The 122,736-nt window shown below is 42.4% G+C and overlaps 8 protein-coding genes and 1 long non-coding RNA gene across 17 annotated transcripts in view; 4 read left to right on the top strand and 5 right to left on the bottom strand.

Annotated features, from left to right (window-relative positions):
• Positions 1–4,199: 4,199 nt before the first annotated feature.
• LOC116608469 (transmembrane protein 198-B) lies at positions 4,200–12,391 on the top strand. Its single transcript, XM_048731766.1, has 9 exons — positions 4,200–4,323; positions 6,096–6,224; positions 6,573–6,700; positions 6,823–6,907; positions 7,683–7,831; positions 10,080–10,191; positions 10,797–10,928; positions 11,445–11,533; positions 12,259–12,391. The coding sequence occupies exons 2-9, from the start codon at positions 6,107–6,109 to the stop codon at positions 12,286–12,288; spliced, it is 843 nt and encodes a 280-aa protein (XP_048587723.1). The 5' UTR covers positions 4,200–4,323; positions 6,096–6,106; the 3' UTR covers positions 12,289–12,391.
• A 256-nt stretch (positions 12,392–12,647) lies between these two features.
• LOC5509782 (ral guanine nucleotide dissociation stimulator) lies at positions 12,648–25,531 on the bottom strand. Its single transcript, XM_048731587.1, has 18 exons — positions 25,317–25,531; positions 24,531–24,826; positions 23,219–23,278; positions 21,988–22,181; positions 21,142–21,299; positions 19,801–20,013; positions 18,721–18,824; positions 18,256–18,340; positions 17,945–18,028; positions 17,193–17,279; positions 16,821–16,853; positions 16,475–16,599; positions 16,321–16,389; positions 16,112–16,232; positions 15,263–15,547; positions 14,087–14,195; positions 13,268–13,390; positions 12,648–13,152 (listed from the first exon to the last, which is right to left on the bottom strand). The coding sequence occupies exons 1-17, from the start codon at positions 25,359–25,361 to the stop codon at positions 13,287–13,289; spliced, it is 2,172 nt and encodes a 723-aa protein (XP_048587544.1). The 5' UTR covers positions 25,362–25,531; the 3' UTR covers positions 12,648–13,152; positions 13,268–13,286.
• Positions 25,532–32,580: 7,049 nt separating this feature from the next.
• LOC116616709 lies at positions 32,581–38,559 on the top strand. The gene is made up of 7 exons (XM_048731474.1): positions 32,581–32,595; positions 32,828–32,940; positions 34,643–34,927; positions 35,251–35,674; positions 35,982–36,186; positions 37,427–37,661; positions 38,030–38,559. Exons 1-7 carry the CDS (start codon positions 32,581–32,583, stop codon positions 38,331–38,333), a joined length of 1,581 nt encoding a protein of 526 aa, XP_048587431.1. The 3' UTR covers positions 38,334–38,559.
• A 58-nt stretch (positions 38,560–38,617) lies between these two features.
• LOC5509776 (helicase SKI2W) lies at positions 38,618–66,532 on the bottom strand. Of its 2 annotated transcripts, XM_048730970.1 has the most exons (30): positions 66,343–66,532; positions 66,127–66,251; positions 65,038–65,147; positions 64,375–64,492; positions 63,684–63,798; positions 63,116–63,184; positions 62,976–63,041; positions 61,757–61,863; positions 56,077–56,119; positions 55,933–55,976; positions 55,498–55,626; positions 54,451–54,596; positions 53,433–53,597; positions 51,975–52,059; positions 51,769–51,875; positions 50,522–50,765; positions 50,053–50,265; positions 49,788–49,862; positions 49,019–49,054; positions 48,609–48,839; positions 47,586–47,861; positions 46,542–46,764; positions 46,076–46,286; positions 45,290–45,500; positions 43,610–43,720; positions 42,838–43,014; positions 42,634–42,675; positions 41,642–41,822; positions 39,812–39,876; positions 38,618–39,500 (listed from the first exon to the last, which is right to left on the bottom strand). In XM_048730970.1, exons 1-30 carry the CDS (start codon positions 66,368–66,370, stop codon positions 39,405–39,407), a joined length of 3,849 nt encoding a protein of 1,282 aa, XP_048586927.1. In that variant the 5' UTR covers positions 66,371–66,532; the 3' UTR covers positions 38,618–39,404. The 2 variants fall into 2 exon arrangements, with proteins under 2 accessions (XP_048586927.1, XP_048586926.1); XM_048730969.1 differs by having other exon boundaries at positions 38,618–39,876.
• Positions 66,533–66,615: 83 nt separating this feature from the next.
• On the top strand, positions 66,616–69,829 carry LOC5509774. The gene is made up of 3 exons (XM_032378703.2): positions 66,616–66,969; positions 67,727–68,030; positions 68,801–69,829. The coding sequence occupies exons 1-3, from the start codon at positions 66,748–66,750 to the stop codon at positions 69,562–69,564; spliced, it is 1,290 nt and encodes a 429-aa protein (XP_032234594.2). The 5' UTR covers positions 66,616–66,747; the 3' UTR covers positions 69,565–69,829.
• A 339-nt stretch (positions 69,830–70,168) lies between these two features.
• Positions 70,169–73,399, bottom strand: LOC5509773 (acetyl-coenzyme A thioesterase). Its single transcript, XM_032378702.2, has one exon. The coding sequence runs from the start codon at positions 72,956–72,958 to the stop codon at positions 71,192–71,194; it is 1,767 nt and encodes a 588-aa protein (XP_032234593.2). The 5' UTR covers positions 72,959–73,399; the 3' UTR covers positions 70,169–71,191.
• Positions 73,400–74,307: 908 nt separating this feature from the next.
• On the bottom strand, positions 74,308–114,397 carry LOC5509781 (complement C3). 8 transcript variants are annotated; one of them, XM_048730965.1, is made up of 41 exons: positions 114,218–114,396; positions 113,536–113,708; positions 113,301–113,326; positions 112,682–112,859; positions 112,018–112,070; positions 111,477–111,494; positions 110,927–110,978; positions 110,394–110,476; positions 110,094–110,136; positions 109,599–109,683; positions 108,650–108,749; positions 108,056–108,292; positions 107,244–107,453; positions 105,454–105,573; positions 104,374–104,442; positions 103,915–104,112; positions 101,615–101,770; positions 101,323–101,397; positions 100,491–100,545; positions 99,545–99,739; positions 98,976–99,102; positions 98,283–98,511; positions 97,109–97,342; positions 96,973–97,024; positions 96,733–96,789; positions 96,236–96,331; positions 95,647–95,838; positions 94,579–94,657; positions 92,961–93,123; positions 92,424–92,504; positions 91,892–92,066; positions 90,484–90,650; positions 88,132–88,290; positions 87,077–87,142; positions 86,115–86,476; positions 83,333–83,420; positions 83,014–83,088; positions 82,579–82,684; positions 77,053–77,142; positions 76,846–76,923; positions 74,308–75,356 (listed from the first exon to the last, which is right to left on the bottom strand). In XM_048730965.1, exons 1-41 carry the CDS (start codon positions 114,286–114,288, stop codon positions 75,007–75,009), a joined length of 5,223 nt encoding a protein of 1,740 aa, XP_048586922.1. In that variant the 5' UTR covers positions 114,289–114,396; the 3' UTR covers positions 74,308–75,006. The 8 variants fall into 8 exon arrangements, 4 of the variants coding, with proteins under 4 accessions (XP_048586922.1, XP_048586923.1, XP_048586924.1 ...); XR_007312431.1 differs by having other exon boundaries at positions 75,214–75,356; positions 77,053–77,162; XM_048730966.1 differs by lacking the exon at positions 77,053–77,142.
• Positions 90,858–91,883, bottom strand: LOC116616681. The gene is made up of 2 exons (XR_007312436.1): positions 91,530–91,883; positions 90,858–91,489 (listed from the first exon to the last, which is right to left on the bottom strand). It is a non-coding gene; the product is annotated as an uncharacterized LOC116616681 (long non-coding RNA).
• A 7,897-nt stretch (positions 114,398–122,294) lies between the features above and the next one.
• The window catches only part of LOC5509780 (lysophosphatidic acid receptor 3), a 1,716-nt gene continuing 1,274 nt past the window's right edge, over positions 122,295–122,736 (top strand). The window contains exon 1 of the mRNA XM_032378704.2: positions 122,295–122,736. This exon is cut by the window's right edge and continues 1,274 nt beyond it. Within this exon, the coding sequence (XP_032234595.1) occupies positions 122,453–122,736 (284 nt within the window). The 5' untranslated portion in view covers positions 122,295–122,452.

The following is a 122,736-nucleotide window of genomic DNA, read 5'->3' as shown; positions in this document are numbered from 1 at the left end:
CCTCCGCGGCCCCCTAGCCCTTCCCCCTCCGCGGCCTACTAGCCCTTCCCCCTCCGCAGCCCCCTAGCCCTTCCCCCTCTGCGGCCCCCCTAGCCCTTCCCCCTCTGCGGCCCCCCTAGCCCTTCCCCCTCCGCGGCCCCCCTTGCCCTCCCCCCCTCCGCGGCCCCCTTGCCCTCCCCCTCCGCGGCCCTTTAGCCCCCCCCCCCTCCGCGGCCCCTAGCCCTTCCCCCTCCGCGGCCTCCTAGCCTCCCCCCTCCGCGGCCCCCTAGCCCCCCCCCTCCGCGGCCCCCCTAGCCCTTCCCCCTCCGGAACCTCCTAGCCTCCCCCTCCGCGGCCCCCTAGCCCCACCCCCCCCCCCGCGGCCTCCTAGCCCCCCCCCTCCGCGGCCTCCTATTCTCGCCCCCTAGCCCCCCCCCTCCGCTGCCTCCTAGCCCTTCCCCCTCCGCGGCCTCCTAGCCCTTCCCCCTCCGCACCCCCCTAGCCCTTCCCCCTCCATGGCCCCCTAGCCCCCCCCCCCTCCGCGGCCCCTTAGCCCCCCCCCTCTGCGGCCCATTAGCCCTTCCCCCTCCGCGTCCCCCTAGCCCTTCCCCCACCGCGGCCCCCTAGCCCTTCCCTCTCCGCGGTGCCTGCTCTGGAAGCATTTTTTATGCATTGCTGGTACCGCTACGATTGTTTGACCACAAGACAAAGGAAAGGTCGGCAAACTGCTTCCCAGCACATCCTAACGTGCTGTACAAAACAGCACATCCTAAACATGCTGTACAAAACAGCATATCCTAACATGCTGTACAAAACAGCACATCCTAACATGCTGTACAAAACAGCAAATCCTAACATGCTGTGCAAAACAGCACATCCTAACATGCTGTACAAAACAGCACATCCTAACATGCTGTACAAAACAGCACATCCTAACATGCTGTACAAAACAGCACATCCTAACATGCTGTACAAAACAGCACATCCTAACATGCTGTACAAAACAGCACATCCTAAACATGCTGTACAAAACAGCACATCCTAACATGCTGTACAAAACAGCACATCCTAACATGCTGTACAAAACAGCACATCCTAACATGCTGTACAAAACAGCACATCCTAACCATGCTGTACAAAACAACACATCCTAACATGCTGTACAAAACAGCACATCCTAAACATGCTGTACAAAACAGCACATCCTAACATGCTGTACAAAACAGCACATCCTAACATGCTGTACAAAACAGCACATCCTAACATGCTGTACAAAACAGCACATCTTAACATGCTGTAGAAAACAGCACATCCTAACATGCTGTACAAAACAGCACATCCTAAACATGCTGTACAAAACAGCACATCCTAACATGCTGTACAAAACAGCACATCCTAACATGCTGTACAAAACAGAACATCCTAACATGCTGTGCAAAACAGCACATCCTAACATGCTGTACAAAACAGCACATCCTAACATGCTGTACAAAACAGCACATCCTAACATGCTGTACAAAACAGCACATCCTAACATGCTGTACAAAACAGCACATCCTAACATGCTGTACAAAACAGCACATCCTAGCATGCTGTACAAAACAGCACATCCTAACATGCTGTACAAAACAGCACATCCTAACATGCTGTACAAAACAGCACATCCTAACGTGCTGTACAAAACAGCACATCCTAACATGCTGTACAAAACAGCACATCCTAACATGCTGTACAAAACAGCACATCCTAACATGCTGTACAAAACAGCACATCCTAACATGCTGTACAAAACAGCACATCCTAACATGCTGTACAAAACAGCACATCCTAACATGCTGTACAAAACAGCACATCCTAACATGCTGTACAAAACAGCACATCCTAACATGCTGTACAAAACAGCACATCCTAACATGCTGTACAAAACAGCACATCCTAACATGCTGTACAAAACAGCACATCCTAACATACTGTACAAAACAGCACATCCTAACATGCTGTACAAAACAGCACATCCTAACATGCTGTACAAAACAGCAAATCCTAACATGCTGTACAAAACAGCACATCCTAACATGCTGTACAAAACAGCACATCCTAACATGCTGTACAAAACAGCACATCCTAACATGCTGTACAAAACAGCACATCCTAACATGCTGTACAAAACAGCACATCCTAACATGCTGTACAAAACAGCACATCCTAACATGCTGTACAAAACAGCACATCCTAACATGCTGTACAAAACAGCACATCCTAACATGCTGTACAAAACAGCACATCCTAACATGCTGTACAAAACAGCACATCCTAACATGCTGTACAAAACAGCACATCCTAACATGCTGTACAAAACAGCACATCCTAACATGCTGTACAAAACAGCACATCCTAACATGCTGTACAAAACAGCACATCCTAACATGCTGTACAAAACAGCACATCCTAACATGCTGTACAAAACAGCACATCCTAACATGCTGTACAAAACAGCACATGCTGTACAAAACAGCACATCCTAACATGCGGTACAAAACAGCACATCCTAACATGCTGTACAAAACAGCACATCCTAACATGCTGTACAAAACAGCACATCCTAACATGCTGTACAAAACAGCACATCCTAACATGCTGTACAAAACAGCACATCCTAACATGCTGTACAAAACAGCACATCCTAACATGCTGTACAAAACAGCACATCCTAACATGCTGTACAAAACAGCACATCCTAACATGCTGTACAAAACAGCACATCCTAACATGCTGTACAAAACAGCACATCCTAACATGCTGTACAAAACAGCACATCCTAACATGCTGTACAAAACAGCACATCCTAACATGCTGTACAAAACAGCACATCCTAACATGCTGTACAAAACAGCACATCCTAACATGCTGTACAAAACAGCACATCCTAACATGCTGTACAAAACAGCACATCCTAACATGCTGTACAAAACAGCACATCCTAACATGCTGTACAAAACAGCACATGCTGTACAAAACAGCACATCCTAACATGCTGTACAAAACAGCACATCCTAACATGCTGTACAAAACAGCACATCCTAACATGCTGTACAAAACAGCACATCCTAACATGCTGTACAAAACAGCACATCCTAACATGCTGTACAAAACAGCACATCCTAACATGCTGTACAAAACAGCACATCCTAACATGCTGTACAAAACAGCACATTTGCTGTACAAAACAGCACATCCTAAACATGCTGTACAAAACAGCACATCCTAACATGCTGTACAAAACAGCACATCCTAACATGCTGTACAAAACAGCATCAGAATTACAGGGCCAACATGCATGGCTTTTTAGATGAGAAAACGATATTCCTTATGCTGCGGTACTTGTTTAGTAAATAGGATAAGAGTACTCGTTATCGCGCAGTACGGGTTCGGTAGATGGGATACCTGGAGTTTTATTTGGTGTATGTACGGGTTCGGTAGATGGGATACCGGTACTTGTTATGCGTGCTTCAGATTCGGCTGATGAGAAAACGGTCCTCGTTAACTAGACTCGTTATGCGATTTTCTATAGATGAGATAACACAAGTCGTCATACTGCGCTTTGGACTCGGTAGATAACATAGTTCTCGTTTTGGTGCACTACGAATTTGTTGGATGGGATAACTGGACTCATTATGCTGCGAAGGTTTTGGTAGATGGGATAACGTGACTCGTTATATTTTGCTACAAGTTCCATAGATTAGAAAATCGTACTCGTTATGGTTCTCTTTAAGAGATATGCTGCGGCACTTGTTCAGTAATATAACAGTACTCGTTATCGCGCAGTACGGGTTGGGTAGATGGGAAAAAAGTACTTGCGATGCCGCGCTACTCGTTTGGTAGAAGAGATAACAGTACTCGTTATGTGCGCTACAGATTCGGCTGATGAGAAAACGGTACTCGTTTTGATAGATGCGATAACGGCACCCGTTAAGATGCGCTACGAGTTTTGATAGATGGAATAACGATAGTAGCCTCTACTTGTAGGCCTCATACGAAAACCCCGTATGCGAACATCGATAGTCGTTGCGGAGCGGTACGGGTTCGGTATGTATGGAATGACGGTACTTTTTATGCCGCGCCACGGGTTTGTTAGATAAGATAACGGTTCTCGTTATACTGCACTACAGGCCTTTGCCCCTAGCCTTTGCTCCTTGCAGCCTCAAAAAGTTTGGACTACCTGTTGTTAGGTAACCGAGCCTTTTATTGACAGCCATGTTTGTGTATCAAAGGGCCAGCGAAATATCCGGTTTGCTGGCGGTCACAAAGATAAGATTTCTCTAAAGCTACATTAAATTCCTTAAGGTAATTTATTATTATAACATATATGTAAACTAACATTATTTTTAGCAAACATCAATAACCCATTACTAATCGAAGCAATTCTTAATTAAGTATTCCCTGGATCCAGACGTTCCAAGAACTTCGGAGAGAGATACGTGAATGTGATCGGGAAAGACTAGAATGTTAATACGCCAATTCCTTGGAGAGGGGAAAAGATACTCTAAACGTAGCCCCCAGGGATTACATTAACAATCAAAACAAAAACACTTTATTACAATTTTGGATTAACTATAACCTATTCAAATAGCAAGATATCCTATAGCCCCCCTCGCAGGCGTTTTTAGGCAGGCATCGCTCGTCCCCCCCCCCCCCCCCCTCCCACACACACACACAAACTACTTATTGGGGGGGGGGGGGAGTGAGCGTAGCCTGCTTAAAAACCTTAAAAACGCCTGCGAGGGGGGCTAGTTATCCTATTGACAGGGAAATTAATCAATGCAAGGTTGAAATGGTGAGGGTATGGAACATAAGGACGGTGATGTTGGTTATGCCAAGTGCATACTAGCGACATATTGACATAACGACATGGGCACGCGCACTCTTATTTTCGACATAACTACATGGACATAATGACATAAGAGAAAAAAACAAGTTTTTTCTTTTATGTCATTGTCCATGTCATTATGTCGGGCTAAACTTAGTGCGCGTGCCCATGTCGTTATGTTGCTAGTGTGAACTAGGCATTATTGAGATTATGATGATGGGATGCAAATGAAAGGATGAAATGAAAGGATGGTTATGGTGATGATGGTGTAAAACATATTATCAATCTTGATTTATTTCGTGTATGCTTAACAGACCACCTAGTCATGCAGTAGTCAATTGAAAACCCCACCCCCATGGTCCGGGGAAGGGTGGGGGAATAGACTTTGACCCAGTACAAAACAGAGAAAAAATCCCACTTCCTTGGGACAAAACTGCAGTCAAATGCCCCTAACCCTCAGGATGCAAACTTTTGGCAACTACCCGACAAAAAGTCATCTTGAAATAAGCCTTTATCTTTCAAAGCAAATACACTTCAGCAAGTAAATTTGTACTAATAACTATGAAGATAACAGTTACCAAAAAGTGGAAAAAAAATGATCTTCATCTGGCATTAGTTATCATTCATATTTGTTTACACACATTTCACCATGCAGCTTGCCACATGCTGATACATGGAATTGCTTGCTACAGAAGAGGAAGAGTCTCAAACCAGAAACTGACATGACTTTTGCAAAGTGAATTTGTGATGTTATTGATTTGTCCCCAAGACCCCACGGTGGGGACAAGTCTTAGAGTCAAAATCTGTCAATTCAACCACTCCCTTGGGACAGATTCTCTATTAAAAGTGCTTGAACACCCCATTAACTCCACACTTCCCGGAACCATGGGGGTGGGGGTTTCAAATGACTAGTGCATTATTCTACAGCTTGTCTGTAGTTTTTCTAGTCACACCACCTACTGTAGTATTCTACAGCTTGTCTGTAGTTTGTCTAGTCATACCACTTACTAGTTATTCTACAGCTTGTCTGTAGTTTTTCTAGCCATACCATCTATTTATTCAATCTATAGCTTGTCTGTATATCTTATTTACAGTTGTACATTCTTTAGGGTCAATACAAAATAGCCAAATATACTTTTCGACTCTTGAAAGTCGAATGTTGTATTATTCAAGCTATGACCTGGATGGTATCATCCTTCAGAAAAATGATATATAAATGGGAATGAAATCTATTTCTCATTCTTCCCAGATAATTTCAAGATGGTTTTCAATCTCCATGGTGATACGTCTGACTGCAAGCTGCACAACAGTTATACGCTACAACTCGGCATCTTGGCCGGTGTCAGCTTAGTCATAGGAACATTCATGTGCTTTTGGGGTAGGCAGCATTTCCATGTGGTTGTAGGAGGGGAGGGATGGAAGGTAGTTCTACCCGGTTAGAGGCAGAATTTTGCAAAGAATATTATTAAGAAAATTATAGAATCATGTATCTGTTGGGTCTGACGTTTCAGTCTTTTAATTTCTCATATAATTGTATCTGATATATGGAAGATTTTCATCCGACAAATACAACAGAGAAAACCATATGGAAACAAGGCTTCTGAGCCTAGCGTCCACTCTATCTTATATGTGTGGGGAGTGGGGTGCTAACATGGAGGGGGGAGGGTGATAATTCACTTTTTGGAAGCTGGTCGTTATTACAGTAATTGGTTTTTTTTTACTTCAGGGTACAAGTTCTTCAAGACCATTCTATTCCTAACTGGTCTGCTTGTTGGTTTTGTTGCAACCTACATGTTATGTGACTTGTATCTTAGCAACCATTTGAAAGGCAAATCCTACGAAAACAGACAACAAGTAAGTTTAGAATGCATGATAGGGTGGCTGGAGACTTGGCACACCCCCTGTGGATATGTGGAGACTTGGTCAAAGTCAAAATATTAAATTATAATATTATAATTTGTGTTAATTTTTAACAGATCTACCTGGGAGTTGGTGCGGCTGTAGGCTTGATCACTGGACTTCTAACTCTATGTCTCTTTTATCTTGGTCTGTTTGTTTTGGGTAAGTAAATATATAGATAATAATAATGATGATAATGATAATGATATTAATAATGAATCATAATAATGATAATAATAATAATGATCATGATAATATATGATAATGATAATAATAATAATAATGAAAATAATAAATTATTTAAAACAAAACATAACCATTCCAGAGAGTAAAAGCAACGCATTTTGTTATATATATATATAACATTACATACATATAACATATACAACATATATAGAATTGCATGATATTTACAAATAATTAAAAATAAAAATAATAATCAATATCTATGAAAAATTTTTGAAAAAATCTAAACTATAAAAACTATTTAAAAATTATCCAAAAAAAGGTTAAACTATAAAAACTATTAAAAATGAACTGTTTGACATAGTAGGGATAAAATTATTCGCTTAGTGTGAATAGCAGAATCCTGGGATTGGCTCTACTAATGAAGACAATAATTTTGGGATATAATATGTTAAGATCAAATTTATCTTACTTATTTTACTAAAGGGATGAAAATGTTTTGCTTGGGAGTATCTCAGCTGCATGCTTAAATGGGCCGATGAAAATGAATGCCTTGTGAGGTAGTGTGTGGGAGTGTGAAGTGGTGGCATTTTGGCCTTTAAATTCTTGTAAGTAGACAATTAATAATGAATTATTTTCTAGATGCATCTGAGTATACCATTTTTGGAAGCATCATAGGAAAAACCTGTGAGATGCACATCTTTCATATTCACTGCCATCACATCTCACGGATACCTCTCTGTGTTTGTAGGAGCAACAATGGGCTGGTTTGTTGGGCTGGCCTTTCTTCCTCTCATTACCCACCACTCTGCCTATGTTGCTCAACATGTTTGGGTCTCATACATGATATTGGTTGCTTTTGCAATTTTTGGGGGCGTCGTGATTTTCTGCTTACAAAAGGTATGTAATTATGATGGCGATGGCGATGGCAGCGGTGATGGTTATGGTGACTATGATGGTGATGGCGATGATGTTGATGATGGTGATGGTGATGGTGATGGTGACTATGATGGTGATGGCGATGATGTTGATGATGGTGATGGTGATGGCGATGGTGGGCGATGGTAATGGTGCTGGTGGTGATGGTTATGATGATGATGATGATTATGATGATGATGATGATGATGATGATTGAGGTGATGGTGATGGTAATGGTGATGATGTTAATGTTAATGGTGATGGTGGTGATGGTGGTGGTGGTGATGGTGGTGGTGGTGGTGGTGGCAGTGATGTCGATGGTGATGGTGGTGGTGATGGTGTTGATGGTGATGGTGGTGGTGGTGGTGGTGGTGATGGTGATGATGGTGATGGAGGTGATGATGATGGTGATGTTAATGGTGATGGTGATTATGATGATGATAGTGATGGTGATGGCCATGGTGATGGTGATGGTGATGATGAGAGTGGGCAATGGTAATGGTGCTGGTGGTAATGGTGATGTTAATAGTGATGATGACGATGATGGTGGTGGTGATGGTGATGGTGGGCGATGGTAATGGTGGTGATGGTGATGGTGACTATGATGGTGATGGCGATGATGTTGATGATGGTGATGGTGATGATGACGGTGATGGTGGGCGATGGTAACGGTGCTGGTGGTGATGATGATGATGATGATGATGATTGAGGTAATTGTGATGGTAATGGTGATGATGTTAATGTTAATGGTGATGATGACGATGATGGTGATGGTGGTGGTGGTGGTGGTGGTGATGGTGATGGTGGTTATGTTTGTGATTATGATGGTGATGGCGATAATGTTGATGATGGTGATGGCGATGGTGATGATGATGGTAATGGTGGGCGATGGTAATGGTGGCGATGGTGATGGTGATGATGACGGTGATGATGGGCGATGGTAATGCTGCTGGTGGTGATGGTGATGATGATGATGATTGAGGTGATGGTAATGGTGATGATGTTAAAGCTAATGGTGATGATGACGATGATGGTGATGTTGATGGTGATGATGACGATGATGGTGATGATGACGGTGATGGTGGGCGATGGTAATGGTGCTGGTGGTGATGGTGATGATGGTGATGGTAATTGTGGTGATGTTGATGTTAATGGTGATGATGACGATGATGGTGATGGTGATGAAGATGGTGATGGTGATGGCGATGGTGATGGTGATGGTAATTGTGGTGATGTTGATGTTAATGGTGATGATGACGATGATGGTGATGGTGATGAAGATGGTGATGGCGATGGTGGTGGTAATTGTGGTGATGTTGATGTTAATGGTGATGATGACGATGATGGTGATGGTGATGGTGATGGTGATGGTAGTGGTGATGGTGGTGATGGTGATGGTGGTGGTGGTGGCGGCGGCGGCGCGGTGATGGTGATGGTGGTGGTGATGGTTGTGATGGTGGTGGTGGTGGTGGTGGTAGTGGTGGTGATGGTGATGATGGTGATGGAGGTGATGGTGATGTTAATGTTAATGGTGATGGTGGTGGTGGCGGTGATGGTGGCGGTGATGGTGGTGGTGGCGGTAGTGCTGGTGATGATGGTGATGGTGGCGGTGGCGCTGATGGTGATGGTGGTGGTGGTGATGGTGGTGGCGGTGGTGGTGGTGATGGTGGTGGTGGTGGTGATTTTTAGATAATGCTTGTGCCCCAACGTCTCCCTACTTTAGCCTTATATAATGGTGCATTTCTTATAAAAAAAAATACTCTGTCTCTGTGAAACCATATTTTCAAAAGGCTTTTTCTTGGATTTTAACTTACTTTTAATAAAATTTGTAGTGGAATGTTTGATCAAGACGAAAAGGTGACCCAGAGATTGCAACCTACCAGGCCCGTACTCAGGGGGGGGGGGGGGGGGGGCAGTCTGAAGGTCCACTTTCGGTTCTCAATAGGCGTGCTCTTTAGTAGATTAAACTATAAAGCATAAGCTAGATCACTCTGGTTTGTAGCCAAATCCGACAATAAACGTTTGGTGGAGATACTCCAAAGGCATAAAACATCCCTCTTTGTTCTTTCAGAGGTGGTCAGATTTTTATCAGAGAACCCCCCCCCCCCCCCCCCAGGAAAAATTAGGTCCACTTTTTCGGATTCCGCACCCCCCCAAGAAAAATCCTGAGGACGGGCCTGCCTACTGAAATAGTAGTATAGTTTATTTATTAAAACTATAATAATTTTAGGTTTGGATAATCATATCCACCTCCTTCACTGGTGCTTTCCTGTTAGTGAATGGCCTCGCCTATTATATCGAAAACAGCACGACGCTCTACTATTCAATTGATGTGCTCTCAGGTAATATAAAAAGTATTGGTACCCAAGGGACGCACAACTTCAGGAAGATGGGGAGGGGGGATTGATGTGCTTTCAGGTTCTGTCAAAAGTTTTTGTGCTCACGAGGCACACTTCAGAAATCAGGGGGGGAGGGGTTGATGTGCTTTTAAGTTATATTAAAAGTTGGGGGGTGCAGAGAACATTCTGGGTATTTTGTGAGTGTTCATTTTACCCTGAGTCAGGAAAAAGACTTCTCTGTTAGATGAGAAGGATGGTGATTTTGGAATGCAGTCCTATTAACCTAACGACAAATTGCAGTTGCAATCATGAAATTGGTTGTTGGGAAAAGCTCAATAAAAAGAACCAAGGTTTGTCCAAAGAAATGCTTTTCCGCTTTTAATTCCCCTTTATAGAATCTTTCCAGGCGCCATTTTGTCATCCTTGGAAAATCCCAAGTGTGAGAAATATGTATTTTCAATGACAGTTTATTTTGTAGCCATATTCTTGATGGACTTTGATAAATGGAGTAAAAACTTTGTTTCAGATGGTTATCTTAGACTACACGGTTTGTCTTACAATATTGAAAGCAATAAGATGTGCCTCAGTATTGCTTTTTAACCTGGCAGGTAAAGTCGAGAGTGCTCAGCTCCCCAGGTGCTGGTACACATGGGTCCTATTCACCTTCATACCAGTTCTGTTTATTGTGGGAATGGGTGTACAATTCGGCAAGACATCTAGAGGGGAAGACCACAGAGCAGGTAGAATATAAACCTATCGCCCCCAATTACATCCCCTTTTTTCACTTCGATTAAATACGAGACGCAACCGACACACGGGTAAACAACGAGTATTTTGAAAGCAATTGGCCAATGATGCTCCCTTTTCACCTGGAATCATTGAAGGCATTATAAGACAGAAAACGCGAGAAATATCTCAAGATTTTGGAAGCAACGCGTCTATATGAAGCTTGCCTGTTAGTAGCGCATATTCTGACAGATCCTGCAGTCCTCGCAGCCGTTCTGAGCTCGTCACGCTGGAGCTCAAGCGCCGCCTAGCGTGACGAGTCCAGAACGGCTGCGAGGGAGACTGCTATAGCCGCGGCTAGGTTTCCGCCTGCCCGCTGGATTGTTACTTAATCCACCGGGTGTAAACTGGGCATATTGCCGCTTTGATTTTGAGAAAAAGTGTAAAATTAGGTTACGCATCTAGTAAAATACAAAGATGTTCACCCGTTTAAATTCAGTTTCTTGATATGTTCTATGCTCTGCCTTTAGGTTATCCGGGATATCCAAGGGGGCGCAATGTTCTGCTTGTCGCCTACGACCCCGGTGATACCCCAATGGAAGACTTCGCCGGTGACCAGGTACACATTACCTAATCTTAATCAAAATGTCTAGGTCCCTCAATCAAATAAGTATCTTCATTTCTAACAATCAGACATTAATCTATGGCGCATTGCCAGAATTTGCTGAGGGAGTGCGAAGGAAGTGTAAAACGTGAATATAATTTTCGACGTTTAAATTCAAGTATCGGACTTAAAATCGAAACAATGAATTAAGGCGGGGGTCTTTTTATTACTATACAAGACAGTCTACAGTAGGCGACTGGCACTAAGGAATCACGTGACCTTCGTTGTTGCAAACGTACGCCTTAATAAACACAGAAATGGCTGCGGTCATCACTCCAGAGAGCCGCAAAAAAGTAAATGCTTAAATTAAAATAAGCCCTTTTTGAGTTACACACTTTTTGGCTGATTCGTTATTCGCTGAATTAGGTATTTTTTGTAAAATAAAATAACAAATAAAATAAAATAACACAGTGTGTTATTTTGCCGCCAGAAGCCGAAACTCGCGCGAGTTTGCCGCCAAAAAGTCACGTGATTTCGTTAGCGCAATTCGCCCATTTAGGGATTCTTCAAAGACCCTTCTACCACCCTAGCTGTCCGCCTGCAACCATCTAGAACAATTCACCCTTTCGGCGCTGATAAGTCACGTGCGTTTTACGGGGTCAAAGTCCAACAAATCGCTGTCGGGAACTTCTGTTTTGCACGTTTTTGTCGAATCTCACATTGCGATATCCTTACACCAGGTACCCATCCTGCCGTCTTCAAACGCTTGAAGTTCATCAAACCCATGGATGCTGGAACTCGGGGGGGAGGGGGGGTAAATCAAACCCATGGATGCTGGAACTCGGAGGGGGTGGGGGTAAATCAAACCCATGGATACTGGAAATCGGGGGGGGGGGGGGGGTAAATCAAAACCATGGATACTGGAACTCGGAGGGGGTGGGGGTAAATCAAACCCATGGATACTGGAACTCGGAAGGGGGTGGGGGTGGGGGTGGGGGTAAACCAAATCCATGGATGCCGGAACTCGGAAGGGGGGGGGGGGGGGGGGTGGGTAAATCAAACCCATTGATCCTGGAACTCGAGGGGGATGTACGGAAATAAGACTGAAGTGTAACAGAACCGAGAGAAGTTTGCATTCAAGGGTTTTATTCAGCTATTATATATAATGTATCATATATCTAAAAATTGCTTTATCTTAAAATAGAAAAACTGTACATTTTTTTAATAATGAACCGAAATAAAAATCAATGTACATATAATGCTGAATACAATATGCTTATTTTAAATTAAAAACAAACTTCCTAAAATCCATTCACATAAATTCCTAATATGACATCTACGGTATTTTACGCAGTCTCGAAAGTCCCCCTCCCTCCCCCCACATCCCGTTTTTATACCCACGTATAGCAAATTCCATGTATAGCAAAGTCTATTGGTATTTCCATTCCTAAAGGAATTCCGTCAGTCTGGTAGATTGTTATTTACATGGATCAATAGACTGTTTTGGAGAAATCTAGCCTTCATATCTAATGAGCATTAGCGAGGATTGCCAATTCCTAATGTCATTAATTAAGCCATCCATGCGCGGATGCGTAACGTTGGAGAACAGACCATGTGAATATCACCTGTAAAATCTGTAATAAAATACACGCACGTGATCGAGCAATTTTCTCTGAATGGCATATACCATCCTGGTGAGCCCCCCCCCCCCCCCTCCCCCCCTCTCTACGCCATGCTCAGTAAACCTACCTATTTCATGTGCCGGGTATTATCTTTCCGTCTTTGTTTTTTTCCTCAGGTGAAAGGTTAAGGGTTCCACAGATGAGTTCATAGCATAGTAAACATTGCAGTAGTCGGGCAGCACCAGCTCGTCTGCAAAAAGGGGAAAATGAATGCAATACAATAAATGCTTCGCTGGGAGTTAGGCAACTCATTTACGAGGAGGCGGTTTTTGGCCTCCAGAAACGAGTATCAATTAATCTTGTTTTAAACACTGTCGTGTGAACGTTGTGTGTTTCCTGTTTGTTTGTATTTTTTGCTTTTTCATCGCCCTAGAACTGTGTTCGTCGATAAATTATCACGTTAAACTTGCAAGAATTCGTGTTAGCTACGATTTTTGTTGCCGCCATTTTGAAAAAGTAGAGTCTGGTTTCCCGTGCGATCGCCCCACGTCCTTTTAGACCATTTAGAAAAACGACAGCGATTGATTCATATACAGCTAAATGAGCAATAACAAAACGAATACCACCATGAAGGTAAGGGCTCGTTAATTTACCGAAATAAGAATTTCGAACGGGCATTTAGAGAAGTCCGCGGTTCTAACTATCCCGCCACCCTTGTTTCAAGCCAGTTGTTATCAGAAAAGTTAGATATTAGCAAGGTTAAGTTCGATATCATGTTCCCAAAACCCCCACCCCCACCCCCCCCCCCCCTCTACTTCCGTTTTCAAGCTACTGTACAAGGCAGCTATCAGCGGGATCAGCCTCGATATCATGTCAATTATACCATTTCCCTTTCTTTCACCTTCACATCCCCAACCCCCCCCCCCCCCCCCCCCCCCCTACTTACTCCCGTTGTCAAGCTGTTGTACAAGGCAGTAATCAGCAGGATCAGCCTCGATATCATGCTTGGCGAGACTCGTCCGGATTACCTTCGGCGTTCTCTCCTCGTCTGTCAACTAAAAAATATATATCTATAAATTTTAACCCTTCCCGTATAATGACGGCCCGAAGGTGTCCATATTAAAGGGGTACCACTGCATAGAAACAGTTTTATAGGTTCCGACAGTGTCCGTATTAACGGGCTTCACTTAATGTTCCCCTTTATGTTTCCCTCGGATCCCAAGCAATATAACAAAACTGGTGTTTTACGAGTCCGATGGAGAGCAGTCGCTTTTATTGCGACGCGCGCTACCGTGACCACCTTGACAGTTTTAGGGAGTAAATCAATAAGGATACGAGAAACGTGATTTTCAATTAACACGAACCTCACTAACCAACAAGCCTGGCAAAGAAATACTTGAGTGCCATCAAAACGCGACAACAACCTCAAAGTTATGATATTTTGTGCCGATGAAAACAGTGTTTCACGCATGCGTATTGGCTACTTTCTTAAAACGCTGTATTGTAGGCAAGAGTAGAGCACGTTGCACTATAAACTTTGTTTACCATAAAGTAAAAGTAGAAATAAAACTTTTTTTTCAACGCGACACGCTAGGACTGACATTGGAATTCGCCTGAAAATATTTAAAACGCACTGATTTTCACGTGATTTATCACGCGACCCCGAGAAAGCAAATAGGAGCGTGCTTTTAGTTCGGAGTGAGCTATATAGCAATCCAGTATTTCCAGAAAAAAGAGTAAACGAATACTCTTTTTTGGGGAATAAAATAGCAATATCAATTAGAATTGTATTTCCAGAAAAAAGAGTAAACGAATACTCTTTTTTGGGGTATAAAATAGCAATTTCAATTTAAGACGGCGTGTCACAATTACAGTTGTGCCAACATTTTACGTAAAAGAAGCATAAAACAATCGGGATAAAATCAAATACACAGTGAAAACACAGGTGCTGTGAGGGGGGTGTAGAGGGGGGGGGGGGGTAAAGCCCCAACTTCTCTGGTCATTTGCAGGTATTCTAGGAAAAGGGTGATCACGTGATCGCGAAAGAAGTCTTTCTTATCAATCCAAAACCATCCAGGGTGCACAGCGGCCCGTGAAAAATGAAATGCAAGAAAGAACTTACCCAGACTCCTTTATACATAACTCCTGTGCTTGAGGAACTTTCCAGACTCACGCGGATAATATGGCCCGTTTCATACTCCCGGGGACTGGAGCCGGGTAAAGGTAGCGATAAAGTTAATCTATGCATGGCCTTCTGGCGTGCGGACTGGGGCGAACCAACCAGCGGAGCCCGCAAGCATGGAGAAGAGGGCCTGTGATCACGTGGTAAAGTCAAGCTTTTGGCGCTTGCAGTCTCTGAGCCAGACGAGATCCCGGATGATGTGGATGATGACGACGAGTTGGAGTTCTATTAGACGAATACACGACGGGTTACAATTCTATAAGACGAATTCACGATGAGTTACAATTCTATAAGACGAATACACGATGAGTTACAATTCCATGAGACGAATACACGACGAGTTACAATTCCATGAGACAAATACACGAGGAGCTAGAATTCTATGAGAAGAATATACGAAGAGTTAGAATTCTACCAGACGAACACGCAAGTCATAATTTTATGAGACGAATACATGACGAGTTACAATTCTATGAGACGAATACACGGGAAGTTACAATTCTATGAGACGAATAGACGACGAGTTAGACATTCTACGATAGGAATAAGCCACGAGTTATGATTATATGAGAGACGAGTACACGAAGATTAGAATTCTAAGAGAAACATACACGGCGAGTTGATTCTATGATATGAAAATACGGCGACTTAGAATTCTATTAGACGAATACACGACTATATAAAATTGTATGGGACGAATACACGACGAGATAGCATTCTATAGAATTCTATGAGACGAATATTTTGTTAGAACTCTGTATACTGGTCCCGTCGCTATATTTTACATACGTTTCGACTATGTCGGTGAAGTACAGGTGAGACTTCTGTAGATTTTGAGCCTAGCCGCGATAAGTGGTTTTCAGGCGGAGAGAGCGACAGTTTAGAAATATCGGGGTCACTTTGGTTCCGTCTGAAAAAAAGAGAGATATAATTCCAATTACTCACACGAAATACTAATAAGTACTAATAATAACCAAATAATAACATTAGTGCCATACCTTAGCTTAAATCTGCCACTTCCTCGTTTCTTGACGGAATCTTTTTCCAGTTTACACGAAAGTTCGAAACTGAAAATGTATGATATATAAGGACGGTTTTTACACCTCTGCAAAATTCATAAGCTGATTGTTGTTAGTAGCTGTTGTTATTCACCTTTCCCTCTCCGTAAGCGTTGTGATGTTGTCAAACCAGTGCCGAAAGTTATCGTCTGGTGTTAGTAATGTGTAGTTCTTCGCGGCTTCTTGAAAAAGTTTGATCTGAGCGATGATTTCAAATTCCTAGAACACATTCAAACGCAATGATCTTAAATGTTTTCTTAAAGTTTATAGAAAACATTCAAACGTTATGATCTTGGAGCACAGTAGAAACTTGATGATCTTACATTCAAACGCGATGAATCAAGAGAATACTACGAGGCACCATGCGATTATAAATACAGAGATTAAAAAAAAAAATAATCAAAGAAAAAAAAGAATAATGACTCAAATATAAATCATACCTTTCGCCTCTTGTCAAAATTGATATATCCATCCTGAAAACATACAAAACATTTTTTGAATCGTCTTCTGGCACATTTTCGGAAAATTCCTTCCGCGGGAAAGCATGGTATGTCATACTTCAGACATCTTATACAGATATAAATGACACATGAAGAAAACGTCAGCAAGATCATAAATGCGCAGGCCTATTTTCACACTGGACCCGTCTACGGTATAAATGGCACGGACCTGGTCCAACTTGTATTTCCCGCAAGACTACGTCAGTTTACATTCCATTTCAATAAATGTCATCACACGGTCAACGGTGACATGGCGGAGGTCACCATGACATGGTCAAGGTTGAATCACAAGATCTTAAGTACGTAACTTACCTCAGTGAGGTCGTGGTGAATAGTGTCAAGCATCATTAGGTCCGTGAGGAACGTTCCCAGGTAAGGGACAGTCCCTTGTATGACGCCCTGTACAACGAGAGGAGACGTCAACAAAGGTGTACGAAACCTACACATTCCACAGTAGAGAAGTCAGTGATCTATCTTCGGGGCTCAAGAGAGTTGCTGCCAGTCAAAACCGGAGAGAAGGCAAGGGGAGAGATTTGTTCTCTTTTCTTTCTTTCCGGACTTCGAAACGGTAATGAACGAGCCAAGCAATAGTGAAGACCTTTGCTTTCATCTTTTCTCTTAATCTAGTCTTTTGTTTCTCTTTCCATGGCGTCGTAGAACTGTAACTGAGAGCGCAAGAAATATAGACAGAAAGACGCTTTATTTTTTTCTGTCTCTTATCTTGCCCTCTCACTTCAGGATGCAGTGATGTCTACGACATACAGGTCGGTTCATAACCATTGTGTTGCTTGTTGTTGCTGTTGTTATCGCTATGATCATGTTGTTATTTTTGTTGTTAGGGCTTTTTTTAGACGAGCACCGTTCGAACAATCAATGTTTTCTAAAAACTGAAAAAAAGGAGTAAAAAATAACTAGCTGCTTTCTTGAATAATATTTAACGTCCTCAGGACCTGTATCTTCTTGTGTAAAATAGAAAAAACACGTATGCATTAAAACCTAACTAACATAGGTTGCCACATGCTTTTAAAATGGCATTTCTCATGCAAGTTTTCTGGTCGCTTTACCATTTCCATGAAGCGCGAGCGTCGTTTCCTTAGCGGCTTTTTGTGACCTGGGTCAGCGGCTGTTGTCCATTTCGCTGTGCCTTCCTACGAATAGGAGTAACACAAGACGCTTACATTTTTGGTTCAATATTTCTAGACCAGGATGATTATTATAGTAATTACTAGTTTTGGTGCGTTATTTAGGACCACGAGAATAAAATTCTCATCACATAACATATATCAATCTCTCTGCACTCTTTACCGGTTTGTCTAAGAAATATATTTGTTTGGTCAAGATAATTCAGAAGTCAATCATTTTGTATTATGGGTACCTTATTTAGGACGTCTCTGCTCATCTGCTGATTCTTTTCTTCCGAGCACAATGACGCGAGCTCGTTAAACAAAGCCGTACTCTCCCTGTACGACAAAAGTATTGAATGAATGTAAGGGAATATGACGCGAGCTCGTTAAACAAAGCCGTATTCTCCCTGTACGATTAAAGTATTGAATGAATGTAGAGGAATATGATTCTACCAATCCAGGCAAGGCGTCAAACGCGTTCTGATAACTATGATACGTGTCACCATGGTAACCATATACAATGATATGTGTTTTTATGTATATCATACCGTGGTACGTGTTGCCATGACAACCAGACTAGGCATACCGCCATACGTAGACATACCGTGGTACGTGTTGCCATGACAACCAGACTAGACATACAGCCATACGTAGACATACCGTGGTACGTGTTGCCATGACAACCAGACTAGGCATACCGCCATACGTAGACATACCGTGGTACGTGTTGCCAAGACTTTTTAAGACGATGGATTGAGGCCGACTGCAGGGCGGAGATGATTGCTTTAAGGGACGAGAAGTTCTTTAAATTTCGGCAGCACTGAAAAAAATGGTGCTGTACATTAGAACACAATCTGTCACCCACATCCAACAAAGACAAGCAACGTGTCTGCCCGCAGCTTTGATTTGAATTGAAAAAGTCAAGCGAGTAGCAGTGCATTTTCTTTAATTAAAAAAAACATCAATATTAAAGAAAATAGACATAAACAAAGAAAAAGGCTTTTTTGATAGTATGCCATTGAAACCCGGTGTGATCCTATGAAAACAGAATTTTTTTTGGTAAAAATATACCATTAAGCAGTGTGGGGGATTAAATTCTAAGGCCCAAATCCAGCTCACCTTCGAGTTCCAAAAATAAAACCATTGAGCTCACACGCATCTGACATCTATTTGAAATAAACCTTTCGCTTCGTTCGCCAAGTACGTAAACCAAGACGTGATCACAACACAACTCGAACGGGCAGGGCGAGAAATGTCTTAGCAACTTGTGCGTAATTGTACTAATTTGAAAACTGTTTATAGATATGAAAAAAAAAATTAGCTTTAGATGTATTTCCAGAGAACACTATACTTTCCAGTGTATTTTAACATATCATCATCTTCGCTGTCACCAATAACCGCGCTACTGAAAACTGCATCTTGCACTCGAACCGTCGGATCCACATTTACAGCGAATCATTTTAAGAAGATTCTGCGAGGCGGCTGGCAGATCAGTCGTCAAAGAAAGCACTTTGATGCCGCTAAGTTTCCTGCCCCAATCTTCAAGCTGCATTCCACCATCCGCCGAGATTTGATATGTTATTGATGAATAACTAAGGATAGATTCCCGTTGAAATTCCTTCTATACTAATTTGTTCAGGGTTATGCATATTTTTCGCGTAAAATAACTGGACTAAAAGCAACGACCGGCAGCATGGAATCAAGAGCACCAAGACTGTACCGGTCAATTGAGCTAGGGTCTAGGAGAATCAGTATCAAGGGGGAAAGGGGGGGGGGGGGCGGATTTGAGACTGTACCTGTGCGATGTTGATCCACTGGTTGATGTATCTTCCTCGTTGAGCCGGGCTTTTGTTCTCTGGTGTTTTCAGTATTGACGAGAGAACTTTGAGAGACACGGCGTTGAACTGGTCTACAGTGGCCTGGACCGTAAAGGCTGGTTTGTGGGACCGCTTTCTCCGAGACCACACCGAGCCCATACAGTGCCATGCGATCACTTTACGAAATAACTCCTGCGCACACAAAGTATTGAAACGGACGCGTAAGAAACGGAAGGGGAGGGGTGGGGGGGTGGGGGGCACATTGCTTGGCCGCCAAAAAATGGGTCATTTCTAATAGATCGTCAAATACTATCTCTTCTACCATATGATGACTGCATATTCACTTTCAGAAAATCCTTGGTACGCGCGTTTCATTTTCATCCCTAGGTCAAAATGTTGCTTTGTTTTTGTTCCTTTCTGGAAAATGTAGCTTTCCCTGCATTTTGTATTAAATGCGCTTGAACTACAATTGAGCCGTATTCATTGTAGGGTGAATTGGATTACATCATGATTCAAAAGGATTTAGTTCGCTACTGTAATTAATATCTCATTTGCATTGGGTTTTATAGCTTCCAGACTGAAAGTCGGATCAACTGTGAATCACGTGACCACAAACAGAACCCATAGTGTCGTTAGCACACTAACGACAACAACAAAATGAAGGAAAACATGAATAAAAAGTAATTTGAGAAAAGCCCTACTCTAAATTGCTAATAGCAACAGGATGGTTGCGAAAGAATACTCCTAGCGCGGCAGCACTTAGGGCAAACTGATTTCCATGTAACTGCATTTTCGGCATTGAAAGTAGTTTGGAGCGCCTGGCTATATCTGACTGCTAGTTTGTTTTTAAAAGAGGGTAACGATGACGTAGTGCGTATATCTATAGGGAGTGTTTTCCACACCTTCATCACCTTAACCACCAGAATAAAGCGCGCGTCTTTTAAAGCTTGCACCAAACGAAGTGTGCGTTGCATGACGGTAGTTAAGGTAGGTTTCGAGCGCGCGCATGCTTATAGCTGGAATGGCCTATTTCAAAACCCATTTGGTGCAAAGCTTCTATTCATACAAATGTATCATTGGGATTTATGTCTTATTTTCATTGCGAAAGTCACATTTCTCTAGATAAATACTATGGACTAAATACTTTCAATGACAAGAGTAACAGGGAGCAATGAATTCTGGGAAGATTGGATATGGCCCCTTTAATATTTCAAGTCGCATGTTTCGATCAACAACGCGCACACATGCTTTACTATATAAGGCAATACAATACATATAAGTCAATACACAGGGAGCCCAAGCTCGCAACATCCCACTTACTGCGTCCATAATGGTGAGTTGCTCTGCAAATTTCTCAGGCTCGATAGACAATAGATTGGTTCCGCTTTCTTCTGTATTCTCTGCAGTGAGCTTTTCGACAGCCTCTACCACAAAGTCGACATCTTTGACTAATGAGAGACGAAAGGGTATCGGGCTACCTGTGGAGCAAAGAGAAAAATCTATTAAAGACCCTGGGCACTACTTGCGTGACACATGAGATTGTAGGCCATGAAGTCCTATGCAATTTAGATGTACAACTCAGTAGTTAATTGAATTCGCTGGAATCATGGTGAATTTCAGTCCATCCTAAAACTAAAACGGCTCAATTCTATTTCTAAACTATCAAATAGTACAAAGGAAAGTTGTATATTTGTTTAGTATTGAAAGGTTTGACTATACCAACTAAGCTCAATCTTATAGCAGCATGTTCTTGATTTATGTTCAAACAAATATCGTAAAAAAAGGACCAGACATTATACAATATACCATTGTATCTTTAAATGTAAAGAATAACAAAGTACTATTTGATCGACATTCTTTAACAAAAAGATCTGACTGCGCCTTAGATGAGTGATCGCCTTAGATCGGGATATTTTTATATAGTTGCCTGCATAATACTTCGTAATACATAGCTATACACCCCCCTGATAATAAGCCTCGTATGCGCTTACTGGTGAAGAAAACCCGGCGGTCATTTCAAACAGCAGTCATTATGGATCTGCTCACAGGCTGGCTGAGCTCCCGTCCAACTAAACCAGATAAGTGAGATGGCGTTTCTTATGCTAAAATCGCCTCTTTAACGCCTCCGTTTTAAGGATACCTTGTTTATAAGCTCTATTATCTCACCTTCCCCTTCGTACGGAGTAATGGCAAACATGTCTATCTTGTGCTGCACTTTCTTCTCCAGCTCTCCGCATACATGGTTGCTTATCTCAGTTCTCACAAATCCCAGGATTCTCTTCAGTGTTTGGAACTCTGGTGGATCGTTGAAATCTGATGAAAACTGTTCCAACCATACAAGTAGAACAGCGACTACACCCCTAGAGGAACAAGATGTAAAGAGCAAGGCGTAAGCACTGGGGTGTTACCAGGTGCGCCATGCAATGTAGCAGTTACAATATAATGAGGTGTTTGCAGATGCAACAATATAACAATAATGGGAAGCAATCTGTTATACGGTACAATTATGTGTAGCGATGTGTAACGTGGTGCAAAGATGTGTAACAAAGTGAGAAAATGTGTAACAAGGGCAATTAAGGGTAGAAATGTGTAACAGGTGCGAGAATGTGTAACAATGTGCGAGAATGTGTAGCAAGGTGCAATTAAGAGTAGCAATGTGTAACAAGGCGCTAGAATGTGTAGCAATGTGTAAATAGGTACAAGAATGTGTAGCAATGTGTAACAACGTGCAAGAATGTGTAGCAATGTGTAACAAGGTGCGAGAATATGTACCAATATGTAACAAGGTGCGAGAATATGTAGCAAGGTGCAATTAAGAGTAGCAATGTGTAACAAGGTGCGAGAATGTGTAGCAATATGTAACGAGGTGCTAGGATGTGTAGCAATGTGTAACAAGGTGCGGGAATGTGTAGCAATGTGAAACAAGGTGCGAGAATATATTTTAATGTGTAACTAGGTGCTAGGATGTGTGGAGGAGTAAAGAGGTTTAAGGCGCGCATGCTGTTTCTCTGGTGTGCATCAAAACCGAGTTTTTCCTCTCTTAAAGCGCAGTAAAACCGTGAACACCTAAAATATGTTTGGAATGTTTATTGTCTTCTGACGAATCAGACGCGAGAATTCAGACACTGCGACTTGTTGAGACTTGTTTCTAGTTGACTGTTTGAATATCTCGCGAGTGTTTGGTCGGAACAAACATTCCATACTTATTTCCGGTTTTCACGGTTTTCTTGGTCGCGCTTTAAAGCGTGCATTTTAGTTTTGTTTTTCTAGTGCAACATTCTTGTGGAATCGTTGTCTGCATTATACTCTTATCAGGTAGTAGCTTCATATTTTTACAGGTTTTTTTTATCCTCCTCCCCCCAACACCCACTCACTTTTCTTATGTTTTAGCCTTTACCTTTGAACTCTTTCGCTTATTTCTGGACATTCCTCCTTTCTCCCTTTATATTCTACATACCTACAAACAATACATTAATAAATGAATTCTAAATTGAGAACCGGGGTGATTTATTATGCTCTTTTATAACGATAGACGGTAGCTTGGTCATTAGATAGACGGTAGCATGGTCGTTAGATAGACGGTAGCTTGGTCATTAGATAGACGGTAGCTTGGTTATTAGATAGACGGTAGCTTGGGTCATAATATAGATGGTAGCTTGGGTCATAAGATAGACGGTAGCTTGGCCATAAGATAGACGGTAGAAATAGCAATTCTTCAATTCAAGCATCACTAGGAAGTGTAGCAATTCTCTTATCTTGGTTTTATCTTGACAATTACGGCCTGAAAGGCGCCATATTTCTCTACAGGGGAAAATAAATGACGCAACTTAATCCCTTCAGGATTTTCTTTTCTTGCATAAAAAAACTGATCTTGCATAGAAATGAAGAAATATATTTCTTTACACAAAAACTTTTTATTTCATCGCTTTTATGCTAATTCGCTAAGCATTTTACCAGTGGATGAGCATGTTTGTGTTTCTTGACCTTGTATCTCAACACTAAAATGGGTTCAGCAAAATAATAACAAAACTTGTTTGAGACGAGGAAACCATTTAAGTGCATTGGAGGGTAACCACAAGTACTGGCTCGAATTTCTTTATTTTATTTCATTAAAATGTCTCTTTAAATTGAAAAAAAAATTACATAACATTCAGTTTTGATCTTTTTTATATGTGGAGGCAGGTAAATGTACTTTAATGAAAACGCAATCACTCAAATTGTAGATCATATGTCTGAAACAGAATTTTTGACGAGTTTTCTTAAGACGGTAACAGTCTAGACTCACTCCGCTTAGATAGTCCTTGTGTTTTAGTTGTTTCCCGCGAACTCACAAAATAAAACGAGTAAAAACATCACTCAAGACAATATAATGGACCTCACCAAGAAAATAAAAATAAAATTTAAAAAAAAGGATAAGCCTTCTAGTTCCCGATCGACATTGAGACGCGCGTAAAACGGATCATTGCGTAGACACCAAAAAAATAACATGGGTGAATTGTTCGATTATATTCAATAGAATATTTTATCTTCAACTCATTGAAGGAATTAATCTATTGTTATTATTATTCAGTCGGATAAATTAGTGTAGTGTCCTTAAAGACGCACTTAAGAATTACTGAAGACAAACTAAGAATATATTGATACATACATAAATGAAAATAACGTTTACGGAACTTATTCGAGTGCATTATAATTGCAAGTTTACACACCTTTTCAAGAGCAATTCTAAAACTTCTTCTACCTTCGCGAAGGCTCTGTAGGTCGAAAGGAAAGCTAGCACATAACCAGGATCTAATTCCTCTAACGGCGCTTTGCATGGTGCTAGATTTTCCACAAGTTTCTCCAAAGTACCAGCTTTGATTTTACAAATTCGTATAGTCTCCCATTGAAGATGAGACACTTCGTCCTCTTCGCTCGGGAACCGATCGCTGCTGCGGTAACGAACTTTCTTCAAAGAGACTTCGTAAACAGCGCCATCAACCTTTTCCTCCCGTAAAAATGTTCTCTGTTGGCATTAGACAAGTTTATTCGAATTATAAGTCATTGTCAGACAAGCGAGTGCAAAAATTAATCGAGGTATAAATTGCGACATACTGGTAAAAAAACTTATTTTATATTCAGTTAGAACAAAGTTCCATTTGCGTTGCTACGAAGTAGAATTACATAAATGTAATCGCTTTGACTAAGTTATAATTACTCGTTCGAAGTTACTCAGACTTAACCACACAAGGAAAACAAACATCAAACACGTTTTGTAGTAAAACTCGCACTACCATCACAATGTCACTTATGAATCTGATCTATTGGCGCTTTCCTCGAATACAAAACCATTAATTTACGATTCATGTCTAAACCTCAATTAATACACCCCAAACTGTGGCACTCAATAGACCTTAAAGACGCTTAAACGCGGTCAAAGCCGCACTGTTATCCCTTCTAGGAGCTAGTAAAAGTTTGCAAGAAGCACAGCGGGTCGATCGCAAACTTGCACTCACCGATGGTGAAGCCGGAAGACTAGCAGACTTGCGGATACCTTTCATGATATGACTATTGTCGATATATCATCTCTCTATTCAATCCCCGATGTTTCAGGGGAATTCTTGGAGACGATAGAGCCATTATTAGAGTCAAACCTTTAGTAGTTCTCTAGGTCCATCGCCTGGTCGTCATAAAAAGCCGGAGAGACATTTGATCTCGAATGCTCGCAAGTTGACACCGGAAGTAAAACTTTACTTCCGGCGCATAAAAGAGCAGTCGAGATAACCAGAGTAGAAATTTAAAGCAAACCTGGCGTCAGTTCAAGTTAAAAAGGAGTTTGAGTTTTAGTTCATTCCACCGGAAATAAAGAACGAATATGTTCCACCAATACCGTGTTCTTTCTCGCAATCTCATAAATTGTAATTGTAAAAATAAAAAAAATATGGATCTGTACAGACGAAAAAAGGCAGAGAGACCAGATGCGTGAATGATGTTTAAAAATGGCTTGAAAATAATATATCAAGGAAGCACTAAAACAGAGAAGTTTAGAGTCAAAACTGCATTCTAAGGTGAACGCGCGTCACGTTCCCACTCTCCCCTTCCCCGTAAGCCAATAATGACTCAATCAACCTAACCTATCAGCCCAACAAATGGGGACCGCGGACGGAGTATGTTTTTGAAAAGTGCGTGTGTGTGTGTGTGTGTGTGTGTGGGGGGGGGGGGGGGGGGGGGGGGGAGAGAGGGCTGAGGTGGGGTGGTGGGGGGGGGGGGGTGACAATTGAAAAAAAAAATCAGCACAGGGGCCTAAAAAATGGTTGGAATTAGAGAGTATGCAGAGATTAGAGCGTAATATAGACAAAAAACTTATTTCAAGTCTTTCTATTTTTGAATTTTTCTTTTTCAGACCTTTTTAGCTTAAAAAGCTCCTCCCCGCCCACCGGGATGCCTGACAAAAGATGCGTTCGAATCAAGAATTCTTATCTAATGATTAAACAAGAATTCGATTCCGAGCCTGCAAATCGAAAGATCTAATGGCCAGGTGGCCACTTGGGGGACTAGTGCGGGTGGGTATATCATCCTTAGAAGTGACATTTACGGTACTCAAGAAAGGCGGGTAAAATGAAATCACATTAATTTATTATCATCATTACATGGATGATAGTTAAGAGCAGTTCACATCAGATGTATTTGCTGTCTTGAGATCGGAGCCCAGGCGATAAGGTATCTCTTAAAAATAATAATTAACGCTATGGGAGGGCTCCGTTTACTGTAATACATTTTCCTATCTTTTAACAAATATCTGTTTTTATTTTAAATTTAACATGTCAAAAGGCGGTAGATTCTGGTAATGGAAAGTGGACACAATGGAGTCTTCAACCTTATACAATTTACTAAGACTAAAAGGATAAGATAAGAACATTGATAGAACTATATAGAACTAGAGCATCTAGTACACAAGAAATGATAAAAAAAAGGAGGGAAAATGACGTATATGCACCTATCTCACGGCTAAAATGTAACCCTCTAAAAAGATCATTGTAATTGTAAAGGATGCGCTCGAGATTAAAATGTTTTGCAGCCAGGTGGATCAAGCGAAAAATGACGGCGCCCAAGTTCTTTGCGAGGCAATGCTCTTGAGACGAGGATTTTGCCATCTATACTTTATTACCCATGAAAAAATACGGGTTGCAACATATGGATTATAGAATGCTTATAGAAAGCTTATTTCAAATCGGTGTATACATTTCGCCAATCACGATTATCATGTTTCTTTATCAAAGTCAATTGTTTATCTCTTTTTTAAACATTTATTCTTGTATTAATTTTTTATGAAGAAGCGAAAACCTCATAGATAAGGGTGTGGCCATAAAAAAAATTGAAGAAATAAAGAAAGAGTTCGTTGGGCTTTTATTTTCAATACAGGAGTGCGTTACAATTGTGACCAGGTTTTTGTGGTGACAAAAATTAGAACAGATGCGCAGAAGAAAAAAACTTTTAATTGCAATGATTTAAAATGTGGCAGTGAAAAAAATGAAGCATGAACGGATTCTTATGCGCATCCCACATCAAGAAAATCCAGCCCAGTAAACATATCAATTCTTCATTTGTAATACCTGCAAGTTCACTGTCATCAACCGCATCGCGGGTTAACTTTATGATTTAGAATTGGAAAAATATGACTGGGATTTTGACCATTTTTGGCCAATTGAGAAGAACTTTTGTCTCGGTACCAGTCCTACAACGCGAAATCTTTCTTCATACAAAAAGGGCACTCATGCCTTTTTTTTTCTTTCAGCTGGCATCACATCATGAAGAGTTCATTGGTTGTAGCCTTGTTGTTTGTCGCTATGGGATTTGTGGTAAGCTTTGGAAAGTGCTCTAGAGTACCTTTATCACATCAGTCAATCTTGTTTTAAAAACTGTCGTTTTTCCAGCTCGCTCGGCCATTTCCTTATTAGGCATTACATATTTGGGAGTCCGCTTCAATCATTCTTTCGCTTTTTTATCGCTCTAGAGCTTTGTAAGTCGAGAATTTCCACGTAAACTTGCAGGAATTCGTGTTTACTACGATTCTGCTGGCAGCCATCTTGGAAGTGGAGCCTAGTCCCTAACGTTTTGGAATATCACAGGTCTCCCTCTGGCTCGCCCCAGGCTCTTTTACACCATTTAGAAAAACGACAGCCATTGATTGAAAAATTAAACGAGACTTACCTGGAGTACAATGTACCCAAAACTGTATGCAAATCTCGTATTGCTCTAACAAGGTAACAATAATAACTAGACGTTTCATGAGCAGCTATTAAGTATGGCATTAGCAAACATACTTCCAGTCTTGACTGGCCTATCGTAAAGCTGCGTAAATACAGAATCAGAACGCCAGTCAGCTACACGCATAATTTTCTGTATAGGAACATTTGCAGCCTTAGCTGCTGATGTAGAAGCACTTCTGGTGCTAAGTGGCTTAAAAATGTCAGTGTTAATTCCTGCTGCCTTCATTGTTTGTTTGATCCAACGTGGTACACTGTCCTTTGACGCAGGTCCATGTGGTGCAGTATGGCATATCAGTAACTGCTTTGTTTGTTTTCGAAAAGGAGCTGTTCTTTGAATGTAGACATCAAGGGCCTCTTTCCCTGCTAGCAGAGGCCTCTTTTCTCTGTATTTCGCTGGGCTGGAGTTCGCGAGGAAAAGATACCTCTGCCATGGGTCGAAACTGTCTCTGTTGCGCATGCGTTAGCGTTAATAAGCGACCGACGTGCCAAAACCCGTACCATCGCGCGAAAGCTGTCAATATGCTAATATGCTTTGCATGGGTTTAGTCGGAAATCATGAATCAAACTCCGGTTAGTTCTCCTCTCCGAAAAAAGAAAAAAACTGTTCAATTTCAATCACCTAAAACGTCACTAAAAAGATTGAACAACAAACGCAGCAAAGACGAGTTTTGTCTTGTTTGTGGGATTAATTTTAAGACATCTGGGCAGGCGAGTTTCTTCAATGTAAATATCGCACAGTTGGATTCGAAGAAAATGTTACAAAACTTTTTGGTAAACTTAGATCAGCTATTCCCAAAAGAATATGCAAAACCTGTAAACGGAAGATTGACTCGTTAGTCAAAAGAGAGAAAATTCTGAATGAAGATAAGGCATTGAATGGCTTCTTTTATAATTTGTCGCGTGATATTTCTACGGAGGACGCCGTTTCGAATGCGGGCTTATTATCCCGCAGCGGATATACGTTTTATGCATGCGCTAGTCATTGTGGGCTCAAATAGTGGCCAGTAATTTTAATGAACGGAGCATGCGCTCTGGATCTCGTCCACGTCCGTGGACGGCGGTTTGATCAAACGAACTTGCGACCCATGGCAGAGGTATCTTTTCCTCGCGAACTCCAGCCCAGCGAAATACAGAGAAAAGAGGCCTCTGCTAGCAGGGAAAGGGCCTCTACAACACACAAACTCTTATCTGGGGTAAAACTAGTGAAAACTATAGGCGATAAATGTCTGTTCTTGCCTCCTTTGGCAGATGTCTGCTTTAAGATGGATGAAACATAGAATATGTATTTCCCAGGAGTGACAGTCATATCCTCAATAGATAATGTCTGTAGTGTTTGAGTTCTCTGGGCTGACAGCAGAGCCATAAGCATAACCAGCTTCTGAGTAAGTTGCTTTAGTGACATTTCCCCAAAAGATGGTAGACTTTTAAGATATGTCAAAACTGTATGTGGGTTCAATGTTGAAACAGTGCGGGCTTCTCATTAAACAATCCAGTCATGAATGGTGACACCAGTGGGAGCTCACCAACTTTGAGACCGTCTATCAAAATAAACGATGATACTGCACTTCTGGCTGTAGCAACAGCACTAAAACCAACAGTTTTAGACGGAGATGTAAGGAAATTCAGAACGTTTCGCAGACTTGGCTGTATCTGATTAACTCCATTATCCAAGCAATACTTGACCCAGGTCTTGACATAAGTTTTATATTGCTTTCGAGTTCCTGACCGCCAAGACTTTAAAATGATTTCCAAAGGCTCTCCTTGTACCCCCTGCGCAACTAGCGATGACCGGACACAAGACAACCAAGAAGCTGAAGCTTTGGATACAGTGGATGTACCTTTTCTGGCTGAAACGGCAGAGCTAAGGTCTGTTTGCGCATCTTGATTTGCACTGGTGGAGCCTTGAGCAGCTGAAGCAGGGAGGGGTACCAAAACTGTGTTGGCCAATGAGGGATTACTATGATTGCTGTTGTGCCGCTCTCCTCTATAAATTGTAGAACTTTGCCTATAAGGCTGAAAGGAGGAAAGCAATATATCAGATTATATTTGCTCCAGTCTAACAAAAAAGCATCAATAGCTATAGCCCCAGGGTCTGGTCTCCAGGCAACATAAGGAGTAACTTTATAGTTCAGTCTGGAAGCAAACATATCTATGTCTGCGGTGCCCCATCTACATACAAGGCTACTGAATGCATTTGCATCTAATGACCATTCAGTGTTACTGTTAAATTTCCGGCTAGCAGCATCAGCCTCAGTATTCAATTTGCCTGGTATGTGGGAAATGGCCAACTTCAGTTGTCTGCTCATGCACCACATTGTTATCTCTCTGGTGTTGCACTCTCTGGATTTAGTGCCTCCCATGTTCCGTATACAAGACACAGCAGTTGTATTATCACAGAGCACTTTAATGTGGGTAGATTGCATGTGGTCACAGAGGGATTTCAAGGAAAGCAAGATGGCCTTGAGTTCCAAATAATTGATATTGGATTGAGACTCCTTAAATGACCATCTACCCCCTGTTATCATGTCTGTATCTTCCAACACCCCTCCCCAGCCTTTTAGAGAGCTGTCAGTTTTAAGTATCACTGCAGGAGGAGGTGAGATAATGGCTTGAGGATGTTTATCAACACCCTGTATCCACCATAGTAGGTCCTGCTTTGGCAAAGGGGAGAGGACCATTTTCCCTCAAGATTCCAACCATTGCATTTCAATGCATCAGTTTTGTCATTCTCTAGAGCTCGATAATAAAGTTGAGCATATTGTACCCCTGAAAAAGCAGATACCACAAGGCCTACAACAGAGGCAACATCTCTGATGTTTACCTGGCCTTCCTTTTGTTCTAGTGCAGAACATGCTGACCTTATTTTGTCTACTTTTTCAGGGACCATGGAGATGGTCATGTTCTGTGAATTGAGAATGAACCCTAAAAACTTGGCTGTTTGAGCTGGGGTGGTGACAGATTTTGTCTTGTGTACAGTAAACCCCAGTGACTTTAGTAATGAGACAGCTTCTGAAATTTCCTGCAACAATTTGTCAGGGTTATCAGCCAAGAGAAGGATATCATCAATGTAGCCCACTAAGAGATTCCCTTTTTCTCCCAGGCTAGCAAGAACTGGTTTCATAAGCTTTGTAAAAACCCAAGGTGCAGATGCCAATCCATTAGCAAGGCAGGAATACTCAAAAACAGAGTCATTGAACTCAATTCGGAGGTACATTCTGTACCTGGGATGTACAGATACAGAATAATAAGCATCCTTGAGATCTAAAACTGCCATCCAGTCCTTTTTTATCAGCTGAGCAGCTGATTGGAGGGATTCCATTTTAAAATGGTGGTAGGCTACAAAGGTATTTAATCTCTTAAGATTAAAAACGAGCCTGTGTGATCCATCCTTGTTTGGTCTAGTAAAAACCGTAGAGATGAATTCACCCTCACAGTGAAAAGACTTTGATAATACTCCTTTATGAAGTAACTTGTCTATCTCATTAGCTATAATCAAACTTTCCCCTTTAGAAAACCTGAAATGGGGTACAGTTGATTGATTAGGTATGCTATTGAGTTCCAACTGGTAGCCAGTAACAATCTCAAGAATGCTAGGGTCTGATGTGATCAGCTCCCAATTTGAGACATGATTAGATATATTGCCAGCAATAAAAGTATTGGCAACACTTACATTTGGTGTTGCAGAGCAGGCTTGGCCTACTGTGATGGGCGCTTGCCCTGGATGGAGCTCTTCTGAGTTGGCTCCCTTCGTTTCCAAGACTTGTAATTTTGGCTGTTCCAGTTTTTTGAGCTCCTTCTGTGGTTGTTGACTTGAGAGGACCTGAAGCTCTGGGGCCCCTTTTTTGACTGCAACTTGGCCCCAATTTTATTGACATCTCCGATGTCTTTGAGATGCTTTTGCAAATCGTCCCCAAAAAGCATGTCCGTGAATGGGACTTGAGGGGAGCACAGAGCAGCATATTCTCTGCCAATGTCTGGCTTCATCAAAAGCCTTCTTTGCATATTAAGCTCATAATTAGCATGAGTAATAAGTGATAATGCTTCTAGGCCAAACTGTTTTATCTGCTGGACAGAGGCTGCGTCCAAGCTTCCTTTGGCTGACATGCACATGTCTGTCAATCGGGTCAAAGGCATAATACCTTTCACGAGCGCATGTTGTAGTTTATAAAACTGAAGGTCTCGTTTTTGGGTATGCTCACGGAGCTTACGCCATATTCCCGGATTGACTCTCGTAGCTTTAGCAGCAGGGCAGTTTTCAGGCCTGTCTTGTTTGTCAAGCTTCTCTTTAAGCGTTTTATCGGGGATGGCAAGTTGCGTGGGGAGACGATTGTTTTCAGTAGTCACCAGGTCACTAACGATCTGTGCGGGATCCCTGTGATCCCCCGGACGTGACGCAGGAAGGGCTGGGGAGGTGCAATAGGTTTCCGTTGACGTCATCAACCACAGGAAACCCGAAAAAACACAGGAAACCCTAGAAAAGCTCCAGAGACTAAGATACGCGTTTCCTACAATGCCGAAAGAATTGGTTTCTTATAATCATCGAATATACTTTTCTTGAATACCTACACCAAGAGTCAAAATCCATTTAATCATTGAAACCTTTCTTTTAGCTAGCAGTTCTTCTTGAATAAGAACAGCGCAATTTTTACCCAACCTTGGTTCGTCGCCTTCTTGTTGGATAACAATGGAAACATCAGACTCTTACAAAAATGGAAAAAAAAACTGCCAAGGCATTATTGTTATGTTTGTACTTTCAGGCATGCGATGAGCTATACCCAGTCTCCGTGGCCGAGGATCTGTTGAAGAAGCAGCCTGATTGGTCAACCTCTGATCAGATAGAGCCCAGTACCGCGAACCACGACCAGATTGCGTAAGACGCTAAGCGTTTTCTTCTTTTTTTTTTAACTTCTAGCAAAACCCTACGGGCTTCTTTTTATAGTACATAGGCCTTTTACTGATGGTCAATGCTTTTATGCACTTCATTTTAAATTTCAAATGCGATACCATATATTTCACGGTGACCAGATGACTGCACTTATCTTCAGATGTGGATTGCTGGCCAATCAGAACGAGCGTTTTATCTAGCCAATTAGAACGAGCGTTTTATATGCACGAGAGAATCGTAGGCGAAACAATTGAGTGACTTCGATGTAATTGCGCGGATGTTTGTGTGTGTGTGTGTGTGTGTGGGGGGGGGGGCTAATTGAAAACGGGGCAATTATTTACATATTACCACAGTTATATATGATTAACTTTCGTATGTCTTTTTTTGTTTTTCAAGTATTAAATTATCGTAGATGCTTGAAAATGCACGACTCCACGGGTTTATTGAACTCGAGTAAACAACTCGAGCTAACTACACATGACGTCTTGCAAGCCCTTCACACTTGCCCTTTTTCAATTGAAGTTACATAACGCATACGTCATTAAAAGCTTGCCAGGCAATATTCACATCACAAATCTTGCAGAACAAACAAAGAACAAATCAGGGGCCGGTTGCACAAAGCCTGGATAAGTCTTATCCACCGGTTAAATCCTTATCCAGCGGATAAAAGTTATCCGAGTGGCGTGATTCGGTTGCACAAAGCCCGAATAAAAGTTATCCAGCGGTTAAAGTTATCCGGATGATAGCGGTCGGATAAAATCTTATCCACCGAATACTTGCTTTCAAAATTTTTTGTCAGAATTTACATTAATTTTAGACGCAGTGAAAGTTGAAACACATGCAAACGACGAATTTTACTGTTCTTGATGAACTACGAACTTACATGCAACTTTGGCAGGACTGGAATCAAACTATATTGTCTGTCGAGAAATGTGACTCCCAAAGACAGGAAGAAGCTAAATACTATCCCCTGTGATCATTCAATGATTTACATGCACTTTGCCTCGATAAACTGTTTGTTTTCTGGCACTTTTAGTAGCTTTTTCAACGGTCTCCATTTTGTTTGAACGTAAAACAGAGCGCGCTTTGCATATTTACCATGGAAACGGGAAGCCATTTAGTGGTAAATGATGGCGATTTGGCGGATAGTTATCCAGCCTTCTATCCACGCTTTGTGGAACGCTATTTTATCCGCCGGATAACTATTCGCTGGATAGGGATTTTATCCGGCGTTTAGCGCCTATCCGGCGGATAACTTATCCAGGCTTTGTGCAACCGGCCCCAGATGTTTAGTTCATGACATATAAGACTCACAATTCAGTCCTACTTACTTTTTGGGGGGGAGAGACTAATTTGAACGGGGCTCAGATTCGAAGGGCGCTTATTCACTGCGACATAAGGAGGGCACAGATTCGAAGGGCGCTTATTCGCTATTCTGCGACATACGGAGGGCACATATTCGAAGGGGGCGCTAAAAACGAGTATTGGCGGCAAATCTCAAGGATATTAATATATATATATTTTTTTTCTGTGTATGTTTTGTCTTCACGTTGTTAACAAATTACACTCTCTGAATTAATGGCTTCCGTCTTTCAAGAATTAATCACAATTCTACCTTACTGAAAAATGTTGTCCATTTTCTTGTGTAACGAATCATCCTTTTTATTGTCTACTTTTATTTTTACAGGTCTCCAGAGCCTGCTCTCTCTCTATCAGATCAGAACAGTAACGATATCCAGTGGATTAAGACCAACATCGTAGATGCGTACGGCTTTAAAAAGCACGCTTCCATGGATATGTGGATCTCGCAGCCGAACTTTAAAGGTAAATTTGGCACGAGGCAATTCACAACGGCAGCCGAGAAGGCCAAAGCGTTCTTTAAACGCAACAACAACTGGGAAGCCACCAAGAAAAACCCTGCTTTCCGAACGAGTCGAAGCTGCACCAGTCTGCTCTACATTACAGCGGCCAGGTAATTTACGACGCGCAATGGTCAGAAAAACGTCGGGACATTACGCCATCATAACTGAATAGTTTTCGAGGCGCGGCCATTTTGAAATTTACCATATTGAATTATTGGCCAAGAACACACAATGCGCTCATTTTAATTTGATCTAAAAAAGTCCCTTATACCATTGACGGCTATCATTCATTAATCCGGGTCTTATTCCCGGAACGTCGCTTTCGAGCTTGGCATTTTACGAAAAAAAAATTTTTTGTGGAAGACAGCACATTTGTAGAGGAGGGAAGTAACGCAAGTAAGATTTCCTCGTTGTGTGACGTTTTTGTTTTCAGGTATTTATACGTCACGCAAGTATTATACGAACAAAGCGGGAAAAAGCTGGCCCCTTGTGAACGGTCACGTGATGGCAAGACAGTCATCCCTTCATCCGGGGTCTGTTACCCGGAACCGTACGGCACTGCTTCGTGCACTTCCGACTACGATGTCGGACTAGTCGGAGAGGCCTCGGGAACGTTGACGATGGAATTCAACAATTTCTTTAAAAAGGAGTTCGGGAAGCCTTCAGAGCTTGTATTCGACACGAATGTTTACGCGTTTACTCTGGAATTTGCCATGCCGTTTATATTCAGTGGGTTGCCGCAAGGGTTTGAGGCGAGTGTAAAGAGAGAGGAGAGCACGCCCGAGTTCCGTGCGCAGGAGCTCGTCAGCGCCTATTACAAAGTCTACAAGTACAACGAGGGGTTCTTCGATAAAATGGTGAGATAATTGCCTCTAGCTAAGCCCCGTTCCGCACTCTTCTCTGGCCTGCGAGAAACAAAACGGTAATAGCTAGGCTTCCAGTCAAGTTCTGTCTTCCATTCGGATAATTCGCATCATTGGGTCCCATATGGCTTTTTCGACCCCCAACCCCTCAACCCATCTCCAATTCTGAGTTTCCGCAAGCAAAAGACGAATTCATTTAAGCAACAAGCGAACCCATTTCTCTTCCCTCACCCTCCCCTTTCATCCATACCCCAATCGCCTGGTCAGTAACTTACCGGTTTAACTGTACCTCAACACACAGGTGAAAGGTGCGACGAATTCATTCAGGCAACAAGCGAACAGTCTTAAGACTAACCTGATAAAATGGCTGAAGAAAATTGATGCTTTGAACAAGAAAGTCTCCCTCAAAGGAAGCAACATCCGCGATAGACATAACGGAGAGTACCAGAAGCTGGTCCAAGCCATGACTACCGCTGGAGGGTACAGGAACCCTAGAGATAAGCTAGGTAACACAATAGCACTTTAACTATCAACTATCCTACACTATTTTACAGTAGTATTATATTTAATTAATCTTGATTTGAAAACATTATTTTTTTCTTGCTCGGTTTAATCCTTATTAGGACATTGCATACAATATTTGGGTACCACTTCAACAGTGTTTTCGCATTTTTTATCGCTTTAGATCCCCGTACGCCGATAAATTTCAAATAAACTTGCAGCAACTCGTGTTTCCTACGTTTTTGCAGGCATCATTTAGTAGAACAGGCCCCGACCCTAACGGTTTAGAACATCACAGGCTTCCTACCCGAAGACCATTTATAAAACGGCATCCATTTGTTCTTGACAGGATTATAATACGTATTAACATACTTTGGATGCCCTCTACCAATCTTCTACGATGATCTTTGATAAGAACAAACGGCACTGAAGACGACATTAAATTAGTTTGATCAGGATCCTTATTAACTGATGGCGCTCTAAATAATATGCAAACCAAAGGCCCAGACTACTTTAGGCGCGCACAGCTAGTCACAAACGATGCGCAAGAAAATTAAACTGAGGACCAAACATTTTCGGGCTCGTGGCTTGATTACACGACACACAAAAAATCTTATTGCAAAATCTCTTATGGCGCATATACTCAATGAGTCAGAAAGTTTACTCAAGGCATAAAAGTTTGTGTACACTTTCACGTATGTAACGTCGAAATCACCCCAAAAGGTCATCCCAATCTTCTCGTTATAATCAGGCGTGTACTCAGGATTTGCTGAGGGAGGGAGTTATAGGTAACATATTGAAATAGTACTTTACAATCCTTCAAGAAGAAATGGTCTCCTTGTCGGTGCTCAGGAAAGCGAGCACCCTGCGCCTTCACCTGTGTACGTCCCTGGTGATCACTGGATTTTACCTAACTATGTTTGGCCAAATTAGGCTTAAGGCATACGTCGAACTGAACAAGTATCTAATTCAGTCGAACCTTTTGTATGCAAAATAGGTACGTGGAAGGTACAACGTTCGCCACGAATCAGTGAGTGTGGTTAATAGATTCGAGTACGATTTGTCAACGTATGTCTCCAGTGGGAAAAAAAAACTCGACTCAGACACGCTTTTTAAGTTTTGTGCGATGTATGCCTTTATCCTAAGAAATCTTTGATCGTGGTGGGCATTATATTTTCTCAAAATATGTTTTCCAAGAAAGGAAATGTCCTTCCACCATTTCATTAGATCGATATTATTTTTCAGAGAAACTGGCCGAAGCTCTGCTCTACGCCGCGGAGGCCTACCATTCCCGTGGTGCTATTCGGCACGTGGTGGGTGGTACCCAGATGAAGGTTGTGGATAACCAGAAGTCGCTCTCCACGAATGACCTGTGGGCTTCGATGGTAGAGAACTGGGGGGATTCAAACAAGGAATTCGCGCATTGTGGTGGGATCCCTGTGGAGGAGTGCTTCCTGAAGATGAGCAAGTACATGTGGAGGTTTGGGCCGAGTTCTCCTCACATGATATGATTTGATTATGGGTGTGACGCATTCGAGGAATGTAGTGTGGTAGATTAAGGGTATTGATCTAAGTCATTATCATTATCATGCCGTCAGCATAACCAGTCATCAATTCATCATCATTACCATCACTATCATCATGTCATTATTCCCACAAATTGTAATCTTTTTTCATCTCCGCCCCCTTCCCTCTGTCTCTCCTACAAAGGGTACTATACGATATATACGTCATTAACAAAGGGGGAAGGGGAAGGGGGCGGGCGCACCCAACCGAATTATGCTCATGATCAATACAACCATTTTACATCACTTTTCCATCACCAATGTTCGCAAATATTCTCTGCAGAATGCTACAAGCAATGAAGATTGTACGGAGCCGTCTTTCTCCTAACGGCCGCGCAGGACTGGTGAACTTCGCCGAGCCCCTTGCCAACCCAGAAGTCCTAGCGGAAATGTGGTTGCACTACAAGAAGCGTGGTAAAACAGCCATACCAACCTACAAAAAACATCTTCAACAATTCTTCAGGCAGTTTGGGTGCACAAACGAAGTATTCGGTAAACCGCTGACAGCACAGTGCGTATCGCAGATGCATGATCAAATCAACAAGTACAACAGCCGTCTTGCAAGCGAGGCTAAGGACAGAGAGTAGACTGGTGACGATTCCGAAGGAGAGAGTATTGGCTTGGGACAAGTTAAAGGGACGGGTAAGCGAGGTAAAAGAAAAGAGAGAAGAATGGGAACGAGTCAGAAGGGCAGAGAGTGGAATTCATACCAGGATGATGACACGTGCAAGGGCTCATGGGATACTAAGTGCATAAAAATCCCAGAAGTCTACTAGAAAGGTCTTGCGCATGCTCAGTGCAATCTTAACATAATCTAAAATGAAAACGGCAAATGAAAATTAACAGTTGTTTGCAAAATAAATAAACAAAGAATCACAAATTGATTTATTTCGTGACCATTCTAAATGGTACAAGAGTGTAAGGTGCCGGTAATTTACAACAATAGCTTCCAGGGCAGATGCACAAGACTATATTACGACTGTTCAATAGGAAATGGCACACTTTTTGGCAGGGGGGGGGGGATTGCGAATGCACCCTGCACACCCGTCTGTATACGCGCCTGACATGAGTCAAAACAAAGCAGTCAAGTGAGTTGATTATTATGGTGATGGTAAGAAAGTTCCTGTGTTCAGACCAGCAGAGAATACAATGTCCCTCTTGGTATCGTGTTCGGCTCCCTCATCTTATGATAAAATATTTGATTGGCAATATGACTGGCAGCGCAATCTTCCGTGATGTATTTGATGGTGCTGGCTGGGGTAATGTTCGATTCGAAGTCTGTAGATAAGCTAGCGATATCCTGCTTGGAATTTGGTATCACATTAAATTTTCAACTAAAAGCGGACAAGCGTCGTTGTTGCTGATGATTATGATTGTGGCGATTATGACATAAAGGTTGTAGACGTTGTGTTCAGACACGAGTCAGTTGGGTCGCCGATGATCTGAAGGTTTACTGAGTGTACAGGCTAGTGGCAAATACAATGTCTCTCTTGACAGCTGTTGACGCCTTTTCCATCTTCTGGTACAGTGTGGGGTCGCCGATGATCTGAAGGTTTACTGAGTGTACGGGCTAGCGGCGAATACAATGTCTCTCTTGACAGCTGTTGACGCCTTTTCCATCTTCTGGTACAGTGTGGGGTCGCCGATGATCTGAAGGTTTACTGAGTGTACAGGCTAGCGGCGAATACAATGTCTCTCTTGATGGCTGTTGACGCCTCTTCCATCTTCTGGTACAGTGTGGGGTCGCCGATGATCTAAAGGTTTACTGAGTGCACAGGCTAGCGGCGAATACAATGTCTCTCTTGATGGCTGTGAGGCCTCTTCAATTTTCTTGTACAGTGTGGGGTCGCCGATGATCTGAAGGTTTACTTAGTGCACATGCTAGCGGCGAATACAATGTCTCTCTTGACAGCTGTTGACGCCTTTTCCATCTTCTGGTACAGTGTGGGGTCGCCGATGATCTGAAGGTTTACTGAGTGTACAGGCTAGCGGCGAATACAATGTCTCTCTTGATGGCTGTTGACGCCTCTTCCATCTTCTGGTACAGTGTGGGGTCGCCGATGATCTTGGCTGCATTGCGCACGTTCAGACAGGTCTCGTGCAGTCTCTGGATACAGCGGACAATTACACCTAGGATATGACCGCAAAAGGTGGTTACACCTCGAAGAGATGAGTGGCGCTGCAAATTAGCCGGGGACGGAGGCGATAAGAACCATAGAAAGATGGTACAAGGTCTCATTGATTTTAAATAGTGGTACGAGGTCTCAATGATTATAAATTGTGGTACGAGGTCTCATTGATTTTAAAAAGTGGTACGAGGTCTCATTGATTATAAATTGTGGTACAATGTCTTATTGATTATAAATGGTGGTACGAGGTTTTATCGATTATTAATGGTGGTACGAGGTCTCATTGTTTTTAAATGGTGGTACGAGGTCTCATTGATTATAAATAGTGGTACGAGGTCTAATTGATTACAAATTGTGGTACGAGGTCTTATTGATTATAATTAGAGGTACGAGGTCTTATTGATTATAGTTGGAGGTACGCGGTCTTATTGATTATAAATGGTGGTAGGAGGTTTTATTGGTTATAAATGGCGGTACGAGATCTTATTGAATATAAATGGTCTGGAGCAAACGTGAGGCAATCAACATGAGGTCATAATGTAAACGATTAAAATGTTCTTTAGCGTTCAAACTTCCTGTACGTCGGTTTGATGATGATGAAAATAATGATATTGATAAAGAGGATGTTGATGACAATAATGATATTGATAAAGAGGATGTTGATGACAATAATGATATTGATAAAGAGGATGTTGATGACAATTATGATATCGATAAAGAGGATGTTGATGACAATAATGATATCGATAAAGAGGATGTTGATGACAATAATGATATTGATGAAGAGGATGTTGATGACAATAATGATATTGATAAAGAGGATGTTGATAACAATAAAGATATTAAAAAAGAGGATGTTGATGACAATTATGATATTGATAAAGAGGATGTTGATGACAATAATGATATTGATAAAGAGGATGTTGATAACAATAAAGATATTAAAAAAGAGGATGTTGATGACAATAATGATATTGATAAAGAGGATGTTGATGACAATAATGATATTGATGAAGAGGATGTTGATGACAATAATGATATTGATAAAGAGGATGTTGATAACAATAAAGATATTAAAAAAGAGGATGTTGATGACAATAATGATATTGATAAAGAGGATGTTGATGACAATAATGATATTGATAAAGAGGATGTTGATGACAATAATGATTTTGATAAAGATGATGTTAATGACAATAATGATTTTGATAAAGATGATGTTGATGACAATAATGATATTGATAAAGAGGATGTTAATGAACAAAATGATGCGTCTGTGGCATAGACGATAGTGTAGGGAAGGCGGACAAAACAGAAGTCGAAATATTCCAACGTTTCGGACTTCACTTTTAGTCCTTCATCAGGGCGGCTACTAAAACCGTAACAACGATGTATACACGCGTTTTCCTGGTAATGGTTTTAGCAAACGACCTGATAAAGGACTGCAAGTTAAGTCCGAAACGTTGGAATATTTCGCAATTCTGTTTTGTCTGTTTTCACTATACTTTCATACATATTCTCCAAACATTGCATCCAATCGGATCCAGAGACGTCGGTGTGTGAGTTTTACACTTTTTCGTCCAATATGGCATAGATGATAGTAATCTACCACCCTCCCTAACTCTCCTAGAGGTAAGTGAGATCGTTTACAAATGATGTTTATAAAGATGACGATGATGATAAAGATGTAGATGATGATGATGATGATGATGATGATGATGATGAGTCTGTGACATAGATGATAGTAATCTACCATAGGCCCTAACCTTCCTGTACGTCAGTGAGCGTGGTGATCTCTGCGAATGGCATTCCTCTCGCCCACTCGTACACCGCCTCCACAAGACCGAAATAAAACTGTCCCTTGTAGTCATCCGCTGGCGTGTTGAGCCCGCATTCTAGCTGGCAATTAGCAATTGCCTCTGCTATGGACAGAATGCGTTCCTTGCCCTGCGAGGGAAAAAAAAGAAATAGACCAACAGCAATAGCTGTGTACATCTATCGCAAATAAATTAATGGGGAGATTATACCGTATCTTTGTTGTTGTTGTTTTTTTTGTTTGGCAAAATCTGCGTGTATAAATTTGCGTATTTTAAAACCACATCGAAAAAATTGGGATCAAATATCGATAGCCTTCATTATATGGTAGACCGTTCACGAGAGAAGCAAAATAATAGAAAATTCCGCCTTTACTTACAAGAGAAGTTAGCATAAAAATCGAAAGAGAATAAAAACATAGTTTGACAGGAGTACTAAACTAGAACTTGAAAATATGTTTTTTAAGAGCCGCCCGCCTACGAGAGTGCTGGAAAAAATAGTTGAATGTATTCGTAATTGACTTAGTGATATCTGCAAGGAAATTATACATTGTGTAGATTTTCGGGTGAATGGGTATACATAAAGAGGCACTTGATCGTAGCAAAAACTAAAGAAAACTGGAATGAATGTCACACAAAACAATACAAATTCTTCATATTTCCCGCGAAATGGATAATATGCGGCGGATCTAGAGATTTGAGTAAACGTGCAGCCTGTTTCGAACCCTAAATGCACTATTTTCAATCCATTTCCACCCGCTCGATGCGATGTGTTCAAACCACAATATTGTAATCATCTGAAAGATCAAAGGTCATTTAATAAACCTGGATTGTTATTTTGGTTATTCCGCATAGTTTTGTCTATTTTTTTTTTAGCTTCCGGAATAAAGTAAAATCACTCCGATCAAGTGCCCCTGTAAAGAAGACAAATGTGCGAGCAGTACCTCTTCAAGGACCGACGTCAGCTTGGGCTCACTGCAGTTACGCTGGTAGAAAGGGAGAATTAAACAACCATTAGTGCAATGCTGTCTAAGAGCTTCCGTGATAACCTGTTCAGATTTGTATTCAATTTTTGGGCCAGACAGCGTCTACATCACAGGTTGTGCAAGGTGGGATGTATACGTGGCCCCACTGGATTAAGAACGCACCTGTTGAAACACGAAGCAAGAGAGCAAAGCCACGATCTCGGTGTGCTGGAGGCCCGTGAACGCGCTGTGGAAAACTAACTCTGTGATCATCAGCTCGTGGTTACTCATTTCGCACGCAACACGACCTTTCAGTTCCACACGGTTTGTGCGGTCGATGTATCGCAACTTGCGTAAGACCTGAAATGATATACGCAGAACGTGCGCGGTTAAGTGCGACAAATTACCGCAAATTGCTTAAGACCCTGAATGATATACGCATAAAAACGCGGTTAAGTGCGCCTAGATAACCGCAATCTGCGTTAGATCTTAAGGCCTCTCGCGGGTAATTGTTTTCAAAATTCGTTCAAACTGAAATTTAGTAGCCGAATCGATTGGGGTGCCCCGGTTTCAATTTGTACGATATTTTCAAAACAATCATCCGTGAGAGGCCTTAAATAACAGACAATTCCAGTATGCGGAAGTGTGGGGTTTTTTTTTGGCTTTTTGGCGCCCCTCAATTAATGGCGGATTAAGTAAACTTTGACCCCTTTGGTACTAGGGTCAGATCGGTTAAATACTACTTATCTCATTCCTTTGGTGGTAAAATGGTCAGATCGGTCCCTACAATACTACTTACCTCAATCCTTTGGTGGTAAAATGGTCAGATCGGTCCCTACAATACTACTTACCTCAATCCTTTGGTGGTAAAATGGTCACATCGGTCCCCACGACACTACTAACCTCAATCCTTTGGTGGTAAAATGGTCAGATCGGTCCCTACAACACTACTTACCTCAATCCTTTGATGGTACTCGGGAAGAAGTTGCAGACTCTGGTCTGATAACAGGAACTTGAGATGATCTAGATTCTGACGTAGAACCATCTCGTCACGAACTTGACTGAACTGGGAATATAGTAAGACAAGAATTTTAGAGTTTCATTTAATGGAAGTACATAGTAACGCCATTTATTGGAGGGGATGTTGTTTTTGTCAAAATTCTGATAATAGACCACGGCTAGCAAGTCGAGGACTTCAAGCTACGGAACAGTAGCTCAGGTTATGCGACGCAACCGGACTGGATTTTCTTATTCAAAGTAAACACGGATTGATTGTCGCTAACAAGACACAGCTCACCAAATTCCAAGGAATTTCGTGGTTTACAATACAATCAGAATTTAGCCTAACAAACTCTCCTGCAAGGTTTTCCTTCTAATGCACTGTAATGTTTTTTGTCACCAGATGTTGTCTAGCTCCGAAAATCAGGCTTTGTGGCCTCTACATAGTGGTAATAGCAACAGTGAATAATACATTTGGGACTGCAACAGCTCTTTAACAGCTTACAACTGCTAAACCACTAGTTCGCTTCCATCATTTAGACGGAATTACATTGGTACTTTTTGAATGGTCATTGCTTTAAGGAGAGGTAGCGTAATAAGCCATTTCAGTGCTGACAAATAAAAGCAATACACTCTTTTTTTTTTATAAGAACCTTCTTTATAAAAACGTCCAGCCCGAGATTTCACCAAATTTTAAGAACAAGCTTAGAACATGCTGAGGCTGTGATAACATTTTGATCATATTGATCATTAGTGTAATTCATTGGGTATTGTATTCTTAAGGTTACGGGGTGCTTACAGCCGGCGGGACGCAGAAAAACCCAAAGTGTCGAGGAAAAACGCTGATACGCACGTCAGATTAAATCGAATATGCTCATGTTATATGTCGTTGTAAAGCTTAATAAATGGGGAATAAGATAATCCTTTTTGTTTCTTGGTTTGATGAAATGCTTTATTTTTTAATGGGCTTTAATCACGAGCTTGTTTTCAGCCAATCACATCCCTTAAAAACCCTAATGTGTCTAAACTATCCGGCAGATCTTTACGTTTTATGGCTTATGTCGATCAACATATACACACCTACCAAACTGTGTTCGGCTTTAGGTTTTTTTCCTATGCTAAGCTGTCTATGCAAATTACATTCCAAGGGGGCCATTTGACTCGCTGCTATGTCCCGATCATCGACGGAGCTAAAATAGCCGTTCCAAAAATTATTTCTAGCAGATTTTTAGGCGGATTGCTTTAAAACTCGATTCGGAGATAGTTCCATCCCTCTCCCATCCGGTACCGGTGTCAGTGATTTCGCGCTGAGGCTGAGGTAGTCAGAATAAAGTTGCCAGCCTTGTCTCATTAACATACTTGTATCGACTCAAAATCCGAAACAAACTTATATCGCTCTAAACTCTTAAAATTGAGCTTCTTGGAAAGAAAAAACACCACAGACGGATCCATTTACATCCCAACTAAGTTTATTTCATGAATAGAGCATGAAGATATAACTCATAGATGCTTATTTGCGTGAATTCGTATGTCCTTAGAAATCCTTCACTGACGCAGGTGGGAAGCCTGTGATGAAAGCCAGAACATTTGCAGAATTTTGAAAACTGCAGTAAAGTAATTCTCTATTGATACTTACGTGTTCATAGAAGTTTGGGCAATTGATGCAGGTAAACGTGCGCATGATCTCTTGGAGAGACCGCTGCCTGGTGATAGCGTCTACCATATCAAGATCCCGGATGTTGAAGTCCTTGACTGGATCCATCGTCTCAATTCCTTCGGGGTTAGCCTCGGTCAGCCTCAGGAGCTCCTGCTCTGCAGCGATGGCGGATCGACAGGGTGGGTCATTCCTTGGAGGTTATTTCATGAGGTTATTTCATGTAAGACCCTGTAAGCTGGCTACTTTACCCTAATCGTACATGAAGTAGTGTAGTTATCCTACATGAAATACTGGCCCCTTTGAAGTGGTGGATAACATAAAGCGTTTTAATATGAATTAAGTAAATTTGCTGACTTTTAAATGCCTGAATAACCTTGCCCCTCCTCAACTAAATGACATTATCACTACTTTTCAAAAATCTTCCCCTTCACTCCCCCTTTTAAACGTGTTTATAATGAAACGAAACGAGCAACCAGATACTGTTGCGTCTAAAGACACAATCATAAAATGGTTCTTATACCTAAAATATTAGTTTTTCAGACCTGTAGGTAATCGCTATCAAAGTTTGTACACACCCTAGTAGCGAGACTGCGATGTTCCTCAACTTCGCTATAAAGACTTCTGAATATCAAAATTAAGCTAGACTATGCAGTTACCATCAGAGATTATGTATAATATATAATATGTAAAACAATAAACAACTAGACTAATCTATCGCCCGTGGCGTGAAATTTGAAAACCGCGTAAAGCCTGCATTGAGCTTACCTAAACCTTGGCTGCATTCTCTTGCGGAAGTCTTGCGAGATGGCGTCTCCATCGATCTTCATTTGACGCACCGTGATCTCTGCTATTTCCGAGCCCAGGACTTGCACTACCCGGTGAGCACTGCGGCCCTCGGGCCGGAATAACGACCGCGCCAGGTAAGGCTGAAGGGAGGCCGCGCTAGACTGGGTACTAACAATTTCTTGGGGTTTTTCTGGTAAACAAGAAGGGAATATAAACGGGCTTGAAAAATAATAATGCTACGGAAAAAAGATGCGTCGTGATTCAATGGAGCTGACCTGCGTGACACTATGCCAGGGTCACGTGTCGTATGCTGACAAAATAAGAGAACAAAGCTATGGTCATGTGTTCAGCCACGAAGATATGGTCACGTGTTGTGTGTTGAACCAATAAGAGAACAAAGCTAGATGATTGACCAATGAGGCTTTACCGTCAGGTCAAAACTCACCGCTGTCAGAAGCCTCTTCTTCACAAAGCACTAGCACTGTAAAAGTCTTGTCAGAGGCTCCCTGGCTGACCGAGGAGGCCTGGACAGACGCGAGGGACTGGTAAGGAGTAAAGGCACCTTGAAGTATAACAGCCAGCGCGTTCTTGTGCTCAACTGTGTCTAGGACAACTATGCGACCTGGCGATAGGGCCTTTTGACCGTGAGGGGACGACAAGGCGGCAGCCTGGGGAAAAAAAGGTACGTACTGACAATGAGCCACTATATTACAATGTTGATGTTGCACAATAGAATCTGTTGCATATGTTATCTTCCTTAGTTAAAGAGGTTACTCGATGCGTTTTTCGTTGGCCAAGGTTTACTCAATAATCCACCATTAGCGGAGAAACGGAAGCTTTCAATTAAAGAGGTGGTGTCATGAGTTTTCCGTGGGCCACGGTTTACTTAACAATCCACTATTAGAAGGGAGACGTTAAAGGGGTGGTATCATGAGTTTTTCGTGGGCCAAGGTTTACTCAACAATCCGCCATTACAGGAGAGACGGAAGCTATCATATAAAGGGATAGTGTCATGCCATTACAGGAGAGACGGAAAATACCCCGAAGAATCCACTGCGGTGATCTTGGTTCCTAAAACTTGGGGTTCCTAGTAGGTACTACTCAGTTCCTAATCAGTTTCTAATGACAAGGGAGGGGGGGGGGGGGTAATTGTTCCATAACAAAATACGAAATTACTTCCTTTTCCTATATAGAATTGGGGACTGCGACTAGAACTAGTAGGTGAAGAATCCCACATAGATTTGTAAGGCTCTTTGAGATATAATCTTGCGAATTATTTGATAACATACGCTTGATAAGATTTTTTAACAGTCTCGAAGATGTATACTTATTGCTTTATACCTCTGCGAAAAAAAACTCTCTATTTTGTGTATACTAGGTTTTATTTTAACTTCTTATTAACATATTACAAATTAACTTTCCGCCTAATAAACGTGATTTTTTCCAAATGCTTATCAAGCGTTTATGTCCTACATTAAGGAAATCTTACTTTGACCCTGTGTGTCAAGTCGCTGAGTTCACTGCACGCCTGGTAATAGCTCTTCAAATCCTCGCCGCAGAGCACGCACTCCACGTCTCTCACGTCAGCGAGCTCCTTCTCTAACTGCTCCGCCTTCCGCCGCCTCTCAGTCGCATCGCGCTGGAGGTGGAACTCGGAAAAGCTTCTCTTCATCATGTCTTCCACTCGAAGCTGCTCCACGCGCAGCAGGTTCAGGATCATGGAGTACGTTAGGCGGAACTGCGACACCAGGGTAGTGGGCTTACCCTGGGGTGCAAAAGAGATTAAAACTTGTAGGAAATGAGGACAGTGGAGAAAATGCCAAAAAAATGGAACATGCCGCATCAGGGACAGGCCAAAATAAAGGAAATATCGGTAGAGAGGGGATGTATGAGAATGTGTTTTGTTGATGGCGATGATGATTATTCAGATAATGTGATGATGGTTTTGATGATGATGATGATGATGATGATAATGAAAATACTGCTGCTTATGATGATGACGACGATAGTGGTGATAAAAAAAGTGACGGTAGGGTAATAAATTATGAGAATGCTACTGCTGCTGCTGATGATGTTGATGATGATGATGGTGATGATGATATTTATGAATTTATGATAATGCTGGTGGTGATGCTGACGATGATGATAGTGATGATGGTGATGATGGTGATGATGGTGATGATGGTGATGATGGTGATGATGGTGATGATGGTGATGATGATGATGGTGATGATGATGATGATGATGATGATGATGGTGATGATGATGATGATGATGGTGATGGTGATGATGGTGATGATGGTGATGATGGTGATGATGGTGATGATGGTGATGATGGTGATGATGGTGATGATGATGATTTTAATGATAATGATGCTGATGATGGTGATGATAGTGATGATGATGATTTTAATGATAGTGATGCTGATGTTGGATGATGATAGTGATGACGATAACGCTGTTCCTGATAATGCTGCTCCTGATGATGCTGATAATGACGACGTCTACATACCAGCATCATCTTGTGTAGGTCCGATGCCTCTGGCACGTCTCCTTTGCAAAGTATTATCACAGTGCCCGTGGTATCCTTGCCTCGCCTCCCAGCTCTTCCCGCCATCTGCACGTACTCGCCAGGTAGCAAGTCACGGAAGCTGGACCCGTCGTTCTTGCGAGTGGAGTCAAACACGACTGTGCGTGCAGGCATGTTGACACCCATGGCAAACGTCTCTGTGGCGTACAAGAGCTGCGAAAGAGAGCACAATGGAATGCTCCGAGTCAATCAAAATTTTCACAAACAGCATCGTACCACACACCCCTAGCGTAGTATATCGCTCGGCTATTTTTTTTTCTCGCCGGCAATAAAATCTGGTGTCTGGACTAAAACGCACGTGCTCTACTCTCAATTCAAAACATAACAGTTACCTTCACAAGGCCTTCTTGGAACAAAATCTCGATCATCTGGAGGATACAAAATTAAAAATTATGTTATTGGTACAAAAACAGTTCGCATAAATCTCCTAGATGACATATTATCGCTGGGGTTTTGCGAACTTTCGCCGACGACCCAATGGCGAAATCGCCTTCTGGCTTTCGTTCAGTGATTTCATTTGCCAGCACTGAAAAGGCTGCCATACACGCAACCTAGCCGCAAGGCGCTGATCAATCAAAATGCACCGAAAGCAGTTCCGTTAGTTTGAATGACGGAAGACAAAAAGCGGATTATCGGTAGGAAATTATTTACGAGAATTATATTTAAAATAACAAAATAGTGTTTCCAAAGTTGTAATTAATAAAAAATGAGTTTGACTGTTTTTGCATTAGACCCTTAATAACTCAAACCAGGATAAACCAAACTCCTCGCTAACTTGAACGAATTTTACATTTCCCCGTGCCACATTAACTCGTATTGTCTTCTGTGAAATCCACAAGAACAGCAGTTTGCATCAACTGTCATTGAAATTTCAATTGCTCTCAGTGCATCTTATCAGAAATATTGTTTGATTAAGAGTAGCTAATATCTACCCGGTTACATAACTCGAAAGCCCACTAACTCTCTTCAGCCTTCGATTTAGTGGGGTTCTTCTGTATCTAACATATCTGGATTGAGTTTGCGAGATCCCGGTAATGCTTGAGGTGTTTCAAACGAGTATTTTTTATCTTACTAAATAGGGCCGTCACATGTAGGGCTCACCTCTTTGAGAATTGGTAGAATACCGCTGTGATGGACGCCTATACCACGCTGGAGAAGCTCTTGCATCCGGGTAACCTGCCACGACAAAAATACATCATTTTCATGTATAACCACAAGAGCTAGACACCTCGTCTACACACTTCATCTATCACACTTGGACCTCTACCACTACCCTCATAAGAGTAGCACCTTGGGTAACGTCTTGCTTACACCCTTCGTCTACACACCTTGTCTACACACTTCGCCAATCACCCTATATCCTGACCTGTGGTAACGTCTTGTCGGAGCCCTTGAGCCGCGCGAGGTACTTTTGCATCTCCACGTGTATCCTGCTTCTCTCCACGCTGGTGGTCAGGTTCAGGTTGGACAGCTGGTCCGCGTTCTCTTCGCATTTCCTCCTTGAGAAAGTGAACGCCACCACAGGGAGCTTATCCTTCTTCTCTAGCATCGTGATCAGGGATAACCACACGTTGCGGTCCTGTGAACACGTGATAGCAACCTTGAGTTCTAATTGGTTCAATAAAAGTAATGTGACCGTAACCATGAGCTTTTTTGGTTCAATGCAGATCAGGTGCCCTAGTCCACTGTCTTTACCGCTTAAGCGTTGTAGTTTTTCCCTGTGTCTTAATCGCATTAGGGTTGCAGTTTGTTCTTGTGCCCTTACCGCTTTAGGGTTGTAGTTTGTTCTTGTGCCCTTACCGCCTTAGGGTTGCAGTTTGTTCTTGTGCCCTTACCGCTTTAGGGTTGTAGTTTGTCCTAGCGCCCTTGGCCCCATACGCGTCTTTGCCTTTGCTCGCTCTCTCCTTCTTGGCATCGATTGCAGCCTGGTAACCGCGCGTCAAGAACTTGCTGTGCTGATCGACCAATAGGAATAGCTCATTGCTGGTCTTGTTACTGTTGCCCGTGTACAGGAAGTGTTCCAGGGGGACTGGGCGCTTGGCTGTACTGATGACGTAGATCTTTTTGCGCTTCGTCCGTCTGTGTGAACAAGACAGCCCATAGAATAATAAGGAAACTTTTCATCTTACATTCACTTCATACAAATAATCATTAACAGGGCGCCGTAACCCTATTCATAATGCATTAGCGGCCATTTTGGATGCCTGCAAAATCAAAAATATGGCTAATCGAATGACATTTTGCAATTGTGTGAACGTGTACCAACATTCTATACAAATACACCGTACAATTTATTTTTGGCGTAGAAGTTGCTCCTCTATTGGCGTCTATTGGCGCAATGAAGAACACGTAACCGAACCTTGAGCTCTTATTGGTTCAATTAAGAGCACGTGAAAATAAATTTGAGCCCTAATTGTTTAAATATAGAGCACGTGACAATAGCCTTTAGCTTTTATTGGTTAAATGAAGAACCAACATTTTGGGCAGGGAGAAGTTGCTTCTCTAAACTCCTTTTCAAATCCCCTTTCTTTGATCCAATCAAACTTTCTATTCATTCTCTCTTGATTCTTGTAAAGCTTGATTTACACGTGCCGATTTGTCGGGTAGGTTTAGTGCAAGGTAATTTAGTGTCGGCCCGACTAGACTAGAAATCTCAACTAGCCAAAATACTTTGGCGTCGAGCCCGTAACTTCTAAAGGCCTAAGCAGGGCTCTGACAAATCGCAGGTTGTAAATGCCATAGTCTGAGATGAGTAAAACAAACCGGTGCGTGGTAATCTTCCTTCAGCGGACACTTTCTCGTTATCTTCAACTACTCTCGTATGTGAACAGTTCTTCTGACGGACAGTTGACTGTATTGGAAACTCAAGGCATGTGCGATAGGGCCTTATGTACAAGAAAGGAAATTTAAAACACCCTTACCAGAACCGGGAAATCACCCTGACATCTGTGAAGACCACTTATGAACATTTCTCTCGTATATGCACATTTCTACTAACACAGTTGACTTATTGTTAACGGAGGCTCAAGGCTTGTGCGTCAGGTCTTCCTGCAAGATCTCGCAAAATGGCTTAACGTCTTACCCGATCCAATCGGCGAACTCCAGGGTGTTCGGTACGGTGGCTGACAGCAGGATAATGCTCACGTGATCAGGCAACATGATGAGTACCTCCTCCCACACCACGCCCCTCTAGAACATGACAGCAAGTCAAGGTCGCGAACATAAATGCAGCCGCAGTACGATTAGTATAAGGAACATTGATTTTTCTTTTACTGATGTTTCACTGACCTCTGCGTCATTTATGTAATGCACCTCGTCAAATATGACCCACTCGACGTCACGGATAACATCGGAGCCATTGTACAGCATGGACCTGAACAGGTATGAAAAGGAATTAGTACAATTAGATTTAAAGCCTGTAAATCAGATTTGCGTGACACGTGGGTTATGAAACCCTATGCAAAGATCAACTCAGTAGTAAATAAAATTCGCTTGAGTCACGGTCAATTTTAATCCGTCCTACATCTAAAATCTATTTTTAAAGGATTAACTAATTAAAGGAAGGCGAAGTTTAAAAAATGATGAGGGCTTTATATATTTAAACCCACCAAAAAACATTGTCGTCGCAAGTCGGGTCCCAAGGCTTTAACAAGGAAGATCGCCAGCTTCGTAAGGTGTTGGGTTTAAGAGTGAGTTTAGCGTTATTTCGGAGAGCTAAACAATATTTAAATTAAATGAAATAACCCAAACAGACATTCAGTTTCATTAAATACAAAATTGTCATAAGCTCATCTCACATTAAGCGGATGGAATAGGATTGGGATTACTTCAAGTTTTCGGTAAAGACTTAATGTAAATTCAAATATCGAAAATGTACAGTGCAAGCCAAAAAAATTTAAAATTAGGTCAAAGCAAATAAGTTAATCCTGTTTTCTTCACAATTGGCTGAACCAATGTATAAGTTTGCTGATTTTGATTTAAATCCAGAGCAACCCTAGTTAAATCAGGCAGGAAAAAAATGCTTGAAAGAAGGCTTTTCAAAATACGTTGCTAGTGCAATTATAAATGGCAACTGGAGGTGCAATTTAAGGCTGCCAGCTGCTTATTGTATTTTAATTTCCACAGTTTCAGTATCTTTAATAACCCTAAACATTTCAGTAATCATGTGTAAAATATCTTTATTGGAAACCGTTAAAATTGATTTTGACTTTTCTAAAAACACTGCTTCTCTGATTCTATTGTCAAACTTAAACAAAATCACGGCGTTACAGAGAACATCGATTTAATTTAAAAAAAAATATCCTGGAATCATGGAAATTATCTTAGTACATGAACTCTGGTCGCGGACTTCTCGAAGTTCTAAATGGTTAAAATCATTTCCAATAATAAAGATGATAAATCAACAAATTGCAGGACATCCGCATTTTCATGTATTTTATGGCAAGAAAAAAAGGCATTTTTTGTTAGAACTGCCATTTATCATTCGCCATCCGCATACAAGCAATATCTCCTAGAAAAATCAAGTGACATATTGTGGAAATCGTGAACGTAGAACAGTATCGTAGAACAGCTGTAGTCTTAATCAGGCATGACACTTTCGGTACAAGCGTTGCTATAGTTACCGTAGGATCTCTGTGGTCATGATTAGACATGACGCTTCCGGTACTAGCGTTGCTATAGTTACCGTAGGATCTCTGTGGTCATGATTAGACATGACGCTTCCGGTACTAGCGTTGCTATAGTTACCGTAGGATCTCTGTGGTCATGATTAGACATGACGCTTCCGGTTTGATCTGCACGTCACCGGTCAGCAGCCCTACGTCAAGTCCCGGATGGTCCACACTCAGAGTCTTCTTGAAGTCTCGAAACTTCTGATTGGATAATGCCTTGATGGGCGACGTGTAAATTGTCCTGAGTAGTATAGAGTGAACCAAATCAGTCATGTTTTACACACACTGCGATATGAACTACGTTTAAAACAAAGCCTTCATGGGCGACGTGTGAATTGTCCTGAGTAGTATAGAGTGAACCAAATCAGTCATGTTTTACACACACTGCGATATGAACTACGTTTAAAACAAAGCCTTCATGGGCGACGTGAAGATGGTGCTGAGTAGTATAGAGTGAACCGAATTAGCCCTGTTTTACTCTCGGGGATTGGGAGAGATATGTATCAACTAGATTGACTAATTAAATTCAAAATGACCTTATCGAGGACGTACAGACAGTTCTAAGTAGTACTCGAGGTGGAGTGGCCTCGGAAGAGATTGGGGGAAGGAATATAACTGCAACGAATGCAATGACGAAAAGAATGCGAAAGAAACTGTAAATTTCAAGGGATGGACGACATTAAGAGAATTAATATGACATGCGCAGCTTTATATCTGAATGATGCATCAAATAACTACCCACTCGGGGTTTGAGGTAGCGTTTAAGTACGGTATTACCGTATTAGCCACTTTTAGCTCAATACTTTGCAACAAAGGCAACAAGGATTTACGACCGCTCGTTTCTTTTAATCGCGACATGTAAAACTTTAAAAACAAAACCAAGACATCCCTTTGTAAAGCGATGATTTAAAAAATGGTCTTTCTAAACACTTCGACTTCTAAACACACGTCTGTGACGTCCATTTCTTGGACGCAAGGATGTTGAAGTTTATTTTTTTTCTGAGATGACCGCGGGGTAATACAGTAGCAAGATAACGATAAAGTAATTATTTGTTAATTTTCATTAAGCTCTATCCAGAAAGTAATGACATTACCTGGTCCTGTGCTGGTGCGCCAGCGCGATAGCATATTCCGCGACAGCGGTCTTCCCAGCTGATGTATGCGCAGCCACGAAAACGCTGTCGTGCGCTTCTAGTCTGAGGATAGCCTGCTTCTGAAACGTGTCTGGCTCGAAATCCCACTAGGAAAGACACATAGTGTGAATATCCCACTAGGAAAGAAACATAGTGTGAATATCCCACTAGGAAAGACACATAGTGTGAATATCCCACTAGGAAAGACACATAGTGTGAAAATTTCACTAGGAAAGACACATAGTGTGAAAATTTCACTAGGAAAGACAGTGTGAATATCCCACTAGGAAAGACACATAGTGTGAAAATTTCACTAGGAAAGACACATAGTGTGAATATCCTACTAGGAAAGACACATAGTGTGAAAATTTCACTAGGAAAGACAGTGTGGATATCCCACTAGGAAAAAAGCATAGTGTGAATATCTCACTAGGAAAGACAGTGTGAATATCCCACTAGGAAAGACACAGTGTGAAAATCCCACTAGGAAAGACACATAGTGTGAATATCCCACTAGAAAAGACACAGTGTAAATATCCCACTAGCAAAGACACATAGTGTGAATATCCAACTAGGGAAGACACAGTGTAAATATCCAACTAGGAAAGACGCTCTTGTAAGTGGACAACCCTTTCAACTAGCTAAATTTTGCTATCTGTACCTTCATTTACTGTATGTTTTTTTATTAGTTACGGAGACTAATCTGAATTCAAATCCTTTGCCTGGTTTTGGAAACAGTTAGCTCTTTGTCACTGGACACTCTTTCCTAAGCGGAAAGCTCAAGTACGGGTACATTTCGAAACTGAGTATTTATTGTACTCATAAAGCGTACACTCTCTCGTAAGCAGACGCGTACATCTTCCGTTGTTTTCTCCTCTCTCGTCCATACGATTTAACTCGCCTAAAAATCAGTTAAATATGAGGCCTTGTTGTATTATTTACTCGCAGTTTTGGCTAAATTTCACATACCGGATAGAATAAGACATGACAGCATGATGTGTTACGAACCTTGTGCGCCATGTCGGGTACTTTCTTATGGAAGTCCTTCACAGGAGTACTAATATCGACCATGTAAGCCCACTGTTGTTTGAGTGGTGAAGAAGGCTGGGTGCTCGGCTCTTGCGTAGGTTCATCTTCCTATAACGAACATCACAAGTTTTTCTTGCCAATAAATAACTAATATTGGTCTTTATTTTTCAATATTCTGCTGTTCCTCGCCGACGATCACCAACAGCTGAATCACCTTCTCGCTCACGTCATTCCAATCATTGACAAACACTGAAATGGTTTCCAATCATGCCGCCTCCCCGCTAGGCACTGACCAACCAAAAAGCACGAAATGTAATTCAATTAGTTTAAATGACGGAAGCTAGAAGGTTTGGCAGTTGGAAATTATTGAAAAGAGTTCGCAGAACATTGAAAATTGCAGTAACATGGATTTACCTTTTTAAGAATCTTCTCCAGACTGTCACTTTTCTTCAAGATAGCTAAAAGACACAGGAGGCCCGATGTAAGTAGACATTCTTAATTGAATGCAACAAAACATTTTAATCTTAAATCTATTGGGAGTAACCCGACACCACATACCAGAGTCTTCCTCTCTATCAGCCTCCTCGTCAGTATGTGAATTCTACAAAGCACAGCAATAAAAAAATGTGATCTCTGTTGACAAGGTTAGGGCATTTTCATCAAACGGGTAAACAGAGGCCCCACTGAAAATCTGAAGTTTATGGCTTTCATAAAAAATAATCTCACTAAGTAATGAGCATTCTTTTTGAAGGAATAACATGCTTTTGGACTTAATTCTCATTACCTTATTGATGGAGAACATACCTACTGTAGTAAAGAGAATAGATAAGAGTGCTTCTTTTTCCTGTTTGCAATGATGTTTTATTACATGAACGAACGGAATGATAAAGAACTACAATGAGTTCTGACCGGGCTAGTCCCAGTCCTTCCACAGGGACTCCAAACAATGCTCTATCTCCCCCCAAGTATTTAGTGTTCCTGCATGGTGGGGATGATAAATACTGATATATAACATAACAATATAACAATGTGTCCTTTTGACTAATGTTTGTGTTCATTGTTCAAGTAGTCCTTTCTTGTTGTAGTCCTGTAGCCTCCTCAGGGCTAAGGGTATCTTCTTCTCGAGTGGGGGGTTGGATGGTGGTTTGGCTGGGCTTACTGGTTCGGATGCTTCCGCTGATCCTGGCTCGGTTTCTGGTAGTCTGGTTGGTGGTCTGCCTGTTGTCCCAGTTCCTGGCCCAGTGTCTCTCGTGAGCGGGGGGCTAGGTCGTGTGGGTGTTTCGACGGAAATTCCAGTGGGGCTTGTTGTTGCTGTGCCTTTTGGGAGTTTGGTTAGGCTTTCTTTCGGTCTTGCTTGGGTTGCTCGGCTGATGAATTTGAGGTCATCGTTGAGTATCCGTGGTGGCTGTGGTGCTTGGACAGGGATGTATTTCCGTAGGAATTTCCGGTTACGGAGAGTTATCCTTCCGGAGCCGTCGACACGCACAACGTATTGGTCAAATTGCCGTACCTCAATGACAATGCCTGTCTTGTCCCATCGTGTTGGATTGGGGCCTGTCTGGTTCTGGATCCTCACGTGGTGTCCTATGGCAAGAGGGGGAAGTCTCTTTGTATGTTGTGACCATCTCTCTGCTGCCCTCATGTGTCTGTTCCTTAAAGCTTCTTCTCTGAGGGCAAGGGTGTCCCGCCAAGTGGGGTGTGGGATATAGTGCCCTGGGAGGATCGGGATTGAATCCTTGATTGGTCTGCCGAATATGCATTGTGCTGGTGACAGCTTGGTGCTTGGGTCTGGGGTGTTGCGGTATTGAAGTATCGCTTGTTGGAAGGCATTGGTGTTGAGTTCACCATGTGGGCCGGTGTTGTTGGTGATGAGCCGCTTGACGGTTTTCACTCCTATTTCAGCTCTACTGTTGGAGTGGGGAAACGCTACTGAGGATAGGCGGTGGTGGACTCCCCACTCCTTGAGGAACTGCTGTGTAGGATTGGCGACAAATTCTGGTCCACCGTCACTTGCGCACTCATCAGGGATGCCAAAGGTGCAGAAGGTGCGCCTCAGACATTCTACTAGGCCGGCGGAGCCATCACGAGCCTTTTCGACGATTGGCCAGTTAGAGTATCTGTCCACTGCTACCAGGTAAGTGCTGCCTTTGTAGTGGAAGAAGTCAGCACAGATGCATTGGAATGGGTAGGCTGGCAGTATTGGTGGGTAGGGTGGGGCGCTTGGCTGTGAAGGTGTTATGCGGTTACAGTAGGAGCATCGTTCCCGTAAGGCGACAATGGCAGGTGTGATTCCTGGCCAAAAGACTGATGACTCGGCGCGGGCAGTCATGGATGTCACGCCTTGGTGTGCAGAGTGGAGTGCTTTAAGTATCACCTCTCGTAGGGTTGGGGGAATGACGATGCGATCCTTGTAAAGGATGACTCCATCGATGGTGTGGAGGTCGTGCCGGAATCTGTGGTATTCTTGGAGTGCTGGGGCGAGGTCGTGCTGCGCTTCTGGGAAGCCGGACTCAATGATGGCGGTCAGGGAGTGGAGATTTGGGTCGCTGGTGGTTTCTAGTTTCACCGTCTCCCAGGTAACGGCCATGGTGTTGAGGGTGGATGTGGCTGAGGATACCAGCTCTTTGTCGATCTCGTAGGAGCAGGATTCTTCTGGTGGCTCCCTAGTGCGAAGGCTTGCGAGGGCAGCATTGGCTGGGTGAGGGCTGTTGGAGGCATCGATGGTAGCTATGTCGTCAGGCAGCGTCATCATTTCAGGGGTTGTTGAGCCCGTTGGGTGGCGTGAGATGGCATCCGCAGCTTTGTGTCTTGCTCCAGGGATGTGGACCATGCGGAACTTGTAACGGAGGGTCTTCTCTTTGAGGTTCCTGAGCCGGCTGTTGGGAATTTCATCAAGGGACCGATCACCAAATACCTTCAATAGGGGTTTGTGATCAACGGCGACAATTAGGTTGCTACAGCCTAGGACGAAGAAGCGAGCCTTGTCCAGAGCATCGGCCACAGCCAAAGCCTCACCTTCGATTGGGGCGTAGCGTGATTCTGCTGCGTGAGTGAAGCGACTGCCTACTAATGTCACTTTCCATCCACTGCGACAACAGAATGGGGCCGTGGAGGGGCATTTGCAGTGTTTTTGAAGTAGCCAAAAGCCGATGCCAGTTTTGGACCAGTCAGTTGCTAGACATGTAGGCTTTGATTTGTCAAAGATGCGGACGCCGTCCTCGATTTCTCTGATGATTATAGACTTGGATTCTTCGAATAGCTGGTCAAGCTCTTTGGTCCAGGTGAACTGGGTGCCAGGCTTGAGTGATGCTCGGAATGGCAGCATGCGTTCGGTTGCAGCGAAGGCATATGATACCTGATTGATCAGTCCGAACCACGACCGCATGTCGGTGACGTTAACTGGTGTGGGGAATTTTCGGATAGCATCCAGGTATTTCTGGCAAGGGCGTACGCTGTTACGTGTAATTTCAAACCCGGCAAACTCGACAGTGTCAGCTGCGAAGACAAACTTGTCTGGATTGAGTGTGATGCCATGTCGACCACAGAGGTCAAGCCAATTGACTGCCTGGTGGAAGCTGCTGTTGATGTCGTCCGCCCATAGGAGAGTGTCGTCGATACACTTTGTCTTGTTTGGCACGTGGGAGACAATCTCATCGAACCGTCGGGAGTACCCATCACCGGAGGCGATGTATCCCTGGGGAGCTGTCTTATAGCGGTATCTTCCCCAGGGGGTTATGAATGTGGTGAGGTGGCGGTCATCCTGGTGTAGTGGCACACTGTGGTATCCATTCCAGCAGTCAAAGACTGTTTTCTTCGTGTTGTAGGGTATTGAGCGTGCCTGGTGGAATGGGCTCTGGGTGTGATGGGTCTCGCGTGTGGCATGGAGGTTGAGTGATTGGAAGTCAACGGTCCGGCGGGGCTTTCCATTTTTCTTAGCACAGACTACCATGCGGTGACACCATGTGACTGGTTCGCCGACTGGGACAGGCTCAAGAACGCCGAGTGCCACGTCTTGGTCTAGGCCGGCCTTCACCTCCTCCTGCCAGTGGAGGGGTACCGGTATGGGGGTGTGATGGGCGACGGGTTCGGCTTCGGGGTCGACCATGAGTCTCATTGGTATGCCATCCATTAGGGGAAGTTGTTGGTGTTCGCAGGTGTTGAATGTGCTGGACTTATAATAATCGAGGAGCCATTCCTGTAGGTTTGCTCTGTTGTCTTCTGTTGCAGGGAATGGTGGCTCCGTTGGCTTAGGTGGGGGCATCTGGCGTCGTGGGCAGGTGCATGAGTTGTCGGGTGTGTCCATTGTGTTCCCCTTGTTGGACGAGATGGCGGCGCTGTCGCTGGTTGGGTGATATAGGCTTTCCCCAACCGTAGGAAAGCTCTCTGAGATAATCCCGAGGTCTTTGCATGCTTCCCGACTTAGGAACAGGCGGTCAGATTCATTGGTGACGTAGACGATCTGCCTTGTTTTGGCTTCCAATCCAGGCTGGTTATTGCCTGTCAGGCGTAGGATTACGGCTCCAAGTATTGGGATGCCAGTGCCGTTGGCTGCATGCATGCGTGTAGTTACTGGTATGAGATCTGCTTCATTTAGCCCGAAGCGGCGGATGACACTCAAGCTGGCGAGGCAACTTTGGCACCCGGTGTCTGCCATGGCGGGTAGTTGGGCTGATTTTGGCTTGTTAGTCACTGGGTGAAAACCGAGGGCGGTGTAGTCGTCTGGCTGTATGGTGGCGGTAAGCGAGATGTAGGGTTGTGGCTGTGATGCACTACGAATCCAGCGATTGCTAAGGTTGTCGTAGAGGTGATGGTCCAGGGAGATGCCGTGGATGGCATGATCATCGCTGGAGCTGTTCACACTGCAGAGGGCATCGAAGACTGCGTTTTCTGTGTGTTTTCCTGCATCGGTCACGTGGTGGGGGCTTTGACCAAGTGGTTTGTCTTTGTTTTGGCACATGATTGCGACATGGTTCGCACGACCACATAACTGGCAGGTGGTTCCATATGCGGGACATTCCTGTTTCCTGATCTTGGGTGGGGCCTTGACACCGTGGCCCTGTTTGCCACAGTAATTGCAGGTTCCCCGTACCATGTTGGTCTGAGGATTTACGATTTTTGTGTTCGCTTTGCTTCATGTTGCGATATTGGCTTCGAATGGCCTCGGCGCCTTGTGTTTGTAGTAGTCGCCCCGCTGACCGTTTCCCCGACTCCTTTGCCTCAATGAATTTTAGGACATCCTCGAGTGACATTTCTTGATCTTTTTCACCAAGGAGGTCGAGCTGGATTTCCTCATCGGCCAGACCGCGGGTGACAACGTCACGGAGTATGTTCTCTGTGTAGTTGACCTCTGTGTTGCAGCCGGGGCAGGTGATGAGAAATTTGCAAATGCTTGCCTGGCCACGTAGTCGTGCGCAGAAACTTCGGATGGGCTCATCTCTGTCCTGTCGCATGTTGTGAAGTTGTACTCTGGCCACCATGGCATTCTCCTCACGCACAGCCAGTTTCTTTATGGCCTCTAGGACTTCTGCTGTACTTTTGTTTGTTAGGGACCCCCCTGCGTTTCGTGTGAGGTCTTTGCGAAGATGTTCATCACAGCACTCCAGAAGCTGGATAGTCTTGTCTTTTCCTGTTATCTTTGTGGCTTCGACGTAGTCTTGCCATCTAGTCATGAAATAAGACCATTCCTCACTCGTTCCGGCGCTCGAAACTGTGGGCCGTCGGACCTTCTCCACTTTTGCTGTTTGATTGGGGGTGCTTGGGGTTTGGTTGGTTATGTGGGTTCCATTGGAATGAACTGAGATTAAAACTGCTGCTAGTTCATCTTTGACATCTTCAGTTTCATATTGACAGCCTGGGAAGGGGCATTTGAATTTTGGCATGGTTTCTTGGCTTTTAAAAGGCTTGTTTGGTTTGTAGTTGGAGCTTCAGTGAAATCCAAGATGGCGGCCGTATTTTCGTGTTGACGTTTTGCTGTTGTTGTGGGCTGTTTCTGCTTCTTTTCTGCTTGGTTATCCTGTATCTGAGTTCCTCAATGTCTTTGGGAGGTAGGTAGTTCTTTATCATAGATAAGAGTGCTTCTTTTTCCTGTTTGCAATGATGTTTTATTACATGAACGAACGGAATGATAAAGAACTACAATGAGTTCTGACCGGGCTAGTCCCAGTCCTTCCACAGGGACTCCAAACAATGCTCTAGAGAATATCGTTTTTGAGCCCGCTGCTGGTTAGAATTTGTTTACCTCATCTGAAGTGCCTTGGTCTTCATCATCACTGAATTCAAGATCCTCCAGATCGGTTCCTGCCAAAATCTCCGCCATGTTTAGCACCTCGGGTGGCTCATGGGTTTCTAATTCACAGAAAAAAAAAGAAAGAAAAGATAGAAGGATAGCCACGTTCAGCAATTCAGGTGGCTTCAATTTTTTCATTCGCCCACGGACCCCTTCCCCCTCCCCTTTAGCGCCGCTACACAGGCTAGATTTAGAGAAAAGGGTTCTTAAAAATCGGGATGCCTTTTGACAAATCAGGCTGTTAAACACAAGGTTCCGCTATAAAAGGGAAAGCTCCACCCATCCCCGGGCTCAAATTTGCAATCAATATCAGAACACTGCCACGCTAGCAGTCACAAATTATAAGCCTCCTGTATAATTGCTTATCTCTGAGCCTCAGTCGGTTGGAATAAAACTATTTTTGTACTGATAAATTAGTGACTTGCTGTCCACTCACGTTTTCGTGCTGTTCGTAATCTAACGCATCTGCATAAATTATTCTTGCGCTGTGATGAAAATGCTCGTATTTTAGAGCATGCACAGCTTGGTATAGCATCATTTTACTATAAATAGGAACATTTTCGGTGGACAAGTCTAGCAACGATATTTAATTTGGTTTGGAATATGAAATTTGAATTTAGCGCTCAGAGCAATTGTCCTGACATGTTGCGCATTGACGGCTGATTGATAACTGATTGTCTTTTAGCCCGGCGGTGGGAGGAGCTTTCCCTTTTATAGCGGAACCCCGTGTTTAAGGTTTTTAATTGGTTCTTTTTTGAAAAAAACACCGAATAATAGCAGTCACTATAGCAATAACAATCACAGCTGACACAACATATTAGCCCACATGTTGAATTTTGGTAGTACAGTATACACTGCACCAAACATTTATAAAGAAAGATCAATATCTGCTACATTACCCACAGGCTTACAAAATTAGAACATTTGACAATGCAGGCATCTCCCAGAGATATTTTGGGGACAGAAGTGTAAAATAGAAAAACTGTTGTACATCATGACAGGGAACTATTTAAGTAAACACACATCTGAATAACGACTGACAACAGGAAGCTAAACATTTTTTCTTCTTTGTAACACAAGTTTTGCTAATCCTAGCCTAATAAAAGCCGACATATCTAATTAATCACCCGGTCTTACACAAGAAAAAAGGGTCTTAATCCTAATACTGTACCTTCCTTTTCTTCCTCTTCACAAAATCTGACAGAGTAGCTAAACCCGGGCGGGGTATCAAGCAAATCTAATGGAGAGATTTTGTGTTAGAAAGAATAATTTAAAAAACACACACAAAATGTATTTCAATAGTCACTTTACCTTTTTCAAAATCCACTTCCCCATCAAAAACAATCTTGGGCTGCTTGTGGTTTTCACTATCCATACCACCTGTGAAAATTTATGTACAGTTCAGTTTGGTTCTTGGGGTTTTTGGAGGTTTCCTGTTGTGTTTGGGTTTCCTGTAGTTGATGATGAGATGTGACCTGAAATCGGCTCACCTCAGACTCTTTTGCCTCACAGCAACCACAGGAATCCTTAACAGAACACCATGGCCTAGTCTGTGTACATTTGTCTCCTAATAACTGGAAACTCAAACGGATATCTGAATAGATGGGGGTTCTGTGTAATTTGAACATAAAACTGAGGCTTTAACAAGCCCTCCTTGGAGGGTAAGACAATAATTTAATAAATACCGTAAATGATCAAATAAACGCCAGGGGCATTAAATTTCGATGGTCTGAGGGGAATGTTCAATAGATAGAAGGCATTCTTCATATAGGAGTTGTTTATTAGATCATTCACCGCATCTAAAGAATGAGGCGTATCAATACAAAGAGACGAAAAAATGTGGTGGGGTATTCCAAAGTCTAGCGGAAAAATGTCTTGCCTGGAAGAAAAGGGTAGTTCACAGAGGAGCCTTTGACAGAATCCGCGACAGGTCCTGGTGTTCTTTGCAGGGATAGAGAATTCCTGGCAGTACTCCCAGTACCAGCCACTGGGACCTGAAGTGAAACAGGGGAACAAGTGAGAATTGGTATCCTTGTGGATTTTACTTAGAGCTAGTCCTCATATAAAAATGTCTTTTGGTCATTTGATATTGGTAGCATTCTCGCATTGGCTTCATCCATGTAACCGTGTTAGTTTAGGTGGATCCTTGATTTCAAAGAAGGGGAAGGGGTGGGGCAGCACCATCGAGGGGGAGGGGGCACCAAATGGGCGAGCGTCTGGTGGGAAGCTTGATACATTCCTATTAAAATGTCAAAATATGTGACACTGCCACCACCCTCCCCTCCCCCCCTTCATCTGATACTCTATTAAACCACACAGTTATCCAAACAGTCATGATAAGCTCTTATTAAGACATTACTATCTTAATTTTTTTTTTTACTTTCTTGGCCATCCTGTATAGTAGCCACTTGGCTTTATCCCACAGGTAGCCACTTGGCTTTATCCCACAGGTAGCCACTTGGCTTTATCCCACAGGTAGCCACTTGGCTTTATACAACAGGTAGCCACTTGGCTTTATCCCACAGGTAGCCACTTTTTATAATAAAAAAAGGTACAGGACCTCCACACACCTCATTATAACCAAGAAGCTCCCCAGTGGTAGGGTTTCTCTCCACTCTCAGAGCAGTCTGGACAGGACAAACCTCGGCCAAAAACAGTGATGAAGTATCCCTTGTTCTTGGCCAAAATCTAGATAAAAGCATTTGATAAATGTATTCAATATTGTCTTGATCACTTTTTGCATATTATATTATAATACATTGTGCCAGAAATTATGGAGATTTAGCCTACGAGTATCATCTAAATTTTCTAGGTGTGTAAAAATGTAAAGAATGTCTGTGAGCATAAGAAAGACAATATTTATTACATATTTACAGATTAGATAATACCCTGGTATTCAACAAAACCCTGAAAATTGATCTTGTCTTTGGGAAAATTACATTGTCTAGGTGAAATGATACTGAAAAATAAAAAAAAACATTCTTGGTTTGTTTGGATCTCACTCTGTGATAAAATTTTTTTGTTTTGTTTTTTGTTCAAGAAGAGAATGAAATTCCTCTGGAAGAATGATCTTGCATACGATCTTAAAGATCTTAAAGATTGAATTTTTTTTTGTTGAAACAACCTGATATTATTTAAAATATTCTAATAATGAAGCATTCTTTATAATCCCGATAAGCTAGGAACACTGTTTTGCTGAGGTGATCACTAGACTGGACTCAACATTCCCCTACCTCTGTGTGTGGTGGAAGTCATGGATGGGAAGTTTCTCAGGGCTTGTTAGATACTGTTCAAGCTCAGTCTTCAGGTCTTCTGGGAACAATGGTGGCAACCCACTTGGCAGCTTTTTCAAAGAAAAAATAATAGGGGGAATATCATATATGGTAAACTGATATCCAGTATCAATGTTTTGGTAAACATACAAAGTGGCACATCTATATAGCTACACAAAGGCCTAGACAAGTGGTAAATCACTGGAATGTTGAGTAATCTGCAATCTCACTGAATACATGGGTTTCCATGCGTCAAAAGCCTTTTACTTTTTTTATTGAGTTATAGTTTGATGGCTTCTAACTTAGATTTCTCACGTCAATATATTGACCAATCAGGGGGTACAAAATTTGTTCCTTTTTATCTCAAAACTTGATTGACATAAGTCAGAAGCAGTTTTAGAATTTTAGAAATCATTGAAAGAGTTCTAATATTTAAAATCACATAAGTAAGTTAGCTGTTTAATGGTTGGCATTGCAAAAGAGGTATACACATCATTTTAGTGAAAAGCAAAGTATATTTTTTAATTTTTATACTCCCACCATATAGTAGAGTATGCTTAATGATTGGCCATATAATAAAGATATCTCAATATTCTTAAATAATATAGTATCTGTAGGGGTTTAGCAACTTCTTTTACAAATGGAGGGAGGGCAGAGTTGGAATTCTAGGTAGGTGTGCACACGCCCAGATTATCTGCCGAGTGGGGGGATGCACCGTCTGATAGCATATTGAATGACTAAAATATTTGATGACCCTTCAAAAAGCAGCCAGGGGGGGTGCACATGCACCCGCACCCTACGTACCCACCCCCCCTGTGTATGCGCCTGTAGCACAACTGTCAACCAAACTTGGACAGAAATCTTGTTAAATCGGATGAAATACAGTAACTATGTGGAAAAACCCAATAGAGCCAATGCAGGTGAATACAGAGAATTTATAAACATTTTCACAAATTTTAGGCTTCCAATGATGTCCAAAATCTTGTGATACCCGTCTAAAGCGGTTGAGTTGGCAGCTATGCTGTAGAGTGGGGGTCCAAGTATACACACCGTGGTTAAGTGTTTGAGTTTGTCTCTTTCCTCATCTTGTTCTTCAACATGAGGGACTACCTCTACTTTACCAGTACATCCAACCTCGAGTAAGTCAAAAGTGCCACTCTTTGCGATACACTCATCTGTGGAATTGATAAAAGGCGAAAGTTGCTTACAGATGATCCATCATCAATACAATAGGTCATTCATAAAAGAGAACAATCTAAGGCTCACCATTTTTCTGCTCATCCACGGCTTCCATATCAGAAAAGTAGATGTGATACTTCTACTACCTTACAAAAACACATCCATCTTGGGGAATTTCGCTCCGCGTGAAGTGAAATTCTTCTTCACTTCTCTTCTTTTTTAAAACTCCGTTTACTTCGCCATCTTGACCGTGACGACAAGGAGAGGTCTGAAAACTAGTCACGAAGGACCGGAAGTAAACCTGAAAAGACATGGCATCCCTGTGGAGTTTACCTAGATCCAGTCCCCCTCGGAATATGGTCTTATGTTTGTTTTACATTCACTTTCAGACGCGGTCGTTGGAAGCGATCTTGAGTACTTATTCAAAATTGCGTCTTCTCTACATCCTCGTAGCCTTCCTAGCCACCCAACACCGTTATTCCACTAATTATTATGGCTGACAAAACAGATGTTGATCAAGCGTTCGATTTGGGATTTTTGGAAGACTCGATCGGTGAAATCGACGAGATCGATGCGGTTTCTTCTCGTGTGATTTCCTTCGAAGAAGACACAGAAATTCCAACAAAATACTTAGTGAGAAAGATATTTTCCCCTCATTTAGAGCCCCCGTACCATTATCACCCAGCTGGCGAAAAGACACATCGTCGAAAAAAGGTGAGCCGATATTTATTGTTACCTAAGTCTGCTTGTTACATTTTTTTAGAATCCTCAATTGAATCAAAACAATGATTTTTCGGTTATATTGAACTTCATTGAATACCTGTTTTGCTTATGAATGCAATAAAAGGGATGCGATTAAGGATGCATTTGTATTTTAAAATAGCCCTCGGGGTATCATTTTTCACCATCTGTCTCAAAGAACAGAATTCTTGTAAAATAGAGACTTCTAAAGGATAAAAAAAGCAGTGATTTCCCTTAACAGATGTTGCGGGTTTATCGCAAAACGCGATAAAAATCTATAAGGATTACCACGGAAAATGTGATGTTTTTTTAATGGATTTTGAATTCTAACTTGGCGGTTAATTAAGTTCCAGACAAAAATAGTGATTGTATTTCGATATTGACATGCTTGAATATTTATTTTGTTTTGCATGCAAAGAAATACCAAAGAAAATTCCTTATTTATTATTATTTATTAATACAGTCCTTCAGCATTCCTACTCCTTTGAGGATATATTGTTTCAAAATTGGAGGGCCTTTTTGCCCTATATTCAAATCAAAACCCAGCCTTTTGCTAAGGCAAAAAGGGGTAAGCCCCTTTCATTACACTGTGTTCACTTCAGATATAGTCACCCCAAATAAGGTTAGTATTTCATGCACAGTACTAATCCTACATGAAGAACTGAACTTAAGGGAGTAGTGGCCCAAAGTAGGTATGAAAAATGACATTTTTATCTTGGCTTTTTGTCAGGTTAAGAGCACATGGGGGCAAGATGCTAGTGACGGTAGATCCAGTTTTGCTAAACAGGATGACATCCTTGCACTTCTCACATTTGCATCAACAGATGTCAGTGAAATAAGTGCAAAAGCAGTCCATAAAATTACACAAGCTGTATCGAAACTCAGTGGTGATAATAAGGCTGAGGCGATTAGAAAGAATGGTCTAGAGGTTATTCTAAAGATGCATTCACTGGAACAATATGAAGCTTTGGGGAAAGCATTTACTGATGGGAAAATAGATGATCTTTCAGGACTGAAGTTGTCCGAAATTCAAGGTGAGAACTTTTATAGGATTATTGGTGGATGGTGGGTATATACTGTATTTTGCTTGTAGCTAGGGGGTGGGGTGCAGGTGTCGTGCATAATACCTTCCTCCCCCTCCCCCTGCTGTTAAAATGAATAAATATCAGATCAGTATTGGTTGACCCCCCTTTAACATGCCCTCTCCCTTTACCAACCCCCTAGGGACAGACCACTTGGTATTTCACAGGGGAAGGGGATAATTTTTTTGCTCAATATCTTTTTTCTGGTCTATTTTGCAGCTCAGTTTTTTCCCCCAAAGAGTATGGCGATTTTTTTATGCTAGTCTTTGCATGCTTGTTTTCTAAAGGGGTTGAGCCTTGCTCTATTTTTTTTTGGGGGGGGAGGGGATAACAGACGGGAAACAGGACCTCCCCCCCTCCCTGCTACTTTAAATCTGTTATACTACCAGTCAAGTTAAGCTACAGCTGACCCAAGACAGTACGCCTTGAAGTTTCCAACAGTGAGCTGTGGCATCTTATCAGTCTAGCGATGGTGCTGTGACAGCCTGTTATTGATAACAGTCCCACTTGTGCATCACATCAAGAGGGTGCCCTAGGACATCATTGAGTCTATTTGGGCATAATCTTGTGCTTATATAGATGTTTGCATGTTGGAATTGCATGATTACTCCATACAATGGAGTAATTCCATTTTTAGCCTATATTTTACAGGCTTCCTGAGATGCCATAAGAATGAACATGTTAACTTATTAAGATTATATAAATTATTTTCTTTTTCTCAGCCATCATGATAGTGGACCCACCCCACTGCTATATTGAATTGTCATGTGACCATCCAGATGGTGCAAAGCTTCAGCGTGAGATGTCCAGCCTTCTTGTCCCTTACTGCTCAAAGTTCCCTTTCCTCACCATCCGCGAACCTCTACAAAAAGTCAACGGTTCCAGCCCCACAAACTCGCCTGCCAGCAAACAACGGCGACTGGCAGACAGCCACGACCAGCAGACAGTGCCAGCCATTGGAATCATGCTAATGTTTGCACAAACAGCAAAACGAAATGCTGATAAAGCCTTAAAGGCGATGAGGGCTCATCCCACATTGAAGCAAGCGAAATTGCCCAAAGAAATAACTGAAGAAGATGAGGTTCACTTCAAGCTCTCAAGTGAGTCAAATGGGCTTCTTCTCTCATTAAAACAAAGCTCTCCATTTGCTGGCGTCCGCATCACTGTCATTGTTAACAAAAACCTTGAACAGGTAGAGCGGTTTTACTCACTTATTACTGGTAAAACTCCATTGGCTTATAATAAGATAGAAGAAGGGCTGAGCTGTCGGACTTATCCACTCTCTAGGAAGCTAGAGCTTCAGTTGGTCTCACATCCCCAAGTGAAGTCACATCAGGTGCAGCACATTGCACTGTGCTTTGCTGTAGAAGACATGAACCAAATGTGCTCCGAGATCCCTGGAGGAGTGCGTAATATCGGAGAGGGTCACTGGCATGTGACTGACCCTGACGGAAACTCTGTTATCTTATACAGTCTTCTACAGTAGATCTTAGACACTTTCTTATAAAAGGGTTCTTACATAAAACATTGTGTATGTGGGGCATACATGGCTACCATCTGAAGGTAGCGAGGCTCCACCTGTTTGAGCCGACGACAAAAAGGTTGGAGGGTGCCAACTCTTATTTCTAGGTGTACCTTAACATAGATAGATCGGCCAAACCATGTGTTTGTTGCCCCATAAGTCCGTGCAGCCCTATCCACCAAGACAGATAAAGTTATAATAAAGTTGAATAGCTAGTTTATGATAAAAACTGTCTTTATTTGACACGAATTTTATAACAAGGAGGATTCCATTGTGTTCTTTTGTGCGCGGAAGAATTTCTTTGCCACGCTGGTTGGTATGAGAAACGAGTTCTTTGAGACCAAATCAACACGAAGGTGCAAAACCCCTTAACGCTCCTGGAACACCTCCGTCAGGTGTTACGATGCAAAGAACTTAAGACAATGTGGATAGTCAAGCGCGTACCAAAGTGATGAAACCACCCCCCCCCCCCCTCCGCCAAAAAATGCAGTAGGTAATTCCCCACTGAAGGATCGTTAAAGACTATTCTATTTTGCCTCCACTTCATAACACTTTACAACAAACACAGTTCAGGAGAACTCCTGTTTATTTTGGATATGTAGCCAGCGCCCAGCTAGCAGTAATCACTGCTGAATAAACATTACAATGCAAAACAATCTGACCAGCAGTAAACACTGCTAAATGTCCAATACAATTACAATCTGAAAAGGTGCAATATTATAATCACCTAACTTATATTTACAAGAAGTTAATACTGAGCCGGACACGTAAACCAGAGATAAAAACCCTGTTGAAAAAACTCTGGACCGTGTTCCCAGAACCAATGCTCAGCATTGCGTGCTCTCGGGGCTTTTAAGAGCCGAAGAAAAGGTTAAAAAAATACATTAAAAAAAATAGCAAAAGTCAATATGGCTTAAACAGAGGAGCTGGCTAGAGAGACACTAGCACGATACTATGTCTCACCTTATATACTCCTACCCATACTGCACTTCTTCACATTCCTACGTGTTATTCACATGCCGTCAAAATAAACATTTCTGCCTCTATCATTACATTTCATCGACAGAAATGTATTATTTTTTTCCATATGCTACCTTTGACTGCGCAACCCCCTCCCCACCCCACTATCAGCAAATCCTGGGTTCCCGCCTGGTTTGGTAGTAGTTTGTATTAAAAGCTGAGGGAGAGAGCTATTTCTCAGTGTGAACACATTGTGAACACAAATTATGTTGTATACTACTCAAAACATGCCAATGTATTATCGTAAGTAAAGCTTTTGAAAAACTGCATAAGTTACAATTCGGCAAACTGTAATCTAGTCGCTTGTATTCCGTGTATTGGTTGGCAAGAGTTGTGAAGCTAAGCTCGTCCCAGATCTCCCTTTTCTTTGCGGTTCAACGACGAGCACAGGAGACCCGGTAAGAAGTGGGGGAGGATTATTTGGGCTTTAATAACGCATACATCGGGAATCGCATCCGGTTTTCTGGGTATCAGGTAACTAGTAAATCAAAAGGTGTATTTTACAAATTTTCTTATCTGATGGGAGTAAGAAGCCTTTCGTGACATTTCATTGCGTGACACTGGTGACAGTTCACCACCACGCCTCCTGCCGCCGTAGCCCAGACCTCTCACTCGACTGATTCTCCTTCAGGAAGCCCATCAACATGTGAGCCCGCGATGCGTACACCGCTGTTCCCTTGCCCAAGTCCGCCATCACATACTCGGTGAGCTCTCGCGTCATCTGGTTTATATACGTCAACGTTGTGCAATTGGGTTCACCAGGGACCCCCTTGATCAGCCATCCGCTGCATAGATTCTCCACTCTATTGTGCTCCGGGACGGGGGGTGCAGCCGAGTGCGTGACTGACCGGTAAGCGATAATGTAGTGGTCTTTGGAGTCGGAGGGGGCACGACGAGAAACTAGCACAACCATGTCGTTAGGTTTTCTCGAAGAGCTCTCGGAGGATGAGTCGGACGACTTCGGCTTTTCCTTTTTCTCGAGGACCTTAGGCGGGTCATCGGAACTAGTGGCAGCACCCAAAGGATTTTCCAGGAAAAAATAGTAAATATCATCGTCTTGATCGACTACCTCGATAATTTTCGAGTCTGCGAAGAAGGGATCCCACTCTTTTCGGTGCTCTTCGTTGCACATTAAGCCGTAGACTTTACACGCAGGACAGTCTACGACGAATTCTGATTTAACGCACAGGAACCCCGAGATCTCCCGCTTGTAAAGGGTCACGCCTTGGACGCTGTTCACCAGTTCCCACCCGGTATGCTCATAGAGTCTCGTCAGCGCTTCAATGTTGTTATAATTCAGCATTTGGCTATTTGTAGGACTCCACGGAATGGAAATAACTGGACCGATGGACTGTCGGATTGCTCGCCTCTGCGCACGAATCTCTCTCCTCGCGACCGCCTCGGCTGCACGTCTCTTCTCGTCTTCCGTTTCCGGTATGGCGACCGGAAGTGTTTTAGCACTTCCGTTAGAATCCGGAGCAACAAATGTGAAGAAAGCGCTGTTGATATGCCTCGTTTCTCCGCCGACTGCGTAAGCCTCCACCCTGCATCCAACTTCCATACTATTTTCAAACGTGTTATTGACGATAGCTCTGATGACGACCCTGTCGCCGACGCGCGAAGGCCCACGGAACTTCACCTCATCCACGCTTCGTAACTGCGCATGCGTCCGGCCTAGTCTTGTCGCGGCAATAGAACACAGGGTTACCATCCATGCAAGAATCTGCCCTCCAAATGTGCTCTGGTGATGATTAGCATGTGGAGGAAGCACGAGTTCCACACTCTGTATCAACGTCTCTCGCACTTTGACCCCGCTCTGTACCTTGGCAGGGGACGCATTATTCGATAGTTGTTTCTCGGTCATCTCTTTCAAGTCCGTCCCGTGTCGAATACGCATTCTCCGCCTCTCGCTAGCCAGCGCGTATTGTAACCTCTCCTCTTCCGTGACTGGGTCGATTGGACTCAACTGGACCTTATTATGCTTCGCATCGAAAGCCACAAACGTGAAAAATCCCCTGCTAACTTCCCCCTTTTCGCCAGTAATCAAATCCTCGACGCTGACAACCACGCCGACCTCCATACTGGTATTAAACGCTCTGTTCACTTTTGCCCTGAGGTTGACTACTTGGCCGATAGTGATGTCTTGATCGAAGTGAAGATCGTCCATCGATGCTGTCACACAAGCATTGCCAGCGTGTTTCTCGGCTGCGAGGCAAGCCGTCGCGTCCATCCATTTGAGAAGTTGACCTCCGCTCAGTTTGTTGTCCTTTTGGTTCGTGTGAAGAGGTTGAACTATTTGATTCATCTCGATACTTTGGTCGCTTTGTAAAGCCATCATTTTTAAATTCAACAAGTGGCAAATATAAAAGAGTTACTTATCCAATATTCGTGAAACCTTAATTAAAGGCTATATCTTTCTTCGCAAGTCCACCAGCTCACTCAAAATAACGAAGGATTATTCGCGATTGTTGTTGTTCTAGCTCTATTCCGAAGCTTATTTTCTTCTTTCCGCCATGCTGTGTTTATATTTGTCAGGCGAGAGACGAGTGATTTAAAACGGCTTTTTAAAACTCGTTAATCATTAATTGTATGCTAACGCAAACACTAAGCGAAACGAAGAACGAAATTCGACTAATCTAAAGAAATAAGTGACAGCGTGTGATATGCAAATAGAGCCTGGAGCATTCGATAGACTGCATATTTTAAAGCAAGCTTTGTCAACAAAATATCTCGTGTTTTCGCGTATGAGTTGACCACACCACAGGTACCCCATCCTCCCGGGAGAAATTCTTGCAGTGTGTAACAAGCACTTCTCTGTGTTTCCAGAAAAGGTAATAACTACAGATTCAGAGAAACCAGCGGAAACTCGCGCGGTCTAGAACTTAGTTCATTCTTTCTTTCTTTTTTTCTTTTTTTTCTGTTTTATCCTAAAACACACGGTATGACGCATGCATCAGACAGACGTAATAGATAGAAGATTGGGAAAAATTAAAATTAAATTTTTACGGTTTCAGGGGTGTCATAAATGTTTTCCTCATACTTAACAAATCGCAAACAGACAACTGAAATAAAAAATTGCATATCTGAGAAATCCACCATTACTTGCGGAGTTCCACAGCGCTCGATCCTTGGACCGCTATTGTTTCTGATTTACATGAATGACATGCAGTACTCCTCAGATAAACTAAATTTCTTTCTTTTTGCTGATGACACGAATATCCTGTATGCCGATAAAAGTGGCAAATCAATAGAAACTACTGTAAATAATGAGCTGTTTAAAGTCTACAATTGGCTTACGGCAGATAAATTAACGCTAACTATAAAGAAATCAAATTTCGTCATTTTTCATCCATACCAAAAAACTCTAGCTTGTCATCCTAAAATTCTAATTTATGATAATGATAGAAAAAAACTCCACCCAATATTCTAAACCTTTTCACGGATACCAAAAGCGTCCATTCTTACAATACACGATCATCAACCTCAAATAAATTCTACATTCAAAAATCTAGACTTGAAATCCAGCGAAATTCTTTTTCAAGAGTAGGCGCAAGGGTGTGAAATGAGCTGCCACAGTCATTGAAAGAGTCCTCCAAAAAAACAGTTTAAAACAAAACTGCGTTCAGCCCTTGTTGATATCCTTATTAAATATGATGACTATATTGATGTCTGCCAAATCAACACAGCTTTTTAAAAATCACAATTTATTGGTATCATAAACTCACATACTTATCTGCTTATGTTTGCTTTGTTTTCCCCTTTTTTTATCATCAGATAAATAATGCTGTTAATGCTCTTTTTTTCTCTAAGACCAGAAGTGTTTATTCAAATTTTCAAATTTCCATAATATACTAGTTCTCACTTAACTTTGCTTATACAATTATATTTAATATTTATGTAAATAAGTAAGTGACTGATCCGTCTCGAATAGCTCGTCTATTTGCGGATCAGTCACACCTACTACAAATAACAATTTGATACAATAAAAAAAGTCTAAGTCTAAGATAATTATTTCCTTCATCTTCGCATTTATGATTTTCTACCTATTTAGCTCCAGTAACCGACTGTCATATGAGTATATATATTTTTTACAATAATCAATGCCAAATTATACAGTAAAAACCCGCAAGTACTAGAAATTGGAGATTAAGGACCAAAAACGTGTTCAGTCTTTTAATTATCACAAAACAGCAAACATTTTGCATATTACATATCCGCAAATAGCAGTACTATTCTTGTTCTTTGACAGAATTTAAAATGCGCGTTAAAATTGAAAAAAAATCTGCATTAGCAAAACCACAAATATTATACTGGTGTATGCAGCCAGCTAATCAGCCAATGAGATCGCGCGTACCACCGTAGCTATAAAATAATACTACATATTATCTATATGCACCAGTGCGGTTGATGAAGTCGTGCCCTTAGCTCCCTAACCACGCCCTGTCCATGGGGTTCACCCCCCAAGCTAATCCACGGCAGTACCCTGGTGTTCTCATTAAAGACGAACTGTGCACTCTGTTGCCGTCCTAGGACTAGGTACTCCACCCCGACTTGTAAATCGGGGCAACTGCACCCCCCTCGTCTATTGTATTCCAAGATTTGCCCTTTGCGCACGCGCGCAACGCCTTCCTTAAAGACTGACGTCACTTTAAGGAAGTACAGAAGCCACGTCCTTTTACGGCTTTTCTCGTCAATACGATGTTCCTCGTCCGCAAATACGACTTCACCTTTGAACACTATCGAGCAAAAAACAGCATTGGTAAAGTGTTATAAATTTAAATTTGGATCTTTGCATCATATCGTATGTAAGAACATATTTTTCATCCTCTTTTTTTTCATCGATTTTAATCACCAGGCAGGGGTTGGTCTTTAGCGGAATAATAAAATAATCGTGTTGTGATTTGAATTGAACGCAACGATTTGATTTGATTTGACGCAAACAATTCTGGCCCTGCCCTACATTTACTGCCCCCTCTTCCCCATACCCAGCCTTCTCTCCCCCTCCCCTCCCCATACCCAGCCTTCTCTCCCCCTCCCCCTATCCAGCCTTCTCTCCCCCTCCCCATACCCAGCTCTCTTTCCCCCCTCCCTATACTCCCCCCTCCCCCTACCCAGTCTTCTCTCCCCCCTCCCCATACCCAGCCATCTCTCCCCCCTCCCCATACCCAGCCTTCTCTCCCCCTCCCCTATCCAGCCTTCTCTCCCCCCTTCCCCATACTCAGCCTTCTCTCCCCCTCCCCCTATCCAGCCTTCTCTCCCCCTCCCCCTATCCAGCCTTCTCTCCCCCCTCCCCATACCCAGCCTTCTCTCCCCCCTCCCCATACTTCTCTCCCCCTCCCTCTATCCAGCCTTCTCTCCCCCCCTCCCCATACCCAGCCTTCTTTCCCCCTCCCCCTATCCAGCCTTCTCTCCCCCCCTCCCCATACCTAGCCTTCTCTCCCCCCCTCCCCATACCCAGCCTTCTTTCCCCCTCCCCCTATCCAGCCTTCTCTCCCCCCCTCCCCATACCTAGCCTTCTCTCCCCCTCCCCCTATCCAGCCTTCTCTCCCCCCCTCCCCATACCCAGCCTTCTTTCCCCCTCTCCCTATCCAGCCTTCTCTCCCCCCTCCCCATACCCAGCCTTTTCTCCCCCCTCCCTATACCCAGCCTTCTCTCCCCCCTCCCTATACTCCCCCTCCCCCTATCCAGCCTTCTCTCCCCCCTCCCCATACCCAGCCTTCTCTCCCCCCTCCCCCTATCCAGCCTTCTCTCCCCCCCTCCCCATACCCAGCCTTCTCTCCCCTCTCCCTATACCCAGCCTTCTCCCCCCCCTTCCCCTACCCAGCCTTCTCTCCCCCCCCTCCCCATACCCAGCCTTCTCTCTCTCTTCTCCTACCCAGCCTTCTCCCCCCCCGGCTTCACCTACCCAGCCTTCTCTCCCCCCTTTTCCTACCCAGCCTTCTCTCCCCCCTCCCCATACCCAGCCTTCTATCCCCCCTTCCCCCTACCCAGCCTTCTCCCCCCCCCCCCCCGCCTTTCCCTACCCAGCCTTCTCAATCTTTCTCATTGGGTCATGTAAAAGCTATCAATAGATTTTACCACATTGGATTGTGCACCACAGACGGAGAACGAGAATACAATAAAACAATAAAACTAGCTAATCCTGTTAGGCCTTAAGAGCTAATTTCTAAGCTTCTCTTCCCATTCCTCTCTTAACTTCTTTGCTACACAAATATCGCTGTTTACCGAAGTCGTGGAAGTGACAAGCCTCCTTAAGTAGCTTATCTGCCGACAGTGAACCCAAGCTGCAAGGTGAGCAACCAGCTGGAGAAAAACATTCAATAATAATAATTATAATAATAATAGTAATCATCGTCGTCGTCGTCATCGTCGTCATCGTCATCATCGTCATCATCATCATAATGACAGGTTTGTCTTTTACTGTGTTCTCACCCTCAAGGCAGTTGCACTGAGCACCCTGACACACGTCTAACAGCATTTCGCTCCTTGCGTGAGGAGAGTAGAACCTTGTACAGGAATCACCTGTTGATTGGGGGAAATGCCTGGACAGCAGACACAAACAACGACAATAACAAGTACCAATGTAGCTACAACATCACCACACTATTACACCTTCACCATATACATCATATACATGATTACAAATCTACCATTACACATCCACAATTACAAATACAGCATTACACATCCACCATTACACATCGATCATTACACATCTACCATTACACATCCTCAATTACACATCCACCATTACACATCCATCATTACACATCCACCATTACACATCCATCATTACACATCCACCATTACACATCTATCATTACACATCTACCACTACACACCCACCATTACACATTCACCATTACACATTCACCATTACACATCCACCATTACACATCCACATTACTAATGCACCATACACATCCAACATTACACATCTACCATTTCACATCTATCTACCATTACACATCCACCATTACACATCCACCATTAAATATCCACCATTACACATCCACCATCACACATCTACCATTTCACATCTATCTACCATTACACATCCACCATTACACATCCACCATTACACATCCACCATTACACATCCACCTTCACACATCTACCATTACCCATTCATCTACCATTACACATCCATCTACCATTACACATCCACCATTACACATCCACCATTACACATCCACCATTACACATCCACCATTACACATCCACCATCACACATCCACCATTACACATCCACCATCACACATCTACCATCACACATCCACCATTACACATCCTACATCACACATCCACCATTACACATCCATAATTACACATCCACTATTACAAGTCTACCATTACACATTTACCATTACGCATCCATCATCACATATCCAGGCCCGTACCCAGGATTTTTCTCTGGGGGGGGGAGAAGTTGCGAAATCCGAAAAAGTGGACCTAATTTTTTTCCGGGGGGGGGGGGGGGGGAAGGGACTGAATAAGTTCTCTGATAAAAATCTGACCACCCCCGAAAGAACAAACAGGGAATTTTTTATGCCTTTGCAGTATCTCCACGGGACGTTTATTGTCGGATTTGTCTGCGTACCAGAGTGATCTAGATCATGCTTTATAGTTTTTTCTAAATTAGCACGTCCAATGGGAACAGAAAGTGGACCTTCGGCCGTTGTGGTGGGGGGTGGGGGGGTTCGCACCCCCTGCTTCCCCCCCATCCTTCTGGGTACGGGCCTGCATATCTACCATTACACACATTCACCATTACACATCCGCCATTACACATCCACCATTACACACATTCACCATTACATATCCGCCATTACATATCCGCCATTACACATCCTCCATTACACATCCGCCATTACACATCCACCATTGCACATCCACCATTACATATCCATCATTACACATCCACCATTACACACATTCACCATTACATATCCGCCATTACATATCCGCCATTACACATCCTCCATTACACATCCACCATTGCACATCCACCATTACATATCCATCATTACACATCCACCATTACACACATTCACCATTACACATCCACCATTACACATCCACCATTACACATCCGCCATTACACATCCACCATTACACATCCTCCATTACACATCCACCATTACATATCCGCCATTACACATCCTCCATTGCACATCCTCCATTACACATCCGCCATTACACATCCACCATTACACATCCATCATCACACATCCATCATCACACATCCACCATTACACATCCGCCATTACACATCCTCCATTGCACATCCTCCATTACACATCCACCATTACACATCCGCCATTACACATCCATCATCACACATCCTCTATTGCACATCCTCCATTACACATCCGCCATTACACATCCACCATTACACATCCATCATCACACATCCACCATTACACATCCACCATTACACATCCACCATTACACATCCGCCATTACACATCCTCTATTGCACATCCTCCATTACACATCCACCATTACACATCCGCCATTACACATCCATCATCACACATCCACCATTACACATCCGCCATTACACATCCTCCATTGCACATCCATCATCACACATCCACCATTACACATCCGCCATTGCACATCCTCCATTGCACATCCTCCATTACACATCCGCCATTACACATCCTCCATTACACATCCATCATCACACATCCACCATTACACATCCTCCATTACACATCCACCATTACACATCCACCATTACACATCCACCATTACACATCCATCATCACACATCCACCATTACACATCCGCCATTACACATCCTCCATTGCACATCCTCCATTACACATCCGCCATTACACATCCTCCATTACACATCCGCCATTACATATCCTCCATTACACATCCACCATTACACATCCACCATTACACATCCACCATTACACATCCATCATCACACATCCACCATTACACATCCACCATTACACATCCGCCATTACACATCCACCATTACACATCCTCCATTACACATCCACCATTGCACATCCACCATTACACATCTATCATTACACATCTACCATTACACATCCACCATTACACATCCATTATTACACATCCTCCATTACACATCCGCCATTACACATCCACCATTACACATCCACCATCACACATCTACCATTACACATCTATCATTACACATCCACCATTACACATCCACCATCACACATCTACCATTACACATCCACCATTACACATCCACCATCACACATCTACCATTACACATCTATCATTACACATCCACCATCACACATCTACCATTACACATCTACCATTACACATCCACCATTACACATCCATTATTACACATCCTCCATTACACATCCACCATTGCACATCCACCATTACACATCTATCATTACACATCCACCATTGCACATCCTCCATTACACATCCGCCATTACATATCCGCCATTACACATCCACCATTACACATCCACCATTACACATCCTCCATTACACATCCGCCATTACATATCCGCCATTACACATCCTCCATTACACATCCACCATTACACATCCGCCATTACACATCCGCCATTACACATCCACCATTACACACATTCACCATTACACATCCGCCATTACATATCCGCCATTACACATCCTCCATTACACATCCACCATTGCACATCCAACATTACAGATCCGCCATTACACATCCACCATTACACATCCACCATTACATTACACATCCGCCATTACATATCCGCCATTACACATCCTCCATTACACATCCACCATTGCACATCCAACATTACATATCCGCCATTACACATCCACCATTACACATCCACCATTACATATCCACCATTACACATCCATCATTACACATCTATCATTACACATCTACCATTACACATCCACCATTACACATTCACCATTACACATCCACCATTACACATCCACCATCACACATCCACCATTACACATCCACCATTGCACATCCACCATTACACATCCACCATTGCACATCCACCATTACACATCCGCCATTACACATCCACCATTGCACATCCACCATTACACATCCACCATTGCACATCCACCATTACACATCCACCATTGCACATCCACCATTACACATCCACCATTACACATCCTACATCACACATCCACCATTACACATCCTACATTACACATCCTCCATTGCACATCCACCATTGCACATCCACCATTACACATCTATCATTACACATCCACCATTGCACATCCTCCATTACACATCCGCCATTACATATCCGCCATTACACATCCACCATTACACATCCTCCATTACACATCCGCCATTACATATCCGCCATTACACATCCTCCATTACACATCCACCATTACACATCCGCCATTACACATCCGCCATTACACATCCACCATTACACACATTCACCATTACACATCCGCCATTACATATCCGCCATTACACATCCTCCATTACACATCCACCATTGCACATCCAACATTACATATCCGCCATTACACATCCATCATTACACATCTATCATTACACATCTACCATTACACATCCACCATTACACATTCACCATTACACATCCACCATTACACATCCACCATCACACATCCACCATTACACATCCACCATTGCACATCCACCATTACACATCCACCATTGCACATCCACCATTACACATCCACCATTGCACATCCACCATTACACATCCACCATTGCACATCCACCATTACACATCCACCATTGCACATCCACCATTACACATCCACCATTGCACATCCACCATTACACATCCACCATTGCACATCCACCATTACACATCCACCATTACACATCCATTATTACACATCCTCCATTACACATCCATCATTTCACATCCGCCATTACACATCCACCATTGCACATCCACCATTACACATCCACCATTACACATCCGCCATTACACATCCACCATTACACATCCATCATTACACATCCACCATTACACATCCACCATTACACATCCACCATTACACACCTCAAGCATCACCCAACACCAGCACCATCATAACACATTCACTATTACACATCCGTCACCACCATAACACATCCGTCACCACCATTACACATCCGTCACCACCATTACACATCCGTCACCACCATTACACATCCGTCACCACCATTACACATCCGTCACCACCATTACACATCCGTCACCACCATTACACATCCGTCACCACCATTACACATCCGTCACCACCATTACACATCCGTCACCACCATTACACATCCGTCACCACCATTACACATCCGTCACCACCATTACACATCCGTCACCACCATTACACATCCGTCACCACCATAACACATCCGTCACCACCATAACACATCCGTCACCACCATTACACATCCGTCACCACCATTACACATCCGTCACCACCATAACACATCCGTCACCACCATTACACATCCGTCACCACCATTACACATCCGTCACCACCATTACACATCCGTCACCACCATTACACATCCGTCACCACCATTACACATCCGTCACCACCATTACACATCTGTCACCACCATTACACATCCGTCACCACCATTACACATCCGTCACCACCATTACACATCCGTCACCACCATAACACATCCGTCACCACCATTACACATCCGTCACCACCATTACACATCCGTCACCACCATTACACATCCGTCACCACCATTACACATCCGTCACCACCATAACACATCCGTCACCACCATAACACATCCGTCACCACCATTACACATCCGTCACCACCATAACACATCCGTCACCACCATAACACATCCGTCACCACCATTACACATCCGTCACCACCATTACACATCCGTCACCACCATTACACATCCGTCACCACCATTACACATCCGTCACCACCATCATCGTCATTATGGTCGTCGTCGTCGTAGTCGTCGTCGTCGCTTACTCGGCTCGTAGTAGTCGTAGACGGTCACAGGAACGGGTTGTACTGTGCCGACGGCAAACTTTCGGTTTACTTGGAACTTCACGCAGAATTCTCTTTTATTCGGAATCTGGTGAGGAACAAAAACCTTGATCCAAGACCCTACAAGGATAGAGGGGCAGGAATGTAGCAGCCAGTTTTGCTGGGAGAGTTGTACCCAACACGGAAGTGTTTATGAAAAACGATTTACCGAAGGTCGACTAGCCACCTGTATGTCGTTGTTCACAAGTGATAAATAAATGGTCCTTGCCAAAAAGCACACCATATCGACTCCTAAACCTCATAATGACCTTTTATTTATTGATTTTCTGAAAATTGTCCGATTGAAATGGATGCTGTACATGACTTTTCATTTTGCGGGAGCATAACATTACGGCGTGATCGGCCTTCGTGCATTACCTGATTTATGTAAAGCACGACTGATCTATCGGAAAACTCGAAGCGGTCCACTGTCGGTCTTACATTTTTCTGAAGCTGCAATATTGAACATTATAATAAAGATAAGCAAGACATTATAGAAATATTTATAACTGAATGATTGAGAAGCCCATTTTTTACTAACGAATGAATAAGAGAGAAAACCCGCGCATAATCGCACCCCGCTAAGTTCCTTCCTTCTTGCGTCTCCTTCGCGCTTATCGCACAAAGTGAGCATTTTACTTTTCTGCTTCCTTCGCCATCTCCCCTTACTAAGTTTGTTAAAATATTATAGTAGTACCTCAATCAAAGACTTCTCGTCTGGTTTAAACCCAGTAAAAATGCCAATATCCATTATCGCCATCCCAGATCTCTTCTCTCTACGAAACCTAAGAAGCATAATATGAAAAGAAGGCATATAATGTTTTTCCACGTTATTCCCTAGGAATCAGTAAACGTGTCTTTGGTTCCCCCATATTTAAGATCTATGTTTTTTAGAAGTTGTAGCATATACTTATGTGAACAGTTTTCTTGACGAATTATTTCAACCAAGACAGATCTAAATGTTAACGGTTACATGCAGAAGGGGCAGCGGACGTGGCAGAAAGGAAATTGATGGTTTTATGCCTCCAAGTAGCCTGCATAGCATGCAGAAGGGGCGACGTAGACGAGGCGCGAGCGAGAGAGAGGGAAGGACGAAAGAGGGGGAAGGACGAAGGAGGGGGAAGGACGAAGGAGGGGGAAGGACGAAGGAGAGGGAAGGACGAAAGAGGGGGAAGGACGAAAGAGGGGGAAGGACGAAGGAGAGGGAAGGACGAAAGAGGGGGAAGGACGAAGGAGGGGGAAGGACGAAGGAGGGGGAAGGACGAAGGAGGGGGAAGGACGAAAGAGAGGGAAGGACGAAAGAGGGGGAAGGACGAAGGAGGGGGAAGGACGAAAGAGGGGGAAGGACGAAAGAGGGGAAGGACGAAAGAGGGGGAAGGACGAAAGAGAGGGAAGGACGAAGGAGGGGGAAGGACGAAAGAGGGGGAAGGACGAAGGAGAGGGAAGGACGAAAGAGGGGGAAGGACGAAGGAGGGGGAAGGACGAAGGAGAGGGAAGGACGAAAGAGGGGGAAGGACGAAGGAGGGGGAAGGACGAAAGAGGGGGAAGGATGAAGGAGGGGGAAGGACGAAGGAGAGGGAAGGACGAAAGAGGGGGAAGGACGAAGGAGGGGGAAGGACGAAGGAGGGGGAAGGACGAAGGAGAGGGAAGGACGAAAGAGTGGGAAGGACGAAGGAGGGGGAAGGACGAAAGAGGGGGAAGGACGAAAGAGGGGGAAGGACGAAAGAGGGGGAAGGACGAAAGAGGGGGAAGGACGAAAGAGAGGGAAGGACGAAAGAGAGGGAAGGACGAAGGAGGGGGAAGGACGAAAGAGGGGGAAGGACGAAGGAGAGGGAAGGACGAAAGAGGGGGAAGGACGAAAGAGGGGGAAGGACGAAGGAGGGGGAAGGACGAAGGAGGGGGAAGGACGAAGGAGGGGGAAGGACGAAGGAGAGGGAAGGACGAAAGAGGGGGAAGGACGAAAGAGGGGGAAGGACGAAAGAGGGGGAAGGACGAAAGAGGGGGAAGGACGAAAGAGGGGGAAGGACGAAAGAGAGGGAAGGACGAAAGAGGGGGAAGGACGAAGGAGGGGGAAGGACGAAGGAGGGGGAAGGACGAAGGAGAGGGAAGGACGAAAGAGGGGGAAGGACGAAGGAGGGGGAAGGACGAAAGAGGGGGAAGGACGAAAGAGGGGGAAGGACGAAAGAGAGGGAAGGACGAAAGAGGGGGAAGGACGAAAGAGGGGGGAGGACGAAAGAGAGGGAAGGACGAAGGAGGGGGAAGGACGAAAGAGGGGGAAGGACGAAGGAGAGGGAAGGACGAAAGAGGGGGAAGGACGAAGGAGGGGGAAGGACGAAAGAGAGGGAAGGACGAAAGAGGGGGAAGGACGAAGGAGGGGGAAGGACGAAGGAGAGGGAAGGACGAAAGAGGGGGAAGGACGAAAGAGGGGGAAGGACGAAGGAGGGGGAAGGACGAAGGAGGGGGAAGGACGAAAGAGATGGATGGACGAAGGAGGGGGAAGGACGAAGGAGAGGGAAGGACGAAAGAGGGGAAAGGACGAAGGAGGGGGAAGGACGAAGGAGGGGGAAGGACGAAGGAGAGGGAAGGACGAAAGAGGGGGAAGGACGAAGGAGGGGGAAGGACGAAAGAGGGGGAAGGACGAAAGAGGGGGAAGGACGAAAGAGGGGAAAGGACGAAAGAGGGGGAAGGACGAAAGAGAGGGAAGGACGAAAGAGGGGGAAGGACGAAGGAGGGGGAAGGACGAAGGAGGGGGAAGGACGAAAGAGGGGGAAGGACGAAAGAGGGGGAAGGACGAAAGAGGGGGAAGGACAAAAGAGGGGGAAGGACGAAAGAGTGGGGAAGGACGAAAGAGAGGGAAGGACGAAAGAGGGGGAAGGACGAAGGAGGGGGAAGGACGACAGAGGGGGAAGGACGAACGAGGGGGAAGGACGAAGGAGGGAGAAGGACGAAAGAGGGGGAAGGACGAAAGAGGGGGAAGGACGAAAGAGAGGGAAGGACGATAGAGGGGGAAGGACGAAGGAGGGGGAAGGACGACAGAGGGGGAAGGACGAACGAGGGGGAAGGACGAAGGAGGGAGAAGGACGAAAGAGGGGGAAGGACGAAAGAGAGGGAAGGACGAAAGAGGGGGAAGGACGAAGGAGGGGGAAGGACGAAGGAGGGGGTTGCAACAGAGCCCCTGCCTTTTTCGGTTAATACGTTCACTCAGTGACCTTTTTATGGTAATGAGGTAAATCGCGATCAAATTGCCATTGGCCGAAAATCCTTGCGCGCGTGGTCAAGGTGTAAATCATCATACAACCAGCGACAGAAATAACACGGCTTCGGCTGCAAGCGCTCCTACGCCGCTCTCCAAATGATTCTTCCCAGGCGTGCACGATAAATCCCTTTTTTCCCCAGTCCATCGAGTTGGCTACTCAGGCTTGCATGTACAGTCCCCCTCCCTCTCCACTTCCCTGCTTTGCTAAAATACGGTAGAGTACCTTGTGCAAACCTTGATATAGATCGATTCAGGTGGGTCTTGTTGGGTCTTTTGCTGCTTTCCTGTCTTTTCTGTCTTCTTTGACTTCTTCTCTCCCTTTCTCTTCTTCGTTTTCCGGACCCTCTGTTTACTTTTCCTCCCGCACCTTTTACCCTTTCTCTTATTGTTACGACATTTCTTTTTCCTGTTTTTCTTCTTTCTTATTCCATTTCTCAGTTCTCTTTTTTCTCTGTTTAGAGACCGTCCTATTATATTTATACCATTCAATGTTTTATTTTTCGCTTGGATTTCTGTCGTCGTGATGCGAAGGTCAAACAAGCAGGTCTCGTTCTTTGGAGAAGGTACGTTATAAAGGATCTCTAACTATAAAAACAATAAAATGTGAGTGCCGGAAAAATCAATTGTGTTTATATGCTACTTCAGGTGCTATTCTTTGCAACACTTAAATAATCACCATCACCCTGAATACTTCAAATGATCATATGATGATGATAACAAACACTCCAATGTCATCATCATCATAATCATCACTATGTTGCCCTTAATTAAATACCATCCTCGGTATAAAATACAATAATTATCACCATCACCATTATTATCACTGTCACAAACCAGGATAGACATCAATATTTTGATTATCTTCTTGATTGTCCTCACCATTCTACCAACGAAATCACCAGCTTTATCCGCTATCATCAGCATCATTATCATCACCAACACCACACTCAGCCATCATCATCACTACCCCCATAAGCTACCATAATTACCACCACCACCACCATTATCAGCCACCGTCATCATCATTGTAATCATCACTATCATTGTCATCACTACATCATCATTACCACCATCATCAGCTTTTATCCTCATCACCAGCATCGTTCCATCATAATCATCATTATCAGCTGCTATCATCGCCATCATTATCAGCAGCATCAACATATCACGATGATGACCAGATACCTGAATTTGTCCTACTCCTGTCCCTACACCGTCAATGAACAGAACATGTCCGAGAAATGAAGTAACCTGTCCAAATGAAATACACCGTCAATGAACAGAACATGTCCGAGAAATAGAGTAACCTGTTAAAACGAAATACACCATCAATGAAGAGAACATGTCCGAGAAATGGAGTAACTTGTCCAAATGAAATACACCGTCAATGAACAGAACATGTCCGAGAAATAGAGTAACCTTTTAAAACGAAATACACCGTCAATGAACAGAACATGTCCGAGAAATGGAGTAACCTGTCCAAACGAAATACATCGTCAATGAACAGAACATGTCCGAGAAATGGAGTAATCTATCCAAATGAAATACACCTCAATCAACATTACATGGTTGAGAAACGGAGTAACCTATCCAAACGAAATACACCGTCAATGAACAGAACATGTCCGAGAAATGGAGAAACCTATTCAAACGAAATACACCTCAATCAACATTACATGGTTGAGAAATGAAGTAACCTATCCAATCAAAATACTCCGTCAATGAACAGAACATGTCCGAGAAATGGAGTAACCTGTCCAAAATACACGACAATACGATATTAACGTCCGAAATAACACGTCAATGAAAAAACATGTCCGAGCAATGGAGTAACCTATTCAAACGAAATACACGTCATTGAAAAAAAACATATCCGAGAAATGAAGTAACCTGTCCAAACGAAATACACGTCAATGAACACCTGCATCAACATATTATAAACGTTCAAAGGCAGTGAGAGGCAAAGTATTGTTATGAGGATACGACGTGGAATTAAATGTCAAGAAAGGATATGAGGGGAACAACAAAGTCAAGAGATATAATAGCATGTCGTAAGGTAAGGTATGGAATGTTATATCGGCCAATGAGATCCGAGTGATGTCGTCACGTCTGAGGCTATTTTGAGAAGGCTGGCCCTGTTGGGAATTCAAAGAGATCGTTGCTTCCAGCATTTCATCTCGGTGTTTTTTTAGTTCTTAAAATGTTGTGACGTCACACGCTCGGAGCCTATCATCACTCACATCCAGTTTTCTATGCGCCAAAGCATTTTCCTTGGTTACGTGATATGTTTTCTTCCAATAAGCGCTTTTATCTGAAGTGATTGACACTTGTAAGTTCATAAACCCGCCTGCGGTCTTCTCGCTGTATTTGGCCAGCGCCTGAAGAGCCACACAGGTATCCTGAAAAAGAGAAGCTCTCGATATGCTGTTATGTCTACATGCTGTTATATATGTCGATATGTTGTTATGTCGATATTGTCGATATGCTGTTATATCGATATTGTCGATATGCTGTTATGTCGATATTGTCGATATGTTGTTATGTCGATATTGTCGATATGCTGTTATATCGATATTGTCGATATGCTGTTATGTCGATATGTTGTTTTGTCGTTAGGCTGTTATGTCGTTTTGTTGTTATGTCATCATGTTGTTATGTCTTTAAGTTGTTATATCGATATGTTGTTATGTAGATGTGTTGTTATGTCGATATGTTGTTATGATGTTATGTTGTTATGTCGATATAATGTTACATCAAAATATTTTTGTGTCGATTTTTTGATATGCTGTTATGTCGTGTGTCGATATGCTGTTATGTCGTTATGCTGTTATGTCGACATGCTGTTATGTCGTTATGCTGTAATGTCGTGTGTCGATATGTTGTTATGCCGTTATGCTGCTATGTTGTGTGTCGATATGTTGTTATGCTGTTATGTCGTGTGTCGATTTGTTGTTATGTCGTTATGCTGGGGGGAGGGGGAAGATGACCTTGAGGGGAGCGGTGGATGCCTTCGGGGTAGGGGGTGGATGCCCTTGGGGGGAGGGGGTGGATGCCCTTGGGGGGAGGGGGTGGATGCCTTCGGGGTAGGGGGTGGATGCCCTTGGGGGGAGAGGGTGGATGCCCTTGGGGGAGGGGGTGGATGCCCTTGGGGGAGGGGGTGGATGCCCTTGGGGAAGGGGGTAGATGACCTTGAGGGGAGCGGTGGATGCCTTCGGGGTAGGGGGTGGATGCCCTTGGGGGGAGGGGGTGGATGCCCTTGGGGGGAGGGGTGGATGCCTTCGGCGGAGGAGGTGGATGCCCTTGAGAGGAGGGGGTGGATGCCCTTGGGGTAGGGGTTGGATGCCCTTGGGGGAGGGGGTGGATGCCCTTGGGGAAGGGGGTGGATGCCCTTGGGGGGGAGAGGGTGGATGCCCTGGGGGGGAGGGGTGGATGCCCTTGGGGGGAGAGGGTGGATGCCCTTGGGGGGAGGGGTGGATGCCTCACTTCAGGGACGATGTTAAACTAACAATAAAACTATTTGACACTTTGATATCTCCGATTCTTCTCTATGGTAGTGAGGTATGGGGTACAGAAAAAGATAAAGGTGAAAAAGAACTTATGGAAATAGTACACGTCAAATTCTGCAAGTGGCTCCTCGGAGTCTCTAAATTTTGTTCAAATAACGCGGTTAGGGCTGAACTTGGTAGATTTCCATTAACAACGAAAGCAATATGCAGAAGCGTCAATTTTTGGCTAAACATAAATCATCCCGAGGAACCAAAGCTAGTTAACCAGATATACGAAGACATAAAAATAAGTGATAACCCAGAATTTTGGCACCAGAAATTGAAACGAATTTTTCAACAAATAGGTGTCGGCGATATATGGCAACAATTAAATTAAATACATTTTATATATAATCAAACAAAGATTGGAAGACATTGAATTTCAAAAGTGGATATCAAACGTGGATAATGATAATAGAAATAATCAAGGACAAAGTAATAAATTAAGAACGTATAGGAAATTTAAATCAAAATACATAATTGAAGATTATCTGAGCCAGGTTGTCAATCACAGCCATCGAATATCTTTAACCAAATTGAGACTAAGCAATCATCGCTTAGCTATTGAAACTGGCCGATGTTCGAGTCCCTATAAGGTACCGGATGAACGAATTTGCGAAATTTGTAAAAATAGACAAGTAGAAAATGAAGATCATTTCCTTCTTCACTGCCCTTTGTATAAAAAGAAGCGGGAAGAATTGACTAAAACCATGGAAGAAATAGAAAATGTAAAATTCACTAGAATGTCGGATGAAAGTGTTTTTCATTTTCTTATTAATTATTCTGGTAGTAACGTCACAGTGCAAAGAAAAATCGCTAAGTTCATAAATGAATGCTTCGCCCTCGCTGCCAAACTTGAAATACCGTACAATTATTTGTCTTTTTTATCTCTAATATTATTTGGACGTCAATCAATATACAAGGACGTTGTATACGATTCCAAATAAAATGTCTGCCTGCCTGCCTGCCTGTCTGCATTCAGGGGAGGGGTGGGTGCCCATGGGGGGAGGGGTGTGTGCCCATGGGGGGAGGGGGCTGGATGCACACCTGAGTCGAAGAGAACCCTCCCTGAGCGTTACGTTGTAAAGTCAGCCAGCTAGCCACAGGGCCTCCGAGTTTTATCCTGCCGAGATGAAGCTGAGCCAGCAGTGCGTAAGCAGCGGTTTCCACATCAAGAGCATGCTTGCCTGTCTCCCAGTATCTTGTGTTGTTTCCTAGAATAGTTATCTGCGCTAAAGTTTAGAGTTTTTGAGCCGCCATTTTGTCATCCTTGCAAAATAACTATTGTGAGAAAGTTTTTTTGGCCAAGATATTGCGATATTTTGAGATGAATTTGGCAAAGGACGTTTAATTAATAAATTATTTTCGAAGTGTTTTATTGAATAAAACAAATGTTTCTCTTCAACTCGTATTTATATTAGTTTTGTTGTCTACTTAGTTCTTCACACTGTTGGTAAAAGAGATTTGTAAAGGATAAGTCATCTCTCATGCGTTTTTTGTATGACAACCCTAGGCCCTGGTAACCTCACCTCTCGTTTGTCCGTTGTGTGACACACTTCATCTCTCGTTTGTCCGTTGTGTGACACACTTCATCTCTCGTTTGCCTGACACTACTTGTAACCTCGCCTCTCGTTTGTCCGTTGTGTGACACACTTCATCTCTCGTTTGTCTGACACTACTTGTAACCTCGCCTCTCGTTTGTCCGTTGTGTGACACACTTCATCTCTCGTTTGCCTGACACTACTTGTAACCTCGCCTCTCGTTTGTCCGTTGTGTGACACACTTCATCTCTCGTTTGCCTGACACTACTTGTAGCCTCGCCTCTCGTTTGTTCGTTGCGTTACACCCCTTAGTAACCTCACCTCACATTTGGTCCTTGCGTGACATCCAATACGATGCAATAAACTTTATTTTTCGAGGGTATACATAATAACCGTTAGGTTTTCTAACTTAACCCTCACTAATACTACTACAAAATACAATGGTAGGAAAATACACATGGGATAAATTACAAAAAAAAAACAGTAGTAACTGACATCCCTAGTAACCTCACCTCTCGCTTGGTCTTTGCGTGACACCCCTAGTAACCTCACCTCATGTCTGGTCGTTGCGTGACACCCCTAGTAACCTCACCTCATGTCTGGTCGTTGCGTGACATCCCTAGTAACCTCACCTCTTGTTCGGTCTTTGAGTGACACCCCTAGTAACCTCACCTCTCGCTTGGTCTTTGCGTGACACCCCTAGTAACCTCACCTCATGTCTGGTCGTTGCGTGACACCCCTAGTAACCTCACCTCTTTTTCGGTCTTAGAGTGACACCCCTAGTAACCTCCACCTCTTGTCTGGTCGTTGCGTGACACCCCTAGTAACCTCACCTCTTTTTCGGTCTTAGAGTGACACCCCTAGTAACCTCCACCTCTTGTCTGGTCGTTGCGTGACACCCCTATTAACCTCACCTCTCGTTTGATTGTTGTGTGACATCCCTAGTAATCTCGTATTGGCTTGTGTTGCTTTTGGACTGCGCGCCATTGCGAGAGCGTACGTCGCCAGAGCGAGAATTTGCGGCTTCTGAAGGTTGTTGATTTCTTGTTCTAAGAAGTGGACTGCTTTTGCGACCTTTGTGGCCTGATCCTAAAGCAAGAATGTTTTAAACATGTTTACACTGGTCTGGAGTTTCAGCCACAAATGGACCTGGGTTATTTTAAGGTTAATCAAACCACTCGCCATCCCCGCAAAAATACCATTCATTTCCATTGGCTAATTCAAGCACTGAACCTAGATATTTTTAGTCAAGTATTATGAACAGACGCGCGGGGTTCTCAGGGTGAACCCTTACCACCAACCCATCGCATAGGTTGCTAAAGGTGGGTCATTTCCTATTGGAGGATCCCCCCTCCCTTCGCGCCTATATTATTCGTTAGAATAGTTCGCTGTATCTTCAAATACGACCTCCATCTTCTTACACTCACGAGCGTTATCACTACTCACCAGTGCAGTGCCTGGACACTCGCATTCAAGGAGTGCCGTCACCACATACGCCGTCATAGCAATGCTTCCATGGATACCACCCTGGAAAACAAGTCCCAATTTATTTACTTTGCCCTCCTTATATGCCTTGGCCTTAGATTCCTCGTGTGAGCTTAGCGGATAAACACGAAAACCGTATACATATGTAGGATATTTAAGACTACCCTATTACATGATATATTTCGAGTGACATTAAGTGCTGCAAAAGTAAAGGTAAATTTCGTGAGTGAGTAGGAGTTGTTCAGTATCAGCCACTGAGGCATGTGGTCTCGTGAGATTCACAAGACCTTAGAGATGTCCGATAAAGTGGTGGTGGACGTCTTGTATGTTTTTGCCTGGAAAATTTAGCTATCACTTTTAAAAATCTTGTTACTATCCTTTTTCCATATACCAATGGCTGCGGAAAAATTGATATAATGATGGTTTTCAAATTGACAATGTATTTCCATATCATTTCCGATTCTGAGTCTGGTAAAATGTCAGTCGTCTGGTGATTACCATAAGCGACACGTGCACGACATCCATTACTTCCGGGAAAGCTCCATCCTCGCGTTGATTTGCAAGCAACCACGTGATAGAGTCACGAATCAAATCGTTGTCAATAGCAACGCCATCAAAGCGCTTAGCCGTGCAGAATACTTTGATAACAAATGCGGTCAACCTGTTGATTAACATGCACGGGTATTGGCGTGCTGAAAATCTTTACAAGAGTCCCATAAAAACTCGAGGAGATTCGATACAGATTCCCGAATGCCCAACCATCCTGTCAATCACAACTCGTATCTTTTGCTACAGGGATCGGATCATCAAACTATTTGGCAATGCCATGTAGCTAGGGATGAACTTTATACAAATGTAACATTTGTTTACATTGCTGTTTCAAAATGAAACGACGAAATATACGACCACAAAATTAATCGGCGAAATTTTACATGGCGCCTAAAAAAGCAAAAAAATTCAATTTCTTCATTTTAAAAGTATTAAATAGTCCCAGAAATGGCCCCTAAAACTTACAATCAACAAAACCGATTGCTTTCATTTTTGCTAGGCTATTAAAAATAAGAGGTAGCTAAATAACAATGGTAAAAAAAATCCTTGCCCGCGTATGATTTTTTTTTCAGGGGCGAATTTCAAAGTAGGTAAATAACAGAGTGACTGAAAATAAAAATACGCCAATATCTCAGAATTCCTCTTATAGATTTAAATAAAACTTCCTCTAAGTGTCGACCAAGGTCTGATGTACAATATCCTATAGCTTATTTGTTAACAATTTCCATTTAGCGAACAGCACTTCGCGAATAGTGAATTTAACGGGTCAACCGTTCCGTTGCCGTAAAAACAGCAATGTAAGCAAATGTTACATTTGTATAAAGTTCATCCCTAGCTACATGGCATGACCAAATAGTTTGATGATCCGATCCCTGTAGCAGAAGATACGAATTGTGATTGACAAGATGGTTGGAGATTCGGGAAACTGTATCGAATCTCCTGTGTGCAAAATTATATCGTGTGCATAAGTTATAATGAACTTAAGTTATAATGTACTTAAGTTATAATGTGCGTGAGTTATAATGTGCGTAAATTATAATGTGCGTAAGTTATAATGTGCGTAAGTTATAATGTGCGTATGTTATAATGTGCGTAAGTTATAATATGCGTAAGTTATAATGTGCGTAAGTTATAATATGCGTGAGTTATAATGTGCGTAAATTATAATGTGCGTAAGTTATAATGTGCGTAAGTTAAAATGTGCGTAAGTTATAATATGCGTGAGTTATAATGTGCGTAAATTATAATATGCGTAAGTTATAATATGCGTAAGTTATAATGTGCGTATGTTATAATGTGCGTAAGTTATAATGTGCGTAAGTTATAATATGCGTAAGTTATAATATGCGTAAGTTATAATGTGCGTATGTTATAATATGCGTAAGTTATAATGTGCGTAAGTTATAATATGCGTAAGTTACAATATGCGTAAGTTATAATATGCGTAAGTTATAATGTGCGTAAGTTATAATATGCGTAAGTTGTAATGTGCGTATGTTATAATGTGCGTAAGTTATGTGTTTAAATTATAATGTGAGTAAGTTATAAGGTGCGTAAGTTTGCTCACCAAGTGCTACCAGGCCTGCTCTCGCCAAATGCACTGAATGACTTGTCTTTTCTCCGAAATCCGAGTTGCTGCTGGTACCCTAGTGAAAACGTCGACATTTATTGATCGGTTCCTAAAGTTTTGGTTCATTCATTCATTATCAGGCAAACTGCTCCAGTGTTACTGAATAAAACACCTAGAAAACCCATCATTTTCTAAATTTTAATAGCACGGCATTTTGTCAACCGTATTGAGCACATAATTTGAGTATATACCTAATTCAAAAAATGCTGTCAATGCGGCGAATGGCAATAAGACTGAAAAGAGCAGATGGGCACCAATCATTTTCAAACACAAAAGTTGAACTTAAATAAATAATAAAAAAAGAATAAATGAACTCCAGCGATGCCACAGACAGACATTAATAAGGCTTTTTAATGGATTATCGAATGATTGATCCATATTTTCCTACATTCGATTGAAATTTAATGATTGCCATAATACCTTTCGGTCGTATAACTGTCATTTGGCAATAGCCATTTGCAAGAGTAAGTACGCAGCTGCTTTGTCTCCTTCTATCTTTGTTTTACAAAGGAGTTCTTTTGTCTCTATTCTTCTAGTTCTTTGTGTCGAGGTGCGGATATTGTTAATTTGCCCAATCAAATTGCCGCTTGTAAGAGCTGCGTACTGACCCATTTGCAATGACAACTTTTTTGATAGAGCACCATCTCCCTCCACTCCCGAATTCAGGAAAATAATACTGTTCTCTCGCAGGGAAATTAATAAACGAGAATAAAGCAGATAGAAGTAATTAGAAACTCAGTATAACTGTCTGCGATGCCTTTTACACAGCCTTAGTCAGCCACACCTATTTCATTGTTTTCATCCTACACTAGAAGGCAAACTATAAGAAATTTCGAAATAAACTTTTAAAAACAATGTTTTATACTTCATTTACCAAATTCAATCGAAAATATCGCAATAGTTTTTCGGGATAAGACGATGGAAATGGATGCTTTTCTTACACTTTGTATTTTGCAAGGATGTCAAAATGGAAACTGATAGAGACGCATGTATTGGAAACCTTACCCTGTTGAATCAGGCGGTAAGCTTTGGCCTCAATTTCTGCTGTCACTTGTTTAGAGCTGGAGAGGAACTCCAAGATGTAGACATTTGGAGCAAGAGTGATCATGTTTTGTTCTCCACAGCCAATGGGTATGCGTAGTAAATGCTCTACTCCACCTGTCATCAGGTTATATACAGCTGAGCCAATCAGGTTCCCTGTAATAGAGAGACAAAAGGGTGAACCAATCAGGTTCCCTGTAATAGAGAGACAAGCGGCTGAACCAATCATATTTCCTGTAATAGAGAAACAAGCCGCTCAAGCCAATCGGATTCTCTGTGATAGAGAGACAAGCGGCTGAACCAATTAGATTCACTATAATAGAGACACGCGGTTCTAGCCAATCGGATTCTATGTGATAGAGAGACAAGCGGCTGAACCAATAAGATTCCCTATAATAGACAGACAAGCGGCTGAACCAATCAGATTTCCTGTAATAGAGATACAAGCGGCTAAACCAATCAGATTCCCTGTAAAGGGACAAGCTACAATACGAGTGGTTCGCCATATTCCGACTACGCCCATAGTTTTTGTTATCTCGTGTATTTGCGTTACCTGTAAAATAGAGAGAGGCAAAGATCGACCCAGGTACTGCTCCTTTGGGCACCGCCAGTTCCACGTTGCTGATTTGCTTGCCGTCATGAGTCACATCTAGCAAGTGTAGAAGTATTTAAAAGGCCTCTACTCCGCCATCTTACACTCTCCCGCTCAACACAGAGTCTCGCACATATCAGCCATCCCCCCCAATGGTGGGGGGGGGGGGGTGAAAGCAGAAAATGCTTCACTCTTAGGGGGCGGGGGAAATGTTAACCGGGAGGAAATCGTTTAAATCTACAGAGAGGTTAAACAAATTTTATGTATTCACTTTAAATGATAACGTGTTATTTTAATCCCTTTGTGTGTGTGTGGGGGGGGGGCTGCCGGCTCTGATTTCAATCTGACAATTCGAGCATATAAAATAATTCCAAGTGGTAACAATGACAAAGGGGTGACTAGTCGACATCATGGGTTATATCCCATTCGTTGCTGAATACGGCCAATAAGATACCAACCGAGTGACATGGGCGGACTTGAGCCATTCACTGCATCCACTTCGTCTCTCAGGACACCTATTAAGGTTAAAATGTATATAGCTCGTTTATACACCTATGAAAAAATCGCTAGTTGCCCTGACCCGAGAGAGTCACCCTACATTATTTGTTGCCCACATGATAAGCATATTTTGTTTCATCTAATAAGATATTCTCTTAAGATGCAAAATATACTACTCTCTCTGTACAAACAGCTCCTACCTTGTGGATCGATGACTAGAGAGTAGACAACTCGACGCTCAACTCCCTCAGGCTGTAAGGAAACAGATTGTAAGCAAAAGATACATCTTGTATAGTCGTCAGTCCGCCCGTCTGTCTGTTAGTAAGATACGCTCACCACTACAAGCAAATCCTTCTCAACGGCATCCATTGTCCAGTCGTCTCCATGGGAACCAGCCAAGCGCGCCTTGGCCACGATACGTATCGGGATACGGCCGAGTCGGACTGGGACCACAACAAAGGAGACGGAAATGGCGTCGTTACCAGCGATTCTCAAGGTGATTGGCTGAGAGCTCGCCCCAGGACCAGATGAAGAGCAATATGTGGGATCACCTGTCAAGTGAACCTCGACCTGTAATGGTAATGAAAGAAAGGCTTGATTCACACGTAATAAAAATCGACATTGAATGATGATAAAACTAAGGCTTGATTCACACGTAATAAAAATCGACATTGAATGATGATAAAACTAAGGCTTGGTTCACACGTAATAAAAATCGACATTGAATGATGATAAAACTAAGGCTTGATTCACACGTAATAAAAATCGACATTGAATGATGATAAAACTAAGGCTTGATTCACACGTAATAAAAATCGACATTGAATGATGATAAAACTAAGGCTTGATTCATGCGTAGAGGACCAGCCTTCCCTCCTCTAAAATGGGATTGTAGAGTAAACCGTGGCCCACGAAAAACGCATGACACTACCCCTTTAACTGATAGCGTCCGCCTCTCCTCAAAGGGTGGGTTATTGAGCAAACCGTGGCCAACGAAAAACTCAAAACACTAGCCCTTTCATTGATAGCTCTCGCCTCTCCTCAAAGGGTGGATTGTTCAGCAAACCTTGGCCCATGGAAAACTCATGATATACCACCCGTTTAGTTGATAGCTTCCGTTTCTACTCTAATGGCGGGCTGTTTAGTAAACCGTTGCCCATTCATGAAATAGCTTTCAAGGCGTTTTAGCCTAGTAAAGGCTGGTTCACTCTGGGACGCAAGCTCAAGTACAATTAGTAAGCGCAATACAAGTGAGAATCTGTCAAACCTAGGCTTAGGTGCATGGATATCAAGCAGCTGCTTTCTCTTGCGCTTGCTTTAGCCTAATTGCATGTGTTTGCCCGGTGTTTTCGCTATGCGACGATTCGTGGCCGCCATCTTTTTTTTGTTCTAGCCGGCCACAAGTAAACGCATACCGAAAAATAACGCCTATATGCAGGCTAGCGTTTGCTTTTTCTTGCACTTATTTTCAAGCGAAACTCGGGAAAAAAACGTGCGCTGCGCTTGGTACCTCTGATTCTTGTTCGCCGTAGTTGAACACTGCGGCTTTTACAGAGATCTGTTCGCCACGTTGAGCCGAGTAAGGCAAAAGTAAGGCGATAAAAAAATTCTTGAATGTCGTCACACGTGATAATTCCGTCACGCCAAATCCCGTTTCGTTACTGACGGCCAATGCCTGTACCGCCCAGGTCGTTATGGTATCTGGTAGCGTGTAACGCAACGCTAACTTTCCATCAAGTCTATTGAGAGACATGAGACAGAAACGACATCAAATAACCGAGAGCGTGACAAGTGAACGGCAAGAGTGTGACGGAAGTAAGGTATGAGCATGACGGAAGTAAGGTGAGAGCGTTATGGAAGTAAAACGAGATATTGACTGAAGATAAACAAGTGCGTGACGGAATTTAGACGAGAGCACGACGGTAGCAAAGACTTGAAAACGGAAGTATAATAGAAACCGCGTATCGACAAAAATGGGACATTCATTCACATTTTGTAACAATACAATACTAAAATCTAGAATGTTGCAATCCCTCTAATAAAAAAAATTGCCTTTTGCCTACAGATGGGTTGGGTTGGGGTAAGCTTGTCGTGGCTATGATTCTTCCAATTACATCAAGAATATGAGTAAGAGAACCCATTATGATTTTCTATGTTATCTCCTATCTTTCCCCTAATAGCGGGTTGTTAAATAGACTCTTACCCTGTCTGGTATTCGTCGAAGATCCAGGTTTCAGGAAAGTATTTCCTAATCTGTCCTTGATTTTCGATGTCTTCTTCGACACGAGCATTTTTTTCTTTTGTCTGCCTTTCGCGGTAAACTTCAATTTCTAAACAAAATATGATTGAACCCAAAGAGACAACCTTATTCGCAGGCCCTCTTTTTCAAATAAAAAATTGTGCACAGAGAACAGCTCCTAAATGTGGGGAATAAATCAACAGAATTTGGAGTGGCATGTTTTACACCTGTCTCTCATACTCTTGTGCTCCGACGACAAACAACCTAGTTATTCTACAGTTTGTCTGTAGTTTTTTCTAGTCAGACAAGGTCCTAAATTTGTCATAAAGGGCAGATCTTATACATCATTTTTTTTTATAGGACAGAGAGGGTGTACGAAATGTTTTTGTATTTTCCCCAAGAGCGTATCGAGAAGCAAGGCATCCCCACTCCCCTTAGCCCGCTAATAATCCACTGATTGAACACTATAGAGATCGGTGGTTGTTAGTGTGTGTATGTGTGGAAGCGTGAGGGAGGGGGTGTGTATATGTCACCTTCTTCCCCAGTTTCCTCTCGGCAGCATTTCAAGAAATCCTTGCGGCACTGTACGCTGACATTTCCCAGAAAGAACCGCGCCCGCAGCTCACATCTAGCACGTGACGGCATCCGCCCACTAGCACAGCAAGTCGACTCCTTGGACGACCTCTTGGTACGCCTCTGGTACGCATGCTCGGTGGAACAATCACGCTCTAAGCCAAAGGGATCTTTCGATTTATTGTAAAGGATGCATTGTTTTTTGTTTATAAGCATACACCAATTTTTATGCACTCAAAACGCACTAATTTGATAAATGGCTGTCACGAAAAACAGCTATTATTGAAGCATTAGGAAAATACATATCCTGGCCTGTGGTCAGCTCATCATATTTACATCTCAACCTGCTTTAAGTAGGCAGTTTTTGTTTGTTTGTTTTTGCTAAGCCGCTTTCTGGTTTTCATCAACGGGTCCCTTGATGTTCAGTGATGAAATTCATTTTGATGTATTAGTTAGTCGCGAATCACAGACGTAGCCAAGCAAATATTAACGTGATATAACACCTGATGACATCCTTCCTTCCTAACATGACCTCCTCACACACCTCCCCCTCCCCGCAATAACTCCTTCCATTTTTCTGTATCATCTGTCATTTTCCGTCCTTGATGCTTTAGTAGCCACAAGACCAATCACCCAAACGATAAAAACAATGCCCCTATTATGTGATCACTCAAGCAAAGTCTTGTCCCGTAAGGAATCGTCATACTTATTCTCCGAACTTTATCCCCCCCTCCCTACCCCCACCTTGCTTTGGCCAACCGCGACGTTCTGGTTCGCTAAGGAAACTTTAACCTGACACAACACTGTGATCAATCTGTTTGTGCGTCACTCAAACAAGGTCTCGTCCAGCAATTGACTTGGACTCGACTTCATGTCTAAAAACTTTGGCTTCATATAATATCTTACCGTGGCCAAATTTAAGTGCAAGATTGTTGTTACTGATAATGGACAAGCCGGCATTCTAGAAAAATAAAGAAGACAAAAAATGTTTACTTTCTAAGTAATCCAATAATGTTAATGATCTTCTCTAAATCCCTGCAGCCTTATGTTTAGGCGTCGTTTACGTCGCTTTTAAAGTTTTGCTTCTGAAATCGTTTACCTTTTCTAGACCGCCATTGTGTCACCAGAATCGGAGGCCGGAAAGAAAAGATAAACGTCGAAACATGCCTAGCTAATTTCTTCCCATATTCCCCCACCTTATCCCTTAAATTCGATCATTACTTCAGCTATATTTCTTTATTATGGCTATGGCTATGGCTATGGCTATGGCTATGGCTATGGCTATGGCTATGGCTATGGCTATGGCTATGGCACTATTACACTTACTATTATTATCATCATCATCATCATCATCATCATTGTTGTTGTTAACTAGGATGTAGATGGTGGATAAATAAGATGTAGATGGTGGATAACTAGGATGTAGATGGTGGATAACTAGGATGTAGATGGTGGATAACTAGGATGTAGACGGTGTATAACTAGAATGAAGATGGTGGATAACTAGGATGTAGATGGTGGATAACTAGTATGTAGATGGTGGATAACTAGGATGAAGATGGTGGATAACTAGGATGAAGATGGTGGATAACTAGGATGAAGATGGTGGATAACTAGGATGTAGATGGTGGATAACTAGGATGAAGATGGTGGATAACTAGGATGTAGATGGTGGATAACTAGGATGTAGATGGTGGATAACTAGAATGTAGATGGTGGATTCTATCACCGTACTTACATTAAACACGTGACTTGAGTCTTTCCCAGGCCCCACGCCGCATCCCAGATCTAAGTCTCTGACAGCTTGAAAAACCTATCAATCAATCAGTCAGTCAGTCAGTCTTTTATTTAGCCCTGAGGTATTGTACAAGGAATTTTAGAGTGGTCAACAATAAACACATGCTATAAAAGCGTTGGAATTTAACTGTTAAAAAAAACTATTGTTTTTTTTGTTTCGCCTATCGTGCTGTTGGTTTGAGGAGCGTGAAGAAAAATAAGAATATGGATTCCCTGTATCAATGTGTACCAACCTGTTTTGCTGTGAGTCTACTATTCTTACGCAGCAAATAGACGCTCTCGTCTACCCCCAGCAAGGCAACTCTAGACCCAGCCTCCGCGTGCAACTTCACCTCCACGGTTGAGCCTGGCAGATGGCCCTTAGCTGGCGTAGGGACCTGGAGCCAAACCTATAAAGGCAAAACTGGTGCGATCAAGACCATAAAGAAAAAAACATTTTTTAACATCTTTGATAAAGGTAAAGACCTGTCAGATGATATAATAACATCATATAGAGGGGCAATGTGGCCTACCACATTTGACAGATAAATGAAAAATAATGTTTTAGCGTTAACAATTGAATAGAAAGCTACCTTGTATCTTTTAAAACGGCGCAATGTGGTTTTCTTGTGATAAGCATGTCGATTTTAAATCTTAATTAGAAATCTTAAAGAATTTTTTCAATCAACCACTTCCTTGTCATTGTTCACTCATTAAGAACAATACTTGATTGGAATATGTCATCAGTTACTTGCTTGCTTGTGCTGGAGCACGAGATCGTGGCGTGAGGTAGTAATTAGTATCTAGTTACGATATCGAGCAGATAATAAAGAAACCCAATGCGATTGCGTACTAACGTTCTACCCGGTGAGTTGCCAGTTGAAACGGTAAACAGGAGGATTTTGGAGGCGGGGTCTTTAAAAATCTTTGTTATCAAAACATGGGAACCCTTTTGCTCTTTCGGGATTGCCATAGAGAATTTTGGCGGAGGAGTACCTCAGCAAACACGAATTCCTCCACAAAAATGGGCTAATTCTATACTTATTATACTACTCTCGTGTCTCCCCTATTGCGGATTTTTGAGTTAATCCTGACCTATGGAAATCTTGTGACGTTTATCATGTCTAAGAAAATCTTCTCACTTACCTTGATTGGAAACCCATTCTCGACTTGCTTAACTTACTTGGAAAACCATTCTCGAATTGCTCACCTTTTTGAAAACCATTATCCACTTGCTTACATAATTTGGATTTTGAAAACCCATTCTCGACCTGCTTACATTATCTGGAAACGCTTCCTCGACGTGCTTGCCTTATTTGGAAACCCATTTTCGGCTTGCTTACATTCTTTGGATTTTGGATACTCATTCTAGACTTGCTTACCACATTTGAAAACCTAGTCTCGACTTGCTTACCTTATTTGGATTTTGGAAACGCATTCTCGACTTGCTTACCTTTTTTGGAAACCCATTCTCGAATTGCTTACCTTATTTGGAAACCCATTCTCGACATGCTTACCTTTTTTGGAAACCCATTCTCGACTTGCTCACCTTATTTGGAAACGCATTCTCGACTTGCTTACCTTTTTTGGAAACCCATTCTCGAATTGCTTACCTTATTTTGATTTTGGAAACGCATTCTTGACTTGCTTACCTTATTTGGAAACCCATTCTCGAATTGCTTGCCTTATTTGGATTTTGGAAACCCATTCTCGACTTGGTTACCTTATTTGGAAACCCATTCTCGAATTGCTTACCTTATTTGGATTTTGGAAACCTATTCTCGACTTGCTTACCTTATTTGGAAACCCATTCTCGAATTGCTTGCCTTATTTGGATTTTGGAAACCCATTCTCGACTTGCTTACCTTATTTGGAAACCCATTCTCGAATTGCTTACCTTATTTGGATTTTGGAAACCTATTCTCGACTTGCTCACCTTATTTGGAAACCCATTCTCGACTTGCTTACCTTATTTGGAAACACATTCTCAACATGCTTACCTTATTTGGATTTTGGAAACCCATTCTCGACTTGCTTACCTTATTTGGAAACCCATTCCCGACTTGCTTACCTTATTTGGACACCCATTCTCGACTTGCTCACCTTATTTGGATTTTGGAAACCCAATCTTGACTTGCTTACCTTATTTGGAAATCCATTCTCGACATGCTTACCTTATTTGGAAACACATTCTCGACATGCTTACCTTATTCGGATTTTGAAAACACATTCTCGCCTTGCTTACCTTATTTGGAAACCCATTCCCGACTAGCTTGCCTTATTTGGATTTTGGAAACCCATTCTCGACTTGCTTACCTTATTTGGAAACCCATTCTCGACTTGCTTACCTTATTTGGAAACACATTCTCGACATGCTTACCTTATTTGGATTTTGGAAACGCATTCTCGACTTGCTTACCTTATTTGGAAACCCATTCTCGGCTTGCTTACCTTATTTGGACACCGATTCTCGACTTGCTTGCCTTATTTGGAAACCAATTCTCGACATGCTTACCTTATTTGAATTTTGGAAACGCATTCTCGACTTGCTTACCTTATTTGGAAACCAATTCTCGACTTCCATAAGGGCACTATCTGCAACAACCTCATTCGTATGCGTGACGTAGTACGCGAGAACCCGCGCCCGCGGGACCATTGCGAGTGTAACGGGGAAGGCCAACGTACTGGCGATGTTGACTCCACTTGACGATGAGATGGATCGATGAAGAATTATTCTACCTCGTGAGAGAACCTAAAAACACACATTTACACGGTCGATGAAGGCTCTATCCCGCGAGAAAACATAGAGTACACACAGTCACAGGCAATTTTGCGGGCACTTCGTCTCTCTGTGTGTGGCATACTCTCTGTGTGAGGCGTACTCCTGTCTTCTTGCGATCAAACAATGGGCGACGTGATCGCCAAGGAATTGGGCCTAGTGAGGTGGCGTGATATTGATAAGTGAGCATTTTCTTTGTTCTCTGTGAAAAAAAGAAGAGAATTCTCCCCTTACCATGAAACTTATACTTGTAATATTTCGGTTTTGGAATACGTCCCACCTCGCAGTCTGGCCTACAGACACCTACAGGAGATGATAGAATAGATACCAAGAACGTTATGCCTGGCCTACAGACACCTCAGGCTAATTAAGGCTCGACTATGGGCTTATGCACGGATATCCAGGCCTTTTTTCGAAAATACAAGACTGCGATAACCTACAACAACCAAATTTGGCAAGTTGAATAACCATAGGAGAAAAACATGATCTGCACAGTCTGTTGCCATGGAAGCAGTAAATGTGCATATATTTGCAATATAATTATCTGAAAACTTTAAACGAAAATGTGGCAAACGTATGCCGTGTAAATTGGTGTTCTAAACACATATACTTAATCATAGTCAAAAGCCCCAATATAAATAGCCTTTGCATCGGGTCGATCGACCATGTAACCATGACAACGGCTACCGTGGTAACATAAAAAAAATCTATATTTCACCAAAATTAATAGCTGGACCAGACGCAAAGGCTATTTCATATCTGTGCAATGTCAATAAACAAATATATGCCTTAAGCTTTCCAAATTGTTTTGCCTAAATGTTTCCTATTATTACTTGAATGATTCTAGCTAATTCATTTTTTTTGCAATTATTGAAATATTATATAAAATGTATGCAATTAAACGCGTTTCCATGGCAACCACAATCTTCCACTATGCCAAGCTTTATTGCCATACCATGTATACTTCGCGAGATATTAAAATATTCAAGAAAATCATTTTGTTCCGCGTATAAGCCCAAGTCTTAATTAGCCGGAGACCTACAGGAAATGACAGAATAGATGTCAAGAGCGTTATTATGTCTGGCCTACGGACACCCACAGGAGATGATAGAATAGATATTAAGAGCGTTCAAGATAAGGTGAACTTTCTATAACGTGATCAGGATATGAAAATTGTACAAATAAACTATTTTACTGTAGTTTTAATATTCTTCTCTCGTCGTCGACCTTTAACATCCTTCTGGTTCCGTCTCTTAGCAAGCCGTTGACCAAAAAAAATCCGTTAGTCAGAATATAGTGAGCCGAAGTACATACCTTTGGTACCTTAGGGCGAATGTGTAAGTAGCTATTTGACTGTGAGAAGTAGGATTCAGCAGAGATGATGATCACAGCGTTGTCATCGGGGTCTATCGTATCCCTAACAGCAGTTCGTATCTGTAATAAGAATAAAAGCCTTATCATATGAAACTTTTGCGACCTCAAAATTACAAGTTGAAAAAATTAAAAGTTTTTGCTCAAACCACACATTCCAACTCACTTAAATTTTGCGATGACTAAACTACAAAATGGGCTAAATCATTTCTAAATGCTCGAAACGACAACGATTCTTATACATTAACCCTATTCAGACTGGGCTTTTTTAGCTGTCTTTGACTGGGCTTTTAGCCCCCCCCCCCTCTGTATTTCATGAACCGCTTAGGTTATGACCATAAAACTTACAGGCAGTGATCACCAGCATGAAAATAATCGTCACGCCCTAGTTTGGGTGTGGTCGAATCAATATGACGTCACAATGACGTCATAAATATGATGTCTAGATATTCTTTCAAATATTGCCTAAATTATCAGATATCGGGTTGAAATCATTTTGCATCATTCAGATATGTCAAAATCCACTTTTTTACGGGTTTACAAGCAAAAAAGCCATAAAAACATATATAATCAATTTTTTTGTAAGAATTTCCGCCATCTTGGGTCCGCCATCTTAGATCCGCCATCTTGGATTCTTATAATTTTTGCAAAAGAAAAAAAAATATTAAACTATTACAGAAAAAAAGTATTTGCATGCATGTATTTTTGCCCATAGCAGTGAAAAATGCATAATATTGGCTCTTAATATGTCATCTAGTAAATCTAGTGAAATTTATAACAACAGCAAAATTTACCCATCCCTCCCCCGCGCCCCAAATATCAGAAGTAAAAAAAATTCTAGCACTGTTGTGAAACTTGTCACCTAAACAAACTTATGAAAAGAGCGTTTAAATCTGAGAAACAGGATCAAAAATATGAAAAATTCTCTACTTTTTAGTTTTTGGGAAACCCTGTGAAAAAACGGATGTCAATGGCGAAGATAGATTTTAGAAAAAGTCACCAAGTTTGAGTTATAGCAATTTCCCCGAAGGGGGAGAGAGCCAAAAGAGCTTGAAGTAACAAGGTATTTTTTCCTGGTGAAATGATACTAGTCAGTCTAAAGTCAGCCCCTAACAACCAGCCTCTCACTCTAATGAAGAATTATTGAGTACTACTGCGAGCTAGAAGGAGCCTCGTAAGAGAAAATGGTCCGCTAAGTGGGTAAACGACCCCCCGTTTAAAATCCTGGCTACGGGAAACATGTTACACATGATAGGAAACTAATTTCGGAAGCGTTTAAGTATTATGATGAATGTTTTTTGGAAGTTAATTAGCTTCGCTGACGTCTCGAGTCTCTTTTCCTAGTTTAAAATCACGAGGTACACGATACAAAGGGCTTGCTGAAGTTACAAGAGTGAATTATAACACACAGAATCTGACTAATGAATAAGGTTTCTGCCATGCAATCATAAAAAAAACGACAGTTTACTAAGAAAATCGTTCTAGTTTTCAACATCTCTTTTTTGTGTCCCTTCAACTGCGTACGTCCCGTGCAGTTGCAGGGATTCGTGTTTTACAACGATTTAAAGGCCAACAATTCAAAAAACTAGGTCCAGGCCCTAACGTTATAGAACATCACAGGTTTCCTGCGCGATCGCCCCCACACTGTTTTAGACCATTTACAAAAACGATTGACAGGATTGATAAATTAGATTGCTTGTTATGCCATCTTCATTAAGAACAGCTTTCCATACCTTGACGGTGATCGTCTTCACGTTCCTTGGGATGTCCAGTGTGAACTCGGCTTTTCCCGCATTATTGGTCTGCTGGCGCAGGATCTTCTCCAGCTTACCGCTGACCTTGGTCAGTATGTTCACGTTTGTGTTGTTGTGCTTCTTCCCCATGGCCGAAACGTCCACAGGGATACCACGCGCAGGTTGTTTGTTCGGATAATGGATAGCAATCTGGGTGCAATAAGTTTAAACGTAATAGAACACTAGCGTAGGAAGATGTCTCATTTAGGGGACCCTGAACCACCAACCCTTAAAAATTACCTACAGTTACCTACAAACTTTCTGGTGAAATAATAATGCTAGTTAAGTAATAAAATCCATTGATTTTTTCTCACAACAGATAATAACACATTAACACAAGCAAACTTGGTAATCCAGTATTGGCCATCAAGAAAATGAGCTTTGAAATCAGGTGAGGTGAATGGGTTAGTACTGCCCGCAAATCAGACACTTTCTTCAAAATATCGGATTTCTATTGAGTACCATTGTTTTGTGAGAAATTATGACAAAGAGCATGAAAAAAAAATGTAAAATTCGTTTGTTTACTTCATCCTAGACGAAACAAGAAAATATTTTTAACGTGGTATAGATCAAAGTGGCCCTTGGGGTTGAGGGAGAGGTGAAGGAAAGCAATTGATTGGGACACGAGGGAGAGGGGTAACGTGCGGGAATGCGTGAAGTATCGAGTGGCGTGTGTGAACGTGACAAAAGTCTGACGTGACAAGGACGTGACTCGAATGCGGTCACATAGGCATGTGGAATGCGTGACATACCTTAACAACAAACGGTAGTCCTGGCTTGAAGAACAAAGCGGTGTCTGCTATTGTCACGTGAAAAGGCGTCGAGACAAAGTAAACACTGTTGTCGACCGCTGACTCGCGCATGCCCGTAGCTTCCTCGATAACGTCACACTCAATTTGTAGGCGCCGGCCATCCGGGAACCACGGTCTTGAAGGATGCTTTTTGATGAAACCGCTGTCCACGTCTAGTGTAGATTTGCCGTCAATAAGCTAATAGCAAAAGGATTTTATTCAATCCTAGTAAGCCTAGGCTCACCGGGTTAACTGTTGGTTGGCAATGGGAAAAACCGCGCGCTTTATCACGGTCCATCTGTGGGCACAGGGAACCCAGTAGCAGCGCCAAAAGTACAGGGGAGATATCAATAAATGACTGTCGTTTTTTTTCTAAATAGTCTGGGGCTAGCGTGCCCCAGGTGCTATCACCGTTATTACTTTTTCTGTGGTCGAGTAGAACCTGATAGACGGGCTTCCTCCCCCAGTGACAAAGAGTCGAACATTAAGACTGCCTTCGGCGGCTTTCTAAATAGTCTGGGGCTAGCTCGCCCCAGGTGCTATCACCGTTCTTACTTTTTCTGTGGTCGAGTAGAACCTGATAGACGGGCTTCCTCCCCCAGTGACAGAGAGTCGAACAGTAACACTGCCTTGGGCGGCTTTACCATAAGTGTACCTAGACAAAGAAGTGTTGCGTTGAAAATCGTATGGTTGATTGGCTACACCGCATACTGGCTGCCGTGTCATCACATGATCTCCGTGCAACAAATAGACCCTGCTGGAATAGCTGGTGATTCGCCACAAGACTTTACAGAACCTCTTCACGTGATGAGCTAACAGTGACAGCATGGTTGGCCATTTTAGTAAACAATGCTAAAACTCTATCTTAAAAATTAGTTAAATTGGCGAATTCGGGATTTTCGAAAAGGAACAGGCATTACTTTGCTTGAAAAAGAAAGGAGGGGGAGGGGGGAGGGGTTCTACTGAAATCACGGCACCGTTGGATCCACCAGTGCACCATTTATATTTTTACAGGATCAATGTTATTCTAAATGTATAGCTGGTCTGTCAAAATCAATCTATAAGTGCAAACACAGGGGGACCATCCTCCTTTTTTCTTATGGAGAGTCGTCAAATACTGTCAGTTTTAAATATGATACATAAGACTGTGCACGACACTATCCCCTCCCCCCTCCTCCTCTTTGCCGCCAGAATGGGGGTCATTTTCTTATGAAGGGTCGTCCAAATATTATTCTCTTTCCATATGATACCTATAACCGTGCACAACCCCCCCCTCCCCCCCTCCTCTCTTGACTGCCAAGAGGGGGGTCATATTTTCTTATAAAGGACCATCAAATGTAATCATTTTCCAGATGAAACCTTTGACCGTGCACTCCTCCTAAGCCGATCCTAGGTACGCGCCTGCATCGGGACCACAATACAAGCGCCTGCATCGGGACCACAATACAAGCGCCTGTATCGGGACCACAATACAAGCGGAACACTTACTTAGAGTACAACTTACTTCGATATCACTGCGATCTTGATAGAACGTGTCTTTGGGAGAATGTAGTCAGGTCCGATAATCCGGACAGAGAAGCGAGGTAAAACTACGAGAAAAAGCGAATCGATTAATTGATGAATATGTTTCGTTTGGGTTTACTAACGAATATATGTAATAACCGATAGAAAACCAAGAATAATATCAGCAGTACATAAAGGCGATAGATGTGAGAGTGGAGGACATTAAAACCAATATCACAGGAGGACCTCGTCCTCCATACGTGAAATTCGATGTTTGTTCTTGTTTGCCAGAAAGTCAATTTTAGAGCCCTCTAAAATGGGTAATCTCGATTCTCGATTCTATCTTCCATGATTTTAGTACTTAAAGCACTAAAATATTTTCTCAGGGTTACTCTTTAAGCTCATTGGTTGAAGGGCTATATTTCATAAGTTCAAATGCTGGAATTGAAGAATCTCTCACCCAAAACCCCTCCCTGTTTAACAAACCGTCCCTTACCGTATTGTTTCACTTCAAAATGGACCGTAGTGTTAGTTTTATTCTGAAAAGGAGCACAACATAAGATTATATGATACATCTGGTCATAGTTGGTAACTATGATCTGGTGAACACTATGATCATTGGTGATTGGCCGACCAACGGATTGCTTAGTACGTCATGTAATACCCCATGAACTGGCCACTATATCTCTTACCCTAACACAACCCTAGCCCTAACTCTACATAAAGTACTGGGGTATAAGTTGACGTACTGACCAACTGATCGTTCAATCTAACGGGCATCACCACGTGACCTTACCCCGTATCCATGGTGATAGGCTATTATTGACCAGTTTCCCAGCATCGCACGCGGGCCGAGTGAAAGAGCTTTGGAAATTATTCCTTAAGGAATCAAAATCAGTAACATCATTAGTTCATATTTGGGATTTGAACATACTGGCATTGGAGGGCAAGGGCAAAAGGAAATAACATAAAGGGTCAAATCAACAATCTTTCGACAACTATTGTTTTTCTAGCTCGCTCGGTCAGTTCCTTATTAGGACATCGCCAACCATATTTGGAAGTCCGCTTTAAAGATGTACGTCGTCTTGCAGGAATTTTGAATTACTACAATTTCTCCGACCGCTATTTATAAAAAGGCCCAGGCCCTACTGTTTTAAAACATCACAGGTGTCCCGCGTGATCGTCGCGGCCTGTTAAGGATGATTTAGAAAAACGACAGTCTCTTGGTTAAAATATTGCATAAGGTCACAAAAAGGGCGATGATATTGATAATTTGCGCTGTTCAGGTTCATAAAATATAATAGCTTAGACGACAAAATATAGCCTTACCATGCTCAGAAGACAGCTTTTGCCAATTTTGAGTCCGAATGCCTTGGGGATTCTGTTATAAACAAAATAATAAGCCGAAACATGAATTGGGAAACCCAAAACCAAAGTTATTGAGATAGTTTGGTGAATTTGCCATTTGTGGGGAGTTAAAGAACATGTTCGCCCAAATGAAAGAAAAAAATTGTACCAATGCAGATTTGGTGAGGCACATTTTCCGCCGAATGAGTAAAGAACCAAAAAGATAAACGTTTGTTAGTTTGTTATTAGCACTTAGGCGCGCCCGCAGTTGGCGTGCGGTTTATTCTAATAAAGTGTGTTATTCATGTGTTCGTGTGTTCATCCATGCTTCTCTGTGTGTTATTCATGTGTTCGTGTGTTCATCCATGCTTCACTGTGTGTTATCCATGTGTTCGTGTGTTTATCCATGCTTCTCTGTTTGTTATCCATGTGTTCGTGTGTTTATCCATGCTTCGCTCTGGGCTCTTGACAGAAAGGGTTCCCATATTTGTGTCAGTTGCATTGCTGAACAAGTTTCTAAAATATTATTTACCTTAACAATAATGTCAACCTGAAAGGTAAAACAAAATAAAAGTATTAGCTAAATGTCTAACTAACGATTTTCTCTTTTTCATTCAGACGCAGCGGCGTTTATTATTTTTTCGTGCTGCATCGTTCTTATTTAATTAAATGAATGTGAATGTGTTATAGAAATTCCTTACAGCAAAATGTTTGACGCAGGAGGGCTCTGGTGGCTGTTTTATACACATTAACATAATTACACTTTCTCCTGAAAGGGTTTTTAGCCTTTGTCACCTAGCAAAATATTGTGTAAGATACCATCTATTTTCATCGCCTGATTTGAGATCTGTGAGATGGCTGTTAATATATCCGATGCAACTTTCATAAATTCATAAATTAAGTTTACTTATAGATGGTTATGTTGAGATTTTATTGCAGTATTTTTCCTCCAAAATTGATGAGAGAAAACAATTGCAAAATGATAACTGACTAGGCATGTTGTTATTCGGGATGAGAAGACAAGCTGAAGCATGACATCACCACAAGAGGTAGCGTCAAATTTTAAGACTGACCTTGACTTTTAATGATTGGAGGTCAAAGTCTAATGGTATTACACGCATCTTCACTAAAACAGAAAAAGTATTATTTTATTAACTCGCAGACTTGCTTTTTTTAAGGAACGTCAGAACAATGCAGCCACACCCTTCAACCTACATCAGGCCCGTACCCAGGATTTTTTTTGGAGGGGTGCATAATCCGAAAATGTGGACCTATTTTTTCCGTTGGAGCAGGGAGGGGGGGGCGAACTCTGATAATAATCTAACCACCTCCGAAAGAACAAAAAATGATTTTTTTTATGCCTTTACAGTGTCTCCACGTGACGTTTTTTGTCGGATTTGGCTACATACCAGAGCTACATACTAGCTTAGGATTTATAGATTTGTATACAAATAGCACGTCTATTGAAAACAGATAGTGGACTTTCGGCTTACTTTCGGCTTACTCCCTTTGGGAGTACCTGTACATGGTACCTGTTTGTGATGAGGGCGTGTAGATGGGCATGTCTACTTGGACACTGTTATCATATGGATCCTCGGATAAAGGACCGTGGTACCTATTTGTGAGGGAATGTAGATGGGTATGCCTATTTGATCTTATATCCCTAATTGATGAGGAACCCTGGAACCAGTTTGTGAGGGTGTGTAGATTGTCTGTTTGGATCAAGGGCCCTGGTACCTGTTTGGGAGGGCGTGTATATGGGCTTATCTATTTGGACCAGCAGCATCATGCTCCTGTAGCTGATAAGGACCCTGGTTTCCCGGATGAAGGGCACCTGTGGATCCCTGCACATGACCACAAGGTACGCGTAGAGGTCCCCATCACGTGACAGTGACGTCACTTCCGTAGCATTCACCTGAAGAATTATCACATTGCCGTGAGAGCAAGACATCTTTTTAAGAAATATTACCTTGAGCAATGATGCACATGTGAATAAAATTTATTCTTTGTCTGATTTCTCTGTGCGCTCAAGGCTGTAACTAATGAAGGCTTCCGTCTTCACCTGTCTGCTTCTGCCATTTTTCCAAATATTTAATGAAAAAATAAATCCCCCAAACGAGTGTCCTTTTATTCGACAGTCATAGCTATAAAAATGGGATGCACGGCTAAAAACGAGCCCCGGCATGCGGAAATTATCCTGTTACTGCGAGAACTTTCGAATTTAAGAGGGGAAACATCAGGGACCCTCATGCAACTATCATGCATTTTGCACCCAGTAGTAACCCCCCCCCCCCCCCCCTCAGTAACTATTTTGTGAGTGCCCGAGGAGCTAAACGTCTAGTTCCCTTCCCTTTACCTTGACTGATAGAAATCCATTTTCATCTAGAAGAGAAACAACAAAGTGGTTAACAATGTACCAATAAAAATTTAAAAACAGTGTTGCTGGGGATGATGATAAAAATGATAGTGATGAAAATGATGATGATGTTTATAATGATGATGATGATGATGACGACGGCGGCGACGACGACGACGATGGGGATGATGATGACGATAATGCTGATAATGCTGATCACATGGAACCTACCAACCTGGTCTAAAAGTCCCTTGGGCATGCGCAAATTCAGTGCTTTTATCCGGATAATCAGTCAAAAACAGCGTGACATTTACAGGTCTCGTAACGCCAGACACCTTGACAGAAATATTTTCTGTAACGCCTACATGAAGCATTTCCGGGGCGAAAATAAAATAGTTGGGTCTTAGCCTAAAAAAGGAGGAGATTAAATGAGATAGTAAACAATAAATTATTAGAATGATATACATGTAATTTTAAAAGACTCATCAGGTAGGATCACTTTTTACTACTTTATTTTTGAAATTAATGCTTATGTGGTTAACGTAGTAGCTGTTTGATTACGTTTTTGGCTTGAAGTTATTTTAAGAAAATAATCGTGTTTTCTTAGACAACTTTTGTTCACTTGCATTAGGAATATTCTTGGTTCGATTATAGAACGTTCGATACGTCACTGATGATGCGCATTGCGCGTTTGTAGTGTTTTTGTTCTAGGTTATTCTCAAAACATTCCACACACATTGGGTAATTCTAGCGAGTAACTTATTTAATTTCATTTATAATATTAATAACGTTATCAGACTTTAAACGTAAGCAACAGAGAATTATTTATCTCGTAGAATCATTTTACGTGATACAGAATATCGGATCTTGTTGACGGTATAAACATCCATGAGCAAAAAGAAGAGTTTTTAGATTACCTTTGTGAATTTGTACAGTCGGCCAGTGTAGTTAGTACAAGCGTTAACACAAATCTCGTCACGAAAGCCATACCATGAACTCTAAATGCTTTCAACCAGCATGATTTTTAACAATGATTTTATTTTCTTCAGCAGTAGCGGAAGTCCTAGTAAACTGATGAAACCTGAGACTGTTAAAGCCCATGACATCTTAACGTTTGCAATCGAAGAAGGAACGGACTCTGGAATTGGACGGAGTATAGCACGAGGGCGCACAGGGTTGGAATATTTATTGACATGGTTTTGATGGGATGAAACGGGAACAGTGATTCCAGGGATTGTAGTTTATTCTTGGAACGGTGACGGTATTTATGGTAAACAACCTACCCAGAAAATATTGGCGGACAATAACGACTTGGAATTAGGCCATTCCTCCCCTCTCGTTAGGACCTGTATTAAGACAAGGAGGTTAACTCCTGGCTGTCTTCTGTGAGACTGTGTACCCGTCGTGGCCCAGATGGCTACGTTCAGTGGCGGTCCCCTCCCGAAAATATACCGTATTTACTCGAATAAGCGCCTTCCTCGAATAAGCGCCCCCTCCCCTCCCCAGGTTTTATGTAATTGAGTAAAATGACTATCATAATATAGGTCTTTGAAAGCACTGGAGCTCACTGGAGCTCAGGGACAAAAGAGTATTCAATGGATGAATGTTTATTGAAAAGGTTACCTTAATTTTATGTCTCGGAAATATCATTTTAGGTTGAATGGATGCCATGTCGAGTCTTATTTTTCGAGATTCAAGCCAAAGTCCCCGCAAGCGATAAGAGAATGACTGGAGTATAGAGCTAAAGTACTCTTCTTGTTACGTCACAAGTCACGCACAAGTCACGCATTCACTCTGGGAGTAAGCTTCGCGATTCACCAGTACCTAAACTTTTTGTTCTAGAGAAAAGACATTTCAATATTTTTTTCTATTTTTTTTTCGCAAACTGCAAGAAGAGATGTTGATGTTTCTTATTTCGACAGTTATTTGAACTGGGATTCGATCTTTAAGGCTTGACTATGGGCTTAAACGCGGATATCCAAGCATTTTTTGAAAATACAAGACTGCGGTAACCTACAACAACCAAATTTGGCATGGTGAATAACCATAGGAGATCTGCACAGTCTGTTGCCATGGAAGCAACAAATGTGCATATATTTGCATATTATTAGCTAAAAACTTTAAACGAAAATGGGGAAAACTTATGCAGTGTAATTTGATGCCATACTACCCCCCCCCCCCCCCTTCCTTTGATTTTCCCAATGCAGCTTTATTTGAAATACTTCTATGAGTTTTCTCTTCAAATGTCCCTCATATACCCCAAAATATAGCAGATTGAAGTTTTCTAGCCCATAAGCCCATATTAAACAAAAAATCATTGGGGGGGGGGGGCTTTCCCGATATCCAGTAAGGCTTTGGCGGTTATTGATTATAAATTAGAAAAAAAGGCCGCCCCTGTAATGCAAAATACTTATTCTAGTATCACGAAACGATTGAATACTCCGACTTTAAAAAGGGACGTGATCTAAAAAAAACACACATAGTTTGTGAGATAACCACTTGAATAGTCGGCGGGTTTGTGGGGCCGATGTGGTTGCCAAGCAAATGACGTCAGGTTTGTGCTGTTCTTCTCACTTGATATTGGTAACAGAAGAGTGCTTTTACAACTCGGATGTCTTCGGCTCTGGTAAGTACGAGATTTCGCAGAAGTTATGGCTAGCAATATCTTGGTTAGGGCTGGCGAGCTTCGGCAAAATATTGTGCGGAATAAGAGCAAAGAGCCAACCCGTAAACGAAACCTCGAGCATGTGATAACTCGACAGGGTTTGCATGGGCTAGAGCTGATTGTCTTTATGTGCGAGCACATTCCAATTATTTAGTCGCAATGCGAACGATCATAGTTGTGAAAACGTCCGGCGCTTATTGAATTTTTGACTGTAAGACGGGGCGCTTATTCGGGGGAGGCGCTTATTTAAAGGGCAAATTTAGAACAAAAGGCCGAAGTGTTTTTAATCATTTAGTATCAATTTTATACTACATCAGTTTCTTTTCTCTATATCACGGCCCCTGAATGGTCTTTGGCGAGCACTTGCGAGCACCCCGTTTCTTATGCGAGCATTTTTATTTTTTTAATAAATCGAGCAGCGAGCAGCGAGTACATCGAAAAATACAATGCGAGCACGGCGGGAAAAATGGGCGACCATGCGAGCATTAGCCGAAAACTGCGAGCACATAGAAATTCCAGGGACCATTTGGGGGCACTGTGTATCGTTATTACAACTTGAAGCAGCTTCTTTTCAATTCTTATCCATTAAATACTCTCTTTCTTGAACTTTCTTTGGAGCTCCTGTGCTTTCTTAGAATGACATTATGATAGTCATTTTACTTAGTTACCTGAAACCCGGGGAGGGGAGGGGGACGCTTATTCGGGGGATGCGCTTATTAATAGTTTCGATCCAAAGAGGGCGCATATTCGGGGGAGGGGCTTATTCGAAAAGTGATTTTCAACTTCACACTTTCGTCTCTGAATATTATTTTGAGCCTGCCTACTTTAAGGTCATCTCCGACGCCCCCAGGGAACGAAACAATTTCGCTGAATCATGAGACAGGAGACGTGTCGCCCCAAGGTTTAGAAAATGTATTCGGTTCCGGTTTGATTTCTACACATAAGATTTTCATTTTCGTTGGGTTCACAAAGCCGTACGTAACCCATGCATTGTCATCACGGTAGCCAATTGTTAAATAAATCAAGTCAAAGCTCGTTTTTATTATCTGCAGAAGTTTAAAACGTATCTGTTTTTGTATAGATTGGTGGCCTACCCAACATGCTTGTATTTTATTGTGTGAGGTGGCGAATTGACTAATAGAAGTGGCGAGTTGACTAATAGAGGTGGCGAGGTGACTAATAGAGGTGGCGAGTTTGTTGGTGGCGAGTTCACTGTAATTAGCACGGTCGCGGCATAAGTTCCCACATGGATCGAAACTCTGCTTTAACGCACCCATCATTTGAGTCGTCCTGCAGTTTATTGATGTTTATTGTTTATTGTTTATTGTTTATTGTTTATTGCTTGGGAGTCCTTAAAAGCACAAAACACTTGTTATAGTTACCAAAGTGCACGACGGGTAGTAAACTTGTGCTCGCGTTTTAGCTCGACCCTGAAACCGATGTGTGTCACTACATCATTTAAACTTCAATTATTCCGTAAAAGAACTTTTGCCATCTGCAAATCTCTGCTATTCTAAGACATTCGAGCACTTCTAGGTGCTTGCGGAAGGACGATTTAATGCGAAGCAATAAAATTTTCGTGGTCGCGTGGGATTCCTGTGGAGGTGCCTCAATTGGTCGGTTGTATGTTTTGGCGGGAATTTCGAACGCGCGTTGCGCAGCAAAATTAGCGACAATAATTCCAACTTTCTTCGATTCAAACAGATTGTCAAGAAGCTCATTGTATACATAAAGATAAAAGGGATAAGAAAGAAGGCACTTTTAAGCTAGTAGAAAAGTCAAGCCGAGAGTTTACCATTGTCAAGTTTTGTCTACTTTTTGCTCACGATTGTAAAGCCCCATCTGCACGAGAAATTTTTAGTTGACAAATTTAGCTGGTCGTGTAGCTATGTCAGCAATTTTTATGGGACAACCTTTTTTAATCGTGTACATGGCATTCTTATGTCTGCATTGTTATGTGGCAACTATAGTTGTCCACAAGCTTAGAGGTTTGCTTTTTCTCAGCAATTTAAAATTGTCAAACTTTCTCATGTAGGTGCCAACGAACAACAAATTTGTTGTACAAAAACAACATACAATTATTTGCTGGCCTTTTACACGGCCATTTATGGTAATCAATAGTAAATTGCCAAATTTCTTTTGCATGCGCAAGCATGCGAGCATTGGCCTGATACTACAAGGACTACTTAGAAAGTGCACGAGCATGCGAGCATTGGTCTGATACTACAAGGACTACTAAGAAAGTGCACAAGCATGCGAGCATTGGCCTGATACTACAAGGACTACTAAGAAAGTACACAAGCATGCGAGCATTGGCCTGATACTACAAGGACTACTAAGAAAGTGCACAAGCATGCGAGCATTGGTCTGATACTACAAGGACTACTAAGAAAGTGCGCAAGCATGCGAGCATTGGTCTGATACTACAAGGACTACTAAGAAAGTGCACAAGCATGCGAGCATTGGCCTGATACTACAAGGACTACTAAGAAAGTGCGCAAGCATGCGAGTATTGGTCTGATACTACAAGGACTACTAAGAAAGTGCGCAAGCATGCGAGCATTGGTCTGATACTACAAGGACTACTAAGAAAGTGCACAAGCATGCGAGCATTGGTCTGATACTATAAGGACTACTAAGAAAGTGCGCAAGCATGCGAGCATTGGTCTGATACTACAAGGACTACTAAGAAAGTGCGCAAGCATGCGAGCATTGGCCTGATACTACAAGGACTACTAAGAAAGTGCGCAAGCATGCGAGCATTGGCCTGATACTACAAGGACTACTAAGAAAGTGCGCAAGCATGCGAGCATTGGTCTGATACTACAAGGACTACTAAGAAAGTGCGCAAGCATGCGAGTATTGGCCTGATACTACAAGGACTACTAAGAAAGTGCGCAAGCATGCGAGAATTGACCTGATACTACAAGGACTACTAAGAAAGTGCGCAAGCATGCGAGCATTGGTCTGATACTACAAGGACTACTAAGAAAGTGCGCAAGCATGCGAGAATTGACCTGATACTACAAGGACTACTAAGAAAGTGCGCAAGCATGCGAGCATTGGCCTGATACTACAAGGACTACTAAGAAAGTGCGCAAGCATGCGAGCATTGGTCTGATACTACAAGGACTACTAAGAAAGTGCGCAAGCATGCGAGCATTGGCCTGATACTACAAGGACTACTAAGAAAGTGCGCAAGCATGCGAGCATTGGTCTGATACTACAAGGACTACTAAGAAAGTGCGCAAGCATGCGAGCATTGGTCTGATACTACAAGGACTACTAAGAAAGTGCGCAAGCATGCGAGAATTGACCTGATACTACAAGGACTACTAAGAAAGTGCACAAGCATGCGAGCATTGGTCTGATACTACAAGGACTACTAAGAAAGTGCGCAAGCATGCGAGCATTGGTCTGATACTACAAGGACTACTAAGAAAGTGCGCAAGCATGCGAGCATTGGCCTGATACTACAAGGACTACTATGAAAGTGCACAAGCATGCGAGCATTGGTCTGATACTATAAGGACTACTAAGAAAGTGCGCAAGCATGCGAGCATTGGTCTGATACTACAAGGACTACTAAGAAAGTGCGCAAGCATGCGAGCATTGGCCTGATACTACAAGAACTACTAAGAAAGTGCGCAAGCATGCGAGCATTGGCCTGATACTACAAGGACTACTAAGAATGTGCGCAAGCATGCGAGCATTGGTCTGATACTACAAGGACTACTAAGAAAGTGCGCAAGCATGCGAGTATTGGCCTGATACTACGAGGAGCTATGATTATAATGGGATTATTAGGGAGTGGGCTAACTTGAAATAAGTGACGATATAGTTAAAACTGTCATGCCATCTTTGTTTTTCACGAGTGAAGCCTGAAATTAGTTATAGATTTTACCACAGGAAACCCATTTTGTTGTGTTTTACTACTGTTAAATCTGGTGTGCCGCGTTTAAAATATAGATAATAGGATATTTTTACGGATCTCAATATGTTACAATGTTAACAGATTATGGATATTTTTTAACACATCAAAATACATTAAAGTGTGTACGTTTAAAGGCGTAAGATTAAATATTACAATGTAGTGAGAGGTTGAATAGTGATAAAGTGTTTCACGAAAATATGTTTAAAGCAATGTCGGTAGCAAACCTCCTTTAGAGTGGTGTTTTTTAGGGCAGTGTCGAGGAAATTTAATTGTTTTTAGGCTTTTTGGTATAATTCAGGGGAAAAAAGAAAAAAAATCTACATTCTTAATGCTAAACCATAATATGGAAAATTATTTGTACTAAATTTAAATTGTTTATATGAAAACGATTCCGTTCTTTTGAATTGCGCAACCAAGCTCATTAACCTGTAGGGAACAACACGAGAAAAGTCAGTTAGTGCTAACTGCTAACCGGAAAACACCACTTGGAAACGAACTTTCAGGAAATTAGATGAATTGAATTTGACAATTATAACAATTTTTTGAATAAAAAAATGCAAACACAGTCTTACCTTTTTTCTAGTCTTTTTAAAGAGTTTTTAGTGGAAATCAGATGTGAATTAATTGCAAAACAACCGACATTCAAATTATTCTCTTTATGGAATATGAGTATTTTTTGTAATTAACGACGCGAAACAACACCAGGAAGTATGACGGTTGTATGAATGATGCGCTTTTTACGGTTATTAGTAGGTGAAGAACACAAATGAGTTGAGAATGGATAAAGATAGCAAGCATCAAGAATGCTGCTAAGCTAAACAGCGGTACAACGGTTTTTTATCAGCATAACTGGTAGGTTTGACAAAATAATGAACTTATACGGAAACGGAAAATATATTTTTTTTGGCAAAAAAAAAACGCTTGGGCTTTTTGGGCTAATATCATAAAATTCGTTTAACCTTGACTTTTGAGCTTGTTAAGGTGTTGACCTTTGCAATCCGCAATAAAATAGACTGTGGGTGGAGTTAAAAATAATCATAAAAACGCTATGCAGCCATTGCTTTAACGCTACAGTTTCTTATTAATGTCTATTGATGAGGGGAATTTTTTTTTTTATTTGCAACTTTGCTATTTGATCGAGGGAAAATGTTTGCCAGGGGGGTGTTATTCTATGTTTCCGTGTGAGCATAGAAAACGCCATAAATCACATTAAATAGAACACCTAAAGCTCATACCCATCAACCATTTAACTACTTGAATTAGCGAGCTTTATCAGTATATCACTCCCTTGGGAGAACAAAACTAAATGGCATTATTCATATATTAAATCGTAAAGTGATAATTAAGAACACTGCGACTGTGTGTCGATTCCCAGCAAATACGTGATGCGTGAATTTGCGCTTTGTCATCGTGGCTTCGCAATATGCTGTAATGTAATACTAAACTGTGCCTTGCTAATGTCGTAAAGGGTCAGCGACAACCAATTGTTTTATTAAAATAGCCATTGAAAATGGACTAAAAATAAATGGCTCTCGACAACATTTTTGTGGGGTGGGCGACTTCCCCCCTAATACCTCACTTATCCACAGACTTCCCCCCTAATACCTCACTTATCCACAGACTTTCCCCCTAATACCTCACTTATCCACAGACTTTCCCCCTAATACCTCACTTATCCACAGACTCCCCCCCTAATACCTCACTTATCCACAGACTTCCCCCCTAATACCTCACTTATCCACAGACTTCGTCACTGCTTTCAGTAAATTAGCATCATGCAAATTTGAATCACCCATGCTCATAATCTATTCGCGGGGATCATTTAACCTTTATCACTCATTGCGTTTATAACAATATTTTTACCACCTTGAAATATGGACCCTTAGTACCTGCCTGAAATCGGCCCCCGCCTGCCACGGAGACTCTAGTCTAGGGTGTACTTTTTCTGGAAGCCTCCAGCCTCCTCCACGCCACGCTTTCCCTCCCCACACCCCCCTCCCTATCTAAGGTAAAATTGAATGGTACAATTAAAAACAATTCATTTATTATAAACCTGCAAGTGAATCTATACTGTATAGTAGACCACTAAGAATACAAGAAACGAACCATCTGATTCACATGTATTTCACTAGCCAATAAGGGAAAAGAATGTTTCAGAGTGCTCACAATAAGAATACAAGGGAAGTCTTCTTGTCAATCAAAAATGTTTTTCTCGCGTGCTTGCACTTGAATATCACGTGACTTTTTGGGTGAAAAACTCGCGCGCGCTCCGGGATTTGCCGCCAAACAATAAAAAGCAACTTATTCAGCGCTTACGAATCAGCCTGAAAGTTTGCTTATTTTCATTGAGCGATTTTATTTTTTTTTCGTTGCTTTTCGAGTGTCTTAAGCAGTCATTTTTGTGTTTTTTTTTTCTTGCTTGAAGTCGCCACTCAAAAAGTCACTGACTTTTAAGTGCAAGTCGCCTTTATCGGTAACCTTTGTCTTAAAACATTGTCTATTGTCTTTTTATTTTTTTTCTATTTTAGACATCCTCACTCTCTACATGTTACCATGGGTGTCATACATGAATGGCATACCTCACGACTGAAACCGCTGTACTGGGTCCTTATCACAGAAGGGTTCATTATCTTCTTCTTCAACTCTCTCTCACTCGTCACCTTCGCCGCCAACCCAAACCTGCGCAGGCGCAGTGCGTACTTCCTAATCAGTGTCGCCATAGCCGACGCCATGGTGGGGTTTGCAGCTATCTTTTGCTATGGTTTCATCTTAATGGATGAATACGCAGCCGGCTGGCGATTCACTGGGGAGTTCCTCTGGATTGCCTCCTCGTCTGC

The sequence above is a fragment of the Nematostella vectensis genome, chromosome 8 (genome assembly GCF_932526225.1).
Source record: "Nematostella vectensis chromosome 8, jaNemVect1.1, whole genome shotgun sequence".
Classification (NCBI taxonomy): domain Eukaryota; kingdom Metazoa; phylum Cnidaria; class Anthozoa; order Actiniaria; family Edwardsiidae; genus Nematostella; species Nematostella vectensis.
The sequence above is the reverse complement of the archived record's forward strand: the minus strand, read 5'-3'. Positions and strand labels throughout refer to the sequence as shown.

Excerpts from the sequence above, each read along its gene's own strand:
- LOC5509781 (XM_048730965.1), bottom strand. The coding sequence starts at position 114,288 with ATGGCTTTCGTGACGAGATTTGTGTTAACGCTTGTACTAACTACACTG. Across the intron at positions 108,750-109,598 it reads AAGATCGCAGTGATATCGAA|GTACACTTATGGTAAAGCCG; the intron begins GTAAGTTGTACT and ends TTCTTTGTCTAG. Across the intron at positions 97,025-97,108 it reads AGAAGGATTTGCTTGTAGTG|CCTGAGGGAGTTGAGCGTCG; the intron begins GTGAGCGTATCT and ends GTTTCCTTACAG.
- LOC5509774 (XM_032378703.2), top strand. The coding sequence starts at position 66,748 with ATGGCTGACAAAACAGATGTTGATCAAGCGTTCGATTTGGGATTTTTG. Across the intron at positions 66,970-67,726 it reads AGACACATCGTCGAAAAAAG|GTTAAGAGCACATGGGGGCA; the intron begins GTGAGCCGATAT and ends GCTTTTTGTCAG. Across the intron at positions 68,031-68,800 it reads GAAGTTGTCCGAAATTCAAG|CCATCATGATAGTGGACCCA; the intron begins GTGAGAACTTTT and ends TCTTTTTCTCAG.
- LOC5509776 (XM_048730969.1), bottom strand. The coding sequence starts at position 66,370 with ATGGAAGCCGTGGATGAGCAGAAAAATG. Across the intron at positions 54,597-55,497 it reads TACCCGACATGGCGCACAAG|TGGGATTTCGAGCCAGACAC; the intron begins GTTCGTAACACA and ends TGTCTTTCCTAG. Across the intron at positions 46,287-46,541 it reads AGAAGAGGCTTCTGACAGCG|AAAAACCCCAAGAAATTGTT; the intron begins GTGAGTTTTGAC and ends CTTGTTTACCAG.
- LOC116608469 (XM_048731766.1), top strand. The coding sequence starts at position 6,107 with ATGGTTTTCAATCTCCATGGTGATACGTCTGACTGCAAGCTGCACAAC. Across the intron at positions 6,701-6,822 it reads CCTACGAAAACAGACAACAA|ATCTACCTGGGAGTTGGTGC; the intron begins GTAAGTTTAGAA and ends AATTTTTAACAG. Across the intron at positions 6,908-7,682 it reads TCTTGGTCTGTTTGTTTTGG|GAGCAACAATGGGCTGGTTT; the intron begins GTAAGTAAATAT and ends CTGTGTTTGTAG.
- LOC5509773 (XM_032378702.2), bottom strand. The coding sequence starts at position 72,958 with ATGATGGCTTTACAAAGCGACCAAAGTATCGAGATGAATCAAATAGTT.
- LOC5509782 (XM_048731587.1), bottom strand. The coding sequence starts at position 25,361 with ATGAAAGGTATCCGCAAGTCTGCTAGTCTTCCGGCTTCACCATCG. Across the intron at positions 21,300-21,987 it reads TACTCCGTACGAAGGGGAAG|GTAGCCCGATACCCTTTCGT; the intron begins GTGAGATAATAG and ends TTTGCTCCACAG. Across the intron at positions 16,600-16,820 it reads ATTTTGACAAGAGGCGAAAG|GAATTTGAAATCATCGCTCA; the intron begins GTATGATTTATA and ends AATGTGTTCTAG.
- LOC116616709 (XM_048731474.1), top strand. Across the intron at positions 34,928-35,250 it reads CTCTACATTACAGCGGCCAG|GTATTTATACGTCACGCAAG; the intron begins GTAATTTACGAC and ends TTTTGTTTTCAG. Across the intron at positions 35,675-35,981 it reads AGGGGTTCTTCGATAAAATG|GTGAAAGGTGCGACGAATTC; the intron begins GTGAGATAATTG and ends CTCAACACACAG.